General features: G+C 38.5%; 12 protein-coding genes and 1 long non-coding RNA gene across 20 annotated transcripts; 5 read left to right on the top strand and 8 right to left on the bottom strand.

Annotated features, from left to right (window-relative positions):
• Positions 1-6,660: 6,660 nt before the first annotated feature.
• LOC103712579 (alanine aminotransferase 2-like) lies at positions 6,661-14,617 on the bottom strand. Its single transcript, XM_008799138.4, has 15 exons — positions 14,335-14,617; positions 12,711-12,761; positions 11,769-11,819; positions 11,565-11,630; positions 11,422-11,483; positions 9,986-10,064; positions 9,779-9,883; positions 9,571-9,681; positions 9,147-9,284; positions 8,543-8,617; positions 8,209-8,329; positions 7,960-8,114; positions 7,717-7,791; positions 7,241-7,444; positions 6,661-7,037 (listed from the first exon to the last, which is right to left on the bottom strand). The coding sequence occupies exons 1-15, from the start codon at positions 14,515-14,517 to the stop codon at positions 6,921-6,923; spliced, it is 1,593 nt and encodes a 530-aa protein (XP_008797360.2). The 5' UTR covers positions 14,518-14,617; the 3' UTR covers positions 6,661-6,920.
• Positions 14,618-15,280: 663 nt separating this feature from the next.
• LOC103712578 (pentatricopeptide repeat-containing protein At1g19720) lies at positions 15,281-18,610 on the bottom strand. The gene has a single exon (XM_008799137.4). It carries the CDS (start codon positions 18,523-18,525, stop codon positions 15,823-15,825), a length of 2,703 nt encoding a protein of 900 aa, XP_008797359.2. The 5' UTR covers positions 18,526-18,610; the 3' UTR covers positions 15,281-15,822.
• Positions 18,611-20,967: 2,357 nt separating this feature from the next.
• Positions 20,968-25,293, top strand: LOC103712577. Its single transcript, XM_008799135.4, has 5 exons — positions 20,968-21,408; positions 21,496-21,982; positions 22,683-23,169; positions 23,264-23,345; positions 24,813-25,293. Exons 1-5 carry the CDS (start codon positions 21,337-21,339, stop codon positions 25,029-25,031), a joined length of 1,347 nt encoding a protein of 448 aa, XP_008797357.1. The 5' UTR covers positions 20,968-21,336; the 3' UTR covers positions 25,032-25,293.
• A 15,354-nt stretch (positions 25,294-40,647) lies between these two features.
• LOC120111679 lies at positions 40,648-42,067 on the bottom strand. The gene is made up of 3 exons (XR_005513128.1): positions 41,824-42,067; positions 41,683-41,745; positions 40,648-41,593 (listed from the first exon to the last, which is right to left on the bottom strand). It is a non-coding gene; the product is annotated as an uncharacterized LOC120111679 (long non-coding RNA).
• Positions 42,068-46,827: 4,760 nt separating this feature from the next.
• On the top strand, positions 46,828-47,838 carry LOC103712576. The gene is made up of 3 exons (XM_008799134.4): positions 46,828-47,190; positions 47,290-47,414; positions 47,510-47,838. Exons 1-3 carry the CDS (start codon positions 47,044-47,046, stop codon positions 47,580-47,582), a joined length of 345 nt encoding a protein of 114 aa, XP_008797356.1. The 5' UTR covers positions 46,828-47,043; the 3' UTR covers positions 47,583-47,838.
• Positions 47,839-50,307: 2,469 nt separating this feature from the next.
• On the bottom strand, positions 50,308-64,085 carry LOC103712574 (1-phosphatidylinositol-3-phosphate 5-kinase FAB1A-like). 5 transcript variants are annotated; one of them, XM_008799133.4, is made up of 14 exons: positions 63,911-64,085; positions 63,422-63,492; positions 63,242-63,333; positions 62,586-63,162; positions 60,452-61,186; positions 59,993-60,146; positions 59,509-59,853; positions 57,197-58,144; positions 56,712-57,043; positions 56,498-56,621; positions 56,207-56,380; positions 54,572-56,110; positions 52,266-52,532; positions 50,308-50,932 (listed from the first exon to the last, which is right to left on the bottom strand). In XM_008799133.4, exons 3-14 carry the CDS (start codon positions 63,243-63,245, stop codon positions 50,597-50,599), a joined length of 5,535 nt encoding a protein of 1,844 aa, XP_008797355.2. In that variant the 5' UTR covers positions 63,246-63,333; positions 63,422-63,492; positions 63,911-64,085; the 3' UTR covers positions 50,308-50,596. The 5 variants fall into 5 exon arrangements, with proteins under 5 accessions (XP_008797355.2, XP_008797354.2, XP_008797352.2 ...); XM_008799132.4 differs by having other exon boundaries at positions 63,422-64,085; XM_008799130.4 differs by having other exon boundaries at positions 62,586-63,333.
• Positions 64,086-72,946: 8,861 nt separating this feature from the next.
• LOC103712606 (pectinesterase-like) lies at positions 72,947-75,663 on the bottom strand. The gene is made up of 2 exons (XM_039129450.1): positions 74,521-75,663; positions 72,947-73,833 (listed from the first exon to the last, which is right to left on the bottom strand). Exons 1-2 carry the CDS (start codon positions 75,542-75,544, stop codon positions 73,154-73,156), a joined length of 1,704 nt encoding a protein of 567 aa, XP_038985378.1. The 5' UTR covers positions 75,545-75,663; the 3' UTR covers positions 72,947-73,153.
• An 11,432-nt stretch (positions 75,664-87,095) lies between these two features.
• Positions 87,096-90,843, bottom strand: LOC103712573 (pectinesterase 3). The gene is made up of 2 exons (XM_008799128.4): positions 89,471-90,843; positions 87,096-88,026 (listed from the first exon to the last, which is right to left on the bottom strand). The coding sequence occupies exons 1-2, from the start codon at positions 90,555-90,557 to the stop codon at positions 87,341-87,343; spliced, it is 1,773 nt and encodes a 590-aa protein (XP_008797350.2). The 5' UTR covers positions 90,558-90,843; the 3' UTR covers positions 87,096-87,340.
• A 12,370-nt stretch (positions 90,844-103,213) lies between these two features.
• Positions 103,214-106,196, bottom strand: LOC103712605 (probable pectinesterase/pectinesterase inhibitor 12). Its single transcript, XM_008799171.4, has 2 exons — positions 105,088-106,196; positions 103,214-104,325 (listed from the first exon to the last, which is right to left on the bottom strand). The coding sequence occupies exons 1-2, from the start codon at positions 106,043-106,045 to the stop codon at positions 103,637-103,639; spliced, it is 1,647 nt and encodes a 548-aa protein (XP_008797393.2). The 5' UTR covers positions 106,046-106,196; the 3' UTR covers positions 103,214-103,636.
• Positions 106,197-109,526: 3,330 nt separating this feature from the next.
• Positions 109,527-120,716, top strand: LOC103712572. The gene is made up of 10 exons (XM_008799127.4): positions 109,527-109,672; positions 110,414-110,473; positions 110,563-110,602; positions 111,039-111,217; positions 112,577-112,615; positions 114,821-114,907; positions 115,014-115,074; positions 119,393-119,517; positions 120,061-120,152; positions 120,252-120,716. The coding sequence occupies exons 1-10, from the start codon at positions 109,625-109,627 to the stop codon at positions 120,364-120,366; spliced, it is 846 nt and encodes a 281-aa protein (XP_008797349.2). The 5' UTR covers positions 109,527-109,624; the 3' UTR covers positions 120,367-120,716.
• Positions 120,717-123,023: 2,307 nt separating this feature from the next.
• LOC103712571 (E3 ubiquitin ligase PQT3-like) lies at positions 123,024-132,099 on the top strand. Of its 4 annotated transcripts, none has more exons than XM_039129447.1 (15): positions 123,025-124,006; positions 124,317-124,416; positions 124,639-124,720; positions 124,902-125,068; positions 125,229-125,308; positions 125,761-125,826; positions 125,932-126,088; positions 126,174-126,322; positions 126,486-126,650; positions 126,737-127,033; positions 127,411-127,515; positions 127,611-127,869; positions 128,193-128,315; positions 129,996-130,080; positions 131,419-132,099. In XM_039129447.1, exons 1-15 carry the CDS (start codon positions 123,841-123,843, stop codon positions 131,956-131,958), a joined length of 2,541 nt encoding a protein of 846 aa, XP_038985375.1. In that variant the 5' UTR covers positions 123,025-123,840; the 3' UTR covers positions 131,959-132,099. The 4 variants fall into 4 exon arrangements, with proteins under 4 accessions (XP_038985377.1, XP_038985375.1, XP_008797347.1 ...); XM_008799125.4 differs by having other exon boundaries at positions 123,026-124,006; positions 127,411-127,452; XM_039129449.1 differs by lacking the exons at positions 129,996-130,080; positions 131,419-132,099 and adding an exon at positions 129,487-129,825 and having other exon boundaries at positions 123,024-124,006.
• A 142-nt stretch (positions 132,100-132,241) lies between these two features.
• LOC103712570 (pentatricopeptide repeat-containing protein At4g14850-like) lies at positions 132,242-136,963 on the top strand. Its single transcript, XM_008799124.4, is given in 3 exon segments — positions 132,242-134,311; positions 136,337-136,573; positions 136,575-136,963. Coding segments are annotated over 3 exon segments (2,052 nt in total). The 5' UTR covers positions 132,242-132,722; the 3' UTR covers positions 136,801-136,963.
• A 3,189-nt stretch (positions 136,964-140,152) lies between these two features.
• LOC103712569 (cation/calcium exchanger 1-like) lies at positions 140,153-142,250 on the bottom strand. Its single transcript, XM_039129446.1, has one exon. The coding sequence runs from the start codon at positions 142,054-142,056 to the stop codon at positions 140,194-140,196; it is 1,863 nt and encodes a 620-aa protein (XP_038985374.1). The 5' UTR covers positions 142,057-142,250; the 3' UTR covers positions 140,153-140,193.
• Positions 142,251-142,796: the final 546 nt, after the last annotated feature.

The following is a 142,796-nucleotide window of genomic DNA, read 5'->3' as shown; positions in this document are numbered from 1 at the left end:
ATCCAATTGATTAGCAGGTCTAATTAGGAATGCGAAATGGAAAGACTCCCAACATTTAATGGAATATTTTCTGTGCTTGTGAGAGCAACAACTCCCCACATGTAAAAGGGAAAAAGAGCATCTCGTCCGTGTAATGATGCCCATTAAAAAGAGAAAGATCATAAAAGCTGAGAGCATTCTTTTTTCTTCTAACTTGCTTGTTATTATGCAGATGCCAGGACGTAGCAGAAGGACGCATGCTTGCGAACTTAATAAATTTAAGTGCACCCATACCATAGGCCTAGGGGAATCAAACGACAGCTTTCCTACAAAGAAAGGAATGCGTTGGCCCAATGAGGGATTCACCTTTAAAAAGCTAAATCTTTGCGAGTTAGGTAGAGAAAAGTAGCATAGTGATATATAATAGTGGCGAGTCCTTATTCATTTATCCGAAAGTCTTTGGAGATGCTTTCTCTCTCAATCTTTGCAATGAAGCAGCACTATGTGTTTTTGGCTTCTTTTTTTTCTTTTTCTTTTCTTTTCTTTTGGTGAAGAAGTTAGTAGTACAACAGTTGAGACTGGAAAGAGTGTTCTCTGGCCTTTTGCACAAAGAAAACCATGTCATTGTCAATAGCCATGCACACTGTTTCCTCCTTTTGTTTTGTAGTTACCATTGCAAAGGGTTAATAGCGGTTATGGCGTAAAAAATCCATTATCTAACGATCTGAGAGGTTACAAGGTAAAAAGAAACTGATATGCATAATATCATGACCAAAGGATGTGAAAGTTAGGAGAAGGAGAGAAATTATAAGGATACAAGTGGGTTAACTTAGGACTAATATTGATCAACCCAAACCAAACCGTACATTTCCACTATGTTGTACTCAAATGTTCTAACTTTGGCATGTCCATGCCCACTAAAGTTTGCCCCCATCAGAGTTAGAGGCTAACCATGGGGAGACAAGCACCTTGGAGTTCCCGCACCTTTGCAAATCTTGAGAATTGGAGCTAACCCTAGCCATCCAACTTATACGAAAATAATATAATTCTATACATTGTACACGTATATACGGCGCATGCTTAAATTTATAAATAAATTACCGACAAGACTTAGGTTTACGTTCGACTGTGTTATCCTCTCCCTAGGGTATGTGATCATCTATTTAGATCCTTCAAATGATAAGTTGGGGAATCCTCATATGTGTCAAATGCCTTTCTTAGAAAGCATGCAAATCGAAATCATGCCGATTGACGAAACTATCTTCTTTTCTTTCCTTACGAACTATTTTATTTTCTTTCGTGATTATCTGCATATGGTTTTCTTCTTAAGGTTCTCTAGTAAAATGCTCGAAGCATTTGCTCATGAAATTTTTTGTTTCTAAAATCACGCCTGGAGAGAAGTCAGCTGAAAATGCGATAGGAGTAGGATGTAAATTGAGATTAGTGATACCAACCCCCAATGACTTCACCATCCACACAATTAGCTGAAAATGAATTTTTCAGCATCTTACTAGGTTATTGCCCAAGAAAAAAAAAAGGTAGGGTAACTTTTGAGAAACAAATCAAGATACTGCAAAATCTCGATCCATAAATATATAGGAAGTGCGACTTTGATAGCTTATCCGATATAGCAAAAACTTGATGTATGTATTTTGAAGTACTAGTTTTAATATTTGTTTATTAGAACAAAAATATCAAAATAGGAAAAGTAAGATGTTAAAATATCTCGATCCATGTATTGGTGTCACATTGGTGCCTTGTAAAGTCCAAGAAGATGAGGATAGGATTTTGGGAATGCTGGATATATAGCCTAGTGCTTTATATTTATTTTATACAAAAAAGAAATGTAAACAAATTTAGGGAAGTGATATTTTGAAGAGGCGACAGGTAACTGATCCACTAACATTAAACAACATCAGAATGGGGGGAAGTCGGAGGCTCAGCCGAGTGAAGCCAAGCACTCAGCCAACTCGTCCATGTGATGAGAGTCCCCTCCTTTCGCTTTTTGCCCTTCTCTTCGCATCTTTTAAGGCATCCCCCTAACCCTTTTTTTGAGTTCAGAAGGAAACAAAAGAAGAGACCAAGGTCCGCATCGCTACTAATTTCTTACTCTCCTCGTAAAGCACAGAACACGCGGTGTCCGGGACGAGGAGGGCAAAATTAGCTTGGAGCCTTCCTGACCGCTGCTTTGCTCATTTTTGGATTATTTTACCATCTTCTAGAATTATTGTAGGACCATTGGCTGTAGTACCAAACTTCATTTTGATTGATTTGTAATTGATTGTGCCAAACATGAGCCCTATTTGGGAAGCTTTTGGAGGGCCAAAAAGCACTTTCTGACCCTCCAAAAGTATTTTTAGATAAAAAATGATATTTGGTAAAATTTTCGGAAAGCTGTTTCAGCTTTTGCGGAAAGCTGAAAACAACTTTTAGGAAGAAGCTCCAATTTGGAGCTTTCCGAAAATGCTGTTTTCAGCTTTGTCGAGAAGCTGTTTTTAATCAGCCTTACCAAACTTCGTTAGTCTCCTAATACTATATAAAGGTTGCTCCTATATACTATAAAGACCGGTAAAAATATAATTCTCTCTCTTTTCTCTTATTTTTCTCTTTTTCTTTAAATATTTCAACATAGTATCTAAGCAATGGAGGCTGAGATAGGGACGAAAGGAAACAAGAGATCGGTGGAAAAAAAAAATAGGGCAATTTTTTTTTTTTTGCTGGCTTTGATATTATGAAATGAAGGCCAACTATGTTTAGCACAATCAATAGTCCCCAGTAATTCTAACACCATCCTTTAGAATAATTGTCGTTATAATCATTATCTCATATATATTTTGGCCATCCAATAAAGATTGGAAGTATATAAAAAATTTTGTTCTTAGCAGCATATTAAACCTCCTCCTTTATTTCTTATTACCTTTCCTGAAAAAGAAGATTACTTTATTACTAAATTATATTTTTATTTGGCCCAACCAAGTCATTTCTCTTTTCCAGCATCCTTTTCTTTATGTTCTTTCAAAAGAAAAAAATAATTCAATATATTTTCTTTCTCATGAAACCTTGTTCTTTTGTACCTCGATCTCCAATCCGCCTACATCTCATCATCATCTTCTTCTCTCTAATCAACCTCCTCTTGTTGGGAGAGGTGAAATCGGGAGTTTGGATAAACCTCCATCCCTCCACAAGTGAGAGAGGTTTGTATCATCCGAACCAGATTCAGTGGTTAAGGAGGAACAGAGTTGAAGCATATGATAATTAGAAATATTTACCATAGCAGCCAATGACCAATTACAAACATTCTGTTCATACCATTTATATAAACAATTTTTATTTTTCTTAGTTTAAATCATTGTGATAATAGAATCTACTTTTTTTGTGAACAATTTAAGGTTTTTCCAACTTTCTCCATGCCACATTGTTTACAAGGTTTTATCAGGACTACCATTTTCTCTGATAAAACATAAACTTTAATTCAAAATAATTTTTTATTTCAAGAAATTAACCATAAGTTGTCTTGGCCTCCATGCATATACTTGGTGGCTAATCTGCATCATTGCATATTAAGGGAATTGCTTCAAGAAAAATGTCGTCATGTCGAACACCAGAATCAAATTAGAAAGGGCCAGCCAAGAGCTGCAATATATTTTTTTGGACTTAAGTAAAACATTATTTTATATTCTTAAACCATTTTTTTCTTCAGAAGATACTTGAAACTTCAAGTGGAAATTCCATATGTTAGAGTGAAAATACTTCATTTTATCTGATTAGGAGTGCGTAGAAGGTGATTTTTTTTTCAGATCTGGCGAATACATAGTGCCTATGAATTAGAGTGTCAGAAATCTAAATTGACGTAGTCTGACGAGTACGATGCACTCAATAAAATTAAAAAATAAAATACCTCAGAGTGCTAGGAGCAACTCTACGATGTACTCAATAAAATTAAAAAATAAAATACCTCAGAGTGCTAGGAGCAACTCTCCATAGAGCACTATCGGAGTGAATGTAGCCTTCCTTGTTTATTTAAAAAAAAAAATCTACATGGATGTAGCTTTCCATGCGGCTTTCGGGTTGCCATCAGGCATTATTTCACCCCACCATGCGTAACCTTGATGGTGATATTGATTGGATATGTGGTGCTCCCATGGCCATTAGCTGGTGCTCATGAGTCTTCTCTTCTTTGTTTGATTCAGACCTGGCTCGTTCAGGCTGGAAAAATAGGTAGGGTCCGGTTCTGAAACTGCCGACGAACCAAAAGGGTGAGGCCGCTTGTTTGTTTATAGAGAGATCTTACGACCTTGCCTTCGCAAGACTTAGAAAATTAGACGACATTTTTGGGACAAGTCACGTCTTTTGATGTAGTCATTTTGTACGATTTTTTTTTTAAAAAAAAATGAAGGAAGAGGAATGATAAAAGTTCTTTTAGCTTTAGATTAGAAGCCAACATTGATGAGCTACGGGTTCTATTCTCAAATAAAGTTTTAAAAATTTAATTTGATATCTTAAAAAAAGAAAATTGCTAATGAAGGGAAGAGAGGGAGAGATAGGTGACTCATACTTCTCTTTTTTGCCTTTCACTAATTAGAAATTTTTCATTCTTTCACTATTTTAGGTGGGGCAATTGTCCCCCCTTCCTTTGATTCCATTGGTGCCAATCTCCATCTTCTACTATATATATATATATATATGCATACCACTCCTTGAGAGCTGACTCTAATTTGAATCGAACTTTTATCCTCTTGCTCAAGTGGCAAGGGATGATGCCATACTTTAATTAGTTAGCACCACATAGGTGTTCGTGTAAATCTTAAATGACAAACAAGCAACTTGACCATGATTAAAGGTGTAAACTAGTTGAATTAAGGCTAAGGCTAGCTCAAGTGAAATTCAGAATTTTATATGGCCAACTTAAGCTCAATTCAAGCTCTTCATAGCTAGGAAGGAAAATTTTGAGCACTCCATTGAGCTAGCTTAAGCTTAGTCTTGTTCCATTGAGGATTAAGAATGAGGAAAAAAGATTATTCAAAGCACATCATCCCCTCTCATCCATGCACCTCCACAAATCTCAAAGTGCTCCACAAATCTTGTGTTATAGCCGTTTGTTGGTTTAGCATTTTAAATCTTGGATAGGAGAGGACTTGTTAGCAATCATAATGAGCTATTTGCATTTTAGAACACCATTCCAAGTCAATTGTTAATGTGTCGAAGTTCATGGCGACAACCCGGAGCAGATCGTGCTCCTCTTGTTACATGAAGAGATGCAATTATAAGATTTGTGATGGTGAAATTGTGTTCGTCTTAGCGGTCACACCTGTTTGCATCACAACTAGATATTCTAGTTTAATTCTTGGATGATGCATCTACTATGCCCAATTATAGTGAAGGTGGATCCCTTGATCTTGTGAATCAGTTTTCATTGTTGATGCATTTTGCAAATCTTAGCACATAATAAGCAGCTGAAATACTCTCAGCTAGAAGCTCGTCACCTAAATTGGAATGCTCCATTAAGTGTGTGTAGGTTCTGATCGCTCACCTTTCTGCATTAGATTAATGCACAAATAGGTGATCTCTCTCTCTCTCTCTCTCAGTTAAAACTTCATTAGAAAAACTAGGAAGCCATGCCCAGAGCTCTCCAGGCCTTTTAATCGGCCACTGCAAGCTTGCAATCATGGTTTCAAGAAAGAACCATCTCTCTGGTTTGCCATATTAGAAAAAAGTTTACTGCTTTAGATTCACCTAGCTGGCGTCTTGTCTTGCAATCCCATTGTTCTTTTTGACTTGGTTCATGGCAAGGGGAAAGCTGTAAACTAGTGAGCTTTTCTGAATCATCATAGCACTGCTCTAAAGAACATAGCATTGCTCAAAAGGAAAAAAAAAGGATCTGTTCAATACTATGCAAATTCATCTATGGCCCTACAGACTGATCTTTTCCTCCCTTCCAACTCTATATGCTTGGTATTTTTCTCCGTTGCAGGTGACGCAGATAAGCTCAATGGGTGAATCTGGAAGGTGATCCGAAGAACAGATAGCCATAATCCTTCCATTTGATTCTATGAAGGCAACTCACTAATACCTATATCAACCATTCTCTTGGACTGATTTCTCTCCCGTAACTTCTATACAAAATCTAAATATAGTTGGCAAACCATTAGAGAAACCATAGGAAGCCACTGAGAAGTTGATTTAAATTGATTGTCAATGGTATACCAAGCTGGACTGAAGCAGCTATAGATTAAATTCATGAATATTTAAAAAGAAACTCCTCTTTTGCCAATATTCACTTTCTTTCTAATAAAACAAATAAAAGGGTGTGATAATACATTACACCCTTTTATCTATACCTAGAAAACTTTAATTCTGTTTTTTCTCCATCCTCCATCCATTTCTCTGTTTCAAGCTATCTAGGGTTTTAGACCCTGAAGAGATGGGTTGGAGCAGACAATGGAAAAAACTCCATCCATTTCTCCATCCTCCATCCATTTCTCTCCTTTCTTTTTGTGTCATCCCAGAAACTCTAGAGCCACCATGGCTTGCTAGACACTATTATCTCCACTATCATCCATTTGTTGAAAGGAGAAGAAACTTTTTCTTGCTTTTTGGTTAAATGAAGAACATGAAGATGCATCAGCAAACAAGTTATCTCTAAGATCTCTAGGAACAGTACCAAACAAAATCACTGGAATGTGATGCAGGAGAAGCAACCTTTCAAGACATCGAAAACTGTTCGAGAAAATTATTAACAACAAACTGTCCCAGAAAGTATTTTATTTTACGAGTTTTTGACAAAAATTCAATAAACCTTAGGGACTTCACAAGGATGCACCCAAGAAGATGACAACAGTCTGCTACTTGTATAAAATTTACGATAAGCCTTGCTCCCAACCATAGCCAGTAAATAAAGGATGACATCTTTAATATGCTATGATGATAGTTTAGGCAACACCTTAGTCACGAAACTCATCCATGAATGCTTCATGGAAAGCTTTGAGCCGGGAAAGGATAGCTGGAATCTTATCTTCCTGTGGGAGGATTGTGGATCTGATATGCCATGTTCCAGGGACCTTGCACACAGCAAGCAGAAGAAAACAGTGTCAGTAACACCATCCAACTTGGATATGCTGCATATATTGGCCAATAACAGATAACTGCAACTATAGGATCTTAGAAACATCATGTCATGCCTCAGATAAACACCACTATGCAGAATAAGGATACTCATCTCCCTCGGATCTCTGTATCTAATATTTAGTTGCAAGTACGTAACCTGTCCAAACCCTGATCCAGGAACAACGACAATTCCAGTGGCATCAAGAAGGCGGTGTGCATAGTATGCATCAGGGGCAGTCTTAACAGCTTCAGCAGCTTTGATTGCCTTTTGAGGCAGGTGAAGACGTGGGAAGAGATACATGGCTCCCTCTGCCTTGTTGCATGTCACGCCTTCTAAACTGTTGAAAGCATCTTCTAGTGCCTGGGTCAAATAATGGTAGAAGACAATATAAATGACATGCTTTGAAAATGAGTCTTGGTCTTGTTTTATTTCGTTCGCTTTGCCAACAAAATAGTCAATTGTTAAGTGGAGTATATCTTCTGAATGGAATTGTTCTGTTGCAACTGCTGAAATATAACATAATCAAAACAAAACAAAAGACTAATTTTCCATTGAGATTATTCAAGCATAACATCTCTTTCAAAGTGAAGTAGGGTCATGGAGGACAAACAATATTCAACTATCAGAATTACCTTTGCACGCCTTGCTAAAGATGAAAGAATCTCATCTCTTTCTGCAATGTAAGATTCATAAGATTCGTCTCCGACCTGCAAAACAGAACCAGGCTATTTCTTATCATCATTCGCTAAAGCCAACATATATGGAACTTCAATTACTTAGTTCTGCATGATTTTTTTCAGTTTTTCTACTGAGAACTTTTCTACACTTCACTAGTTCTTGTCGGAAAGCTAATTGAGAAGGAACATAAATTTCACCTTTGGTGGATTCATGACAAGGCTTGCAAGAATCTGACCGGAGATGTTTGAGCAAAGATTTACAGAGGCCACCTTGTAAATCTGTTCTTTTACATCAGGACTCAAACCAGTCACCTCCATGTATCCTCCTCTTTTTCCACATTCTCCATAATATCCTGACATAAACATTAGTCATCAGCTTTGATCCAAAAGGGCGAGGGCATCTCAAATAATGGTTAAACACAAGTTTTATCAAGAAGAAATGAATACCTTTAGAAACTGATTGAAATGATACTAAAGAAAGGTCATCTCCACTGTACCCCATTGACCTTGAAATCTTTTTGAAAGAGTTAAATTTCTTGTTGTCAGCATATATATTTTCTTGGTATACCTGTTAAAGGTACAAAACATCACCTTATTTAAGAAAGAGAGATAGCTCAATGAACTTGAAATCAATACACATTTCCCATGCTATATTTTAGCCTTCTTACATCACTAGGTATAATATCACTTCACCTGTTTGCACATAACATGATCTATCATGGAAGGAAATGATGCACTTATATATTTACAAGTAGGAGGCATAGTGCATCTAGCAACCAACCTCATCAGCCAGAAGAACCAAACCCTCATTTCTGCAAAATTCGACTATCTCCTTTTGGTTTTCTTCTGAGAGAACCTGAAGAAAATCACACCATTCTATAACTGTTACTGCCACTGCCACTGCTGCTGCTATTAAAATAAAGAAATCTTTTTATATCCTCCACTTGATGTAGCGAACATTTAAGAAAAACTATGCGCGCGCTTGCCCAGTATAAAGGGCATAAACTTTGGACAAGCATTTTGCCAGGAGATGGAATCATATTATCAGAAACTAAAAATTTAGAACCCACATACTGGGGAGGCAAGCTAACACATGTTGGCCCGGCTAACTACAGTCACAAGCATATATTGCCAAAGTGGCATTCCAAGCATAGTGGATCCTAGTTACAAACACTGACACATTCTTTATACTATGGAGGGTTATAGATTCACACATGCAAGATGTCAAAACACTTGATTTCCAAGAAAAGGCATAAGCAGATTACTGTCTACCAATTACAATATATATATATATATATATGATTCTCTAAAATGCCTAAAAGGAAGATTTCTTCTTCTTGTTACCTCCTAAGGTCTACATAAACCAAAATAAGGTCAGCACAAACCTGTCCAGTTGGATTTCCAGGATTTATGACCACTAATGCTCTAACACATATATTTTGGGTCCTAGCAGCTTGCAGTTGCTTCTTAAGCTCAAAAATCTCCAGCCCCCATCCTTTTGCCTCATCAAGGTAATATGGAACCTGGAGAACGTGCAATTCTTTCAGTTTATACAGCGATCATTTAAATCGAATGAGACACCTTAAAAAAGAAACTCAAATTTCCTGAAACTCCAGATTGTATAACTGGAAATCTGATTTATTTATATCTGGAAGTGGAACTTGTCTGCATACCATGTTGAGGATATACATATATAGAAAAGGAATTGAATATGCACACGCAATGACCTATCGATAAAGTGCTAAGTATAACCATAAAATAGTATTCAGTTTCATGAAATGCATTTTAATAACTGCGTAAGAAACATACAAGACAGCCACCATGAAGGGCAATCGAGGCAGAGTACAAGGGGTACTGCGGGATGGGGCAGAGAATGCCATCTTCCTCTGATCTTATCAATAACTGCATCATCATATGCACCTGGGGGGGGCAAAAGAGTAACCGGCAGCTCCATCATGTTCATGTATACCATGAAAGTTATTAAACAAAAAAAGGTTGGGTAAGCTTGAAAGGTTACTGCAGGGCTTGCTCCATCTGTTAAGAAAATGTCATCGGCCTTAGCAGGAAAACCATCGCGTTCAGCAATTCCCACTGCAATTGCTTCACGCAAGCCTTTGATACCCTGAATAAGAACCACCAATGTCACTCACACTCATGAGTTAAAAATTTAGAAAAAATAAATAAATAAAAGACAGTCGTGAAGACAAATCGAGTACGCTCTTACCTGGCTATGACTATATGCACCAGTAGCTCTATCTGGAATCAGGTCTAGAATTTCCCAGGCTTTCGCTATGGCATCCGAGCTGCAGTAAAATATAGAATTTTCAGTTCATTGTTCATGAATACATACACATTAGTGGAATTTCTTCTTGACATGGTTAAGGCATGAGTTGACAGAGCCACATGGCATACAGCTTTAACTGAATAATTGAGTACTGCAAATTTGGATGAACTTGATGCAGGGCTAATTTCCTAAATTACCATAATGATATAAGTTCCAACTAAATTAGTCGGTGAGCACTATACTAAATTAAAGAATATAGGTGAGATTAGAGATTTTGACAGAGCCAAGATGACTTGGAAGTTCTAATGAATAAGCACCAGAATAGCTCAAAAAATAAAAAAGTTGCTTGAGGTACCCGCTATTAACATACACGTAACAGTTATGGATTATATGGACTAGATAAGGCACAAAAACCAGAGGTGGTGGTCAAAATTATAATATTTTGGTTCCCAAACGGGAGATGCATCAACTTCAATTCAAAGACCAATATGCGAACTTTGGTCTGGTAACATGACCAGCTGTCAGAGTGCTTCTTTTTCAGATTTTCAGCATTCCATTAAATAAACAAAATAGAGAAGGTAAATGTCTAGGTCTAATGGACACCTACATAAGGAACAAATTCTTAAAATTCTTATCCCTGACCAAGGATAATGGTCAATAGATTCTATTTTTGTTTGTCTTGCATCTTTACATTAAGAACTGAGATACTAAAAGACGGATGAAGTCAAGAGGTGACTTTGGGTTATGCAATCAACGCTTGCCTTTCAGATTCAAGGAGAAATTTTATAGGATAGCAAGAAGGCCTACAGTGTTGTATGATATAGAACGATGAAGAAAACGAAGGTTCAAGCACACAATATCAGTACAGATGAGGACATAAAGGCAGATGTGTAATGAAACTAGGAAGAACAAGACAAGGAACCAGTACAGTAAAGGAACCATTGGAGTACCAACCAATGCCAAGGTGGTGAATCGATTGTTAAGGTACAAGCATGTGCAACAGAGTTTATGAGAATCTGGTAATGGAATGAGCTCAGATTTGATAAGGGAATGAGGAAGATATGTTTAAAACACCATGGCTGAAAGTTGAGAGAAAGAAGGATCTAAAAACGATTGCCAGGTCAGCAAATGCAGCCCTTGATAAGATTGTTTGGTAAAGATGGCTTCACAAGTCCAGCCTCAAAGTCTCAGCAGCATATCATAGAGAATTTTTAAATGGAAATTATTATTATATATGGTATCCACGGATCATATTAAAAATGCCCATTTCAAGATCAACTTCACCTTATCTCACAGTTTACCATTTGAACACCAAAGTTGTGATGACTCATCTTTGTTTATGATGCCCATAAATACGAGTTTAGTTGCTCAAGTACCTGAATAAAGCATGAGTTTCATCTCTGTCCAAGAGAGCTGGATAATTGCATAAAGCAAGAACCTGACAGAGCCCATATAAGCATCTGGAAGAAATTGGTGTCCACACACAAGTCTGACTTCAACTGAGTCACAATAAACCAACCTCTCGAAAAAATGTAATTGGCTGCTGACCAAGAGCTTGAGGATTTCCAATATTGCAATAGAGTATCTACCAGAAGAAAACAAGAACATAACATTGAACTGTAAAAATATATCCGGGACTACATAGACACACACTTTCGAAGTGGAAAATCATCACAAAACTATCCTACAAGTGTAACATAAGAAAAACATAGGGAAAATATACCTCTTCAAAAGGATGCGAACCTGGTTTTGTTTGTAGCTCTTGTTGCAAGCGCTGCATATAAGGGAAGTAGGCAATTTTTCTTAATGAAACATGATATTTTGGAGATATTCATGTGGACTTTTCAGTAATGAGCTAAAGATTTAACACATTCTATGAGTATGTATGGTCAAGTAAAGAAGAAAGAAATAACTACGAGGGAAAAGTCCTATATTTTATTGGCAAAATCTAATTTACTACAAAAAACCAGCATCAGTACTCTTTAGGCAAGCATACAATATGCTGGACTTATATATTCTATGAGAATATCAGTCAAAACACTTCAGAAAGGGAGCCACGTGCTGCTGTATGTATTTCAACTTTTATAAATCTTATTCGAAAAGATTATTTTTTTTGGCTCTCGTTCATCAAGAAACTAACTTTCAGTGATCAAATTAGAGGCCATAAGAATAGAGCTATTCAATTTGGATATTGCGAGAAATGATTATGAATAGCTTGCAGTAACACTTGCTGTAACAATTAACAGTCATTAAGGGTATGTAATGTTGAACCAAATAGTTGGAACAAGGCTCAGTGTTTAAGAACAATGTGAGGGTATGCAATGTTGAACCAAATAGTTGGAACAAGGCTCAGTGTTTAAGAACAATGTGAATCATCTTGATATCCTCCAGTAGATTCTTTACAAGGGATGCACAAAAAGGTGGAAGAAATAGTAAACGGAAACTTGTTAAACTATGCCTAGTTGTCAGGGTGACTGAGTGGAGATGTTCTGTTATCAGTTGTTCTTTCATTCTTTGGATTGTAAGCTGATTTAGTGCACAACCCTAGCCATAAGATGTTTCCATGTGTAATTTTTTTGACTAACTTTAAATATCATCCGGTAGGAACTAGATCACTAGAGAGAAGAATTTGCACAAAATAGTAGACAGCAGGGTTCTGGAGTACCTGGGCATGGCTAACAATCTCTCCACGGACGGCATATTCACATTTTTTAACCTGCAGTGGAAAAGGTTAGTGTAGCGTGTAAAAGTTAAACAGACTGGCAACGTGGTGAAAAACTGCCACAGAAACTGAGGTTCTACCCAACATATGAGGTTGTAGAAGAACTATATATCCAACTCAAAATGGTTATGTGCAAGAGATGCATGTCAAGTTTAGGAAGCACTGTCTATGACCATTTCCCGAGCACAACAATAAAAGGCCAAGAGGCACACAGCATGAACCAAATATGCCAACCAGGATTATTTTGATATATTGTTGTAAAAATTTCAAACTTTATACCTAGTAGTTACTGCTTAGAAAATTTTCTTCAAGACAAAGTTCATATACAGCAAAAAAAAAAAAAAAAAGCAGATAACATCTAACTCGAATATTGCTACAGGAAAACCAAATATGCAAGTATTAGATATTTTAGACTACAAAAAATCAGCTGTGATGTATTGAAGGCAAGAAAAAGAAGCCGATTGGTGAAATGAAAATCCAGATAATCACATGAATGATCTACCAAACATAAGGAACTATGAATGCACAGAAGGCAACAAAAGCAAATCCAAGTCAGCAGAATCTAGAAGAAAATTTTGTTTAAAAAAAATGTTACATGCTAACAGAAAAAAATCAAAAAGCAAACTAAATCAGATGTAGAAATATGTCAATTGTACAAGGTAAAGCATCAAGTATATTTATGTCTAACAAATCGTGACAATCATATTAGAGAAGGGAAAAATAGGTAGAAATCAAGAAAATGTAAATCATATCAACAAACAAAATAACACTTGCACAGAACAAAAATGAGCTAAGAATTTATCCAAAAAGAATGAAGAACGAATATGGGAAACATAAAGCTGAACAAAAATGAACTAAGAATTCACCCACAAAGAATGAGAACAAACAAGGGAAACATGCATGGTCCCTTTAGAAGATAAGTATGGAAAGACAAAAAAACTCGTGCACTCAGAGGTTATTCCGAAAAAAAAAAAAACAATGCAGAAACACAAGGCATGCAGGTTATTAAAAAAAAAAAAAACAATGCTGAAACATAAGTTATGCATAACAGATAACAATAATCCAATTTGATACCGGAAGACAAAGATGGAATTTGTCAGTCTAACTAAATAATGCAAAGACGGAGATCAGATGATAAGCATAAACAAGTAAACCAAAACAATTCAATGAAAGACCAATTTTACAATGTGAGATGAGGATATCATTTTGGGTCAATCAACACTACAATGGTAAAACAGCTTACAAGCAGTCCACTAATCCAAACGCCACAAAAATAAGCACGGAACAGAATTTACAACATGGGCACATGAATTAAAATCGAGACATGCAATGAAAATATGAAAGATTTAGTCGTCAAACTAATATCAGCACACGATGAAATTCATGAAAAGGGGACACAACTTAGAGCCCATGCATGCAGTAAAAAAAGCCACCTTGATGCATTAAATAAAAAAGGATAAAGAAAAGTCAAATTCTCCCAACAAGTAAAAGAACTAGGAAGGCCAGGGAGGGAGCGGAAAGAAGAAACCCAAAGGGGATTGATGGTCCAAAAGAGAAAAGATCGCACCTTTGGATTGATGGTTTCGACGGTAATGGGAGGAAACTTAGAGAGAGACATGGCGGCCTCGGAAGAGAACGGAGAGAAGGGAAAGCAAGAGGAAGAGGGACCAGGAGCGAGAGAGGATTGAGACGAGGAGAGGAAGGAGCCAAAGAGAAGTCTCTTGGCTCTATCTATGGCGAGCCTGCGCATGGTGGCCGTGGAAAGGCTTTCAAACGCGGCTCGTCGACACGTCCGAGAAAGGCCTCTCCCCTGGCGATTAAAATCACAAGGACACAAAAGTATCAAAAACCCTCTCCCTGCCTTCCCCCAAGCGAGGGCGGTTACCAGAGACGCAGCAGCTGACACGTGTTTCCAGGTTCAGCGCCGCGCAAACAAGGGGCTTCTAAAGGAACCGGCTAGAGCGGGATTTGATGAGCTGATGCAACTGGGTGGGTCAACTTGAGCCCAGTCATGCTAAAAGATGGGTGGATTTGGATTCAATTAGTTGACATGAAAAATAGAGACCAATTCGCAATGCAAACAGCTCAGGTTAGGAAGCCAGGCTAGGTTTCCTTGGTTCTTGCTCTTTTATTCTAGTAGAACAGGCTTTTTTTTTCCTGATATTAAAACTAAATTTCCATATTAACTTATTATTTGCCACTTAATTGTAGTTTTAAGTTAAAAATATATTATTGTATTTAGTTTTTTTAAAAGTTTTTAATCTGCTTTGGTTGGCTCAAACCAATAGGATTGGATTTGTGTTCGCAATTTCTACTTTTGGTCAACTTTGGACTAGAATTTTTGACCGAACCAAAATTTACCCTAAATTCGACCAACCTAAACCCTTGAAGGTGCTATCCTTGGGGAAAGGCTTGCTATTCATATTAAAAGAGAGAAAATAGGAATTTCAATAAGAAGATTTACAAAAACATCTGATTGAATGATTTCAAAAGCCTCGATCACATTGTAATAATTTTGATTGAAGCAATCACTAACCCATTATTTCATTCTAAGGGCCATATATAATGAGAATATCAGTGGCAATTTCCATTTTCTCTATTCAGATTTAAACAAATAATATAATTAGAATAGCAATTATACTTGCCAACTTTATATTTTCAAATATTCTAAGTAGATAGATTTTGATGATTTTCTCCTTCTTGACTCCAGGAAAAAAAAAGGTCCCTTGTATCTCAACTACTCATGCATTTCCCATGTTGGTTAATCATCAGAGACTTGTCTTGTAACTGTAGCATGCTGGACTGCTTAGGCCACAAGTTTTTTTATTTTTTGGTTACCAACATCCCTTTCGGCATCAGTTGCACTCTCCTTAGTAGAAAAATGCAGGGAGCCAAAGCTTGAGTCTGTCAACCAAGATTTTAGCAAGACTTTCTAGCAGACATTACAAAAACAAATGCACAAGCTTCTGAGCTAGACTTGAAGAAAAAACCCAGCCTATAAAATTTGTACTTCAAATAATTAGCAGAGTAGGATATCTTGTTTTCTTCTTCTGATTCACCAGAAATCTCTACAAGAACACTTCCCATCTTTGAAATGGTGCAAACACTTGGGATCTTTAATCAATATTTCACGCCGATATACCTTTGAAATGAACTTACAAGCATTGTGGCAATTTGTACACATTCTTACACTCTTGATTATTCGTATGCTTCTAACTGTTGGCGAGTTGGAAATGGCGAAAGCAATAGCTAGCTTCTCACTGTGTATGCCATCAGTCTCTTCCTCTTCTTCCTCAATTTCAAGCCTATTATCATAAAAGGCAGGTGGTGCTACCGCGACATCAACTGAATTGCCATTTAATCCAGCGAACTTATTTTCCAAATCTACATGAGCTTGCTCACCTGTTACAAAGCTGTACACCTTATTTCGAACTTCAATCCAGCAACAACTAAGAGAACTATCAAGTTTGCTATCCTTCCTAGGCTTTCTCCGTTTTAACATGCCACTCTGCTTCCCACATAATGCTTGTATTTTTGATAGTAGCCTGTGAATACTGGGATTCCTCGGTTCCAATTTTACCAAACGTTCTGCTGCAAGATTTGCTAGCCTGACATTGCCATAGATTCTGGCTGCAACAAGCAATGCATTCCAGACAGTAGAGTCAGGCTCAATTGGCATCTTCTCAATAAGATTGGAAGCTTCTTCAAGTCTACCAGAATGACCAAAGAGATCTACCATTGCAGCATAATGTTCTAAGCCTGGAGCAAGCTGGTGTTCTTCTACCAAGCTAGAGAAGAGTTCCTTTCCTTCAGTTACCATTCCCTCAAGACTATAGGCATTGATCATACTCAAAAATGTTGCTCGGTTTGGCTTCACGCCTTCCTCTTTCATCTGATCAAATAGATCCTTTGCAACAAGAGAATATCCATGCAGAACAGAGCCTGCAATCATCGAGTTCCAGGAGATCAGATCCCTCAATGAAAGGCCATTAAATACCACTTGAGCACTGCCTAAATCACCAGATTTTGTATACGCATCTATGAGAGAATTTGCAATCGAGATCTCAGTTTGCAAATTATTGTGCAATATGCAAGCATGGATCTCCCTTACCTTCCAAGCTGATACTAAATTTGCACAAGCTGGAAGGATGCTAAGGATGGTAGCTATATTGGGCCTTACAGAATTCAACTGCATTTGTCTAAATATCCTTAGGGCTTTATTTGCATGGCCATTATGCAAGGAACCTGCAATGAGAGTATTCCATGAAGCCGTGTTCTTCCTGACTCCATCGATCTCCATCCTCTGGAAAAGTTCCATGGCTCGGTCCTCATCACCATTTTGAATGTACCCAGAAATCATTGCATTCCAAGTTACCACATTTCGCCGGATGCCTAAACTCTCCATCTTCGAGAAGAGATCATAGGCTTTACCACAATATCTGGCTTGTGCATAGCCTCCAATCATTGAATTCAAAGTGAAGACATCTTTTTCTGCTGTTTGGTCAAAGACATTCTCAGCATCTACAAGTCTCCCACATTTTGCATACATATCAATCAATGAATTGGCCACCAAAACACTGCCTGCACTTCCTATCTTAACAGCATATGAATGGAGCTCCTTTCCCTTGCTCAGAGCCTTCAAAGAGGTGCAAGCCGAGATAGCAGTTGCAATGGTCATGCCATTTGGTTCCACCCCAGAGAGTTGCATCTTCTGAAAAATATCCAATGCTTCACTAAACCTATTGTTCCGAGCAAAACCTGAAATCAAGCTAGTCCAACTAAAGACATCCGGGACGACTCCATAACTCTCCATCTGCTCCATAAGTTCCATTGCAAGCTCAGGACTACCAGACTGCATATAGTTTGCTATCAATATATTCCATGTAACCATGCTCGGTTTAACTCCTTCAGCTCTCATCCGTTCAAAAAACTGAAGGGCCACTTCATTTTCACCCCAATGGCAATGCCCAGATATAATCGAATTCCATGTCACCCGATCCTTTGCACCCAAATTCTCAAAAATCTTCCTTGCCATGCTCAATTCGCCACACTTAGCATACATCGCCAACACCGAATTGCTCAGATGGGTCCCCTCCACTGAGTCCAAATGCCCCCCTCGGACCGCAAGGGAGTGCAACAACCTCCCGGTTTCCAAATCCCCAGTATTTGCACACGCCTGTAGAACTTTCAGAAGCAAGAAGCAGTCAGGACTCACACCTTCATGCATCATCTGAAAGAAGAGGTCGACAACCTCTTGCCACCTTTGCTCCCGAGAATAGCCACTGATCATCGCCGACCAGGTGAAGAGGTTCCTCTCAGGCATTCCGTCGAACACGCGGCGGGCTTCTTCCAAGCTGCCACATTTCGCATACATGCTGACAAGTTTGGTCTCTACGAAGGGATTTGGGTCGCGCACCAACGCAATCGATGCGTGAAGCCTCCGTCCCTCCTCAATGGAGTCCGAGTCGATGCAGGACTGGAGCAAGGAAGTGTAGGTTCTCTGCCGGATGGGGGGCCCCTGTTCCAGGGCAGAGATGGCTTCTTGGAGCTTCCCATGGCGGCGGAGGCGGTTCAGTTGGCGGTCGGCGGTGTTGGGGTTTGGAGGCGGGGGTGATTGTAATGGTTTTAGTGTGGAGTTTTGGGGGAGTGAGGAGGTGGTTCTGATGGAATTTGCAGGGATTTGAGGCGGGTTTTGGTGTTTGAAGAGGAGAGTTGGGACTGGGTATTTGGTGTTGCAGGATAAGAAGGGATTTTCCATTGGTAAGAAGGGAAGGAGATGCTGAAATCTCTTCCTTCACCCCCTTTTTTTTGGGGGGGGTTTTGTTTCCTAATTTTTTTTGCAGTTATCTGGTGGTGAGCCATCCATTTCGATTTTCGAAGAGGTGGGGGGTGATGAAAGGGACGCTTTCCACAAAAATACCTTATTTTTTGCCCTTTTTTCCAAAGGAAAAATTGGTTCCCCGCATTTGGTTTGACTCCAAATAAGCCCTGAATTATCAACCCTTAAAGAACTAGATAGTTATTCTCACCTCCAGCTTCTTTTTTTTTCTTTTCTTTTTTTGGTGGAAAAAAAAAAAAGGGGAATAAGAAGGCGAGAAGTACCTCATCCGCATAGCAACCCCCACTGAGCCTCCTTCCCGCTGAAGCATGTTCGATTCAGATTGCAAATTTCCGTTGCCCTTCCCACCTGTGATTACCCACGTGTGAGTACGTCACCCCAGCACTACTCCGGTTGCCAGCGGACCAGTAGCACTCCCGCCAGCAGCATTCAGGCGTGGGGCATCTGGTCCCCGAATTTAATCGACGGCCGCACATTTTGAGCCTGAACCACCCTGGTGGAAGACAAGCCTCATTCCCACTAGGCTACCATCTCGGTGGTCGTGCAACTTCTTTAGCGACCAGATTTGCTTTTATTTTCTGGGAGCCCCCATTCCTTAGGGGTAAATTTCGTCTGCAATGTTGTTAAGAAAGGAGAAAGTGGAGGGTGGGCTTTGCTATTAGGGACCACTGCTCTAGACTTGTAGCAGTTGGGAGACGGCGAATCTTTGATACCTCTATCATTGAAGTTGAGTTGAGAGCGGCATGGAAGGGCATCTCTTACGTGAGGCACATTCTGGGTGCGGCTTGTATCTTCCTCGAGGGGGACTCGACTATGGTGGCAGACGGACAGTTACTGCTCCACGACATCCAGAAACTTGTGAGAGAATGTGGCTCCTTCAGGACCACCCATGTTTACCGAAAGACGAACAATATGACTGACTGAATGGTCTTCTTTGCGGCGCATCATTCTGGTAAGTTTCTCTAGAAGAACCAAGTGGATGTTTCTTACTCTCTTCGCTAATTTTTTTTTTCTAATTTTATTGGTTGCACTCATGTGCGTGTTGTGTGAGGTGCCGGTGTACCAAAAAAAAAAAGCTATTTTATTTTCAACATCTGGTTTGGAAGGACATGTTATTTTTAATTTCTTATATGGTAATGAATGTGTGTTTTAACTTCTAACTTGGATTATATCCAACCTGACTAGGCCTCCATCAAGATAACATAAACTTTTGTATAGGGTATCGATCCAAGAATTCGTCCATATATCCAAACCTGTCACCAAGTTCACCCATAAAAAACAGTAAAATACCAACTTTCAACTCCATAACAAGTTAAATTACAGCAAACCAAGCCTTGTCCCTTGTCCCTGCTGATAAATAGAGCAAAAACTTTTTAAGGATGCTACGGTCCCAAAATCTCAGCTGACCAGGGATTTTAGCCATTCTAAGGTTCTAATTGTTTAAGCACAGTCTGCTAATGACTTACCTGAACTTTTCAGTATGTAAAACAGCTTGAACTCCTTGATCCCGGCAATCCAATTATTATAGATAGGTGGTCGCCAATTAGAAAAATACATGGAACCTTTACTTACCATGTTAAACCCAAGAACCATCCGACATTATCATCGGGCTTAAGCCCATGAAGATTGAGGTAGTTTAAACGAGCTCCCTTATTTCACATCTTAGAGAAATCCTTCCATAAAAGAGCAGTCATAGTGCTTTTTTTTTTTCTTCTTGCTAAAAATGGGCGCTTCATATAGTTCGAAAGAACAACATTTTTCAAAATGCTTTAGGCAACCCCCCTCTCCAGCCCATAGGGTACCCCGAAGTGACACGGCATATAAGAAGTCATCCCGTCCGCGATCCCATTAGCCTCTCCAAGTGCATGCCTAGTCTGAAAAGGCCCTGTTAGCCTCTCTAAATAAAAGAGCATTCACAGTCACAGTGCTTCTCTGAAAAGGTTCAGGCTGTATATTTCATAGAAGGATTCATCTTTTTTTTTTTTCGATGAATCCACCATTAAATTATCCAACACTCGCTTCAAGATCTATGTGGATCGATAAATAAGAGAGTTTGGAGTGCTTAAGATGAGGCACCATCTGAGGCTTGATACCGTGAAAGAAGATCAACCATACCATCCGAACTTTTTGTTGAATGAGTTACAAAACTGTAACTTCTCTCAGAAATAAGGCACCATGTTGACATTGCGAAAGAAGATTAACCATCCAATTTCAACTTTTTGTTGGATAAGTTACCAAACTGTAACTTCCCTCAACCCCACGCTCCCCAACCAAGATGGTACATTAATTAAACCTCCGCCCATTAAAGTTAAAGGTATGCCCACATGGATGGAGTAATGATACAACTAGCCCGCATGGGTCAAAGGGTCAAACAAATAGCTCCCCAAAAATTCAAATGATTCACTCTTCCCGCAGCGACACAGCTCTCTTTTCTCTCGCCGCCGAAAGCAAGCTTCCTTTCATGTGACTTCATTTTCTTCGCCACCCCCCGCTCTTTCCATGCTGCCATCCACCTCAAAGTAAACTGAAAAGGCCACCACATTTCCATCCAAGAACTTGTGCAAAAGAAATGGTGCTGTTGTGAAAAAGCCATTTGGCCAGAAATGGAAGAAAGACTGTTTCAATCTTGGGGAGGGAAAGGAAGAAAGACTGGGCTTTTCCACATGGAAGAGATAGAAAGCTTAGGAAACCAGGTGGAGTGATAGTGCATCATCCTCCAGCCCGAAATCAATGAAGCCTTCTAGTCTCAATCCCATGGAGCCCAAAACTCCAGAGCAGGCCTCTGTTTTCCCATCAACCACGGTAAAAATCTTCCCTTTACTTCTCCACTCGCCACTCCTCTAGCTTTAAAGGTTTTTTTTCAACCTTTTGTTTGAATATTTTTGACAGGACTCACCATTAGAAGATGACTCAAGCTACTGCAGCACAAACAGAGCAGACCCATTTGGAGGAGATAGCTTTCCTGATCCACTCTGCAAGCTCAACCTCAAGGAGACCTCAGACTTTGTCAGAGCATTTCCAATGGCAGCAAAGAGCAGTAACGAGAACTTTATAGGCCATCTTGAAGCCTCAGCTCAAAGGAGCGAGGGGAATGGCTCGTATGTGCAAAAGAGGGATTTTGAAGCTCCTTCGACTCCTGGGAGACCGGTCTTCGGCTTCAGTGGTGGAAGAAAGGGCATTCCTTCCAAGTGGGATGAGGCGGAGAAGTGGTTGATCAGTAGCTCCTCCTGCCATCAGATCCATCAGAAAGGTGATGCCTTTGGAGGGAAACCGTGGTTTCCTGGGGAGGTCCCAAACCTACCAGTCGCAAGCTTTGATGGGCTTCTGGAGCAAAGCTTACGTTTCCATGGAGTCTCACCAGAAGCACTCATGAAAGGTTATCGCTTTTCCAACTCATAGATTTCCATTTTCTCCACTCTCACCTTTAAACCCTTGGAACCAAAAAAAATCTATTGTCCTTGGGAATTCTTCATCTGTTTTTATTTCATAACTGGTTGGCTGGAAGTGTCTTTAATCTTGCTATAGCTCCTTAGATAATGTGAAAAAGATAATTGTTCAGTTGTCACTTTAGTGCTTTTTTTTTATCCGTTAGTTGTCTCCCTCTCTTTTCAGGTCTATCAGTTCTATATTTCTTAACTCCTTTGCGCATGTCTATATTGTGATGGGATTGAAAGTACTGAGTTTCTTTTCTTTTTTTTGTTCCCCTATCAACTCCTTTGGTACTAAATTACTACTTCGCATATTATTCTTCAAATAAACATATATGGAGATGCTTTGCAAACTTTTAATGTTCACTATCCTTCCTACACATTTGAATTTCTTTCTTCCCTCCCGCCATCTCTATGACATGCACTTACGTTTTCCTGTGGTATATTTCTTGCTGCATATCTCTTCAGTATGAGTCTGCATAAACTGTGGATTTTCTCTTTTGATAAAAGTATTATGGAAAGGTTACTGAATGACTTTTTCACATCATTAAAAATTGTGACATAAGCCAGTCTTTTAATCCATCTGTCATAATCTCATTATGTATCATTTTGTGATTTGAGCAAACACTTTACTAAATATCATTGCAGATAAATTTACTGATAATTTAGAGCCAATATTCCCAATTTTTCGACAACCTGAGCCTGCTAAAGAAGGCTTTCTGTTTAAAAGTTCGTTCTCTGTGCCCATGAAAGATGCAAAGACTGATGTGGCTTCAGAGGTTCGCCACAGAGATGTTGGAACCGAGATGACCCCAACCGGGAGCTTGGCTACATCAAGATGCCATACTCCTTTCAAAAGATCTTCTCCAGCGAGACACAACACTCCAGCTGACAGATCTGGCCCTTTGGGGGCTCCTAGCACCGGAATTGATATTTCTAAGCTTAAGGACTGTCACTTTGCTAAGCTAGAGTTCGGTGCTCATTTTAATTCAGCAGTTTGGAGCTCAAGAGAAGAGGAGGAAGATCAGATATCAAAAAGTTTGAGATATGGCGAGGTTGATGGTGGAAGAAAGAGCTTTGCTGAATCGGGAGCCTCTGCATGGGAAGATGAGGAGAAGGCCAAAATCTGTATTAGGTGGGCAGCTGACGTGAAATTAGAGAGATTAACATCTATTTGTCTGCCTGATAAGCTCCAATTTTAAACTTATATGTTGTGCTATTTAATGTAGATATCAAAGAGAAGAAGCAAAGATCCAAGCATGGATAAACCTTGAGAGTGCTAAAGCAGAAGCCCAGTCCAGAAAGCTGGAGGTAACACATCAAAATATGTCTATCGGTTACCCTTCTAAGATATCCAGCTTAATTAGCCTTCACTATTTCTCCTGAAGACTTGAATAAGAACAAACTCTCAACTTTAACAAATATGAGCAATGCATGATGACTATGTTTCATCAAATATCAGAGCCCTTATCATCCTCCTAAATTATTCTCAGTTGTTGCTTATGAAGCACTTTCTACTGTATCTTAAATTGTGAGTGTGATAAAGGGAGATTTGGTCTTCCCCTATCCACTTTAAATTTCTTGTTCTACACTGTACTTTCAGTATATTTTATTTTTGAGGGATAAAAAAAATTTAAATTAATTGATATAACCAATGCATCATGGTAGGTTCCATTAGCTCTCAGAATCCTTATCATGTTCTAAATTTTACTTCATTGTTGCTCGTGGTAAAAAGAAACACTGGATATTTTGTTCAGTGAGGTTACATCCTCATGTAATTTTGTTGTTCTACTTAATCTATAGTACTACTTAGATTTTTCGTCGTCTGTCCAGTTGTGGTTTTTTTGTCATGCCCCTTTGCAAATTTAGGATTCCCATATCTCTTAAGGTTGATCTGATGTTTTAATCCAACTTCTTTTTCAAACGAAACTAATCCAGAGTTGCTTTTTGCTATATAAACATCTATCTTTAATTGATCTATATTTGGGCACTGTGTATACTCTGGGGCCATGGAATCAGCAATGTACCAGTTAGAATGGTCAGCAAAACACTCAGAAAGAGTAGTCTTTAATCCATTTTTCAGCCTTGATCTTAACATCAGTGCAAGTTCATCTGCACTTTGGCTTGTTAATGTGAAATCAGAATACGCGGTTTTTCTTGGCCAAAATATTAGATTTATTACCTGTTTGCAGACTTCTCGCATCGCCACGAACTCATACCCTTTTTAAATTGTAGAAGTGCAAAACTAACCTAGACCACAGCTGTTCAATACTATTGAAGCTGCAAAACTTCAAAATATGCTGGAGAGCTGAATGATGGTTTCTTCAATTCCTTGGCCCATAACCCTGACTGTAACTTAGAGTCTTGAAGCCAAATGTTGGAACTCTCATTCTCTTTCTAATCATCCTATCTCCTTCTGAAGAAACAATACCATTTGGATTTTAATTCTTTATATAATCATCAAATTGATGACACTCATTACGAACTCTGCAATTGGACTTCACTTCTTGTAGGTTTTTGTTAAGTGCCTACGATTTCTCTTTTTTGATTCCAGATTCTCACCTCATCTGCCTAGAGTGCTAAGTAATAAGTCGAATATGAGCAGCAGATGTGCAACACTTCATTGTGGAACACCTGTACTGTGTTCAAGCATGAATCCACATAGTATTTGATGAATCTAAATCTATTAATGCATACGTGTGACAGAAATTGTTTGGCAAAAAGTACATACTTCATTGTTTGGCATGGAGTATTGTGACTGTTAAATTGTGTTAGCAGGTCAAAATACAGAAGATGAGATCTGATTTAGAAGAGAAGCTGATGAAAAGAATGGCAATGGTCCAAAGAAGGGCCCAGAAATGGAGAGCAGCAGCACAGCAACAGCATTCGCAGAAGCTACTGATAGCATCTGAACAAGCACAGGGAATGAATAGCCAGTTCAACTATTATTTGTCTCACCATGCACCCTGTGGATGTTTTCCCTGTAACAACTTGTAAAACAAAAGAATTCTTCAATTTTCTTCATCAAGTCCTGTTTCTAGTTCAGCAGAAGGGGTTGCGACTATGGATTTGCTTCATTATTTTTTTTCCTAAATGGCGTTTTTCTTTTAAAATTCTGAAGAACTGGATATAAATATAAGTCAAATCTATCATGCGCCTTCTGATGCAAAGATAGCTTCATTTTCTGTTAAAAGCCAAGTTTGCAACCCAAGTTGGCAAAAAAAAAACTTGGCATTCTAAGGGTCTGCATTTTGTTCAACCTGGAGAATCGTTTATATTCTTATTCGAGCAACAGTAGTATTTATATTCCTGGACTGATCTTCTACTGCATTGGAAAAGCTAATTGAATCCAAAAACCTTTATTAGTGAGTTTTCTTTTTGGTGAAACTTTTTAAACTCGTTAGTTGTAGTTTGTACCGCGTCGGCCATCGAGACAATTAATCCAGGCTGTGATACGGGAAGAACAGTAGGTTTGTTTCTGTTACCTAAAAACAGAGCCCTAGACTCATTACTAAGTAAGTTCAGAGAACGGTAGGGTCGTGTAGGTGACACTTCTATGAATTCTTGAGGGTAAATAGAAAAGACTCCGCCAATCTATTCTAGTAATTTGGACAAGAAACTGGGAACACAAACACCCACACTGTTCGGGGAAAAAACATCAAGAAACAACTCATGCTACCTAATTTTGTTTATTTACTTCATCTTTGGGTGTCGTGAGGGTGGCAATCAGGTTGGATTCGGTCAGACATGGGTTGGATCAAAAATTCGTCAATCCGACTTATTTATTAAACAAGTTAAAATTTGTGATCTGAATCTGCCCTCTTTATTAATAGATAATCCAACCCGATTCATATAATTCATTTATTGAACAAGTCAAGCCAGGTTAAATAGGTTAAACAGATTTTTTTTAATGAGTTAAATAAATTTTAATAGATTAAATAAGTTAAGCAGATTTTAAATAGATTAAACAGATTTTAAACAAATTAAATGAATTGGGCTACGATCTAATTATTAAATAGATCAAAATAGGTTAAACAAATCTAACTTAATTAATAAACGGATTTAGATAGATTAACGAGTTTATGACCAAAATGTATTCATCTTAAATCCAAATCTGTTTTGCTTACGAATCAAATTGATGGATCGGATTATAAATTGCCATCCTTATTCACATTCATAGTGCTACGTTCGCGAGCTAGAGAAGAGAAGGGGTTTTCAAAGTTCAAACGAGACTTGGAATGCGGGGAACCTTGATGCTTATGACAGAGGAAAGGGCCCCGGTAGGACGTAGAGGGGACACTACTGCGAAGGCTTGGGCCACGGCCATAGAAGCTCAACTGCTGTTCACAGGACCCACAGATAGACGGGAGAATCTTCAGGAAGCAACAGTAGCTTTCCAGATGTGAGAGTTTGACCTTTACTGTCTTGCCTTCTGCTACATGGCATCATTCGCCTACATTGCTGGCTGCTGCACCTAGCACAGTAGACTGCAAAAGACACCCCTTTTTCAATTCTACCCTCCTCTTGGTTGGGATAAATAAGCCATGAGAGCGCGTTGGAACTAGGAACAAATATCCACTACAGGGTGACCATCCTGCTGCTCCAAACTCCAAACTCCAAACTCCAAACCATGCAGAGGGGAAGGGATAGCCTACTCATTGTCTGCTGTAGGTATTAGCCACCAAAAGCAGGGGAAAATAATTTGGCTACTCCCAACATTAGTACCATTCTCTCTCTTCACATCTGCCTAGAGAACGCAAGACGGACTCAGAAAAAGTAGAGCCTCCGCAGCTCTGATCTGATATTAATAAGCACAGAGAGCGTGTGCTACTTTTATCCGCAGGCCCACTATGTTCAATTCTCGGCTGCACTAGAAGCTAATCTCTTTTCTAATTTTTAAAAATAAAATCACAGGCCATTGTGCAATTAACGGATGACCATGATTGTCAGATAGGACCTCCCCGTGATATGAAGCTATTCTATATCAATTATCAGCACTGTAAATCACAAAGGGGAAAAATATTTACCAATTTATATTCTATAGCTTTCACCCTTTTTTTTTCAATAAAGAAACATAGCATTCAAAGTTTACAGGTTATTTATCGCTATAGGAATCATGAAGTTCCATTGTATGTCCAGGTGGGTACTTGGTGCAATTCTAGCTTTCCTACATTTAACATCTCAAAATGAATACTAAAATGAATGACCAAACAGCAGGGTTTGGTTTACTTGTTTTACTCAGTTTATTCTCTTAACATTATGTGCACTATTTAGATTAGATGACATTTGAATGGATTACAATAACAACAACCAGGTTAAATCCAGCTAACCTTAAAGCATAGTAAAAAAGATTTTGCCCATTCACTTGGAGTTGGCTTAATATTTCCTTCACTATTCCTTTCCTATCTCACGTATATATTTCTATCCGAATAAACCATTAATCCTATCTACTCTTACATAAAACCATTATTGTGCGGTCACTATCTTCCTATAAATTTATAGTCCCTTGCTTCCATTAAAAAAATTAGTCCCTTTAACAGTGTCTTCACAGTTCACACCATTCTTCATGCTATGAAATATGAACTATGAACTACGATTTACATTGTTGTGCAACCATCATGGGTGCCATACAATTTCTCCAACTCCTTTTGCACTTTTTAGGATTAGCAAATTGAAAGTATGGCTGAAAACGATCTGAGCTGCTCATCAGCAGCTTGGACTTGGCTTGACAACAACTCGTTGAGGCTCAGCTAGGTTATTATAAAATAAGCAAGCTCAAACAGCTTTTAAGAGCTCAGCTTGTTTATAAGAGCTCAGCTTGCAGCTTATAAACAAGCTGAGCTTGAACATGAGCTGGTTGCAAAGATAAAAGCTCAGCTTGATAAAAGCTCGGTGATCAACTTAAGTTGAGCTCAGCTTGAGCTCAAGCCAAGCTCAAACATTACCAAGCTAAGCCTGTGGAGTCTGATACTCAGCTTGGCTCATTTGCAAACTAATTGAAAGGCCGGACAAGCAAAAGTTTCAGCATGGCACGTCAACATGTTTAAGATATTCATAATTTCAACCTGAGAAAATGACAATTGCATTAGACCAACCATCTAAACTTTGAAACTCTGAATAAAACATTGTCTTCCAGATAAAACCATTTAAAAGCTGAACATTTTTTGGGCAATTCACAATAAGTGCATATTGATTTTCCTCTGTCCTGATCATTTTTTCAGTATTAGCTCTCTTATAATCCTTATTGTATAAAAACAAAGCGCATCTTCCTGATCAAATTCCAAAGTAAACAAAAATGATGGGATTCATTTAAGTATAGGCTTCCGTTTATCTCATAATAGCAAATTGTCGCTTATGAAATGTCCATGATAGAACCAAGAATTTTTTTTCCATGTATAAGCAAAGTTTCATTCTCAAGAAACCAAGGACTCCTGAAAAGTGAACTATGTTCACAGGTAGCTTATAAAAAGACACTAACAGTCATCAAGAGATCAGAAATGGAGAAGAAGACCATGAACGGCCAAATGCTTTAGAGCTCAAAGGAAGGGGATTTTGGTGAATGATCCTTTAAACTGTCTTGAATTCCAAACTTAATTCCCTATTCTGTAAATCAGACATTCAACCCCCGGGGTTCATTTTGGTGGACAGATAGACCCCTAAGACCCAAGTCCTTGACCTTAGTATGCTAAATCTCCCAGTAGATACCCTAGACGAGTTTTGATCCATCTACAAGACTGTGACCCAACTACTTCCCCTCATACATGCGCCCCCCCCCTCTCTCTTTCTCTCTCTTTCCCACCAGGCCCCCACCTCCCCTCCCACCCAGCCTCTGCCTCCCCTCGTCCATGCAAGCCTTACTATTAGCATAAATACATGTGTCTTAATTTTTCCCTCCCTCCTTTTCCTCTATCAAACCCTGTTTTGTCAATGCCACCACCATTGCCTAATCTCTACCACCTCCTCTCGCCTCTTCCTTTTCTTCTTTAAAACCTTTAAATATAAATTTTGGATGAATTATTTCAGTATCAAGAGAGTGTTTTCATGAAGTCGACTTAACATCATGTTCTAGCAAACCAGATTACCAATTTATTCATCATTCTTCTATCCATGCTTATCCTTGTATTGTTGGAGTGTTCACATAGGTAAATGCCCTTGTTTATCTTTGTATCTGTAATCTTACAGATATTTCTTCAAGTCAGCTCTCGATTGAAATAAATTTACACCTCATCTAAGGGAAGAAGAAAAGAGAGATATACTTGCTTATGCAAAACTACTTTATATTGCATACTGATTATGTCAGACTGAACTACTATATAACAGTAAAAATAATAGAGAAGGAAGAAACTTCAAGGTACGCCTGTAAGTTTCAGTTGGCTGATTGAAAGCTCTCAAATTGCTATCCAATATTCTGGTTTCAGCAAACCGGTCTGAAAGCCAATGATCCATATAAGCTCTAGGTTTTATGGGTCTGCTCGATCTCTACCTATCAGAAACTAAAGTAGAAAACTATTTCAATCTTTATACTAGCTGCAACTACAACATCAGTGGCTTGGAATCTGATGGTGTCTTGCTTTGTGTAGCAGTAAACTTCTAGGGGATGGAACTCACTGCTTTGCATCAACCGTCCTGATTATATTGGACTTCGAGATCAAATGGATTGGATATCACCGTTATGTTTGGGCTAGTAAAAGTGAGGAACTTATTGTGTATTTGGGCATCTATGAGGGAGCAACTTTTTGTGTATTTTGGCTTCTATGAGTGATTGCCTTGTTAGAGTTTTTACATCCACATGAATTACATAATATGTTGATGACTTTAAACTATGTGAAGCACTTAGGATTTTGAAATGCCTTCCCATCTTAAATAAGGAAGCGAAGTGGCAGGGGAGAGGCTGATTGAAAGGTGTTTAGTTTATAAAACCCCTTTAAAGGAGTAGAAGGAAAAGTGATAAAGAGAGAGTGACAAAGGGATTGAGACAAACATGAAGCTCTTCTTGTGATGGGTTTCACTGGTGACCTTCATGTTGCACTACTGGTGCCATGGAGGACAGGGGGCGATGGAGAGCACTCCAAGCTGAAGAAGGGAGGTGATGTGGTGGGTGGGAAAGAGAAAGGCGTGGAAAGATTGAGTCACATATGTCTGTCTCGACTGAGACGTGAGGGAAAAAACAAAATGGGATGGAAAAAACATAGGCAATTTGGTTCATCAAAATCCCCTTAAGGGTAATATAGGTGTTAAGCATCTCAACAATAACAGACTTGCAATATCAGTGGGGTTTGGGACTTATCTGTCCACTAAACCAAACCTCTAAGAGGTGGATATTTTTTGTATTAAAAAGGGACTAAACTAGTATTCGAAGCAAATTAAGGGATCATCATGTCAAAATCCCATAAACAAAAGACTTAGTGGATACTCGAACATCATAGCTTTGATAATAAATATCTACTGATAACATTTCTCCATGTCCTTGGCCCAACAACATGATAAGCCTTCCCCGAAAAAAACTGAGTAGCATATATTTAATAAAACAAGGAGCATTTAGATAACAAACCACTTACAACAATTCCGAAGATCACATACGTTATTATCAATCTGCCTGACAGAAAAACCGCTCATTCAACAAGCATAGCAAGCCAACTTATATGAACTAAAGGAAACAATAAATCATTACATGCAATAATATCAAACAAAAGGTTAAACCACCATAATTACACAACACCTAATGGAAGGAAAATAAAATACAAATACCATGTATGAAGTATATAGATTACAAGAATATAGAAGTAAGAAGATGGCATTCAAATGTGCAAATAACTTATGAGCACAAAAAGTACAAACAGAGCAGTCCCAAAAGGGTAAGCTGTGTACAACATATACATACTACATGCTAAGTATGGATAAATTACAATTACATTAAGTGTGAAAAGATTGCAAAGTATATAGAAGAAACGAGATGGCATCCAAATATCCTAGGCAGCAGAAAAGAAAAGCTACATACGGCATAATTTCTTAAACAAAAGATGAAGGTAGTTAGCAAGCATCCCTGCAACACTGACATACTCTCGAGCAAATATCTAAACCTGATACCGCATATCACTATTATCATTGTCCCAGCATTTTCTCATTATACATTGGGGTGGCTATAGAGCATAAATCTAACAAGAAGAAAGAAAATTAACTTAAGAACTGAATATTGGTATATAGATAATAAAATAAAAGAAAATAAACCAAAAACACAACTTACAAAAATAAACTTGTGACAAGTGAAAATCCATATAGGAGAAAATAAAATAAATATAAAACTGAATTTTCAAAAAGAAAAATGCTATGGGAAGCCATCCTGCCACACAAAATTTCCCATGCCGATATGCTGTCAAGACTGCATCATTATTTGACCAACCCCTTGTTAATAGCACCAACACTGTAAATCACAACAATCCCCTCTATCGCATGGCACAAGAATTTTGTGCATGACTGGCAGTACAAAGCATCTTTTTCAAAAACTGAAATGTCAAACAAATATACAAAACTGAATACCTAAATCCAGATAGCAAATAAAATAACAAAGCTAAGAAAATAAACCGAAATAACTAAGTTTATAGAGTACACAATACACATAGATAAGTAAAATAATATAAACTAAACGAGAATACATACTAAATTTATGAAATTGAAAATTAAAAAATAGATAAAAAATATAAATAAAATTAAAGAGAAAAGAAAATACAATACTAAATTTCAAAATGAAAAATGCTATGTGCCACTCAGTCACACAAAGAAGTTTCCACGACTAACATGACATGAGCATGGCACAACATCATTAAGTGAACCCTCATTGGTACACCAGCCCCCTGCAAAACACACCAATTCACTCAGCAAGGTGGCATGAGGACTTTCATGTGACTATCGGAGCCCAAGGCATTCTTACTTTAAAAAAATAAAAATAAAATAAAATTCCAAACATACATAAACCATATAACACAAACAAAATAAAAAATAAACTGAATAAATAAAATTAAGAACAAAATAAAAAGAAATACATAGACTATAAAACAGAAAATGCAAACCTGAATTAACGAAAGTTAAAATAAGACTGGACAATAAATGGAAGATGGTGACAAAATTGACAGAACATATGAAACCCAAATTCCAAAATGAAAAGTGTTATAGGGCACCATTATCGCACAAAAAGTTCCTTCGGCTGACATGTCGCTCATGCAGCATGCTGTTAATGAATGATCCCTCATTAACTGCACCAACCACCTTGAAGTACCACTATCTGCCATAAGGAACATAACATCAAAACAAAGTCTCAAGCGAAATGCTACGAGGCACACAACTCTACCAGATACAAAGATCCTTTCCGTCAACATGGCAATGACATGGCATATCCCTCAGAAACTGCACTAGCCTCCCAGAATCGCACCACTTTCCCTCAACCATGTGGCATAGGGAACACAAATCATTCAGAGCATTATTGTTTCACAAAATATACAAAACTAAATAATAAACTTACAATAAAACAAGCAGAAAATAGAATATATAGAAACACACAATAGAAATAGGAGAAAAGATGAACTAAACCATTGAATGTAAAAAGAAAGATAAAATATAAACATGAGATAAAAGTGAAATAAAATTAAAAAAATATAAAACCAAAGATTTTAAAAAGAAATGCTATATGGCACACCACACTATCATACAAAAAGTTCACTTATGTCAGCATGACATTGCATGGTGATATTGCTGGTCAGAAATTGCACCAGTCTCTCACCAATTCACCTCAACCATATGGCATGAACTTTTTTTTATGATTAAGTGGGGGGCGTCCAAAGCATTCTCTTTCAAAAAGTTAAGATAAAAATGAAATTCCAGACTAATGTGAGAAACACAAAATAGAAATAAAAGAAAAGATGGCATTTTAAGAAAAAACATAAAGAAGAAAAACAAACAAAAAAAATACAAGTGAAACAGAATAAAAACAAAATATAAACCAAAATCTAAGAAAGAGAAATTCTATAAGGCAAACCACTCCATCATATAAAAAGTTGCCTTGCGTCGCCATGGCAATGGTGTTTTATATTGTTACTGACCAACCTCTCAGAAATTGCACTAACCTCCCTGAATTGCATCAACTCCTCTCAATCATGTGGCATAAGGAACTCCTATGATTGGGCAGGACCCAAATAATTCTCACCGTTAACCTTACACACCAAAAACATTCTTTTCCATAAAGTTACAGTAAGAAAATGAAATTCTAGACAAATATGAGAAACACATATTGGAAATAAGAAAGAAGATAGAATCTGAAACTAAAAAGTAAAAAAGAAATATTAGCAGAAGATATAAATGAAACAAAATAGAAGCATAATATAATACAAACATAGAAAAAGAAATGATACAATGCAGACCCCTCTATCATATAAAAAGTTTCCTTATGTCAACATGAAAATGGTGCAGCTGCACAATATTATTTGACCAACCCCTCACAAATTGCACCGACCTCCCTGAATTGCACCAATACCCCTCAACCATGTGGCATAAGAAACTTCCCCTATGATTGAGTGACACCCACATCATTCCCTTTTGAAAATTAAGAAAATAAGATGATATTCCAGAAATTATGTGAAAGTTGGTAATAATATATATATATATATATATATATATATATATATATATATAATACCCGTTAGCCGAGAGGGCGTGAGGGGAATAGTACCCATATGCGGGGGTTCAGAGGATTAGTCCCAAATCGCCCAGGCATGGGTCAGTCCATGGGCTTAAAGTGCCTTGGGAATGCTATTTGTTCTTAGTCTAATAATCAATTAATTAAAAATGCTCAATTAATTGAGTATCCAAAATATTTGGATAAATTAAACAAATAGACAATCCCTAATGTTCCACCAACACAAATTTATAAAATAGGTTGGTTAGATTTTAGCTCAAGGATAGCTATAAAAACCATAGAGCAAACAATCTAAACATCAGGATCATGTCAAATGTTTAAATTGTTAAGTGAAGAAGACAGTAAACCATACCTAGGAAAGTATAATTATATACATATAGGTATGATACAGGTGGCATTCAAATCGCTAACATTATTAGGGATAGATGCTAGCCTTATGGCAATAATTAGAGATGGAAGAAGTAATGACTTCAAATCCTCTATAGCAGCAGTGGTAGAAACCAGTCTATGTCATGGACCGGTCTATTTTAATGTAACCCCTAATTTAAGCCTATCACTCACTGATGAGAACTTATTAGAGGCCTTACAGCTTAACATAAGTACGCATGGATATGATTTCATGCCAGGTCCGAAATTATAGCGGTAAGCTACAGGATCCATTATAAGGTATTAAATACCCTAGCACCTAAAGCTAGGATAATAACCACACCTGGTCAAACAACACTAGTTGAAACAAATCTAAGAACTTCTAGTGTTGCAACCAATAGGTCAATTAAGTGGGATGAAATCCACCTTCCAGAAGTATGGACACTGCAAGAAGCAGTTCCTCCTCAGCCTGTTATAAACACGAACATAGATCAAATAGTATAATTGACCGATGGGACTGTTGAAATTATGTTCAACACTTCAGGAAGAAAAATAAAAATACCTGATATAACAAGATCTAAATCAAGTAGCTCATATGAAACATTTGAAGTTCCTCCTACAAGATCTTCAATTTCCCATATAGGAAATGAAGAAATAGAAATAGTAGAGGAATTGAAATAAGCAAAAATCAAATTCCTTATGGAATTTATTCAAAAGAAAGGGAGAAGGAAAGTCCTACCCAATCAGATATGAGCTACCATATTCAATGAATTTAAACCCAGGAAGTGAAATTAGAAAACTTCTAAATAGGGAGTTTTAGTTAGAAGAACATAGAGAATTTAGAAACTGGTATTCTTAAAAATTCTCTTCAACTGTTAGAATACTATAAAACTCATTATTATCAAGAATTAGAAGAAAAACAAGATATACAATTCTGTGTACCTTGGTTTGTTGGATTTTACCTGAGACAACAGGAAAACCAACTAACAGTCATTCAGAACACCTGGAACCGGTTTCGTACCGGTTCTTCAACAGTAAACTACTGGTACCGGATTCCACGCTGATCTGGTACCGGTCCCAGGCCGGACCGGTACGGCAGACCATGCCTGGAAGACTGTACAGGATGAGGTTATAATCTCACCTTTCCCTCCACAAAAATTGATTAAATTACAATCAACTGAGGCTATAGCTTATTTAAATTTAAATAAGGTGGCAAGTACAATGGTAACAATTAAAGAACTTAATTCTTTAATTAAATCACAGAAATATACAAATACATACTTAGTGTGTATAGGAAACCAGTTAATACAGCTGGAAGAAAGGATGAATCAAATCCATAATTCTATTAAAAAAGATATCCAAAGTTTATTAAAACTTAAAATAAATAAGAGGACAAACAGGAAAAAATATATCTTCCAATGATCCAACCTCCTATAGAAGTTCAGGGATTTAAACTAAATAAATCAAATTCTGAATTCATAGAGCTTCTAGAGGAGAAATTAAAAAATTTACACCTTAGAGTAGTAAATAGACACTCTAGAATAAATTCTGATGAACCATCAGAAATGGAAGATCTTGATGAAATGGAAAAAATTTTTCATCAAGAGTTCTGCTTAAACCCTGTCAGGCATGAACCCAATTCTGAAGAATCATCAGACTAAGAAAAATCTGAGTCTAACTTGAATCCTATTGGGAATAAACCCAATCCAGATGAAAAGTCAGATTTGGAGAAACTTGAGTCCAGTCTGAATCCAATCAGACATGAACCAAGACCTCTGAAAAAATATAATTACTAGAGACCATCTCCACAGAACCTTTTATTTGAGGAAAAAGAACCATTCCAGAACTCTTATTTTGGAAAACATATCTATGAATGAAACATAGATGGATTAAATGATAAACAGATTGTAGATGTAATACATCGAATGATGATGCATGCTACTATTTGTAAACAAAATGAAAATTTAGATCATGAAATAGCTAAATTTATTACAACTGGCTTCACCGGACAATTAAGAGGCTGGTGGATATTCTACCTTAGTCAAAGCCAGAAGAATGAAATTTTAGATCATGTTAAAACAGTAAAAATTGAACCCAATCAACATAGCAGTAGTATGCAAACTCACACCACTCAACAAGACGCAGTGTATACACTATGTCTTACAATTGTACAAAACTTTATAGGGTATCAAGTACTATTAGGAGAAAGGATAAAAACTCTTTTACAAAATCTAAAGTGTCCAACATTAACACAATTTAGATGGTATAAAGATGCATTTCTTTCAAGAGTAATGCAACTCTCGGAACCAAATACTGAATATTGGAAATCCAAAGTTACCACGTTTATTTGTTAAGAAAATCAAGAAAATTGTCAGAGAAAGAAATGATGGTATCACAATTAATTACCAACAATATACTTATGGACAACTAATAAACATTTGTGTCCAAGAAGGTTTAGCTTTATGCAATGACTTAAAGCTAGGAAACCAATTAAACAAGCAAAGATTTACAGCAAAATACCAACTTGGTAAGTTCTGTGATCAGTTTGCATTTGATATGCAAAATAAACTTTCAAGTGGTCTAGTTAAAAAGAAACAAGAGTAAAAAATATATTCATAAAATACCACGAAGAAAGAAACACAATGATAAATGGTACAAAAAAAAGAGGCAACAACAACAGGAGAAATTTGCTCTTAAAAATATAAAAGAAAGCATCGGGCATACGATGTTAAATGCTACAGATGTGGCAGATTTGGACATTATGCTACCAAATGTCTAATGAAAAAAAAATTAATGAGTTGCAAGTAGATGATCAACTCAAGAATCAACTTGTAAAATTAATGTTAAATTCATCCTTCGAGGAGGAAGAAAGTACCGAGTCTGATAACACATCAGATGAAGAAGAGATCAAGGAAATCAATAGTAAAGATGAAAGGATTAAATGTCTTAACCAATAGTCAAGAAGAAATTTTTACAGTATTAGATCAAATTAATGATACTAATACAAAGAAACAAGTATTAGAATTCTTATTAGAGAAGAACCCTAATAAGTGAGAAACATCCAGGCTGGTATTGCCTATTCCTGGTTATCAATTAAGTGAAGTCTTAAACAGAGTTCATGCTTCTCAAATAAGAGAAAAACCAGTTTCAATAAGTGATTTGAAACAAGAAGTCAATCAATTAAAGACAGAAATAACTCTGTTAAAAATTGAAAATAAACAAATCAAATCTACAATAACAATTCTAGAAAATCAACAAATTGAATCCAAGTCATTTAGATGATCTAAAGAAGAATAAAACTATTATTCTTCAGTAAATAGATAGTTTACCTGAATATTTAAATATATTAGATAAAGTAACTTACCAAAAATGGTATATTAAAATTATTATTGTTATAAATAATAACTATGTTCTCTAACATAATTGCACGTGTAGATAGTGGTGCAGACTTGAACTGTATTCAAGAGGGAATAATCCCTACAAGCTATTTTGAAAAAACAGCGCAAACATTTATTGCAGCAGGAGGCAGTAAGTTACCAATAAAAGATAAATTATCAGATACTTATATATGCAATGAGGTAAGAAATCTAACTCAAAAGTATTATTTTAGAAACCCCATTCCCAAATGACATCATGCTGATAATTAAGATAGACAGTAATGAAATATATTCCATGAAATAAGGAAAACAAATAGTATTTTCTTTTATAACAGACCCACAAACAAAAATCATAAATGAGATAAGGAATATTCTTATGAAAAAGGAAAAACATTTAAATTTCTTTCAACAAGAAATTAATATTTTTGATATTCAAAAAAAACTTAAGGACCCCTATATCAAACAAAAAATTAAGGATATAGAAGATCAATTTACTAAAAATATTTGTAATGATCTTCCAAATCCCTTTTGGAATAGAAAGAAACTAGGTACCATTCTCCTGATGCCCTCTCGGCCAATGGGTACCACATTTCTCCCACGGTCCCCAGAGATTGCCCCCTATCCTCCTTAGCACAGCTGCCGCCACCCCGGGCAATGACACCATGAGTTTTCCTCTCAGTAAACCGACCAACAAAGGATGGGCACCCAAGGCACTTTAAGCCTATGGACTGACCCATGCTTAGGCGATGTGGGACTAACTAATCGTCCGAACCCCCGCATATGGGTACTATTCTCCTCACGCCCTCTAATGGGTAGTCTATATATATATATATATATATATATATATATATATATATATCTCAAGAGTATGAAACTGGAAAAGCTAAATTAATAAAACATATAACTATCCATACTACAAACATAAAAAATTAAAAAAATGAATATATAAAAGAGAAAATGAAACAAAACAAGAAATAGAAAGTTGAAGAGAAGTTTGCTAACTATCCTTGAGAGAGTTGAGATTTAGCAATGGCTGCATAAGCAGATGGAAGAGAGAGAGAGAGAGATCAGGTTACCGATATGCTAAGAGTGAAATCAAAGTAGAGTTATCGTAAGCATACATGTGTGTGTATATATATATCTTCATATATATTTAATATACCTTGTGCTTTTTTATTTTGAAAAAACCCTCCTCTACAAAGCATAGTCCATTATTTGTGCTTATGAAGTAGTTCCTGGCATCGAAGATAATCTAAAGCAAGCATACCAATAGATAGCTAAGATATCAAAACACAACTTTTCATCAATTGACGTAAAAGAAAAAAAAAGGCAATTACATATAATGATCAGATAAATCAAATTACTATGCAAAGTATAAGTTCTTGTAAGTTCCAAAAACCACGTGCTTCGATGAAAAGACAACTATGCCAATCGTAATAAGTAATGGAGCAAATGCAGGCATGACACAACCTTCAGTTCTAACAAATAAAACATGTCTAATAATAAATAAACAGCATGAAAGATAGATTAAAAAGCCAGCTTTTTTCTGAAAAAAAAAAAACAAAAGAAAGAAAGATCAAAATGACAAGGAAAATGACAGATAAAAGCATGTGAACATATGATTTAATGCTAAACTCAAACCAGCATTCTAGGGTACAAAGCACTGAACTTCGCATCTAAAGATCCCAGCAATAAGATTATGCATATATCGAGAGTATGAAACTGGAAAAGCTAAATTAATAAAACATATAACTATCCATACTACAAATGTAAAAAATTAAAAAATTGAATATATAAAAGAGAAAATGAAACAAAACAAGAAATAGAAAGTTGAAGAGAAGTTTGCTAATTATCCTTGAGAGAGTTGAGATTTAGCAATGGCTGCATAAGCAGATGGAAGAGAGAGAGAGAGAGAGAGAGAGATCAGGTTATTGATATGCTAAGAGTGAAATCAAAGTAGAGTTATCGTAAGCATACATATATACATGTGTGTGTGTGTGTGTGTGTGTGTATATATATATCTTCATATATATTTAATATACTTCGTGTTTTTTTATTTTGAAAAACCCTCCTCTACAAAGCATAGTCCGTTATTTGTGCTTATGAAGTAGTTCCTGGCATCGAAGATAATCTAAAGCAAGCATACCAATAGATAGCTAAGATATCAAAACACAACTTTTCATCAATTGATGTAAAAGAAAAAAAGGCAATTACATATAATGATCAGAAAAATCAAATTACTATGCAAAGTATAAGTTCTTGTAAGTTCCAAAAACCACGTGCTTCGATGAAAAGACAACTATGCCAATCTTAATAAGTAATGGAGCAAATACAGGCATGACACAACCTTCAGTTCTAACAAATAAAACATGTCTAATAATAAATAAACAGTACGAAAGATAGATTAAAAAACCAGCATTTTTCTGCAAAAAAAAAAAAACGAAAGAAAGAAAGATCAAAATGACAAGGAAAATGACTGATAAAAGCATGTGAACATATGATTTAATGCTAAACTCAAACCAGCATTCTAGGGAACAAAGCACTGAACTTCGCATCTAAAGATCCCAGCAATAAGATTATGCATAACACATTGTACCGACACACAAAAGGAGATTAAAAACAATATCAACCAATATAAATAAGCTCAGAAGTTAGATTTAGGGCCTAGTATTAGGTGTCAAAACCAGAAGCTTCCCTTGCCACACTGTTAAATTCATCCTGGATTCACATCATGCCAAATCGAGCTTTTCCATAAAATAAATTATGGTCTATCTGAAGAATTTCATAAGATACCTACTGAAAAAAGAGAGAAGAAAGTTAATGTATCAAGAATCTAATATGCCATGCACCTGCCACAAATACAACCTTAGGATGAGCAGAAGCCTTGCCGTTCTTCCTGGATGACTGGGTAAGACGAGTAAAATCATAAAATCTTAAAATTCAAGAATCCAAAATCACAAAGAAAGGATCATGACAAGATTATTATGCTCACCAAAAGGTGGTGCTCTAACCTAATCTTTCTCCAAATCGTGCTGATCTTGAAGAACTATGCCCAAGAATCCTCGGATCCATCGAAGATACAAGAATCAAGAATCGCAGAAAAACAAAGCAAAAAAGAGAGAGGGAGACGGAAAGAGAACTTTGGTTGTTGTAGAGGGAGTAATATACAAATCTAAATAATTTAATAAGACACCTATTGAAAAAAGAGAGAAGAAAGTTAATGTATCAAGAATCTAATATGCCATGCACCTGCCACAAATACAACCTTGGGATGAGCCGAAGCCTAGCCGTTCTTCCTGGATGACTGGGTAAGACGAGTAAAATCATAAAATCTTAGAATTCAAGAATCCAAAATCACAAAGCAAGGATCATGACAAGATTATTATGCTCACCAAAAGGTGGTGCCCTAATCCTTCTCCAAATCGTGCTGATCTTGAAGAACTATGCCCAAGAATCCTCGGATCAATCGAAGATGCAAGAATCAAGAATCGCAGAAAAACAAAGCAAAAAAAGAGAGAGGGAGACGGAAAGAGAACTTTGGTTGTTGTAGAGGGCATGCCCAAAGATAGAGTAATATACAAATCTAAACAATTTAATAAGACACCTACTGAAAAAAGAGAGAAGAAAGTTAATGTATCAAGAATCTAATATGCCATGCACCTGCCACAAATACAACCTTAGGATGAGCAGAAGCCTAGCCGTTCTTCCTGGATGACTGGGTAAGACGAGTAAAATCATAAAATCTTAGAATTCAAGAATCCAAAATCACAAAGAAAGGATCATGACAAGATTATTATGCTCACCAAAAGGTGGTGCCCTAATCCTTCTCCAAATCGTGCTGATCTTGAAGAACTATGCCCAAGAATCCTCGGATCAATCGAAGATGCAAGAATCAAGAATCGCAGAAAAATAAAGCAAAAAAGAGAGAGGGAGACGGAAAGAGAACTTTGGTTGTTGTAGAGGGCGTGCCCAAAGACAGAAGAGTAATATATAAATCTAAACAATTTAATAAGACACGTACCGAAAAACAGAAAAGAAAGTTAATCTATCAAGAATCTAATCATATCCCAAAGACTTGCCACAAATACAACCTTAGCATGAGAAGAAGCCTAGCCGTTCGCACTGGATGACTGGACAAGACGAGTAAAATCATAAAATCTTATAATTCAAGAAACCAAAATTACAAACGAAAGGATCATGAGAAGATTATTGTACTCACCAAGCAGCAGTGCCCCAATCCTTCTCGAAAACGTGCCGATCTTGAAGAACTTGCCCAAGAATCCTTGGATCGATCGAAGAGGCAAGAATCAAGAATCGCAGAAAAATAAGGCAGAAACGAGAGTGGGAGAGAGAAATGTACCTTGTTCTATGGTGCTTGTAGAGAGCATCCCAATGCTTTGTAGGGGGTTTTTTCGTGCGTAAGGCACTCCGGATCCCAGGTTGTGAGAGGAGATGAACGGCTTGAAACGGAGCGGATGAGAAGGCGACGTTGGGAGGTGGCGCCTCCGAGACGGAAAGGAAGATCGTCGGCGCCGGCAGCAATGGCGGTGGCGGAGAAAGGGCGCGATCGCCATCTACGGTTTTGGCCTCGCGGTCTCGCTCCAACGGCCGTTTCAATTGCCTCACCGATGGATGGGGCTATATATATAGGGCTCGTTTGGTTCGCTGGAAGCATTTTCCTTCCTAGGAATATGATTCCTGGAAACAAATTTCTAGGAAGAAGATGCCTAGAAAAGTACTTTTGGCATGTTTGGTTGACCATGAAAAAGTGACAAATTTCCAAGATGCTTATGTTTGGTTGGCCATTCACTTTCCTAGGAAAGTTATATATAATTTCTATTATGCCTTTAATAAAAATTAGGTTTTTAATGCCTCTTTAATGCTTCTTTAATGCTGAAGGGACTTTTTGGAAAAAAGTAAAAATTGAGTGATTCCCGCCTTATGGGAAAGTAACTTTCCCATGTTTCTCATGGGAAAGACTTTCCCATGAAATGTGGGAATCACATTCCCATGGGAATACAACTTTCCCTTCTCTCTCCTTTGAAAACTCCAACCAAACAAGAGGCATCTCATTACTTTCCCGTTGACCACACTTTCCCCCCTTCTTTTCCCGCGAACCAAACGAGCCCATATAGATAAGGGCAAATTGCGGACTCCGGGTTACTTTAGACTTTTTCTTTATTTTTTTTAAAATAACGTTAAGCAAATTTTTATATAAGTCCCTAGTTGAACTACAAATTAATTACAAAACCTACCGTTAGTGCTTTTTAAAAGTATTTTTCAAAAAAGTACTTTTGGCAAAGCTAAAACAACTTTCCAATTTTTTTTACCAAATACTCTTATTTCATTCAAAAATACTTTTAGAGGGTCAAGGAGCCTAAGTCGGTGATTTACCTATATATATATATATATATATATATATATATATATATATGGCACATATGCATGTATATTGACGAGTGTTCTATGAGGAGAAGTTTTGCCATTCTTATTAGACTAATTCTCATACCTTCATTCATAGTAGAGTTGGTGCAATACTTGAGGGTATACTACCAATTGAGCCAATTCGGCAGCTGTGTTGAATTAAGAATGGCAATGTCATAACAGCAGATCTTGATTTAAGAGCAGCAACCCCATTTGATTATGGCTAGGATTTCCAGAGCCCTCAGGATTCCTTGATCCTGGTCCTATCTATGATGCACAAGCTGCAGATTACAAGGCTTTCTTATGTTCAATTGGTTATGATGACAAGACGTTCCTGTAGAAAATAACAGGAGATGACAGTGCCTGCTTTAGGCCTTTTATTTTTTGGTGAACTATCCGTCAATTACAGTACCAGAGTTTAAGGTAGGGCGACCCTGAACTGTCTTTCAAGCTCTACTGTCTTTATCAATGTAACTGTGATTCCATAGGTTCTTATTTTAAAAAGCTAATCCTAGAGGATAAACTTTACAGGGAATTTTAGGGCTGTTGTTCCATCAAAGGACTGTGTTTGGGTCATTACCATGAAAAGCCCAAAGGAAAACCCCATTGATAGTCAGAGTGTCATCTTCCAACAAAGGCTTGCTATGATGAATTGCCCCTTGCCCCATTTTCCTTGGCAATGGGATCCTTGCAGTAAGAAGAGAAGAAAATATGTAAAGCAGTGAGCTAGTGTTTCACTGAAGAAGTAGTTACTTGCTAGTGTTGATACAACAAAGAAGTTCTGTTATTGCAACTCCCACACATTGGAATCAAAAGAATATTTGTACACAGTTGAGTTTAGCTCGGAAGGTTATCCATATACTTTTTATGCATCTACTCAAAAGGATATGCATGTATTTTTCTGACTCACACATTATGGCTTTTATCTGCATTTTTTTACATCAGAAAATATTTATGTTCCTCGAATTCAAATACTCTGTGAATGCAAATGAATATCTCATTTTGCATAGTTCTTGTAGGCACTAGTAAACCAAGTATAAGGAAATATTTGTTTTGTTTCTTTTTGGTTGTTATTTTGTGTTGGATATGTTACATGGAATCATATAGCCTATGACTTGCTTTAGTATAAAAGGGCTAGTTATATATGTTAGGGTTTTTAATTGAAAAAATAAAAAGAGATTCTGTGAGCCACCATTGTCTTCCTCAAAGGCCTACAGGCATGTTTGTGAGTTTTGCTTATTATATGTGGGTGGCTAAACCATTTAGTCAATTCTGAGTTCCAGTAGTTCTGATTGAGATAGTCCTCCATTGGTTTATTGTTTCTGCTGTGGAACTTTATTAGTGACTGACTTTTGAATACAAGAACCCTCTCTCTGAGATAGACTTAAGGGTCGATGGTATGGTACTATGTCGACCTCTTCCAGACCAAAAAAGAGGTTCAAAAACATTACGAATTTTTCAGGCGAAAAGAGAAAATTTCTGGTAGCTACAGAATATTCTGGTGATGGTAAACGATAGTCAAAGAAGCATCAATATGTTTGTGAAACCCCAAAGGAGTAGAAGGAAAAGTGATAATAGAGAGAGAGGAAGGGATTGAGACAAACAGGAAGCTCTTCTTGTGATGGGGTTCGCTGGCCTTCATGTTGAAAGCCTTATGTTTTAGTTCAGACACTGGTACTCAGGTTGGACTTCTGTGTGATTTTTTTTGTAGGTAGGATTGGGCCTAACTGCCTAAGCCAACCCAACCTAGGATCATATTTTGCTTGTAGGACGAGTGAAAATAGTGGTATGACGAGTGAAAATGATGGATTATACCGAGGTAAATGGTATGATGGGTGAAACTAGCCTTCTTTTGGCCACTGGCGCGGTAATTTCCATGCAGGCTCCAGGTCAGCTACCGGTGTCGCTTCTGGTAAGACGTCAATTCTGCGTAGCGTCGAGCTTACGAAAAACAGTGACTGCCGACCCCTGGAGAATCCAATGAATTTGATGGACAACATGTTACCCATGGTTAGTAAATTAAAACCATAAAACTTCCCTCTTCTTCTTCTTCTTTATAGACCATATTCATAAAACCTCTTCTAAATGATGAGCAGCAAAGGAGACGACCCAGTCTGACACTTTGTTTACCTTGTAGTACACATGGGTAGCTTGAAAGGAATAGCAGTCTCTCACCAGCCTCTAGCTAGATATTTTTGAGCAATGGATGGTTGTCGCTCTGTCGCTCTACATTACTGATCCACTCGATTACCATAGCAGTCTCTTCAACAAAGATGTTATTAGCCCCTAGGATACTTCTTGCGTATGTGGTACCCTTTCATGTTGCCTTGAGCTCCGCTCCTATAATAGTCATGTCATAAGTACGTTGTCTACCTGCAGCAATCAATCTGAAGTTGTGATCCCGGATCACAAAATTTGCCTCTTATCTGTCTTTCTTTGTCGAGATACTACCATCGAAATTCATCTTGAAATAATCAGGAAGTGGGAGCTCCCAAGTGGCAAGAGTAGCTTACAAAAAATCTTTTCACAAAAATTACGAAAACACTGCTAGTACGGCAATACACATCACCTCAGGATGGCACTACCTCCAACCTTATCAGGTCCCAAATAATTATTCACTTTCAGAGCCCACCTAAAATAGCCTGCAATTATTCATGATATTTATTTGCTGTTTATTGGGTAGGGTTATATAATTAGAGGGTTAGAACTAATTCTTGGAAGCAAATTAAAAGGTTTTCTTAACTAAAAAAAAAAGCAAATTAGAAGGTTTGAAATGTACATTTCAAGAGGAAGCCTGTTTTGGCAGAGCCGCACTTGAACCATTTGGGATTTCATTAGCTTTGTATGAGAGGCTTCATCATTGCTCCTAGATTTCAAGTCTAATAAAACCAATCCAATGAGATTAAAAAAAATGCATCATATCACCATTTACCATAAGCTCCAAAGCACAATCACTAGCACAGAGACTAGCGATAGCGACAACATGATGGCAGCCATGAAGAATAAAAAAAGCCTTATCATATCAACATGATGCCAACCATGAAGCACCCAAAAATCTACGATGAAGGGTTGAGCACAAGTTTGGCAAACAGACATTAGGTGGTGGATATTCTTGGCAACCCATGAAAGGAAACAAAGTCGAGGATTAAGTGAGATTGTGGTGGGTGTTCCAATTAAACAAATGTTGTCTAATGGGGCCACAAGATCCAGGATAAATAAAGGCATTTCAGGGGGGAAAGAAAGGAAAAAAAATCACTAAGATTAAAAGATAAAGCAAGTTGCAACTTAGTAGTTGACCGCACCAAACCCGATAGCACTAGTAAAATGGTGCACAAGAGAATTGAGCTGGATCTACAAGCTTTTCTTACAATTCTAGGAATCTGCATAGAAAATCATTAAGCTTCTTCTTTGAGCAATTAAAAAACCATCAAGCTAATGAACAACATTTTATTCAAGGTTGCAATTTTTATTTGGAAACTTGAGTTAAGCCTCTCAACTTAAGTTAGGTGCAAGGATGTATTGAAGTGGCTGAAATATGCAATGGGACTCTATTTTCAAAATATGCAATGTAAGAACTCAAATTAACAAGTCAAATATCTAGGATTCCAAAAACTGCCATCTTAGTGGCTGAAAGTATATCATAAAAAAGTAACCTGTTGCAAATCTGCATCACCATGGCTTTAATTGAAGAATTTGGAGAGCGTAAACCAATCGAAGATATGGTTTTATTGAATCAACAATTCTCATTTCTTCCCCCCACCCAACCAATTATAAATATCAAGAAAAGCAGATAAGGTTAAAGACAAATGAAGTTTTTCTATTACACAAAGATAATGTTAGCTACGAGACAAGTTTTCTCAATAAAAAACTACGAGATTTTCAGATTAATTAAACAAAGAAAAGAACTCAACAAGACAACTCACCAATCCGAACAGCTCAATAATTGAGATTGTCTCCAAGTCCAAGCAATGCTTCACCTGCCGTAATGGGCGAAGACAAAATCCCAAAGACAACCTCCCCCTCCTCCACCACCATCTCTCCTTCTCGCCCACAAGACCAGTTTGAGCTGCTCTGTGATAAAGCAATCCATTAGTGTCTTCTTCCTGCCTCTTTTACCCACATACACACATACAGAGAGCAGCAGCAGGAACAATCAATGGCAATAAGATGTTCTTGTCCTGCTGTCATCCTTCCAAGGGGTCAGACCAAGAAGGCGATGCCAAGAGCTTCCATGCTGTGCCACAGCCACATACAACCCAGCGGAGCATCAGCTTCTTCATACAAATTTTTCACAGCCAACAAGGTCTGGTTTCTGATCACAACCCAAGAAATAATGCTGTTCTTTAGAATCAGTAGAACTGTAGAAGACTTCCATGACTTTGTTCTAAGATTCCTCTATCAGGTTTTCGAAGACCAAGCAATGGGGATAGTCTGCTACACGGATGGAAAGGGAGAAGTAGTCTGCGAGGGGTACGACGAAGGTCCAAGATTTAGTCCATGGTCATCGAAGGACACATATCACCAAAGGTATATCCCAAACAAGATAGAATTAATTGAATCAGTTTCAGTATTTTCGAACAAATGGTTTTGCACTCACTTTGCCCCCTCTCGGACTTGCACAGGCCCGGCGATCATCAGATTCCCAACTTTCGACTAATGAAGCTTCAAATCGGCAGGGATGATGACTTCTACTGAATCATTCACAAGCAAAACTAACACTTGAATATGAAGTTAAATTTGAGTCCTGTACAATAGGTAAATGGGTCTTCTCGCATGGAAAAGTTCCGAATCCATATCAAGGTATCTCTATGGTTGTATCTTTGAATCGTAAAGATGGATGATTTACTAGACATGCAAGTTTCAAAATGACATGCTGGTTTCTGATTATAAAGTTCTTATGTACATAATATTAGCCTATCTACAAAGGATGAATTGTGTATGTTTACATTCATTGAATTCCTTCACTTACACTCAAAGATCTTTTTTTTTTCACCTATTCTTAGTAATAGAGTGGCAAACTTTTGCTAAAGAAAGATGAAGCTCAGGTGTTTGTTGATAAAATCTATACATAATATTGGACACTATCCCTCTTTCAATCCAAACTTCATAGCACCCAAGAATTCAGAGTTTACTCCATCAGCAATTTGGGATGGGATTACAATAATTTTTTGGGCATCATTTTCTTTCACCTATTTGGAATTATCATTTCAAAAACAGAAAAGAATATGCTAGTATCTACTGGCTTACTTGTCCCACTCCAAAGTCTCTTCCTTCATGGAGTAAGACGCGGTACAGCAGAAGGCAAGTTTTGAGAGGTTTCCGAGCTACACCCCTTTCTTGCCTCCCCTTCAATTTGAGAAGGTCTTCGTCGTGGTAGGAGAAGAGGTATTGTTGATCGTCCCACTAGATTGCGTTAGTAGAGGTGCTTGCTTTCGATCATTTGATGCCATGAGGGAGGGGCACTGCTAATCCCATCGTGGGAGTGAACTAATTGAATCAGGACTTAGCGAGTTCCATCCGAGTTTTATTTTTTTTTTAATAAATTTTTTGAATATATATTCTTTTAAATATAAGAAATTATATAAATACTTTCGTAAAATTACTATTTACATGCATACTCTTTTAACTCTTATAACTTTTTTCTGCATATCTATCCATAAGGATATTTCAGTTATTTTAGTTGTAAGCCATTTATTTTTTAATAATGTTAGATGGTACGATACATATATATATATATATATATATATATATATATATATATATATAAGAATATACATGCAAATAATAATTTTATAAAAATATTTATATAATTTTAATTATTTAAGAGAATATACATGCAAAAAATCCTACTCAATTTAAGTCGTGAAGGTGAAAGTGCAGTTTAATAATTTCAATTATTTATGGGTTTTGGTATGAAGCACTGCCAAAAGTCAATTATCACTTATTCAATTCAACCTTGGTAATGCATGGAACAGAAATTTTTCAATTCTGTACCTTATTTTGTATCAAATATTAAAAAAAAAATCTTACATGTTATACACTATATGGTCGCACATGCTACCAATCACACCATAGCAGTATATTGGGATGACTGTTCGACTGGAGTCCCAAAAAAATGAGCGGTTGTGATTGACGGCATACAAATCCATAATATTAATATTTAGTTTGGTTGACATGATTTTTTTTTTCCCTAGTGGCTCTCAAAATGGTCCATCTATCACACCTCAAAGAAGACCTCGACAAGTCCTTTCATGCAAATACTGTTGTTAAAGAATATTTCAATTTGATCGGGTTGACTGAATCTATGATTGTTTAAATATTACTAGAAGGACAAAGAGGTGAGTCACCTGAATATTCGAATGATAGTTTGGCTTCTCACTGAACAGCAGCAAGCACAGGAAGATAATAATATTTTAGCCTTCCAAACACAAGCACATATAGTTTAAAAGGTTCAGGAGATGAATGCAGCAGCCAGTGTATTCAACTTATAAGCTCGTAACAGGGACACTCATCATTAGTTTTTTGATAAGTTACACTAGTGATACTCTAATTTATCACAATAACTTTACCTTAAATAGTGTTCTTCTATAGACGGCCTCACAGATCAAGTTTAATTATACCATGCTTCTTGTGATCTTTGCTGCAGAAAACAAGGTCTCATCTCTGTTCCTTCCAGTGCTCCAAATTTCTTTTCTGTTAATGGTGTTTTACAATGCTGGAAGCCTAGCTGGGCAAGGACCATTCCTGCTTTTCTCATCAATTAGTCGTAAGAAACTATCGAGAATTCAAGACCAGAAAACATGATCACAGAAATGTCATAAATTTCACATAATGTTTTCACATGGTATCCATGCAGAACAGCCGAAATCAAGATCCCTGCTTAAAATGCAAGTTGAAAGCATGCAATCATTGTTAACCAACAACTAGATCATTAAGCTGCCCCCAACTCGCACGGTCGATCTGGATCACACGCATGCGAAGACATGAACATGTCAAAAATGACTCAAGAATGAGCCAAAAACAACTCCTAACAGGGAAGGTGTCAAAGAAAGAAAAAGACTCAAGAAAATAAGTATATTAACTAATCATTCCATCCAGAAGTTTAAGCTCAGGGGGATCGGCCAACAGTGTATATTAGGCTTTAACACCCATAACCAAGTAAAAGAAATGCAAACACATCCAAAGATGAATGCAAGATCAACCTGTTATATGTTATTGCATTCATTTTAATGTACATGTATTTATATCCCAGCAGCAACACCAAAAACATATCCATTAAAAACAACGGAAAAGAAAATCACTTTCTGCTGCCAGAAATCCAAGGAGCAATGCATGCAACTGAAATTAGGAGAAAGACTAGGCAAAAGAAGCATGTAGTAATGAACTAATATTACTGAGATAGCATTGGAACAGCATGCCAGATTTAAATATGTATTATTTCCATATATTGCTGCAAAAAACACATGAACATAATGTACATATCTCCGGCAGTTCTTTAACACTATGCCTTGATTGAAATTCTCATGATATCTAACCGCCTTCTGCATCTTTAAAAAATAATTCACAAATGTAAGCAAGATTACAAATGAGAATGCCATCTACAAATCTACACATACAAAATGAAAAAAGGAGATAAAAACATGGAAAAGGAACCCAAAAAATGTGGGCCATCTATCATCAAACATCTCAAAATATACAAGACAAATATCTCATGACTCTTGAGAGGCACCTTGCACATTATCCTGGCCAAGGTCAGACTGTTCAGATAGCGACTTGCCTGGGATGGCAGCAGGAGGTGACCACTGATCTGGAACCACAAGAAAATATGCAGACATTGCTTTTCTAAAACGTTTTTTGTATTGCTTGGGTGAAATCACAGTTGGAGATGCATTTTTTGGCCCGCCCAAGAAGCCTGAAGCTTTCACCCATGTCTCTAGGTGCTTGTCCCATGTGTACTGCCTCATAAAATCAATAATTCCAAGAACCAGTTCATGCTTCTCCTCATCTACCCCCACCAGTAAAGAGTAATCCATGACATCAATAGACTGCAACAATATCGGTAAGAGAGATCAAAAAACAACATATGACTACAAGAACCTTTGCTTTAAGAAGGTATCTACCAAAATAGGATATGACCTTCAGTAACTTACAGTCACTCCTGATTAGTTGGCTGAGGCAAAAGAATGTTTTCAGGCAAGTACTTGAGAATATTTTTTTTAAAGGACTATTTGAGGCTTGTTTGCCTCACCCAACCATGATGCTCTAAACAAAGCATTGAGGCTAAAGGAGAAGATATAACAAGTGTAATGATATAAAGAAGCTCTTGCAAGATGCATGATTCATACCTTATATTACACCTTGTACACTTGAACATTTCAAAACCAATGGATGAGAAGAGATTTCCAGTGTCTCTCTCTCTCTCTCTCACACACACACACACACACACCAAAACATGCATACATATGCATGTATGCATTTATACATGTACATGTCTATGTATATGAATACTTATGTATATATGTATGTGCGTGCACGTGGGTGCATGTATCTTCCAATGCATTTTTGTGTACTGCTGCATGTGGATGGTAAAATATATAACACTCACCTTTTATCATATTTGTTTTCAAATGAACATTCTATGACTTCTATATGTACTCATAACAAGAAAAATCCATAAGTCTCCTGCCTGTTAGTCACAAGAGCCTTGATGATGTACCTCACATCACTACCTCTTCAAACAATGCTTAAGATAGATTCATGTGAAAATGGAGGAAAAATTCAGCACATATCAAATTTCAGATATATGGAAAAAGTCACTAGGAACTTGGGAAAAGAGCATAATTTCTCACTAAACCATCTAAAACGACCAGTTGCATAGACAAAATAGTTTTTATTGATAATTTAAAGAATTGCAACCATAAAGTTAACCAGTCTTGCCAAAATCCGAGTATAAATCCACACTCTTCCCCAAAATAATAAATGAATAAATAAACTGTAACTAGTTGCAAATTAATAATGTAAAATCTAATATAATAAAACAATCATATAGTATGGCAATCAGGAGTCCTACAGGTCTATCAACACCAGAATAATACAGCACAAGTACAAATAGACAAGCTTTTGAAAGTTAAAATTGACCTTAGTTGCCAACAAAGTATCAATTGTCATCAAAGAGTATAAAACATGTCCCTCCCCAGAGTATAATTTTCTATAACTTTCTGATTTCTTAAAATCCTCGAGTGTGAGTTTTGTTCCAGCTGTCACAACAGCATTCTTTAATACACTAAGGAGGCCCATTATATAAACAAGGTAAGTGAATAAAGAGCCTATTCTGCCTTATATAATATAACTGATAAACGTAATAATTAATCTACTTACTGCTAGAAAGGAAGTATCATTCCAAACAGCTCTTTCAAGTAGCCGCTTTGCCTTGTTTCCCATAAATATTGGAGAAGTTGGCATTGCCTCAATCAAGTTCTGATCAAGGAGTACTTTGTTGTTACCACTTGAATCTGGATTATACCGCGACCTTGAAGATCCCTTAAGGTCATACAGCCTGGTCACATTCCGTCGAAACAAAAGATTCTCCATAACCAGCAAATCCATCCTCGACTCCTTTCCACCCTTCAGGTGCTTAATTGTCACCTACAATCAAAACACCAATGAAGCAAACAATTACCACTCAGCAAGTAGTTAAAAAATTTCAGAGAGCGGTGAAGATACAAGAGCCAATATACAAAAACGGCAAGGCATTGATTCAGATAGAGGTGGGTAAATAGTGTAGCTTACGAGGACATGCTGTTGACAAAAAGTCAAGTTAATCAAAGACCATCTTTTAATTTTCCATAAATTTCTATAATGTTGTTAACATGACAGGACTTGATTCATCTATTACCAAAAAAATGGCCAAAGCTAATATTCATATGCTAAAAGTTGTGAGAGATGTTGGTGTAGATCTCAGAAAACATGCACCCTTGATTTGGCCATGAGAAGAATTTCACATTTCTGAGCATCAGAACCAACTGGCCAACTCATGCATGACACGAGCACCAAGTAAGGTTTTCTTTTTTTGCAAAAAACAAAAAAAGGGGCGCGAGTAGGGGGAGGGATGAATAACAATGCTTGTAGAAAGATTGAAAGAGAGAACCCCTTTTTTCCTTTACAACTTCTATGTACATCTCCATCAAGATGTATATTCATAACAGTTATCGGTCCTGGCCAGTCCGTTTGTTCATACCAATCCTTTTCTTGGGAAAAAAAACATTTTCATTGTCATTGCTGTCTCATAATTACATGTCCAGTACTGAGAGGAAACCCAGGAGGATACTAGTATCAAATGATTCAAATCTTTCTAACAATGGCCCATAATAAATCAATAACTGACATTGCTTGATTAAAATAACTGAGGAACAAAAAAAAATCCTTTATCCTGTAGAGGCAGCACAGTGAAGAAAAAATGGACAATAAAGGCAAAAAAAATGAGGCCAACAAAAAGCACTTCCAAGGGAGCAACAAGAAAGCCACCAAGGCAACAAAAATTTAAACAGCCAAAATGCTCTGTAAGCTGTGAACCACAAGCATTCAATCGACAAAAATTAGCCCCAACCTCCACCAGGATTAAAACTAGAGAACTAACTAATAGATATGCATATGTCTGCAGCTGGATTTTCCACGTTGGACACACCTTTCCTCATCCTGGATTCAAATCTTACCACAAATACGTGGGAATGTCATCACTTACCAATAGAAAGAACAGGTCAAAAACAAGCCACAAAGTGGAACATTATTCCTAAGATTATACCTCCTATTTTGAATGGTGTTTCTCCAATAAAAAGCAACCAATGCTCTACTCACAATCAACATCAGCAGAACTTTATGAACACTGGCCCCACCATCTAGATAAGCTGAATTATAAAGCTTCTTTGCATGCATATCATTAAATTATTATGCATATATCATTATTAAAAAGATTACTCTGTTGGAAAAATACAGATAGTTGCACGAGTTAAAGATCGCATGATGATATCTGTATGGCAGGTGATGGATATACAATGTAATGGAACATTGCCGATGGAAAGACAACAGCAAAATACAACATATATTCCCAATCTGATCAAAGCAGCCAGAAGCAGAAAAATCAAATATCTTAAGTTCACTATTTTTTGGTGCCATTGGCACGCAACAATCTTAAAAGAACTCTCCTAAGTGGCCACTCTAGACATTGAATATCACCCATCAATATCTAAATCATATGCATCTTTACCAAGAAAATAAGTTGACTATGCTTGACTTTCATCACTGCACGCAATTATTTATCTGAGAGTCCTAATATATCCTGAACACTAACAAATAAGATTTCTGAATATGCAACTATGATCTGAGAAATTCATGCATGCAAATATGCATGGATGAATATATGCATTTTTTTTATTTCCCATGTCAGATCATTCTCCATTCTTCCAAATTCAAATTCTTTTTCCAATGTGGGGGGAACAGAGAAGAATAACAGAAACATAGTTACCACACATGAAATATCTTAATAGAAACTTTTCTCTCATCAGCAGAAGCACGAAAATAGGCTTATGCGTATACTAAAGATAATAGATAGCAAAGTAAACTCAATAAATAAAAGGCTCTCCAAGTAAAGAAATGAAAACAATGAAAAAGCTCAAGAAAATTGATACCTGGTAGATGCCTAGAATCTTTGCCAAGCATGTGGGACTTCCAGTTTTTATTGACTCAGAGAGATATTTAAAATACTCTGGAGCAAACTTGATAAATGATTCTAGCTCTGTTTTTGTTACTTGCTTTATAACAAACCTATCGTCCAATGATTTTGCAAAAAAAACATTGCTCTTTCCACCCTGTGCTCCCCATTTCTTACATCGACTGAGAGACCTTACAAAACCAAGCTCAGATGGACAACAAATTCTCCTCAAAGCCTCAAAAGATTTTGCATAATAACAAGTCACTGTATATTTTGCTTTTCCAAGTGGCCCATCATCCCCAAAAGAGACTCTGATGTGCATTGCTTTTGTAGATGCAACTGGATCCAAAACTAGGGGGGCCCTGCTTCCAGACAAGGATAAAATGCTTTCATCAACTGACCCGAAACTTTTAAAATTTTCTGAGGAAGCATCATCAAATGATTGAAATGGTTGAAAATTTTCTGAGTCATAGTTTGGCAATGGAAATGAAGTATCCCCGCCATCTCTTGCTTTTTCCCACTCTTCAGACATCTGAAAATGATAATCAGGAGATACAAGCGCATATGAAATGATACTCGTCGGTTCATCATCATAAATCGGGATGACAGTATCATTCACCCCAATGGGAAGAAGCAGCCTCGCTCCGCCCTGACACACCAAATCCCGGAATGAAGAAACATAGAGAGGATTGTACTCACTCAGAACACCGAACCTTGGAGCACTGCCTGAATTCTTGTTGATATCACGATAAAAATTTACAAATGGCATTTTAATAGAGCTTGATAGGTCCTCTGAACTGTCTCTCCACCTGGCAGGCAAAGCAGAGGCAAATAATTTAGTTGTATCAGCTCGACTTTGTTCTTCAGAATCTTCTAATACTGACACTGTAGTTTCAGCTTCTACAGAGGCTGATCCATTGGACATGCTTGCATCAGCAAGTGCAGGGCCATTTTCACCTCTCCACTTTGCATCCAAGGTGTCTGACAGATCAGCCATAACTGGGAACTGCCCATCAGAGACGACTCTGCGGACACCAAGCCCAGGTTCCAGAGGGTCCAGTTGGTCACCTGCATTTATGCTGGTAGCCAGATTACCATTGCTTCGTTTTCCATTAATATTAGCCTTCTCATGATTTCTTTTCTGCTGACTTACATTAGGCTGGTTAAAATGGTCAAGCCCCTCTTCATGGTCAGTTGGACATGTGCTGCCCACAATAGATTCATCACCTCTGGAACTGGGGGAAGCAGTCTCCAGACGTATGAAGCTTCTTTGCAACCTGGGGGCTGTATTGAAATCCACTAGCTTTTCAGTACAGTTGAGCTTCTCCTTATTTCTTATCATGAAACCACTAAGCACTTCATGACGACCATTATGCGAACCAGCAGCATATATTAATCTTTGATCCCAAAAATATGACTGAAAAAGTAATTGCCTTCGTAGTTTATTGACCTCAAGAATATCAATTGAGGGTTTTCCCTTCCTTGTCTCTTTTTTCATTATTTTCTGTATAGATTCCTGAAAAGAGTCAAAGTTTCTATCAGAATCTGGCTGCCGACAGTGGTCAATCATTGACAAGATGACAACATCATGAATAAAAGCATGCCACTTCACCTCGAATTCTGCTTTTTCTTTTTGTAGAATTCCTTCAAGTTCTACGATGGCTCTTCTTAACTCTGAAACTTTCATGTTTCCATCAAGAGACCCTGTCTTTGGCTTTCTCTCTGAAATTTGGCACAGAGCATTGAGTACCTCAGTGAAGAGAAGTTCTGCTGCTTCAGCAACCTGCTTCATTCAACTAATATTGTCAGATACAAAACAACAACAACAAAAAGAACGGTTGACAAATTTTTTTTTTGGCAACCACTAAAGGGGAGAAAATAACTGTTATCACTAGCAAGAGACCTCGTTTACTTCTTTTTCTACCCACTCCTGATGCTGGTAATTAAAATCAAGTTTTGGAGGCGGCAGGTAAACGGAGTGAAGATTGATTGGCGCATACCGAAAGCAAGCAACCATTCTCCCAAATCTGCTCATGTAAGGAAAATACCATATGCAATGAGTGACAGGGGATAATGATGATTGGAGATATGGAAGACAGGATAGAAGAAGGAAATACCCATAAAAGCGGAGGCAATCCCTGTGGAGAGAATGACCACAGCTAGCTACTCTACTCGCAGCAGCATGATTTGAAAAGCTGAGCTCCAAAAATTTACCAAAAGATAAACCCCAGGCAGCATCAGACATCACGACTCTTCGAGTTGCAGGAGGAAGCCCATCAATCCGAGGACAGCGTAAGCACCTGTGCCACATCCATATTTTGCCATCTCGTTCTCCAGGCAAACTAAACTCTGTCAGCTTCCTAACAGATATTGTCAGACTGCCTTGGCGATGAGTATAACAATGAACATGAGCTTCCGATGGCATCTCACAGGAACAACACCGGTAACTCTGAGACAAATAGCAGCTACAATCAGTCCCATAAGAGGCAAGTAATTAGTAAAAAGAAAATGTATAGAGATAAACTTTAACCCTTTTTCCCCTTTATTTGTGAATGTTCAGATTACTAAACTTTTTCATCAAAGGGAAGAAAGAAATGCTAACCTGGTCAAATAGATGGTCACGTAAAAATCTTCCCAGAGGCTTGTCAAAGTTGCCATAATATTTGATACGAAATAGATGCGCACGCTCACACACAGTCCCTTTCCATACACAGCGGGAAGAAAGGGAAACCAAAAAGCTCTGATGATCAGAAGGAGAAGGGAGGAATTCCTCCATTGGACATATATGCTCATCCCTAAGGCTATTATCTTGGTATGAAGTTCCTAGATCAGACAAACCTGGTTGCATTTTTATCATCTTTTCGGCATCCATTTGGGTATTCTCAGCCACTACGCCACCTCTTTCTAAGGTCTCCAAACTGTTGTGACAGCTAGAAGGATTGGTAGAATCTCGAGTAAGTGGCTGGTCATCAGTTCTGACGGTTTCTCTATCAACACATTCCATGAAACCCACTTTGTTCCTCACTGATTTAGCACAGGAGGAAGAGTAGCCAGGACAAGCATTCAGCTGCATTGCAGTGGGGAAAGCATCCATACTATGTGGTTTGAAAGCGTGTTCAATAAAGTTAGTACTTTCAACATGAAAGTCATTCACATCAATGGATGGAGGATAGGTAGAGGCAGACTTCACAGTTTGGGAATTAAGATTTTCATATGAGTATGGTGACACCACTGCTTCCACTTTTCCAAAGTTGCCGCATGTTAAGTTAGAATCGGACGTATTGGTTCTTTGCACATCACTACCAGATTGGAGCTTTCCAGCAGAAGGGATAGTGAAACCAGGTATTGTAGATATGGACCTGTCAGCACTAGATGGTTTATCTGGCAGTGCAACAGTTATGGGAGACTTCAAGGGAAGCTCTGGAAGAGAGGCACCTTCATCTGCAAGAAAAGATGTTTCCAAGGCCAAGTGATAGGCTGCAAATACTCCATACTGGACAACATGTTTAACTTTCTTCAACTCATCACCATTAGCACCCTTAAGCAAAATCTACAAGAAAGAATATGGGAAACAATCAGATGGATGAAATTTTACTGTATCTGCATCCAAGCAAATTTATACAGTACGTTTATCTGGTCTATCCTTAAAAGCATCATAAAAAATAAGTTATGAATGACATATGCTCCTACTCACCATAAGTTACAGAAAGCTCGACGTATTAGTGCACTCAAAAAGTCAGATAATTTGAGTACCAATTATAATTTGGGGTGCACGTATATATTGTAAAAAAAAAAAAGCATCACAATGCAACTTCTATATAATTTTCACCCTTTTTCAGTTTAGTTTTTATTTGAAACTAGCCGTAAAACTGAAATCAGAACTCAACTTCTTCATCCCAGTTTAGGACCACCGCAGCTGAATTAACATTCATGAATGATATAAACATGAAGACAAGAAATAGCAAGAATAGCATCACAAAGTTTCAGGCTTTTAAACTAAAGATAAGACCAACATGTCTAATACAAGTCTGTTAGGATAAATGTGAGAGTTTCTTTCAAGCAGTGGAGCACAACCTTAATGTAACATCTATCAGATTCACAATTGAATGTATTTTCTCAAGAAAAGAGTATGGATAGTCCATATATTCCTAAAAAATTGTCACTCAGCAATTACTCTAAATCTATTAGCCACCCAAGTAGGACAGACATAACTGAGAAAGGCATAAAGCAAGATTTATGGTGTCATAGAAGAAATGCTAAATACAATAATTATGAGGACCCATGCAGATGGGTATTTAATCCCACATATGTTGTTCGTTTGGTGACCTTAGAGGGCCAAGAAACCTAAACAGCACCTTCTAACTATTCGTTTTGGGTAAGGTCCTAAGTCGTTACAAATGGTATCAAAGCAAGCCCAACACATGGCTCATGAGGACTAGGAAAGACCGTAGCACGAGCCCTCTTGGAATTGATCACAGACCATTTGTAGTATTTGTGATTGAGTTTGACTAGATTTGGACCTTTAGCCTCACGAGAATACTAGGGCTTAAACAAGAAAAGTATGTGGGGGCCCATGCAGGTATTTGTTTAATCCCATATCAGGCCAAGGAATCCAAAAAAATACCTTATAGCTAGCCCTTTTGGATGAGGTCCTGAGATATTACAATAACAAATAGTAACTACACATTAAGCAAATCCCAACAAAATAAAATAACTGATTTATTTACTTGTTTCATTACAAGTGATTAAGGGAAAAAATTAAAAACATTAGTTGTTGTAGACATGCAAGTGCTTACGAAATTTATTGGAATTTAAAACTACTTATGACATCACAAACAAATCCCATTATTTTTGAATGATCAAATAAATGAGGATATAATTATTAAGTATGAGGATCTAAAGTTTGGAACTCACGGTACAACCCAAGGGCTTTGGGCATCCTTCGAAAAACATTAAAGTCTTGAGTGCTTTCCTCCCACCCTGACCAGCACTTCCATGCTCTTCAAAATATTTCTCCACATGGAACAAGTCACAATGTCCTAGCTTCGGAGATAATAGATGATCAATTGAAGGGACAATCTGAGCACCAGTACAGCGAGCTATACGCTCTAAAAGTGGCCTTTTAATATTCAAAACAAGTGAAATATTTTTGGCAAGCAGATAATCTTGGGCAAAACGAGACACTGATTTCTCTACCAAAAGGACATTGGGATGGTGAGCATCTATCTTTGCAACCGCCATCTTCAAGTGATCCATTTCCTGAACAAAAAACCGAGAATATCTAAGAAAATGCAAAGATGCATGTCCTTTCTTCTCTCCCTCAAGACCAATAAAAATACAAATACAGAAAAGAAAGAAATAAAAGGAAAGTAAAGGAAAGGGGTAAGCTGAAATAAACCTGCTGCAACAATGTATCAAAACTTGACAGCAGATTTGTTACTCGCTGATATTCAAGAGCTCCTCCCAGGATTAAGAAACGGGGCTTTTCTATTTTTGATGCCATACGACGATGAGCCACATTCTTCTTACAAACAATTCCTTTCACTGCCATGCTAGAAAATTAAGTAATAGAAGTGTCATGAGCAATTTATCACTTCACAAATAAGCAACAATAACATGAATTTAATCATGGAATGTGCACGAATAAGACATCAACCTATATTATTACAAGTCTATGTGGTCATGTCACAAAATAGGAACTAGAGATGAACCTTACATTTGCTTCCAGAATCAATAAGTAACATTAAACAGCAGCTTATCCAGCCAGATAAACACAATAAGGTCCCACTCAATGACATAGATCAGAGTTCACCTAGTAAAATTCTATAACTGCAATCATCATCAATGAGTAAGTTACCTGTCACTGCGGCGGCCACTAGCTAGGCATTTAACTTTCACATATCCACCAGGATCCATTCCTCCTCCCTTGCTAGTGTCTGGCTTAAGAAGAGTTGCTGCTTCCCATGACAAAGATGTAATTATCTCCAACCAGCTCTCCTTGCCATATTCTTCACCCATGGGTAGATTTTCGACCTGAAGAAGTTGAGCTACCAAAGCCCTAAAATGTCCATCAAGAATACTTTTCATGGCCTTCCTATGCTCCTCACTTGATCGGACTCTACTTCTGTAGTCACCACTTCCAAAACTGGTTGATGAGCGTAGATATCCCCACTCTCCTGTAGCATCCTCCTCATCATCATCATCAAATAGCGTGGCTTCTCTATCATCTTCTGCATCTTCAGGGTCAGGAGGGAACCAAAGTAGTCCATTATTCTCAAAGTCCACAGGCTCTGCATCTACACCTTTCATGCCATATATGGAGGATGAAGCATTACATTCATCACTATTATCAAGGCTTAGTTCTTCCATCTTATCAACACCTAAAGCAGATTGAAGTTCTGTATTATCACAAACTGAAGAGCAATTGTCTTTAGCATCAACAGTTTCTTCTGCAGGATGGACATTATTAGACCCATAACCCTGGTCAACTTCATCAAACTCAACTGGACCATAATAGTCATCAGAGTTCTGCAAACGTCGTGGTTCTGAATCAGAGCGGCATGCACCATACTCATCATCATCATCATCACTCCTGTAACCGAAGACCAATGAAGCATAAAAAATGCGAAAATCTAGACAGCATAAACAGACGGACAGCCTAAAATCATATTTGGCCCAGAAATTTGTTCATGATGGTTTCACACAAAAGAGAGATTACATTACAAGGTTTCTTCCATCAACTCCTAAGAGGAAAATCTGGAAAGGAATACCATAGTAACATAATTTTACATAAGATGAGGTCTATATCAGCAACTTTTTCAGAAGAAGAATCTGAATGCAAGAATAACGAAGACTATACAGAAACTGGGAATATACCTGCAGAAATAAAAAGCAAAGGTCCTGACAGGAAGGACTGATAGCATAGTGTTTTTTAGAAAACTGAACTGCTAAATTTTCAAATGAGTAAACAACATCATTGCATTAAGTGTTCTAGGATATTATATTCAAGCACTTGTAGGAAGAGGTGATGAATTACCAGGTAGAAGGTACCATATTAATGTTAAAAGTCAAAGTAAACAATTTCTTGTAAGCATAGGCCATTAAACATTTATCGACTGAAAAACTTGGAAGCAGACCTATGTCATATTTAATTTCAGAGTTCTGTAATGTTGAAGGTTCAACAGGCAAATGATGGTGTCCATCACTAGTTCATTGGAAAGGAAAAAAAGGGACAAGATCTAGAAAACCATTGTCAGTGCCCATCACCTATAATTATAAGATGACAAAAAAATTAGCAAGATTACATGGAATACAATACAAAAGTCCAAAGAACATGTTAATACTTGCAAAAGGTAAATGACTCCTAGTTGTCATAATCTCATGTAAACCTTCATCTCTGAGAAAAATAATGTGAAGCTTTTTAATCAGTGGAGTGGGCAACGTAAGGATGGAGCAACTCTAGTTGTTGGTTTACAATTCCAATTTTCTCAGAATGAGAATACCATATTGCACTTTGAATTAAATTCATCACATCCAGATATCTTGGATGTGGATTTATAAAAAAAAAAAAAACTCTCAAACCCGCACTACTTCTTTCTTCTTCCACCTCCCCGGCCAAATAAAAATACCTTCCATTATACTTCCTAACAATGCACAGATAACCTATTGATATGATAACTAGCATCCTTATGCCCTTGACATGAATGTGCGTGTGCATGTGTGCGTGCATGTGTGTTTGAGACAAGAGGGCAAAGATGATACATCCATCAATCCATACATACATACAAACAAATGAAAACACATACATAATATGAACACAAATCTAGATGTATCTTAAAACACTATAAGAAATGGAACCACAAGCATGCAGATGGATCATCAAAACAACATGGTTGCCTTAAATGCATAATTAGCACACTGTAAAATTGTTAACTAAATCAATTGAAGGGAACAGAAAATTCATTCAGTCTCGTGACTATTAGAAAACATACCTGTTCAAGCAAAAGCCAAAATGATTACAAGAAGTATCTTGTCCATCCACCATTGAGTCCATGTTCCTTTTTGGCGTCAACATATCTTGCTTATCCAGATAAGGTTCCATTTGAGCAGACTGACTGAGACTAGGACCAGAACCATATGGTCCTTGCTGATAAAGTCCAGTAGAATATGACACAGAACCCACAGTCATAGAACTGCTGTTATTAGTGCCACTGGACTTGGTACTGGCCAAACTTGTGGTTGAAAGGGAAGGACTGAGGACTGGACTGGATGGATGAACTCCATTCCCGGCTGCCACTACCTGTGTTTCCCATTGCTTGAAGCAATAGTTGCAAACTCGAATCCGCTCCCCATCCTCCCGGGCATTCTTTGGTTCATCAGATGTCACTGGAACGGCATTTGAAGTACACTTTGCACAGAAGACCCGCCCACATAGACGACAATGGTGCCTACGGTTGAAGATAGTGAACTGTGAATCACACTCATAACATACTCTACAGCTATGATCGGGCATCCAAAAGTCCCTCGACACATTAGCTGGTTCAGTCCTTCGAGGAATCAAGGATTTCACTGCATGGAAGAGATCGGAGAACCTTTTATCAGGGGTTCCCATCTACGGGCTCTTTCAAGCCAATTCATTCTGACTTACTCATCTGCAGTTCGACAACTCGCCAATTCGCAGACTTCCTTCCAGTATTTAAATAATCTAAGTAAACCAAGAATTCCAGTGTGATTTTTCATCTGCAAGATCAAAATAACATATTAAAAATCCGAAGTTTTAGAAAGCTCATGCATTCTTGGGAGTCGAGAGTAAAAACACTAAATTCACCTGCTAAATCACTCCACGGTGATGCAAATGGTTTTCCTTGAATTCCAGATCCATCACTGACCTACCACTTCCTACTCCAAAGCCAATTAAAACTTCGGTAAGAATCCACCAGAGTCTTATAGTCGGACAACACGACAGTGAAAAATAATCGAAGGACGATTCTCCTTCAAATCCATAAAGATATTCGTAACAAGCAGCAAAACCTCAGGAATCCGATCCCGGAATTCAATAAGAAGCTAAACTGAAATCCTCGTCCAAAATAGGCCCAAAATCCAACACAGAATGCAAGAGAGAAGCCCCAGATTCAAATTAGGGCAATCAACACATCGAAAGCACAACATCGACGAACCCAATAAAGTTCGGTACGAAAGGGCGAAAAAACATCAACTACTTCGGGTCCAACCCCAGAAATCAATCCAAGCGGCGATTTAGGAGCTCGCACAACAGCGTCAAAATGATATAAATAGAAAGAAGGAGATCAACCGGCACCTGTGAACCCCTAATCTCCGGAAACATCCTGGCGAATCTGGTGAACCCCCCAACCGAAAGTCACGGGCACCGAAACAATAACGCGGGGAAAAATCAGCACGAAAGAAAAGAAAAAAAAAAAATCCCAACTTTGCTTCTCTCTCTTCCACGCCTCTGCTTCCTGCGGCCGAGAGAACGCGAGCCTGATTGGTTTTTTTTTTTTGTCAGTGTCTTGCCAAAAAAAGAAAGAAAATTACATTTTTGACATTGCTTGTATATAGATATGAAAATATAAGGTCTGGTTTCGGAGCGTATCTTTCGCGCAAAAGAATGTTTTTCCTTATTTCATGACGTCAACCGTCGGATCGTTTAATATCTACTTTCAGATCTGTGCAGATAGATGAAAGATAAGATTGACGTTCCCTAAAAAAAAAAAAAAAAACAATCGTTCTTCCACGCGAAAGATACAGCCCAAAACCTCTGAAGGGTCGTCTAAGTATGCGATCACTTTAGTGGGCCCAGAGACCACACATTGTACGTGAATGGGCGTTATCGTGGGCCCGCGCATTTGGACCAACGCGACAAATGTAAGCCATCCACCGTCAGGAAAATTAAATACTATTATATGATATATTTTTAAGAACCAAGAGAACAGCTGGATTCCAAGAAGCAACAAGCCACTCCTCAAATATTATCCCAGTAGCGTATATAAAAAACCAGGTACAGATAAATATATAAGTGCAAAATTAAATTTTTTCCATGAATAAAAACATCAGTCTGCATCATTTTTTTTTTCTAAACCAAAATATCATATATTATAAAAAAAATAAAAAAAAAATATCTCTGAATGATTGGCCTGTAGGATGCCACTAATCCGTATCATGTCTCGGATTCACAACTTTTATTTATATATATCTGGCTTGCCGACTAAAGGTGGCGGCATTCATACTTTCTTCCTATACTTTAAGAAAAGATTAGAAAAGGAATACAATAATAAAGCCATTAGGCTCGGTGAGCATCTTTCATGTTCAAGTGATATGACATTGGTTATAACATTTTACACGACAAAATTTCTAATTTGTCTTCCCTCATCAACGCATGTTGGACTGGATAATCTGATAAGTGCTGGTAGCTTTCACATGTCAGCTTTATTTTTTAGTGCCTTCGAAACTTTTGCTGGTTGATTTTTCCCTTAAAAAAGTGATAATCTAGTTACCTTTTACTTTTTTAAAAGGAAGAATGATGACTTACCTTTGTGCTCTCACGTCTTCAGCAAACAAGTTTGGATTTTGATAGTATATCCTAAGTTTGGATCAGGTTAATCCATAATCAGAGCCAGTCCGAATCTTTTCTAGTTGATTTTAATCTAGTTATCTTTTATTTTTTAAAAAGAAGAAGAATAAGAAGTTATCTTTATGCTCTCACATCTTCACCAAACAAGGAATTTCAAGTTTGGTTTTTGAGGAGTATATTCTAATATTTGAGTAGGGTTGTAAATAAGTCAGGTTAATCCATAATCAGATCCAGTTCCTGAAAAAATCTAGGCCAACTTATTCTTTAAGACTTGTGGGGCGGGTTAGGAACAGAAGTTAGATTTGTTTTAAATAATCTATTCAATCTAAATATTTTATCTTTCGATATGACCTAATCTGATAGAGATCATCAATTATACAAGCTCGATCCAATTTGACAAAGAAATATATCCGTCCGACTAGAATTGTATGAAATAAAACCCTTCTTTATTTGGCATTTCTTTTTTGACTTTTAATAAGCCTCATCTATCTCCCACCTCCTTTTTTTTCTTAGGTATCTTTAAGCATTCACTACTTGTGTAATGATTTCTTATTGAGAATGGTCTCGAGTTCATCAAAATTGTAGTTTGTAAGTTTGTATGTTCAATATGTTATTTGTTTTGGATTTTTTTTAAAAAAAAATATTTGAAAAAAATTCATGTTTTAGGGTGGCATTAATTAGATTTTATTTAAAATTTTTAATATTTTGTATTTATATAGTTATGATAATTATATTTTTAACTATAAAAATTTGCTAAATGCCTGACTTGGACAGTTGATCTAAGCTAATCCAATCCCAACCCGAACTCAAATATTTTGAATTGGGTTTGGATCATGTGCGACCTTGACCTAACTTTAAGTAGTCTTTAGGTCTAACATTTCTTTCTTAGGCCTAACCTAACCAAAACTTCATCAGTTAATAAATTGGATCTAGGTTCAAAATCAACAACCAAAATGTAACCCAAGTCTAAAATACTTCTAATTTTTTTTATTTTCTTATTAAAATGGATGATTCATACAGTTTTAGTACGGATATATCCAAAAAAATCGAAAAAACAGCAAATTTTGGAGAGCCCTAGACAGTCCTCTTTTTTCAATCTATAGGGCATCTTCCGAATGATTGGCCACATATAAACACATTTGGTTCACCAACATGTTAGCAGCCCTACATTTGAATAAGGTTAACTAAAATTCAGACGAACTCCCTTTCTCTGGAAAAAAAAAAAAAAGCAAGAAGAAATGAGAAGAAAGGGGAAGATAGCCTTCTAAATATTACGGGCACAATCGTTTTAATCAAAATTCCAACGTAGCTTCTAGCGTGCCTTTGTTTGTTTTTGTCCTCCGAATCTAGAGCTGGAGCTTGAGGATTGGTGGGGGTCCCAGGTCGCTTAGATCTGTCCCTTCGTTTGTCCGTCAGCTGAGACTAGTGTCGACCAATCATTGAATAATTTATAATATTGTCTAAGGACTGATTAGCTGAGATTGTACTTTGTTAGATTTTCTTTTTTTCAACATAGCTAGCCTTGGATTGTCATGACCCCAACAATGAAAGGGTCTCTATTTATTTAGAACGACAACCTTGTATAAGGTCAGGAAGCTTCGCTCTTAGGCTTCAAGAGATGAACTAAAGACAGATTGAAAAGATTTTAAAAATAGCCATATTAGGCCAATAATTCATTTCCATGCAATCATTAGAAATTGAAAGTTGACATGTCTTGCATTAATTAACAGTAGGAAAGGTCCTTTTAGGCATATAAATGTTGTAATCACTTATATATGCAGAGATAGGCTCATTGGATGTGAGAAATTAGTTTTGATTGCACCAGCAAGTTTAAGCCTTGAGATTTGGCAGGAATTTATGTTTGCCATTGTTCGAAGATCTATGTTGCACCCTCAAGTAATCTTAGGTGGTAATTAAGAAAAAATAGATGTTTTTGTCACCCTCTAGCACATCTATGGTCAGGTGAAGCAATAATTGCCCAAGGCAAATGATATTCTGTGGAAATATTAGGATATGGTATGTAATCAGGAAAATGACCGATAATACTTTCTCTCCCCCATATATGTGGATCACGACAATCTAAGGATTGAGTTACCTAGCAACAATACTTCGACATGAAGACCTAATAATTGAGGCAAGTCTAGTGATTTAGTCTTATTCTTGATTTAAAGTGAGGCAGGATCCCACCTCTAGGTTTTTTCTCCTATCCCGCTCGACCCAAAAGCTTAAGCTAGTAGGTGAATGGGCCTGTGAGCATATAAGATCAACAAAAGTTTCTAATTTACATGATGTAGGACTATTTCTCAACACCCTCTCTCATGTAGAGAACTCGAGGGGTGGAACTCGAAGAAAGATGATATATGGATTGGCAAGTGGGAGTGTGGAGGCATCAGTAGGTAAGAAAGATAGCAAGCCTCGATATCAAGTTAAGGTCCAATCCAAAAGTTTAAGCTATTGAGCAGATAAATCCATGAGTATATGTAGCTAGCTAGAGCCTCTAACCTATCAGTTGTAGGACTGTTCCTCAACAATACTTTCTTAATTTCTCATCTTCCAAGCAACTGAACTCCTCAATGAATCTCTTCCCTAGCCATAAACCTGCACAACCTGATGCAACCTAGACATTGGATCAAAAATTTACACGACCAACTTCCAAAGGCGGATTCCACTGCCACATTTATTGGCCTCCATGTCTCTAAGGTTTGAACATTGTTGACCTCAAGTTCAGTTGTGCTACTTGTATGCCATTAACCTGAAATAACATTAAGATATGAGAAATAGTCAAATTTTTTTAGCACAAAAAGTTAGAATAGAACATTGGAGTTTTTAATTAGAAAGATGCACATACAACTAGCTACATAGCAAGTAATCTCTCTTTACTCTATGAAACCAACAAGTATTAATAATCAATTAGATATGTATTGTAGCAAGAAAATCTGATGCTTCAACAAGTAGGAACTATTGATAGAAACATGGCGTTGACAGTCATGTATGAAAAGTTAAGATATTCAAACATAGAGGCAACCAAGAAAATTATAGAAGCAAATGAATTCAATAATAATGGATTAAAGTTTTCGCAAACAACAATGGAGATCCAAAGGATTGAAGTCTAAGATTGAAGTCGAGCTCTTATTCAGATTTCCTGTCCTTAAAAAATATATATATATACTTTAAAATACTTTAAAACTAAACATGAATAATTAAATATTTTCAATAATCCATCACATATCTATTATCACATTGAGCTCAAAAATCAACGGCCATTGTCAATTAAGTCTATAAATACATTAAACATAAACCAAACAATGCCAAAAAAATAATAAAAAAAAAGAATCACCCCGGACCGGCCCGGGTCAGGCTTCAATCACCAAGCCTCCGGGTCTAAGACAATTTATTTAATATGTCTAATTCCATGCCCAGCCCAACCTATCGGGCCAAGAACTCGACCCAAGCCTGGCCATTGAGCAGGTTGGGCGGCCCGTTTGGCCCGTGAACTTGTCCAGTTTGAACAACTTCAAAAGTTTGAACAATTTTATGTTTCTTGTTATAAATTTTGTTCAGCTTCACAATATGTAGCTATAAACCATTTTACATCCAGCCAAGTTGACAAGAACCATTTGATCAGGAATCTAAGGAGCACATTTTTACACGTCATGCCAATCCATCTGACATAAGCGTCAAACAAAGTGTTTCCAAATTCCAATCGAACGTACGTAGACTCAAATGGGGGAAGTTTGGAACTAGTAGTTCATTTCACCATATGAAAACCATACCATGCTTCATCTACTATGAGGATAGAGACATTTAATTCTTAGAAAAAAAATGAAACCTACAGGTAATCGATAGGTAGATAAATAATGGCTATTATAATGATAATAATAATATAATAGAAAATAATGGGTAAAATAGAAAAATTATCTTTTTATTTTATTAAATAAAATAATATATATTTGAATCACAATTAAAGTCATTTTTGGAAGAAATTTTGTGAGGAAAAAATGTAATTTGAAATAAATAATTTCATCAGAAAGAAAGCATAAGTGAAAATAATGATCGTTTTCTTGTGTTATAAGGGCCGGCTAAAATAGAAAATCGATGGATATAATGAAAAATTACAGTTATTTTATTTTTGCATGTTATTCACCTCAATAACGCAACAGAGGGTGGACAAAACTATTATAATAGTGGTTCCAATGACATTACATTATTATTTAAAATTATCTTTCAAATTGAATTGAATGTTTTATCCCAAACTTTTAGTTTGTTTGTATTATTGAGCAGGAGAAAAGCAATTGAAAGGATTAAAATCTTTTGCCAATAAACTCCAATAGCATTGGAATTGCCAAGGACTAGCACTTGTTCATTTTTTTTTTTTGCATTTTTTTTCAAGAAGAGCATCGTCTAAGTCAGTTGTTGCATTATCTTTAAGCCTCTTACCCTGTAGTTTGTAGAGGATAGGAACTTTTTATTAAAAATATAAATCAGAAAAAAAGATAGAAAAGTAGGAGATTTTTTAGAGAGGAGTGGATCATATTTGGCCAAAACAATAAGGGTGAGTCCATTAACTATCTCTTAGCATCCAACAAAAAACAAAACTTGCAATGTTACCCTTCAGAAATCCAAGGCTTCTGAAATAGGTTTGAAATCATTATCACAGATGTGAACTCCTTGTCTTCCTTCAACCAACCACATTGTATCCAAGCTATCTTTCCACTCACTTGGGACAAAGGGAAAAAGACATAATATACATATACATAGTACCATGGAGATCAGCATCACCCTGTCAACGTAGAGCAGAAGCTTCCCTTTCTAGTTGCTTCTATTGAAATTCCTGTTTGACAATGGCAAACCAAGTTATTTGATGCAGGTATTCGACAGTACAGTTAAGTAGAAAAGCCAACTGTTTTGCCATAACCTGTCTCTCACCTCATGTAACTAACATATTGTTATAATAGTTGATGGATAGGCACACAAATCCTCAAAGAAATACAGAAGAAAATCCAACACTAAATCCATTTTTTTTTAAGAATAGCAAAGTAATATCGTATTGTCAGTGCACAATACATATAAAATACTCTGTTGAATTAAACCGACAATGAGAACTTGATGTATTTTTGACTAATTGCACTTGTGAGGCATCTGATGAAGAACATGTGCAGCTGACTCAAGTAGTGAAAGTTTTCATATTTGAGTACCCTTTTCTTCTTACCTTTTTTTCTAGAGAATTTCTGAAGAGTATGATTATTGCTGCATGTTTGCAGGTCCACCATTTGATTTAAAAAGTATTGATTTCTAACTTTCTCGCTAATTTTACTTTCTAGGACCTTGCCTCGATTTAACCTAATCGGATCGGTACAGTTGCAAGTGTCCTTGTCCGATCCAACCCTAAAGCTTGAGCAACAGATGCCGAAATTCAGACTATTGGCATTGGCTAAAATCTGAATTGAATAACGTTTCAACCTTCCAAATTTGATCCTGGTTGATTCTACCAAATTTAGCAAAGGGACCACACCAAACCCTATCCGATTTGGGCAGTACTGAAGGGATCCTACCAAACCCTATCCAATTCGGCGATGTATAGTAAGAGTACCAGATCAGTAAAAATTTAAGCACTTTAAGTGGTAATTAATTTTCTACATTCTTCTCTCCCAAAGAAATTTCTAGAACTTCTTACTTTATGTACGGTTAGTGGGCTTTTAGCTAGATACTCTCCTAACTAAGCATTCAAATATTTTTCAGGGTAAAACCTTAGAAGCATTTAAGATTAATAACTGTTCTATACAATATTTGCATGCAACATTTATCTAGGAATCAGAATGTAACTTGGCAGCTGATGTGCCTGGGTATGTTTTGATCAGCTTCCATTCTGCTAATATTTGTGTGCGTAATTCTATATCAGTTTTTTCATAATGTTACTTGTTATCTCTTGAAGGTTCCGTTTTGTTGCAGATTATGGGCAACTTGGTTGTTTCAAAAGCAATGTGGAGGCAATTTATATCAGAGAGAAAAACTAGACAAGCATATTCTTTACTGCTGTGCAAAGAGACTAGATGGAGAGATAGTAAAGCAAATAAAAGCAAAGAATACATTGTTTTACATTGTTCAGCCCATTGTTTACATCTATGAGAGGAGATGACTAATTAGAAAGCTTCACCAATAATGGAGAAAATACAAAGAGGAGAAGAGAAAAATCCTAATGCAAAAGCCTTCAAATCTCAGGAGCACTCAAAAACCCTAAAATATAAACGGTGTAATCCCCAGAACCCTAGGATAGGTGAATTCTATCCTTGCATGGACACCTTAAAAACCTGAAAACTCGAGTAGAGAGGCCCTTTTAGCAATCTTTCCTCTAAATACAAAGCACCATAACATCTACGGACCATCAGATCGTTTGGTTCCTTCTCTTTTGCTTCTTTTTTTTGTTGATATGTAAGGTTATCACAAGCATGGCTACCTAGAAGCTATACCGGCATATACTCTTATCTTTTCTTGCATATATTTGCTGGCCATACCTGGTTATGCCAGTTGCGTATGTATTTTCTACGTATGCATGGATAAATCATGGCAGCTTTAGAGATCAAGAATCAGAATATATATGAGGACTCTAATCAGGGTATGATATTATTGCTATGTAGAATTGATTAATAGCCTTCCAGGAAAAGGACGTGGTACCATCACTGATCTGATTGGAGAATTTGTTATTTCTTTTGAGTGAAAGTTGACATATTGTCTCAATGGTTTCTTTTACTCTTTCTTCCTGTTATGATGCAAGACAGCAGCTAGTCAGCTTTCTTGGCTATATATGCTGAAATATCCTTATCCATCCGACTTGTGAGTTGATATATCAAGTAACAAATGGGAAAAGAACAAAAGCATATATATCCCGATCTATTTTGCCCTCAGAAACGATTTCTGCGATGCTTTCTTCATTGACCGAATATGGCCTTCTCTATCAAAATTCATTTTCACTGAAAGCTATACTTAGAATTGCATGGAAAACTCGAGTTTACATTTCATTTTTCTGGATCGAACCTCGCTAGTAATAGATGTCTTGATTTAAAACCATGCAAGACTTTCCTATAGGTCTATCATAAGTTCAAACCTCTCCTAGGCTGGCATGCATGCAAATTAGTTTTAGCAGATCAAGCTTCATTAGCCATCAAGGAATTTTTGAAATCACTCCTTTGTCTCATTTTCCAGTTGATTTAGTGATTATTTATGATACTACTTATCGTTTTATTGACAGGTGCGTACGTATAATGGTACAACCTCTGAGAAGAAGATAAATAAGTACTGACCTCCTAAAGAAATCGATCAAGCTTTGTCATACAAAATAGAGAGGCGAAAACCTCCTTAATTTAAAAATGTTCAAATATTATCTTTTCTCCTGATGAACAAATTATCTCATTTCTGCAAGAAAAGATGCCAGCCAGCTGCTGGAAATTGACTTGGTCGTGGTCCCCAAATCTCCAAAGATTCCATATGATAGCTTTCTTTTATGCATTTATCCTTCTTGTGGATAGCTAAAGCAACAAGCAACGTGGTCCTCTCATGTCTGTATCATATGGTCAATTAAAAATTGCATAAAGCATGCCTTTAGTTTGAGGGACTTATCAATTCACTTGAATTACTCGTGCCCCACCTCATTCAAAGGATTTTTTTTTTTTTTTTTTTGGTAAAAAAAGCATTCATATAGCTCTTACATGAGTACAGCCTATCAAAGCAAAATACGTCAAACTACATACGCATCATGAACATCCTTCATTCAAAAGGAAATGTTTGTCAGCTTAAAAATAGAACCAACATTTATTGCTATAGCGACATGATTCAATCTACACTTACAGATAAAACCAAACAAGCCTTAATTTGTCTGAATTACCATAATATATCTTAGGGCCCATCCCCAAACCTGATGCAAAACAGTGATAACTGATGCACATATCATGCCTGCAGAAAGTATACGTATATGTTTTACAGTCCGGCAGTGTAGCTGACGCCGGTCCCGGGCAACCATGAGTCACCAAAGATGAATCCAGCAACAGTAAATTTGGATGCTTCAGCGGCGGAGAGCGACGAGTGAACGCCGGGCCAACGGACCCGGCCGGACGTCGAGGCCCCTGGGCCCGTGTTGGCATACTCACCATAGTACAGAGTGGACAGTGCAAAGCTACCTGACCATGGCTCCCACCCAGCAGAGTTGATGGAGCCATCCATGTAAGTCTCCATCACCACCGTCCTCGAGTACTTGTGCCATGGCCTGCCGAGGTACGTCGGAGTGCCGCCCAAGTCGGAAGCACCGACGATCCTGCATCTGTGGATCGATATGCCGGTGTTTTGATTCGGGTCGAGCCGGCCTTGCGCCGTGATCGAGTTCCTTTGTCCCCCGCCGGGCTTTCGGGGTTGGATGAAGCAATTCTGGAAGACGACGGCCGAGTTGCCGAAGATGAAGTCGACGGTGCCGTAGATGTCATCTTCCGAATAGAATTGCCGGTTAGAGTGGGTGTAGAGGGTGTCCTGGTATCCCTGGATGGAGCATTGGTAGATCACAGACTTGTCGGCGCCAACTCTCAGTGCCACGCCCTGGCTCTTGGATGGGCCGGAGTTGTTGATGATGGTTAGGCCCTTGGCAATGAAGCCCGCACCCATGGCAGCTGCAAATATCCCCAAGTTAATTAGAAGCAGGAAAGAATTCTTCTCGTACGTTAGTGCTTGGCTGCGAGTCAAGATCGCATCCAAGTTTGAGTTGGGTTGGGGCCATTGCCTAAAGTTTTCAAGCTATATCTCTCAGTTCAAATATTAAAGTAACAGTGGTGGAGCTATTCGTTGAGACGTCAAATGCAGCTGGAAAGTGTGTGTTTCTATCTTTAAACTCTTTCGTTTTCGCCACCACCTTTGACTTTCTTTGTGGCATTTTGAAACTGGGTCATGATGTCGGCTGGAAGTGATTCCTTCTCTCTTTTTTTTTTTTTTTTTTGGTAAATATGCCTTTTTTTTCACCATTTATTATTTGTCATGAGTTTATTCGTTTGGAGCCTACTCACGAATCACGATACGGCCCCAAAGTTAGGTGTTTTAAAATTGGCATATTTGGGGTAATTAACATTAATTGAGATGATTGCTGAAAAACATAAATTGTGACAGGCCCGCCAAGTGAGACAGGTGAATGGTGGCCGCAGAGTTCTACCTAAACTAGTCGACAAACAAACATTGTCCAAAGCACAATAGGCCCATAGTACCACTTATTTGAGCTGATCTTGCTAATAGCTATTTTGGACCTGTCACGTAAGAATTATTATTTCGAGGGTAAACCAGGAATAAAAGAGCGAGCTTATACTCACCGACAGTCGCTGTGCCGTAGGTCGTATACCCGTTGGCCGCATTCCTGCTGCCCACAATGACCGATTTGCCCTTCCCGTCTCCCATCAACATAACGTTCTTCTGCTTGGTTGGGATCTTAATGTACTCGTTATAGGTCCCGGCTTTCACATAAATCACGCTCCTTCCACCGCCGCCGCCGCCGCCGCTGGCGGCAGCCGGCGACACGAAGGCGATGGCCTCGTTGATCGTCTTGTGGGTCCCGCTGCCATCCTTGGCCACCACCGCGTCGGCTCGAATGTCCTCCGGGGAAGCCTGCAGAAGCTTCCGGTCCCCGGCCGACAACCACGCCGGAAATCCATCGGACAACAACTTCCGGCCACCGGAACCCTTTCCCCCATCGAGCTTCTTGTGAAGTGCGAGCGAGTTACCAATGAATTGCGTCAAGCTCTCCACTTGGGCGCTCATGGCATCCCTCCCGTCGGAGGCATCGACGGTGTCGAGACTATCCCTGCACGTCGCTTGGTTCGTGAGGGCTGCGCTGAGCCACGTCTTGACGTCATGAGGGCTCGAGCTTGTCTTCGGGTTGAGGACGTCGTTGAGTTGATCTACGCTGATGTCGAGGAGCTCGAGGCAGTCGTCCATGCCGGTAGGTCGGCCGGACCCAGTCTTCTGGTGCTTGAGAGTTAGGTTGTAGGCCATGGCGCGGACCGAGTGGGCCCGGGTCATGGCGGATTGGACGGAGATGTCGAAGAGCTCTTTTGCGGACTTTGTCGGTGCTCCGGCAACGGAGGCGAGGGCGGACTCGCATGCATTTGGGTAGAGGGTGGCTGCGCAGGCGGAGGCCACGGCGCTCGAGGTCTTGGTGGTGGTGGCGGCGGCGGCGGCGGCAGGCCTAGAGACTGTAGAGAAGGAATGGTGAGAGGAAGCTAGAACCTTGGGCTCAGCTCCTGCTTGCTTTATGATTGTTAGAATAAGCACCGTGGAGATAGTACAAGCCCACATGATGAACTTTTTCTTGGAGCTCACTCTCTCGTACATGCTCATGCTTCTGAAGGGGAGAGGGAGAGAGAGAGAGAGAGGGTGCTTGATGAGAGTTGCGTAATGTTCCACAAACTTATTATATAGGGAAAAGTTTCATGGATGAGTGTTACTGGAGGAGCCAAGCTCACGGGGGTCCTGTGGAACGGATTAAAGTGTAGTACATATATCATATGAACCTAGGTGGAAAACGTCAAAGTAGAAGCCTCCTCTCCCTGTTTCTATAAGTCCGTCAATGGGTGCTCTTTAACAGATTGGCAATTAATTAAAGAGATCACAAAAGAAATGGAATTCCCTAGGTTGATGCTAGTCACTCTTTAACATTAAAGAGGTCACACATCATTCTCAAACCCTAATTTAAGTAGTTAAGTGTTTTAGAATATCTTCATCAATTGCTCATCTAATACAAAAACCATTGTTATCAACTCTAAAGTCGTACTCTAGTTACGAAGACAATACATGCAAAGTTTTGAGAAAAAAAGGGTATTCCCACGCCCCAAAAAAAGAAACTAAAGAGAGAGAAAAAAAAGTAAAGCAAAAGAGCCGGTTTATTCTTGTTCTTGTCCTTTATCCCTTAAATTTGGTTTCCTAATAAATTAAGTAATGGAATGAACTAGAAATATAAGCTGAGATTTAACAATGTAATTGGAGGGGTCATGATTATATGTTTTAATGGGTCCTATCCATATAAACTTTCTATACCCATGCTTTTTGTGTTGTTATTTAATTGAGGTTATGATGATTTTAATAGCTCGTTATTATAAATAGCTAGAGTAAACATTTGAAAATCTAAGATATTCAACTTAAGAATGCAGACAGTGCAGGTATAATGTCAAATCATTATGGTCTATTTTAACGATGTGTATGTATGCATGCTTTGTTTTCATGAACCATGCTAAACTAGTCGAAACTTCTTTAGTATAAAGCACAGACAAATAAGGAAGAATCACACCATGTGGGATCGATCCATGCATGCTTGCACGAAACCACTAGAAATATTAATTAATTGCACATGGTTCCATCGCTCTCATGTTCACGTACCGACATGCATGAAAGAGAGAGACCATTCAGGCCAATCCCCAAAACAACCAAGATTGTTTGGGGTGCAGTGCTGCATTATAAAGTGTTGTACATCTTAAAGCTTAAGCTAATAAAATAAAATAGATTTATTTATATATTTTATATTTTTTTACACACTGTTTCACATGTAGGCTGGATTTTCTTTTAATGGGTGGGCTCAACATGTAAAATTTTTTAATAATGGGATTAAAGAGTGCAGAGGCGCTGATACCATGCTAAAATCACCATTTATTCGAAAGACTTAAGTTAATAAGATGAGGTCGATATATTTATATATTTTATATTTTCTTACATGATAGGTAGCAATCAAATAATGTGCATTGTGTATAATATAGTGTGTGCTCGTAGAGTGTATTATTTGATGGTCGTTCATTTTCTGATGACAGCTATCTGTGGTTCTATAGAACTCTGTGGTGCCGCTTGTGTACCACAAAGGATCCATAGTCCTCCCAAAATACAGTTTGGGGTTATGATATATAAATTATTGTATATATATACACAGACTTATACGTAAACCAACAGTATATTCTTTGTATCATTTTAGAAACCTATTTATACTCTTCTATCAAAAAAGAAACCTTTATAAACTTCAAGAGTTCTCTTGCTTAATTGAAATAAGGGATTTGTTTTTTGGGTGTGTTGGGGGTGAGGATTAAGAGATGATTGGAGCATATTCCTCTACAAGATCATGTGCTTATTATTTAATTAGGGATTTGATGTCATAAATTAATTTTGTAGCTTCTAAAGTCACATAATTTTCTGGTGCCATCTTAGGACACCCTTCAAGAAATAATTCCACACTTAGCCATCTATATCATATTTAATTTTCTTGTCATCATTTACAAGCAAGATTTGGCATAGCTCTTGAATGGGTTTTTTTAAACTAAAAATACGTAGACAATCTATTCCTCTCATTTGCAGGATGCTTAACCTCGTTGCTCCCGGATTGGCTTGGTGCAGAAGATGGCATATTAGTCCATGCTTCACCATGAAAAAAGTTGTTTTGAGATGGTATATTGGTAGCATTGGTTGAGATGTAACCTTTCTAAGTTGCTATGCAATCTTACCCCGCAAATCTTGACCAAAAGGAGGTGAGGCGAGGTTTATGTCTGCTACACCTCAATGTTGTTTGCGTCTAGCTTCAGAACTTGTGCTAGAAGGCTGATGGATCATGAAGGCTGATGGATCATGCATGATAGATCAAGCATGAATCCCAAAATGTAATCAGGAGAATCTCCAGATCGATGTGAGCCACTTTGGCCATTACGAACTAGGCTGGACAGGATCCAGGAGCAAGATCCATTCATCAAAAAGCCGACTTGCAGTCCAAACTTTCAGACACCATAATTTAGTCATATGACGTCCAATTGAGACGGTCTTTTTTTAAAAAAAAAAATCGAACAACTTTTCGAGATCTATGATATGACACCGTACCTTTTAGGGGCAGCCCCCTAGAGATCGAGCCCAAAATTCCATCTTTTGGGGTCTGAAATGGACCGGTCAAATCAAAGATTTTCTTTTCGGGTAAGACTTTGATCGAGTATAATTTTTTATTTAAAAAGAATCAAGTGGAATGATAGAAGTCAGAGTTGGTGCAGAAGATAAGATTTACCTCCTCAAGAATTTTAGTTTTTTCTAGAAAATTTTTTACTAGTGATATGTATTTTAGAAAAGAAAGTTCTACTAGAATTAGAAAGGGGCTGGTTAAGACGTCGACTTCTTATTGCACCCGTTAGGAGGCAAATAAGCCCGTCCTCTTATCTACCTAGCCTCATCTACATGTCATTCAGAAAGGGTGATTTATTGGAGGTAGTGAAGTGATCATTATAGCACTCAAGGTTAATCCGTCTAGATCAGAAAGAGATATAAAAAGAGGCTATATACCTTAATTTTTAATCATTAATGAAAGAAAAGGAGACTTAAGTCTTATTTTCGTAATTTTTCTATTTTCTTCTAGTTTTTTTTTGAGAGATTCGAGTTGAACGGGTTGAAGAAAATTTTTCTTCTCGGATCAAAAAGACCAAAATTGCTATTAGAATGTAAAGCCTAAGCAACGTTCGAGGGGGATTTAAATTCCTGGCTTCTAGTTTTATTATGACTTAATGATCGAAGGTTCGATATCTCCACAGAGACATCTGATAAAAAAAAGAACAGAACAGATTGGAACTTTGTTACAATGACATGCAAACTACCAGCTCCATCTCATGTCCCACCTCAACCCTGACACCTCATGTACTTATCTCCAAGGGCTATCTCTGTGGTGATCCGAAAGTGCAAGCAAAAGAGTGTGTAGAGTCTCACATACTCAAACTGGTTCCACCCAAAAAGAAAACTCCAGTAGGTGGGAGGTATCCATGTGGAATCCAGCCAAGTTGGGAGAAGGACACGAAGTAGTGCATGAATGATACGGATGGATGTACCATCAATTCGTTGATGATTACATAAAAAAAAAACAATTCATTGATGATTTCTCGAGTATAAGAATGGCAGAAAGTAAATTATCATGCGCCGAGAAGGGTGGTCCCAAACTGTAGATTTCATGCTCAGAGTAGTCTTCTGATGGTTCCATTATGAGGTCCAAAACAGAAGGTCTAATCTTTAATATTTCAATTCTAATTACCATAGAGTTTATTCGGTTTAGCTTCTCTTATTGGTTTTTAATACTAAGCTTATCCTTAACTAATACAGTTGGAATTTGGATAGCCTATATACTAAAACCAAAGAGCATTGATGAGCTGGTCCCGGGTCTCCTGAACAATGTAATTTGGACACTTTTCCTTCTCCAAAGTCAAGTTCGGTGGTCACCCATAAAACTTCCAGCGAAGGGACACTTTGTAAATGGGTGGGATACGGTTTCGGAAATTACTCAAAATAAAGGATATCTGGAGTCTACCGCATAGTCTTTTCTTGAAAGAACCTCGCTAATTAACGTGCAAACTGCGCGCTCTCCAAAGTTATAAACCAGAGAAAAATCATCATTTTCGCTGGAATTATAGCTCTCTAAATTACTTCGAAGAAAGAAAAGAGATCATCGCCATTGTTAACGAATTTATAAAGAGATTGCACTAAGAAATTATCATTTTTGGTGAGCTTCCAAAAAGGTTTCATTCACTTTGTGCGAGTGGGCTATGAAGTTTGATGTTCTATTTCCCAGTAAGCTGCAGCAATGGAGTCTGTTTTGAGAGCTCTAAGGTGTAGTCCTAGAGGTGTGCACGGGTTGGATCAGATTAATTTGGAGCTAAACTCGAAATCAAAGCGATCGAGATTTTCAAGCCAACTTAGCTAACAAAGAGTCATTCAGATCCCTTAGATTTTTTTTAAAAAAAACTTCTAATCCACCTTCGCGTTTTGCTTTGCAGACATTACCCCAACTCACTAGGAAGTTGAAACGGCCGCTTGTTTTATTTCTGATCCTCTCCGTAGAAAAACACGTCTCCCATTGTGGAAGCTCGAACACTGATAGACATTCATTAGCTGGCTAAGAATATTTAAACAGCATTCAGTTCTCTCTAAAAGCAGTAACCAGTCTTTCTTGCACCGGTTCTTATTACTCAAGCCTCGAGGTAGGTCAAGGGAAAACTACCCACTTGACAATTTAAAAGTTTAAACTAAGAATCTTATGCCACTTGATCTCGAGTCCTGAAGCCCTTCTGAATCCAATCAACATAGCTTTGATGGCCAGCAACTTAATTGGATGTGATGGCAGGAGGTGAATAGCAGTGTATCATCTGCAAACTACAAGCTCCTTACTTCTCCATCCACATTACCTACCTCAAACCCACTGATCAAACCACCACGCAGATCTTTAAAATGCTTTTTTTTTCAAAAAGGTTCAAATTTTAAAAACTCATTCTTATTAATCCTACTTTAGATATTTAAATGCAAATACACTTGCATTTATTGATGTCCAGTAGTTCCAGATTTAGTGGGGCCAAGAATATTCCTTTCCTTTCGCAAAGGCCATTTGACAGTCTTCAACCAAGTGTTTGCTGGAATTTAGCTAATCTTGAAGCAAACTCTTTAGTTATAATCTTGCACAACTTGCCCAACAAACAAATGTGGGTCTAAAATATTTGGCCCAAATAGACCATCATCCTTTGCAATAAGTGCAAGTTAAGCATGGTTTAGCCTTTCCAATTCAATGAGTGCCACTGTAGAATTAATTGCTCAAGAAGTGCCGGCAGGTCCATGGTTAAATGATCCCAGTTTATCTGATAGGATCCTAGCAAGAAGCCATCAGGCTGAGGGTACTTGGAGCTACTGAATGCAAACACTGCCTCTTTTATCTCATCTGGAGTAAAAGGCTCTGATTATATATAGAGATAAATCAATGTCCAAACCATTACATAGTGCATGCCAACCAAAAACTAGAATGGTTACCCTACACCTAATGCTTATCTAGCCAACATGTCATGTCCTAGAATTGGACACCAAATTACATCAACGAACCAAATTACAAGAGAACATTCTTCGTTGCCATGAAAGATCAGGCGTGCAATTGGTGGGACTTTCCCACGCCACTTGCACATGGAATGCTGGGGGTTTAAATAGCTTGGAAGATCTGAGGCCATGAAATGCTCAAGGTTAGGTTGGTGGTCTATTTTAGATAGGCAAAAACTATAAGTATGCATGCAAATAAGAATCATTATATAATAACTTATTTTTTCTGGAGCTTTTTAAAGTCTATACCGGCGCTTCTAAGCATCGAAAATTTTGGCTCCGACCCTTTCTAAAGTGTTGCAAAAGCATCGGTTAGGTGAGAATGGAATTTTTTTTACCGACGCTTTTCGGCAATAATGGAAGCTTTTCCGATGCTTTAAAGCGTCGACAATACTTATTCTAAAGCATCATTAAAGTTATTTTTAAAAAAATTATTTAAAAAGTCTAATTAATTTTTTTGGGGGCAAAAAAAAATCTGGATCAATAGTTCTTTTACCAATGTCCGATGTTTCTTTATAAATTACAATTTATATGATGTTTTTTTTTACAAATTACAGTTTATATGATGTTTTTTTATAAATTACAATTGGAGAGATCTCTCGAATCCTGTTTTCATCTCCATCGCATCCTCGTTTTCATTTCTTTTCTTCTTCTATTCCGTCCATCGCGGTCACAACTATAATAAAAAAACAAAAGAAATTTAATTACAAAAGGCAGCAGCTGACTCCGCCTGATGTCTCCGCCCTGGTGCCCTCCGCCTCGAACTGCAACGGCATCCTTTAGCGCGGGCAACGGCTCCGCCGACCTCGATGCCTGGGAGCTGCTCATCGGCTTCCGCCACCAAGAGATCCTCGTCTCCACCTTGCCCGACATCCTCACCGACGGCTCCCCTTTTCTCTACTCCACCGTCAATGACTCCACCACCTCCTTCTCTAGCTTCTCCAACCCCAACCTCAAGTACCCCATTGAGGTCGCTGGCGACCTCTCACAGAACAGCATCCATATCTCCATTGCACTTTCTTTGGCTCCCCTCATCCACCTCTCTTTCTCTCTCTCTCTCTCAAACTGCGGCTAAGGTTTCCATCGCTTGGCTAGGAGATTGGCATTTTATAGGGCATGTTTAGACCATGGGATTTCAATGATGCTTTTAAGCGTCGTCTAGCCTAAGTGGGGGGAGTGGGTTGGCGTCCGACGACGCTTTTAATTAAGCATCGTCTGGCCTAAGTGGCATCCGATGACGCTTATAAGCGTCGTCTTAGTTTAGTGTTTAAGGAGTTTAAGGAAAAAGTTGGTGTTAAGTGAGGGGTCTAGTGAGTAGGATTCTGGGGACGCTTTTAAGCGTCATCTGTTCTTTTTCCTCTTTGGCCTCTGACGACGCTTAGAAGCGTCGTCTTGCAATTTGTTTTCAACGATGCTAACTAGCATCGTCTTACTTTCATCCCTAACGATGCTACTAAAAAGCATCGGCAAAGTTTGGCGCACTCAACAAATTGCTAATGCTTTTTTAATGCGTCGGCACATAAAAGTCGAGAAATCCTATTTTTGTTGTAGTGGATGATCCAATTGCCATAGTACAAGGCAATACTCATTGCCAGTTATCAAGGAATTCTTGAGTTCTTTTCATCAGCTTCTGTGTGAGAAGGCTGTAAGAAACCTATCAAAAATTCTCCCTTCAACATTAGTGGTGCCTCTGAATTCTTCAATAGTTCAAGAAAAGATTGAGCTATGGAGGCCTGCCTAACCCGGTTGATCCACCACAATTGCAAATATGATGATGGTGAAAAAGTGAAAAGTGAAAGCAAAACGAAGAGGAAAAGGAAATAGAAAATAGAATTCTGTTCATTAATTATATAGTCTTGATTCATCTAATAATTGGTGCTACTTTTTCCTACTGCTAGTTTTTATGTCTTTTTCATTTTTCTAGGGTTTCCTCTGCATTAGCTTAATAATTAAATTTACAAACTGTTTTAAACTTGCTTATTTATTTCTGATCACCCGAAAGGCTAGCAGTATTGATGGCTTTCACATTTTTGCCGACCATTATCTAGGCCCTCAAATCGAAGTTGTTCTTATGAGGAACTCAAATTAGGGTGGTTGTTGTCTACTTTTTTTGCGAGGCAATTGGAGTAGGATTCCCTTGTCTTAGGTCCGAATGTCAGATACACTTGCTCAAACTTACAATGAAGCTCTTTATGAAGAATTCGCAATTTTGCCAACCAGACTCGGTTATCAAGTCACTCACAATTTTACTAACCAAGCAAAAATCATCTGCATGGTAGACTAATTGATAAAAATGCATAAAAGGCATGCGTAATTGGTCTTGATCAAGATAATCCAAATTGCCTAAGTTGTGGTGCATTTCATACCTCACTTGTAAAAGTTCATGCCCAAGTATGCTACCTAGGACCACATTTATACATCTTAATGATCTAAATGTCTAGATCAGCATGACAAGTAACCTCTTCCAGATCGAGGTTGGAGGGTTGCATTCGATCACCATCATGATTAGGGATAAAATAGACACTTGAGGAGTAATTCATTTCTGAGAATTCTCATGTTGATCTTCATGAAATGATGTTCATAATGCTTTTTAAACCAACAGCTCTACTGATAATGCTGGTACTTAGGTACCCCAAAAAATGACATGCATATTACTAAGAGAATCTTTTTATAGTAACATGGTAGAGCTATCCAAGTACAAAGACCAAAAAATACATACGACTAAGTAGAACAAGCAATGGTTTGTCAGTATTCCTCACTGTGAAGTCCTTGTTGCTAAGTCCATTAATTGGACAATTCCTCACTGGCCTGTCTCTTGCTCGATCATGATTGCGACCGGAGTCGATTCAAAATCAACTTGCACTTCTATCTTGTGGGTTACCAATGCAGTGTAGGAATTATCCACACGATGCATATCTTTTTATTGCTTGATATCTGGAGCAATTTCAAAATGATCGTCTTTTTCATCTCGTTGATAGATAAATCGTCTCAAGAAATTAACCTTTACGTCTTGCAAAATTTTTACATATATCTCATCCACATGCTTTAGCTCTTCAACCTCATAGTTGAATAAATCACTACCAAAAACATTCCATGCTTTCTTAAGCTTTTCTATGCCATGAACATGCGTGCATGGAATTCAACCTTCGTGGTTTGAACCCATCTAATTATCTAGAGTTTAAAAAACCTATTAGTTTGAAAGCTAACGGCTCATAAATAGGCATTCCTTTACTAGTCCAGATAGTAACTCTACTTGCTCATAAAAGCTATTATCGCCCTACCGGGAAATGGCCGTTGTTAAGATTATAGCTTCCTCTTCCACGTTCCTAGTCGAGGCCGCAGAAAGCCTTATTCACTCCTCCGCCAGTAAGAACTCCAATAGGATAAAACTTGATCCTAAGGTCTAGATTAGTTAGTTCAAGGTGAATTCAGCTTCGGACAATTCAATGCTATATATCTAAAGCCTCTAAATCCCTCTGTTGTAGTAATGGACATTCATCTATTTGATCGTGAAAACTGTGTAAGGCCGAACCATTTGCTTAACTGGGCATAGTTCTTGGAGAGCCGAGATGGACCGGATCAGTTGTGAAAAGCCTCAATTATTGCCTATAAGAAATATCAGTGTCAACTTTTCTGACTGTTGGACCGTCCTTTTTTGCACCTGTAGGAGTGGAGCTACTTGCTACCTTCTTCTTTGGCACATCTCACCGAGGGGCCCAGTGGTTCACAATCAAAATTAAAATTAAAATCAACATGGATTGGAAGAGAGATCGGACTGGCTATACTTCCCAGCCAAATATGCCCTAAGTTGCATCTAGTTAATACTCCCTGGCTTCCTTGTTTCTTCGGTATGGAGCTTATAGGCCTGGAGCATTTAAGCATTTATGATCAATGGTTTGGAGCTATACTTGTCAAATGCCTTGGGGAAGTCTTCAATCATAACTTTACACCTGACAAAAATTAAAAATAAAAATAGTAATCTCAAGGGACCGTTTGATTCGGGCTGGTCTCCACTGTCTCTCCCCCTTTCCAATCTCAAAAATAGAATTCCCAACCACTTTAGTTTTTTATAAGATCCAAAAACCAAATGCAATAGTTATCTTTAGTAAGTATACCTTTCCTTTTTCCATTCCGGCCAAAATGAGAAGTGCACTTTCAAATTATATATATATATATATATATTGAAGAATTCCAATTTCCAAACTCATCCTAGGTTTTCATTATTATGAATGAGAGAGAGAGAGAGTTCAACCCGAGCACTCACTTTTTACCTTCTTGACCTTCATGGTACTTTTTGATTGCATGCAGTGGCAATTGAGAGTACCAATTTATGATCCAATTCATCAATCTGACCTTCAAACGATTCACTTTAAGCAGATTCGGATTTGATATAAGTAAGTTTGGATTATAAACGGATCAACCTATCTAAACCTATATAATATATAGATTGGGTTTGAATCTAAATTTTTGATCTATTTAATAAACAAGATAGATTTTGGTAGAAATTTTTATCCGATTTGCATTTGATCAATCCAATTGCCACCCCTACTGGCAACAACGATATAGCTTCTGATAAATTCTGTTTTGTCATTATCTAGATCTGCTCGGCCATGGTAACCTTGCTTTAAGGACTTTAAGATCCATTGTTATGCCCTTCATGTCCTCGTCATTGCCGACACCGTCGATGTTGCAATGTTGGAAGGGAAGTCAGATTATATGGGAATGGTGGAGGAGGGTTTGGTGGGATAGGATGACAAGGGAAGAGTTGATACGGTAGAAAGGAAGGTATGCGGAATCACAATAGTTGATACTTTTTTTCTTGTGCATTTTGTACATGCTGAGATTTAGTATAAATAATATCGATAGGAAGATGATAGCACCTAACTGTTTTTTTTTTTCCTGAAAATGGATAGTCTAATAGGAGTATTAATCAAGGGGTTGTTCAAACTATCAAACTTCCATAGAGATAGAAACAAGAAATGCCAATTTTTATTTGGGGAGGTTCGGTACACCTGTCATTTTATAATTCACAAAAGAAAATGTGATGAGCTAATGCGGCCCCTCCGGTTTAAAAACGAAGTGGAGAGAATCTAGATTATAAAACTGACAACTGAATTAATGAGTCCGCTACTTGCAACTCCAATGGTCAGATATATAAATTAAAGTAAATAGAATAAATTATGTGTTTGTTTGTCCTGCTCCAACCTTCTATGTCTACTTTTGAAATAAATAAATAGACTTTGTATAATTTTATTCTCCGACTCTTAAATCTTAAGATAGAGAAAGTCAAAAAAAAAAAGGTGTGCTTCCCAAAATTCGAGATATATCAAACTGTAAAAATAACAAAAATTTTAATCAAATTGGAAGACCACATCCATCCTCACTATCTCTCATGTGTTTCCTGTATAAATCTTTATATGTGGTAAGAATATACTAACAATGGGATTTCATCATCATGCAAACACCCACTTGATAACTATATACATTTGATGCTTTGCTCCATCTGAATTCTATCATATCTATCTATATAAAATCTTATGCTTTTAAGAGTTGTTACAAGGAACATCTGACTGATTTTTGAATTCAAGCTTACTTCAAGGGAAGTGCATCTCTGCCAAACAAAATTTACAAGGCATAAAGTAGTCTTAGCCATCAATCATATAAGAGATCAAGATCTCAATCAGATTTTTTTTTTCTTTTGTTTGGTACAAGCGCCTCATACGATGCACATGTGAGTGCAGCCAACAAAATCAGAAAAAAAGAAGCTGGCGAAAAGAGTAAGGAACATCCGCTTGGTTTTTCCAGAAAAATCCATTAAAATAATGTGCTGTAAAAGAGGCTACCTAGTCAGCACCACTATTCGCCTCCCGATAAACATGGGTGATTATGGTAGGAACGGACATTAATGCAGATTATGTAAGCCTTTTCAACAAGAACAATGAGGAGTATGGTAAGAACATTGAGAAAAAGAATTTTTCTTTGAGGGGAAAATGATATTTCCAAAGGTGTTCAAAACAAATCCCAGAGCACCTCGAACTCACATAAGCCACTCTATGACAAATCTCCAATACAATTCCAACAAGATGTATGTATTACAATAAAAGGATACAGCACTACATTTTTCACCCTCTCAATGAAACATGTAAAGGCATGCTAAGTTCTAATTGGAACATTTATATCTTGATCCGCTCTTTCTTTTCTTTTTTTTCTGAGAAGCTACATTTATATCTATATCACTCTTGGATAAGAAGTTGCCATTACACGAACAGTGCTGCCATTCAATCACTGACCCAAATTGGATTGGAATTCCACACCAGTCTCTGGTATCCAATCACTGCCCTTGAGAAAGGATTCCACCGTATACTTCTTTGCTTCATCTGCGCTGACTTCTGGCTTATAACCAGGCCATGAGACCCGGCCTGCAACACTAGATCCCGGCCCCGTGTTCAGGTACTCTGCATATGATATAGTATCCGGAGGCACCTGGCCAGGCACCCATGGAAGCCAGCCATCAGGATCAACCACTGCTCCGATCTCCGACTGCATGACGATCGCCGTGGAGTAGTCCTTCCATGGCCTGCCGAGGTACGTGGGCCTCGTCACTTTGTCATAGGGTGCAACTGTGCATCCTTGAATTGATATGCCGGTGTTCTCATTGGGATCCTTCTTGCCCTGGGCTGTTATGGTGTTCATCTGGTTGGGCAATGGCTCCCTGGGCATGATCTTGCAGCTCTGAAAGACGGCAGATGCGTCGCCAAAGATGAAATCGATGGTGCCTACGATGTCGCACTCGCGGTAGAACTGGCGGAGGGAATGAGCGTAGAGGGTGTCCTGGAATCCATCGAAGTAGCAGCGGTAGAAGACGGAGCGGTCGGAGCCGGCCCGGAGAGCAACAGCTTGGTGTTTCTCCGGACCGGCGGAGTTCCTGAAGCCCATATCCTTTGCCATGAACCTCCTTCCAGTCACAACTGAGACAAAAAGCCACGAACAGCTTGTTTTAGATGTCTTATGGGCGTATTTCCTTTGTATCTCTCTTTTTTGTGCACATGACTTCCACTTATATCATCCAAGAGTAATAATGTTAGAGATATCAAAGGAGAAGACAGAGTACCCAGAGTACAGAATATTTCAGAGTTGCTGCAGCAGAGTTCTCTAACAAAAATTGGGAGGAGTTCTTTCAAAAACAGAATTTTTTCTGTGACTGATGGACTACTCATATCTCCCATAGAGAACTGAACAGACTCAACACTTAAATGACACTTGTCTAAGAAACAGCTAAAGATGAGATACATACAGAGATATTTTTTGATACATCGGAACATTCATTAGAGCAAAGGAGTGCATTACATTTCAACAAATAATTCATTCATTCATTAATTGTAGAAGCACTGGTTTTTTAGGACAACCGAAGTGTAATTGATCCAGTTGAATCTGACCAAATCTGACCAAATTTAGACGTATTAGTTAGGCATGAATCCAGGCTTGGACCAGGATCGGACCTCACACTCGTTGACCTAGATAGACCTGATTAAACCTAACAAAAATGTACCTGTGAAGCTAGATCTAGTCCTTTCACCTTAGACCCAACTTAGAATCGAGTTTGCATGTTATCTAAATTGGAGACTTCTAGCCAATCGAAATCCAATTAAGCTCGATGAGGGGGCCTTTTTTTTCTTAATCTGGTAAACTCCGATGGAAGCTGGTGTATTAGTACTAGTACGATCGCACCCCTTAATCAACTAAGCTAAAAACTGATTAGTCAGTTCTCGAGCCTATTTGATTTGCTTCAGAGCAACAGAGGCTGCTGAGAATTGCAAGCACCTTCACCTCTTAATTCGAATCTCAAACCTAGATAAGCTTCAAAGAAAGGTATGGTTAAATCTCTCTCCCAAGTCCGGCAGGAGTCCACCGACACCACACCGCATAGGATTCCGTGATCTATGGCGAATGAACCGTATCTGGACCACCACGCCTTAATTAGCATGTTAGAAAATTTGGACAGCCACGTCATGTGGGACCAAAAACAGATGCTTTGGACCACGCGATTGTCTTCTGGCGTCACGAGCACATATATGTCGCTTTAGCTGTGGCCGGGCCACTCAAGCTTTGGCAACTTTTCCACAAGAAAAACGGAAACAGGGAGGAAACAAACAGACTCTCCATCACCTACAATCATCTCCACAACTTTGATATTATGTTTAAGCTAACTCATGAATCAACTGTGCACTAAGATTTATAAAATCTAAACATACATAACTCTGTACCAGACCTTTGACAGCTGAATTAAAAGAAACAGCCATTGCCTAATCTTTGTCAAAACAATGGAAGAAGGGTTGAGAACGATGAAAGCAGGAATCTCAAGTAGAACTGAAAACAGAAATTTTTTCATAGATTAGGGCATCAAGAACTCACCAAAGGTTGCTGTAGAAAAAGTGGGTGTCCCATCAATAAAATTCAAGCTCCCATCAACGATCGTCTTGTTCATGCCATCTCCAAACATCATAACATTCCATTTGCTCTTGTCCACCACCACATTCTCTTCGTACACACCTTCCTTGACATGAATGACAAATGGGTTTGCGTTCTTCTTAGGGACTAAATCTATGGCCTCGCTGATCGTCTTCACTTGCCCGGTTCCATCATGAGCCACCGTCACATTTGGTGTCCATTGTATTGAATCTTGCAAAAGAGCTCTCCTCTGTGCGGTGGTCACCCAAACAGGATAGCGATCAATGGCAGTGGTTGCTAGTAGCTTTCTATGAATTGGAAAATTTAACTTCTCGAGAATACCTAGGATTCCAGCCACAATCGCCAAACTGTTACTCGTGAACTGCATGGAGCTCACCATGGCTTTCTCCATCTTCACCTTGATGTCACCTGTCGTGCCCTCGAACCCATCCAAGCAAGTCTCTTGGTCGGTGACCGCCGCGCTGAGCCATGTCTTGAGGTCATCAATCTTCGCCGGAGTCAGTAGCTTCTCTTCTTCCCCCGCCTGCATTGATGAGAGCGAGTCATTGAACCGGTCCATGGCATCATCAAACAACTCCTTGCAGTCTTTCAGCGCCAACTCGAGCCTCTTATCATTTGATGGGATGGTGAAAGTGTCGGCCAAGGCAGAGATCTTCGAGAGCGCATCGGTCGCGACGGCGAGGGAGAACTTGAAGAGCTCCTCAGGATCATTGGTTAAGTTGGCACCCTTCGCTGAAGAGATACTGGAGTAGCAAGAGTCTGGGTATCTTGTCACACTGCATACAGCCTTTAATGAATCGGAGAAGGTTATCGATGAAGAAGGGTTGCCGTCGCCATGCTTGCCCACCATGACACCAACCGTGATGCCTACGATTGCAAGGAGGAGGACCACAGAAGCTGCGATGATGATGAGACGCCTTCTCGTTTTCCGGAAGAACTGGCGGTCCTCGGCCTCGTTCACCTTGCCATAGCCTTTGAAGGATTTGATGGAGTCCATCGGCAAACCTTTGAAGGATTTGATGGTTTCCATTGTTTCTTCCCTGCCGGCGTTCAGGCTCTTACTTGATAGGGGGGTTTATGGTGGTAGGTGGGGTGGTCATTGATTGGTGCCTTACACTGTCATTCCTAGCTTCCACTATTAAATGAAGACCGGTAGGACCAAGCTTGTATCATCCTCTTGATACCCTGAATGAACTTTAGACTGGCGAAAATGCTCTGGTTAATTACCTAAGCTCTTACGATGGCCAAAAGGATAGTTTTATAAGATGGCTCTGTGAAATTTGGGGAATGGCAAATTAGCCTTGGAATTTATGGGCAATGGAGTAGAAGCCAGGAAAGAGGGCAGAGTGCCCAAGGTTTGGAAAACAGAGAGCGAGGACCGAGGAGGCAACCAACAGGACTATCATTGCTCTTGACAATCAAGTTAATTTCTAAACTGCCATAGCATCATTTTAAAAGAACTCGCAGAGGATGGCATTCTCGTAAATGATGACCAATCAGAGGTCCTAAGATATGACTCGTCCTCACCGCCAGCCTAGCACGAGCTGGGATCCAAATGTCACGAAACACGGTCTGAGTTTGTGGAAACCGAGCATGCATTGTGACTCACACCCCACCATCGTACATCACCACCGACCAAAACGATATAAATAGGTCCAGTTTCTAAAAATTTAAATTTATTCAAATCTAATTATAAGCATCAGATCGGCATACGAATATGTACCGCAGTATTCTCTAATCCACGTAAGTTATAGGCCGAGTCTGCTCTGATGTCATTTGTAATAACTCGAGACTTTATCTAAAATAGCTAGCCGAAAAATATTATTGGATTTTTTAGTTCTACATAAGTATCTATGATCTATTTAGCAAAATAACCGATATGAGACTAAACATATACTCTCATGTGGTTCTCACATGCGTCTTGCACTACTAGCTTTTATACGATCATTCCACACCAATCCAAATATCCAATCCCTTTTTATTCTTCTCTATCCGGTGATTCTACCAAGAGGGGCATATGCTATATTTTTACAGGGCAAACAAACTTTAGACAGAAGTTCCACCCCCTTCCGGTTAAATTCTTACCAAACAATGCAACCTTAAGCCAGCTAGGAGTTATACGCATCAAATAGCACCCAATTAGATAACTAGAGCTTGGTGGATACGTGGCTGGTTCTCAGAAACAAATTTTCGCATCAAATATAAGATTTCATATAAAAATCTTATATTTTTATAGTAGAATGGAGTTGGGGGTTTAATTTGTTTACTGGAGTCCAAGTTATCTAATTCGGCGGAGAGAAGAATCTTCTTTAAGGCCAGCATCGGCACATGCAATTGTGTCCCATGTGAAAAGCCATCACCGCGTGGCCGGAGATTCCGCCATGAATTCAATCATGCTGGAGACCTGTCGAGCTTTCTCGAGATTCAAAGCATAAAAGCATGAATGGTTTGAGGACCGCAAACCAAATGGATTTTGACGAGGAGTTGGATTCATAAGAAACAGCAGCGTACTCTAACTACGTGCTGTGGGTAGCATCCACAGATTTCAAGAAAGAGATCAGATCCATTAGTCTATCCAGCTCGCAATTTTAAGAGTCTCTCTAAGTTTCAATCTAAATTCAAGCTTCTAGATCTTTTGATCTATAAGATGAATAAAAAGATATGGGTTGAGAGGAGATATAGACATAATTTTTTTTTTAACGGTTTTTAAAATATAATATAAGAATGTATCAAATTATAATAAATAGAAAGTTTCAACAGTCAAATTTCTATTATATATTAAGCAATTAACTTTGATCATGATCGAGCAAAAACTCCTATCATTAATACTGATATCCACATGACCATTGGAGAGCTTTGCACAAGCTAAAATTATATGCAAAATTTTTTGTCATCTATATTATGCATAGGTACAGTTTTTTCTTCTTTATCTAACTACTTTTGAAATATAATTGACAATGTAATGGATTATAGTAAATAAAAAACTTCAATAGATAGATACACCAAATAATAGATTATAATAAACAAAAGTCTCAATTTTTAAATATATGTAATAGATAATGGATATATTGCTATGAAATGAACTTTAATAAAAGTCAGAACCTTAGCGAAGGTAAACTTGGCAAGCACGATCCCGCTCTCGATCATGCAGGAGCACCGCGTGCGACACTATACCGCCAGAAGCTTGGCGAAGATAAACTTGGCAGGCACAGTCCTGCGTTCGATCATGCACGAGCAGCATGCCACACTGTACTATCAGAAGCTTGACGAAGGTAAAGTTGGCAGGCGCACAAAGCCCTAGAGTGCGGGTCTCGTACAACTGGCAGCCATCCTGGAGTGCGGGTCCGTATCACAAAGCCCGCACCACCCGGACTTAGCCACTTCTTGGGAAAGGCTTCTTTAGGTCAATATGCTTGGTGTGGGCGCATTGGTTTGCTCAAAATAAAACTAATGGTGATATACAGCAATTTAAGCACAGATCATGATGCTTTGGCATGGGAATATTACTTGCCGCATAGGTGGATCGTTGACAGAGGCAGCAACTACCATGGGGATCAGCTGTTTTGGAGCAGGGATGGTCAATTGAGGGCATGGATGGAATCATGGAATACTGCTAGGGTACATGCCTCAGGTCACTCATAACCCCTAAAAACAAGAGTTTTTTAATCTTAAAAATAGTTTTAGTTTATTATGTGATTGTCATGTGATGTATTTCTTTAATATCAGTTGACAAAGGGAGTGCAGAGTAGATATCCCATGAATGTGAGGCTAATGTTCAATCATGTTATCATAATTAATATAAACTTAGGCCGAGGTGCCTAAATAGTTGTGACAAAATAATTGGGTGCCTGATTCGTAACATTCAACCATGGACGGTGCACCAAGGGGACCAATTTCAAGTTGGAGTGATAGAATGACTCTATCGACCTCAAGATCCAAGGTGGCCTGAAACTTCAGACCCCAAACCAAGTTTATTTAACCCTATTTTAATTGACTCATCATATTGTCACTCATTAATAGATTCCCAATAAATTGGTTGTGTGATGCTCAACTTCTCTCTAGCATTTACACCGATCCAAGCTTCATGTAACACCCACGAACCATGAAGAGCAGAAATTTCATAGCTGCCATTCATTAATCCATTCATCACATGGAACTTGGTTAGGTCTTTTACACATGACTAAGCTAGGTCTTTCACCAGAAAACCATTTCAACCATCTCGTGTATTATGAAATATTCTCAAATTCACTTTACTCTCATCATTTTATTCTCCCAAACTTTTGCCTTGCATCCAAAGACCTAGTATTCATGGAACATTTATGTCATGATGTGGAATCAAGTGAGGATAACCACTCCTAAATGGCATATGGCATGGTGGTTTTCTTTCACCGAGCCGAGAAGCTAGTAAGATCATGCAATCCACGTAATGACGCAATTAAGGGATCACATTTATTAAGACTTGATGCATGCACGTGCACTAAGAATAGCATTAGTGAATTCCTTCAGGAATCCTTGAAATGTGATAAATGATGCACAAACAGCTATCAATAGGGTCAGTTTGGAAAGTTTTATGGGGCGCAGCAATTTTGTTAACCAAGACATGAGTGACGTAATGAATCGCAAGGCTAGTATCTCTCATGATGAAAAATTAGGAAATTCCTAAAAAATTTATTAATATAGTTGCTAAAATTATATTATAGATTCTTTAAAATAATATCTTACAGATGATTCAATTACTTTCGTTTGATATAAGTTATTATATGGTTATTTGTATTAAATTCTCTGGTTCTTGAGAATGAGATCCTTGCATGGATTCATTATTGAGAAAATATACTTACCAAATTACAAATATTTATTGTCCTGGATGAGTAAATTAAGAAAAAAAGTTATGTGAGTTTGAGTAGGGAGGTAGGGGGATGTTGTCATCGGAGAGAAGAGAGAGCGGAGGATGGCGGAAAATAGAAAGAGAGGGTGGCGTCGGTGCAGGGAGAGAAAAGTAAGGAAAGAGCGGATGGATGGATTTACGCATAATCACCATGGGAGAGATGCGTAGGAAATGGAAAGATATGGCGATGGTTTTCTTATCGCATGTGCGAAGAAAATAATTAAGGAAATGAAAAGAAACAAAGAAGGAACCAACAATGAGAAGAAACTAGAAAACAAGGAGAAGAAAAGGAAAGGAACGGCTGACTCGGCTGGTCTGAAGGAAGAGAGAAAAGGAAAGAAGAAGAAAATGAAGGAGAGGGCCGCGGGCTGAACCGAGGGCATGGCTGGTAGAGAGGAAAAGAAGGAAGGAAGAAGAAGAATAGAATAAATAAGGTGAGGAAGAGTCAGTCATCAGATTTGGCAATATAAATTCTTTCTACATTGACTTGTGAGAAAGACGAACAATCTCTTAACCAAAGTCTATAAATAGCCTGATGGGAGATAGAATAAAGCAGAAAATTGAAAAGAAATAGAAAAGATGAATTTCTCTCTGCTCTTTCTCTTTACCCTTTTCCTGGTTCTCCCGTGCTCTTTGCTTGCATCCAAGGACCGAGTATTCTTGGAACAAATATGCCATGAAGTTGCATCAAGCATGGAGTACAACTCCTGCATGGCATTCGCCCAAAGTGTTGTTTCCTCGAACGAGCCAACAAATATCGGCGATGCCGCGATGGGAGCAATGAACGATTTGATGGACTTCATTGGTCAAAGCATCGCCAACGTACAGGACCATTTGAAGCTCGGTAACTTGACGGACCAAATAAGAGCAGGATTGGAGAGTTGCAGTGGAAATTTCGAAAATGCGAAAAATGATGTGCAAGCTGCAATCAATGACTTTAGCTCTGGGAGTTTCAAGGATGCCATTCATGATCTCGGGCAAGTCGTAGATGAGGCAAAGAGTTGCGATGATAATCTTGCTAAAGTTGGGCTGAACGTGGACAGGCTTAAGACTGCCTGGAGAATTGGCAAGATTGTTGCTAAAATAGTAGTAAGGATTATTTGGTTCGCTAAGTAATGTCTCATCAACTATTCAAATGTTTTCACCTTGGTATTGTAAGCGACATCTACGTATGAAATAGTCGTTCGTATATAATGAATAGAATAAAGAATTTCATAGCTACCATTGCCACTTTGGAGAACATGGTCGGGCTGGAGAAATGCCACATTGTTCAAATAATCCATTTGTTGTATCGAACTTGGTTAGGTCTATTGCACAAGACTAAGCTAGGTCTTTCACATGAAAACCATTTCAGCCCTCTCGCATATGCACAACTGCATGATTATGAAATATTCTCAAATTTACTTTACCCTCATCGTTTCAATCTCTGAAGCTTTTGCCTTGCATCCAAACACCAAGTATTCTTGGAACATTTATGTCATGACGTAGAATCAACTGTGGATAACAACTCCTAAATGGCATTTTGCATGATGGTTTTCTTTCATCGAGCCGGCAAGTTGCAAAGATCACGCAATTCAGGCAATGACGCAATTGAGAGATCACATTTATCAAGACTCGGCTAACCTAGAGGAGCAATTGACGTTCGGTAACTTGATGCATGCACTAAGAATAGCATTAGTGAATTCCTCTGGGAATCCTTGAAATGTGATAAATGATGCACAAACAACTATCAATTGGGCCAGCTTAGCGAGCTCTATGGGGGGCAGCAATTTTGTTAACCAAGACGTTGGTGACGTAATGAATTGCAAGGCTAGTATCTCTCATGATCAAAAATTAGGAGCTTCATGAAAATTTTAGCAATATGGTTACTAAAATTATATTAAATTTTTTTTAAAACAATATCTTACAGATGATTCAATTATTTTCGTTTGATATTTTAGGAGATATCTGTATGCTAAATATTTGCTAATATGTGAATATAATAATTTATTATATGGTTGTCGTATTTGTATTAAATTCTCTGGTCCTTAAGAATGAGATCCTTGCATTGATTTATTATGTGGGCCGACTTTGGGCTCTATTGGGTTGTGTCCATGCGGGCTTATTAAGTCATATCCATTGTGGGCCAAGTTTGGGGCCCTATTGGGGCTAGGTCCATTGTGGACGAAGTTCGAGCCCTAATGGGTCGTGTCCAATGTGAGCCAAGTTCGGGACCTATTGGGCCGTGCTCATTGTGGGCCGAGTTTGGATCGTATTCACCTTGGGCCTTTTCATATATTATGAGGCCGTGTCCACTAATATTTGACTTTGTTTGGCTCTAAAATTACTAAAGAAATTAATAATAGTGGGTTTGGACACTGTTGCCACTGGTGGTTAATAATAGTGGATTTGGCACTTTGTGCAACCCATGCCACTGGGTAACATGGCACTTTGAAATTATTGTAAGAACTATTTGATTAAATTAATGATTAAAATAATTTGTCATTGCTTTAATATGTTTCATTGCCTTGCATGCTTGTACGGTCTACCGTGCAGGCGTGCGGTGTCTGTCGCGCTCCAGGCTCGAGGCATGACAAAATATCAATCCTTAAATAGATACATTACCTTCCAAAACACCTTTTCTTCTATCAAGCTTTTGTTGAGGAACGTTCTAGAGTTTCTTTCCTCCCAGCAACACCACACAGTTACTACCACCGGCATAAGAAAAGTCTGTTCTTCTGAAGAGCTTCTATTAAGGAATATTCTTCCATTTCTCTCAACTTAGCAGCACTATATAGATCATTGATAATGGTTGAAGTTCGAGACTTGGCACATGACATTAAACAGAGATTGAACGAGACATATAGCAGAAGAAAACAAAGTTGCAATTCCTCAGTCATTGAAGAGGCTGATTGTAGCTAAGGCACATGTCGAAGGTGGGGCTGATCTATTCTACACTTAGAGAAGATGTTACTAGCTGAAACCTCATCATATGCAACCAAGGCGGAACCATGCTGACAAGAAAAAAATAGGATTCTCTGCTTGAGCAATCTGAAATGGGAGCTTTTCATAAATAAAATATAGAAATCCAACTGATCTAAAATTCATCCACTATTTAGTTCAACTGTATTAGTTATATACAAGCTTAGAGACCACATTCTTCACTTTGGACCAAATTTTTTCCAGCTCCATCTACGTATTAGGATCGCATAGCCCCGACCAGTTATTGAAACTGCTAAATCCCTCTGCGAAACGATGAATATTTAATGGACTTCATTAGTCAAAGCATCGCCAACAATGAGGACTATTTGAAGCTCGGTAACTTGACCAACCAAATAAGAACAAGATTGGAGAGTTGCACTGGAAATTTCCAAAATGCAAAAAATGATGTGCAAGTTGTAATCAATGACGTTAGCTCTGGGAGTTACAAGGAGGCCATTCATCAGCTTGAGCAAATCGTAGGTGAGGCAAAGAGTTGCGATGATGATGTTTCTGAGGTTGGGCTGGACGTGCACGCTTAAGACTACTTGGAAAATCGGCAGGCTTGTTGCTAAAACAATAGTAAGGATTATTTGGTTTGCTAAGTAATGTCTCATTGGATATTCAAATATTTTCACTTGATATTGTAATTAAGCAACATCTATGCATGAACTATTCGTTGATATATGAATAGAATAAAGTATTGTGTCGTTGCGAGATTTTTATCCAATCTTTGAGATATGTGATTCTTAAAACTTTTCATTATCTAGTAAATATACCTGAAAAATTACAAATGTTCGATCAAAAAACCAAAAAATAATGTCTTCAAGCTTTTGTCAAACATTGGATGATTGGATCTTAATAGAATTGATTTCATGCCACTGAAAATGTGACAAGGTTTCCAATGCTCAATTCCTCTGCCAAAATTGAAAAAGAGGAAAAAGGTCAAACGGCTTATTAACTAGGGGCCCATAATCTAGATACCACATTTTTGATCCAATTCTGCAGTTCATGATTGGTTGTCTTTCCTAACAAGGTTGGTTCATCAAAAATGAAACCTAATTTTTAAAGTTGTGTTTGGACGTCTTAAAGCTAACTAATCTTTGTGTAGTTTTATCCATCCTATCTGTTGGCTTACCCGCATAATTTTCAAATAAAATTATTCATCATGTAGTTGATGCTTCCATGATTAGTTTGATGGGTTTGCTAAAAAAATAAAAAATTAAAGTTGAGTCCTTAGGGGGTGGGGTGCATGAAGTGATCAAACCAAAATTTCATTGTTTAGGCTTTGAGAAGAAAAGTCAAATCGAAAACTTTCTTTGCAACAAAGAATTTGACTGCATATATCTCTTAATTAATCTAGGAAGAATTAAATTAACCAAATAAAAGCAAAGTCGAAATAGAAGTCAAGATCTATCTCTTGCAATATTTTAGTTATTTCTTGTTTATATCCACTGGCTATATTGATTCTGAAAAAGCTAAGTCCTATTTGAATTATAACAAAAATTCGATACATAATATTTCTGGCTAGATCTTGCTAGCCTATGTGGAGGCTCTATATTCCCATCTGTTAGGGATCAACGACAGAACAGATGACCTAAATCCCACTTTTGCCTTTTTTCCATTCTTACAAGTCATTTTATGGGTTTTGAGTTGAGATGATTGAGGATATTCTTCCTTATTCTCGATCGGATTGATTTCTCTCTATTTCATGTATTAGAAGAATGGCCTATTAGTGAAGTGATATATCATTCTTGTGACATTTTTATAGAAACCTCTTTTTGCTACATAATCACTTTGCATCAACCCACTGCTTATCATCTCCTTTTATTTAGGCTAGTGCTCGGCATGTGCTTCGCAAGTGACTGAATTAAAGATGGAGAGAGGCATGTGCTATGAATGCGACTTCATTGCGATTACAGAAATGTTATAATTTCTTCTTCTTTCTCCTTTTCTTTTGTGATCTACTAGGCTTTAATGATTTTATCAACTACACTAATTGGCACCTTAGAACTATTAGATGCATATGTGCCGGCAAAATGCATAGAGCCAACTGATAAAATGTGGCAATGGATTTGGTTGGAAGATGCAAAACCATCTCCTCGAACATAGCTAATTTTTTTGGTTCAATTTGATCTAATATATTTAAGTCCAAAACATTTGCTTTAATGTTGACCTATATCAGATAAGCCAACCCTTTTCTATTGATAAGAAGCCTAGCCTTGGCCAGTAGAATTACTTGCCCTTGGCTCTAGCTTTGGGAGCTGAACTATTTCCAATCTTACTCCTGCTGGTAATTCATCAATAGGCATGAGACGAAGGAAATTTTATTTTGATCACTTTGGATCAGCTACGATAATACCTTTTTTGCTTCTTTTAGTACAACGATAGGGACGCTATGCCTAAAGAAATTATTTAAAAGATAGAGAGAGAGAGAGAGGAGAAAAGTTCAAAGAAGGAAAAAGAAAAGTGCTGCCAAAACGAAAAAAGAACATCTTCTCTACCTCAAATCTATTGACTACGACAAAGATGGATTTTACTGGCTATTTTTCAATGGCGACAGAAAAAATTTAGCCACTACATAGCATTTCTAGAGGCAACCAAAGATGGCGGCGCCACAAAAAAGTCTTTTTAGTGGCAGCCTAAAAATTTTGATCACTAAATGAAGACCTTTAATAGCAGCCACAAATGACTTCCACATATGGTCCCATATTTAGGGGCGATGAATCCCAAGTGGCCGCTAAAAACATGCTTGGTGGCGGCCACATATGGCATGCACCAAAAGTTAGAGATTGAGTGGCGACCCTGGTATGTAGGGACTAAATAGATCACTTTTGGGGCAAGCACAAATAGAGTTATTACTAAATTCTAATATTTAGTGTCGCACATTTAGTGGTCGCTATAAAGGCGTGCTAATGATTCTCTTTAGTAGCCTCCATTGCCGACCCCCACAGAAGATAATATATTTAGTGGTGATTAAATAGTTATGGATACTAAAGTCAGACATTTAGTGGCGGCCATAAAAAGGTAGCACTAAATGAGAACTTAATTGGCGGCCTTAGGTAGCCATTAAATGGGAGCTTTTTGTGGCACGCATAAACAACTGTCCCATAAATGTTGGCTTTTTAGATGTAGCCATAATTAACTAATAAAAAATGGTGGCACTCTCAGAAATTATTTAGCAGTAAAAAATGGTTTCATCTAAGGATTATTTGGTTTGCTAAGTAATATCTCATCGGCTATTCAAATATTTTCACGTGGTATTGTAAGCAGCATTTATGCATAAAATAGTCGTTCATATATAATGAATAGAATAAAGAATTTCATAGCTATCATTGCCACTTTGGAGAACATGGTCGGGCTGGAGAAATGCCACATTGTTCAAATAATCCATTTGTTGGATGGAACTTGGTTAGATACTTTATTGCACAAGACTGAGCTAGGTCTTTCAGTTTCACATGAAATCCATTTCGGCCTTTTCGCATATGCACAACTGCATGATTATGAAATATACTCAAATTCACTTTACCCTCATCGTTTTATTCTCCGAAGCTTTTACCTTGCATCCAAACACCAAGTATTCTTGGAACATTTATGTCATGATGTAGAATCAAGTGAGGATTACAACTCCTAAATGGCATTTGGCATGGTGGTTTTCGTTTATCGAGCTGACAAGTAACAAAGATGATGCAATCCAGGCAATGATGCAATTGAGAGATGACATTTATCATGACTTTGCCCACCTAGAGGAGCAATTGACGTTCAGTAACTTGATGCATGCACCAAGAATAGCATTAGTGAATTCCTTCAGGAATCCTTGAAATGTGATAAATGATGCACAAACTGCTATCAATAGGGTCAGTTTGGAAAGTTTTATGGGGCGCAGCAATTTTGTTAAACAAGACATGAGTGACGTAATGAACCGCAAGGTTAGCATCTCTCACGATGAAAAATTAGAGAGTTCCTAAAAACTTTATTAATATAGTTGCTAAAATTATATTATAGATTCTTTAAAATAATATCTTACAGATGATTCAATTACTTTCGTTTGATATAAGTTATTATATGGTTATTTGTATTAAATTCTCTGGTCCTTGAGAATGAGATCCTTGCATGGATTCATTATTGAGTAAATATACTTATACCAAATTACAAACATTTATTGTCCTGGATGAGTAAATTAAGAAAAAAAGTTATGTGAGTTTGAGTAGGGAGATAGGGGGACGTTGTCACCGGAGAGAAGAGAGAGCGGAGGATGGCAGAAAATAGAAAGAGAGGGTGGCGTCGGTGCAGGGAGAGAAAGTAAGGAAAGAGCGGATGGATGGATTTACGCATAATCACCACGGGAGAGATGCGTAGGAAATGGAAAGATATGGCGATGGTTTTCTTATCGCATGTGCGAAGAAAATAATTAAGGAAATGAAAAGAAACAAAGAAGGAACCAACAATGAGAAGAAACTAGAAAACAAGGAGAAGAAAAGGAAAGGAGCGGCTGACTCGGCTGGTCTGAAGGAAGAGAGAAAAGGAAAGAAGAAGAAAATGAAGGAGAGGGCCGCGGGCTGAACCGAGGGCATGGCTGGTAGAGAGGAAAAGAAGGAAGGAAGAAGAAGAATAGAATAAATAAGGTGAGGAAGAGTCAGTCATCAGATTTGGCAATATAAATTCTTTCTACATTGACTTGTGAGAAAGACGAACAATCTCTTAACCAAAGTCTATAAATAGCCTGATGGGAGATAGAATAAAGCAGAAAATTGAAAAGAAATAGAAAAGATGAATTTCTCTCTGCTCTTTCTCTTTACCCTTTTCCTGGTTCTCCCGTGCTCTTTGCTTGCATCCAAGGACCGAGTATTCTTGGAACAAATATGCCATGAAGTTGCATCAAGCATGGAGTACAACTCCTGCATGGCATTCGCCCAAAGTGTTGTTTCCTCGAACGAGCCAACAAATATCGGCGATGCCGCGATGGGAGCAATGAACGATTTGATGGACTTCATTGATCAAAGCATCGCCAACGTACAGGACCATTTGAAGCTCGGTAACTTGACGGACCAAATAAGAGCAGGATTGGAGAGTTGCAGTGGAAATTTCGAAAATGCGAAAATGATGTGCAAGCTGCAATCAATGACCTTAGCTCTGGGAGTTTCAAGGATGCCATTCATGATCTCGGGCAAGTAGTAGATGAGGCAAAGAGTTGCGATGATAATCTTGCTAAAGTTGGGCTGAACGTGGACAGGCTTAAGACTGGCTGGAGAATTGGCAAGATTGTTGCTAAAATAGTAGTAAGGATTATTTGGTTCGCTAAGTAATGTCTCATCAGCTATTCAAATGTTTTCACCTTGTTATTGTAAGCGACATCTACGTATGAAATAGTCGTTCATATATAATGAATAGAATAAAGAATGGCTAGCATGAAGATATATTTTTAGATTCCTTAGTCTTATATAAGTACGCAAGATCTTCTTGGTGAATAATCCATGTGAAATTAAATACACGTCCGCATGGATCCTTACATATTCTTCTCGTTAAAGCCCTGATATTCTCATCAGGCTAAGGGCCGCAAGATCGGCCCATTGTCACCCTTCATGAACTTGTGCTGCAGTATCCCCTAGTCCATATAGGCTATGAGCCAACTTCGCTCTGATACTATTTGTAATAACCAAAGATCTCACCTAAAATGACTAGTCGAAATATATATTTTTGGATTCCTTAGTCATGTATAAGCATCCAAGATCTTCTCGACAAATAACCGATAAAGAACTAAACACACGCTCGCACGGATCCTTACACAATACCTCAGAAAACTCTTAAAGTTGGACAAAATCTGGAGTATGCCTAGCTCAATATACAGTTACAAGATTACATGTTCCAGTTTAAATAAGGAGGAGGCACACGGTATGTGATGCTCATTGCCATTGAGTCGATGTTAAACCCAAAAATAACTTCAGCCAAACTAAACATGCTGCTGTTGTCGTTGGGGCCTGGTGAAGTTGGCCTGCAGAATAGACCCAAACCATACTAGCTTTTAGGTAGTAGGGCCACCCTCCACAGGCCCCCTTGTTCAGTCCAAGGATGGATTATGCTATCCTGCACTCTCCATTCAACGTAGCAGTTTAGAAACCGCTAGTTCCAAACACGCACATTCAATACATGCATGCACCCTCGCTCACAAGCACACATAGGAGCACATCCATGTATGCATGTGCACATACATTTGACGCACAAAAAAGAACAATAATATGGAACAACTTAAAGAATTAGGCAAATAATCAGATCCCATCATCATATGGAAATGAGGTTGAATCCAACCACTGGTCACCATAGATGAACTCCGACACACTGAAGTTAGAGGCATCGTCGTAATTCATGACATGGTATCCTGGCCACGTGACCCGACCTTCGGTCCCAGATCCTGGCCCGCTATTCATATACTCGCCGTAGTATAAGGTATCCAGCCCCTGATCTCCCGACCACCCTGTCCACCCTGCTGGAGCCACAAGCCCATCAAGGTACGACTCGATGTACACTGCCCTGGAGTAGAGCCTCCAAGGCCTCCCCAGGTAGGTCTTGGTGCTAACGTTGCTCGATGTGAGTTCATCAGATGCCAGGATTGAGCAATTCTGGATAGAGATCCCGGTATCCTCGTTAGGATCTTCTCTGGATTGGGCCGTGACAACATTTGATTGCCAAGGCAAAGGCTTCTTAGCCACGATGTTGCATCCCTGGAAGATTACTGCGGCATTACCAAATATGAAATCGATGGTGCCATGGATATCACATTCCCGATAGAACTGCCGGAAGGAGTGGACGTATAGCGTATCCTGGTAGCCATCGATGATGCAACGATAGATGGCAGCCAGGTCTGCGTTTATTCGGAGGGCCACGGCTTGGCCCTTTACTGGCCCAGCTATGTTTTGGAAGGTGATGTCACGAGCCAAGAAGCCTTCCCCAGAAACAGCTGTAATATTTAATAAACATTGGTTAGAAGAGAAAAGAAGTGGATGCCACGGCTTAACTAGATCTTATTAGGGACTGTTTGGAAGCCTACTTGAGAGATGATTCACATATCTGGACTACTATACAAAGCAAATACTCTTATTTACTACGAAATCATTGTTGTGTCATTAATTAGGTAAAAAAGAAAAAAATCATAAAAAATTGTACAAGAGTTGGCAAAACCATAAGCAGCAAGAGGTCCTCACCTAGCCAAACCCAACATAGATATTTAACAAAAAACAAAATCGCAAAAAATGGGCAAGAGTTGGTGAAAACCTAAATAACAAAATGTCTCTACCTTAGCTAAATAACAAAATAGCAGCTCATGCAATTATCTTCATTGACCCCCATATGAAATGCATGCGCATATTTAAGATAGATTGAAATCTAGCAAAATATCGGAGCAAAAAGGAAGGGATCTAATCCATATGTCAATATAGGAAACTTTACCATCTGAACCACTTAGAACCATTCTGTACCTTTTGTTGCTATCCTAAAATAGCGAATACTAAATCTAAGGTCTTGTTCTCCGTCATCTCCATTTGTTCATGGAATGGCAAACGTTTGTCAAATTCCTCAGCGTCGACTGCCGAGTGTCACGTGATCCTCCTTTGTCCAAAAGTGGACCGACTCGTGACGTTTCGTCTGTCACGAGTGCGTCGTTACCGGTTTTTTTTCCAGCATTATTCGATCCGAGACACGAAACGGGAAAAAAATCGCTTACCGACGGTGGCTGAACGAAAGGTGGTCCACCGGTCGCCGACGCTCCGGCTCCCTCTGATCACCGTCACGGCGCTGCCCTCCCCTATCAAAACGATGTTGGACTTGTAACTAGGGATCTCCACGTTCTCCTCGTACACCCCCGCCCGCACCATCACGATCGTGCGGTCTGCGCTATTGTTCGGCGCGAATGCGATGGCCTCCCCGATCGTAGTGAAGTTCCCCGTCCCGTCCGCCGCCACCGTCACCACCGCCGGATGGTCATCCTCGTAGTCGTCCCCATCGCCGCCATCGTCGTCGTTGTCGCCGCTCTGGAGTAGCTTCCGGTCCCTCCTAGAGACCCACGCCGGGAACCCCCCGCTGCCGGAGGAGAGCAGCCGGCGGCGGTTTTCCCCGGGCCTCCCGGGGCCCGAACGGGAGACCAGGGAGAGGGAGTTGCTCACGTGCTCGTAGGCGGCAGCCCAGGACGCGACTAGGGAGGGCTTGAGCGAGCCCCGCGCGCCAGCGAGGCCCTCAAGGCAGGTGGCTTTGTTGGTGAGGGCGGCGCTGAGGTACGCCCGTACGTCGGCGAGGTTGCCGCTTCCGGCGGTGAGGGCATCGGAAGACTTCTTGAGGGAGGAGAGGGTGATCTGGTGGAGGTCGCGGCAGTCCTGGAGGGAGCCTTTCTGGGACTCGACGAGGTTGGGGCTTGGGGTGGTGGAGGAGAGGAGGGAGGAGAGCTTGGTGGCGGCGGAGATGGCGGACTGGAGGGAGCGGAGGGCGAAGGTGAGGATGGAAGGGTTGATGGAGATAGAAATGGAGAGCTTCTGGGATTCCAAACAGGAGATGGGGTAGGGAGTGGACTGGCAAATGGAGTGGACCTTGTTGGGGTTTAGAGAGGAGGAGGAGGTGGTGGCAGTGAGAAGGGATGAGAAGATGAGAAGAGAAGTTAGAAGATGCGAACAAAGGGGAGGAGAAGCCATGGATGGGGAGGAGAAGAGAGGGTCGATTTACACATGGAGGAGGGATCTGTTATATTCTATATATAATATTGGTTTTGTAATGGGGAGGGAGGTAGGTGACGAGATGAGGGATAGAGACTAGGAGGAGGGGGTGACAGGGCTGCATGGGTGATTGCAGCGCCCACGCGCTTGTACAGGGCCCATGGACTGATAGGAGCAGTTCTAGATGGACAGGGGCTGGATTTCGGTATATATTTTAAATACAATACAGGGGGCAATGGTGTATATGGGTCTGTGGGTAGCCGACTTTGAGATTTGTGTGTGATAGCTTTGTGTCCAGCTGAGATGCACTATCTCGGGTTTTCTCATACTTCATGTCCTGCTTGAGTTTAAACTCTGTTTTTCTTGCTTTCGGCTTCTATTGTACACCTCAACTCTGCCTCTTGATTGAACTATTTTGTCCGACTATTCCGGATTATAAGTTGGAGTTTTGCTGGAGACCAACCAACAAATACCCTTCATCTATAATAATTACAAAGGTCCAAGCTTGTAGGAATTATCTAGTTACCTTTTGTAGAGGATTTCAACAACTTGCAGCTCTTTGAAATTTGGTTTGGTATTGGCTCCCTCAGTATGGTGCGAGAACCCATCTCAAAGTACATGATCCACATAGATTATAGAGTACTTGTTCTTAAAGTAACAATACTTTATTCCAACCCATCGAGCTGTGGGCCCTAAACCACAAAATTCGATGTCAGATTAGATGGATTCCCCGCCATCTCAATTCCAGCAGGGGTCAGACCTCCTCCGACGTGCCATTTTCTTTTTCTGGTTTCTTTTTAGCCACCATAGAAACCTGTGGACTGGTTGGAGTCGCCCATAGATTTTTTTTCTGTGAGTGGAATTGATCATTTGGGGCAAAGATAGTGGTTTCGTTATTTGTATTGTTGTGTTGTTTCAAATTGTTCGGCTTTTAATTTTTCTTGTTTTTTTCCCCATCCTTTCTCCCCATAACGACACATGGCTTTATGGACTACAAGACTACCGGGTCACTCGCATGGCATTGGAATTTTTGTCCCCGACTTTCAAAGGAAAAGCGTAGAAGAAAAACGGCTCAAATGACAAGTTTAGAGGAGGAATGACGGTTAACAAGACAAAGGAACTAAGACTTGTTTAGTACTTCAAGTGATGAACAGAAGTTCCCTGGTTCGCCCTTCTTTTTTTTTTTTTTACTTTTACTTGGTATCTCGTGACCTGAAAGGCCAAATCTTGCTTGTGAGTCCTCTCTTTCACGTCTACATCTCACTGTTTATTTGATTGAATTATTCTTTTTCATTATACCAAAAAAAAAAAAATCATTAGGTTAGAGTAGCAGAGATCAGATGGTTGGCCCTCCTTAGCTTACCAAAAGTCCCTGAAAGTGATAACAAGGAACCAACGGCTAGCATGGGCATATTGCCATTAACCAAGGTACATGAGTGCGTCTTTTATCGAGCTACTCATATTTATAAAAAGGCAAACGGTACTGCATATTAGGTGGCATCCTATGCGGCTTATCACTCCGAAGATTTTATCAGGATGAATCATGCCCCTGTTTCGTCTCCTTTACAGTTTTTTTTTTCTTTCTGACTTTACGGATTGCACCCACACTCGTTATTTGTGAGTCGCTGATGTACCAAAAAAAAAAATCAGACATCAATGACATATGTCATGCTTAGATCACAGCATATCCAATATACAGTTGAAACTGTTTCCGTTAACGATAATATATATTTAGTTGAAACACATAGCGAGTTTTTATGATTCATGCATGTTTCCATGAGCACTTTATCATAATAAGTATAAAAAATTTAGAAATTTGGGATATATATAAAAAAAGCAGTCAATGATAAACTAACTAAAATATAATAATAAAAATAAAGTAGGCTATAAGAACTTACAACTTAACATTTGAACCAATTACTCTACAATTGCTAGCATGGGTATTCTTATGTACCATACATCAAAAATCTAATATTTACAATATCTTCGATTTAGGTGACCAATCAGGTTCGAAACCTAAATTCAAACCTAACCATTTATAAAAACCGGTAAATTTCAAGTTAATTTGTTCTCCAAATATGAATTTGAAAATAGTCAAGTCGAGCACATTTGGCTGATGCGGGTCAGGCTTTACTACCGCTTCCAGGAGAAGAGAAAAAATTGTGGAATTATGGAATATGAGGGGAGAGAAGAAAAATGCCAATTATCCCACATTGGGGCTAGGGAGAAAAAATAAGTAAATAGAATAGGGTCTCGCGAGCTGAGATCATTCTTTTAACCTCTCTCATATATAGGAAGTTTTTTTAAAATCTACAGAGATTATTTTCAATACCCCCAATTCTGGCTCCTATAATAAAATACTAAAAGTTTGAACAATATCATGTTGGATCACAGGGAACCTTTGATATCATCTATCTAGTGGTGAAGATTTGAGCGTCATGAAGGATCACAGTCATTCAGTGTCCTTTTGGTCTACACGTGTGAGAATTGCATTTGCGCTTCCGATCTCTTCAAGGTGTGGTGATATGGTGGATATTTTTACTTCTAGAAGAAAAAGTAGAAACTAGAGATACAATTGCGCTAAGCTGAGTCAAATAGCTAGAGGTTCAAGAGTAATTTAATTCAAAATATTTGAGTTTGAAATTTGATTCAAAATTAATCGAGCATTAATATCTAAGTTCGAACTCGATTCGATAAAAAAGTCAATATTTGAGAACTGCTTAACTCGACTTGAATATCAATTGATTCATACTCGAATATAAGTTCGAATTAATGCCTTTATCATAATTAAAAATATAATTAAAACAAAATATAACATAGCATTATATTTTAAATATTAAATTAATTATATATATTATAAATACAAAATATAAATACTTGATTAAATTTGTGAGTTTTTGAACCAAGTATGTTGCTATTTAAGCTTTTTTTTTTTTTTTGAAAAACTGTCGAGAGCTACTCAAGCTCAATTTATACTAATTGAGTCGTGTAGAGCCCAAATTGAACTCGAGTCGAGCCGGCTTGTGCTGGAGCAGCCAGTGAGCTGCTGGGCTCCTTAGTACAAACTAAGCGAGAATGGCGGTCTGGTTGTCCCTGTGGAAGCCAACTAATCAAACGGTTAAGACTCCACCATCAATCTAAGGATAGAATGAACGGTAGATTGCTTCAAAGAAGTAAAACCGCCGGCTCTGCTGTCTAAGTTCAGCTGCAATTCTGACATGTCGGGAGTAGCATGGGAACCAATGATAACACGCCACCTAACCTAAAACGATGACGTGGGCGGTAGCCATTAAGCTTATGGCGTGGAAGGCGTTCCAAAGGCGAAGCGGGGAGTTGGAGAATGCACTTAGATATTACTGCCCTTGTTTCCAAAGATAATTACAATATAACCACCGTTCAGCAGCCCACAATCACGCGAATTTACGAGAAGAATTGAGGGCTGTTTAGTAATTTCATAGAACCACCGTTCTCGGGGGGTCTCTATCGGCGCTTCGAAACCCTCGATCCAGTCTCTGGTGATTGCTCAAAGCTGTATTCGGAGGCTTCATCGCGATCGCCATGGCCGCGCCCTTCTTCTCGGCGCCGTTCCAGCCCTATGTTTACCAGGTGTCCTTCGCTTCCCCCATCTCTTCTTGATTCCCTTTGGAAGCTAGGGTTTCTGCTGGAGTTTCTGTTTAGGATCTGAAATCTATCCAGGGAGATCTTTAGGGAATCTTGGTAGATTTCTATCGATTTGTTACGACTGGGGAAAATTTTCATGATCTGAACTTGTGCTTCGATTCTGGTTGCATAACCTTGTCAGCTTCTTTAATTTCTTTTACTGCATTTTGTTGTGTTTTGTTCAATTTCTTTATTTTTCTGCGCTTTTCTTTAATTCTTTTGACTGTTTTTTGTTGTATTTCATGTCCGGTTTATCGGTCTTATACGTTTATTGAATCCGCTCTATTCATCTATTCTGCTAAATTTTTATAAATTATCCGGATTTTTTTCAATTGAGTTAATTTTTTGTGTAAATTAAACTGTGCGCTTGTTATTTTAGGTTTACAGGACTGGTCGTTGTAACTCCTAATAAGTCCGGTTCTTAGAATTAGACAACAGAAGTCCCCCTTTTCTTTAATTCTTTTTCTCACTCGCTACCATGCTCACTGCGCCTAAGTCTCCCTGAATAAGTTTTCTTTTTATGTAACTTGAGGGTATACGAGGTGGTTACTTACCATTAAAATCTAAAGTTCTTATTCATTGGAAATGTGGCTGTTGCCATGGAATGTTGGTAAACTAAAATATCATATGTGATGAGAATCATTATCACTAAACTTGTTGGACTTATCGAATGATTATGTAATGTAGAGTCCCGAAACAACAGTGACCCCTTTTCAAATATTGGGTGGAGAATCACAAATTTTACAGGTACTTTGAAGTAACGACATTTTTGAGTACCTTTTTTTTTTCAAAAGTACTTCTAATTTTTGCACATCTAATCGGAATCCAATTTCCAGATAATGCTGAAATCACAGGAAAAGGTAACAGCAAAGCCAGGCAAGTCAGTCTTCATTGTATTTTTGTGAGCTTTATTTGTGATCAATTAGATACTATTTTTCTGAATTCATATATTAGTTATATATTTAATTTTGTTCCTGCATGCTGCTTATAATCATTTCTGGTTTGCTTATACCTTGCGTGCCTAACCTTATATCATGTAGTGGTTGGTACCACAAGTTCCTGATGTACCATCTACTAATAGCTAATCACTTTTGTTTCTGAGTATATGATACATACTGCATAAGAAAAAAATAGAGGTGTTACAACTATAAGGTCATCTTTTCTGTCATTTTTCTGCTCGAGATCTAATTCATAAAATTAAGCAGGCGCTTTGTTCAGTTATATCATTCTATGCTTGTAAACTGGTTGCTTGTCATTTGTATATTGAATCCAGTAAAGGAACTCAATGTTTTATCTTGGAAATTTTCCTTAGGTACAATGTGTTACATGTCTGGGTCCATTCAAATGGACAATAATTACTACCCTGAGAATGAAGGGGGTTTCTGGCAGTGGCTTTTTGGAAAAAGTGTAACAAGCACAGTTCTTTTTAATTCGGGTCTAGAGGATGGATTTGTGGGAATTGCAGCACCCTCTCCTGCAAGGATACTCCCGGTTAGTATATAAATGATATTTTAGCTAAATTTCCATATATAATCATGGTATGTCAACCAAAATTTATTTTTATGATGCAAGAGTTTCAATGCTACAAATCATTATTAGAATTTGAGATCCAAAAAATCCAGCAAGAGCTCTGCTTCTGATTTTGCAATTTCTGTTTTAGTGACCAAATCCTTTATTCTCCTTTTCTTTGGATATCTAAAAGCTCTTCATCTTTTTCATTCTTATAAATATTGATTGTTGCTACTTCCTCTTTTTCTCTAAACCATTTTCCAGCATTGCCCTTGTTAAATGTCGACCATTCATCAATTCTTACATACAGGAAGATCAGGTGAACGTTTGGAATTTAGCATTATGCCGCACAAAGATTTCTATTGGCATTGCTTTTTTAAGAGTGCCTAAATTCTTCTTCTTTATTTATAAAAAGCCTTGTTCAGAATATAATATTTGAAAGCATTCCGAGGAAGAACTAATCATTTTTTTAACTTTGTGCTTTGTGAGATGAAGTCCTTCTAGTTGCAAGATAAGACTGCATCATTAATTACCATCATGTAATTGGAGCAATATTAGTTACCATCATATAATGATCATAGTAATAATAGTTTCTTGATATTAAATGCAACAAGATGAATGATTATCATTCACACGAGTGGGCTAATATGTCACCCCAGGCTTGGTTTTCTTCTTTGCTGCCTTCATCTTAGTGGTCTTCTACAATTCTACTTACGGTGCCCCCTCTTTGCCTTTCCAAGGTCCATCCTGCCATCTCATGGCCCTCAATAGTATCAACAATAAGAATGTCTGAACGGTGCCCCCTCTTTGCCTTTCCAAGGTCCATCCTGCCATCTCATGGCCCTCACTAGTATCAACAATAAGAATATCTGAACCACGGAAACCTCTGAGAACACACCCATCTGTTGATAAGAACATCACTGCCAAGGTCACTGCTTCAGTCGAAGTAGATGGTCGCTAGAAGTCAACAGATTTTCCTAATTTCATAAAATGGTGACTGCTTAAGGATGCGAAGGAGTATGCTATGAATTTTTCCCCCTTACTCTTGCCTCTTTAGGGACAGTCTTCTGCTGATATTATCTTAATGAGGCTAAAGCCCAATGCTTCACTTTTGGCACCACATATGAATTTCACTGACATTTCAATTTCTTTGGAAGGCAGCTGAAAATATGTCATTTTCCATTCAGTTATTATCGCAACATCTTAAATACAGAGCTTTCAGGAAAAAAAAGATACTCAATAAATCCTTGTTTATGGAAGACCATTTATTGAATTTTAAATTATTGTTAGAAATGCTGATATTTTTGCTAAAGATTGCTATGTGACTTTTTTTTTTCATAGATTGACTTGGCAAATTTTGGTGGAGAAATTCTTTGCCAGGTATAGTAGATTCCTTCATTTTTCTTGCTTTATCTAACTATTCTTGTTCTAAGAACATATTCATGTAGTTTTTATAATTAGTGATGCTAATGGACTGGCTTGACTCTTATTTCATTGTTTCCTACCACTAACTCATGTCAGTTGTCGGATGTACATGCCAACACGAGTTGTAGGACTAGCTCATCGTGATTTGCTTTCATGGGCCTGCTATTATGAGCCAACTATGTATAAATCATTAATATTTGATATTACACTGTATTCTTTATTTCTTTTAATGTCATGTATTCCATTTTTTTCTTTTTTTTAATTTCAATTTTATTTGTGTTGGTGGCTACAACCCTGCTTAGCCTTAATAATACTCTTGCTTGATAAGGGCGGAGCACCTCACTCTCCTCCAGCCCCCCAAAAGAAAGTTGAAATTACAAAAGTTAACTAATTAAATATCTTTTTTGATAAAAAATATATTTACATGTATCTATACATATTGAAGTCATGCCTACCATTTTTAGAATAGTTATAAATAGTAATATGTTTGCATTGCAAATTATAATTCTTATAAACTATATAGTTTTTTTTTCTCTATTTTAATTTGGATAGGAAGGAGAAAGCTTGAGATTCTACATTTTGGTTTCGTTAGTATACTACAAATATTTTTTTAATTTCAAAGACAAAAGTGAAAGTTTTGATCTTATTTTATTTAAAATAATTTAAAATAAAAGAATATTAACAATCTCCCTTTGGAGAAACATAGATCAAATTACTACAGCATAGTATATAAAAAGATTTTAATGATATAAGAAGTTACAAGTATCATTAAAGTAAATTAATAAAATGTCTCACTATAGATTGTTGTAACGTTTTATGAATGTTTCTGTGCAATGAAAATTTTAATAATTTTCAAATCAAAAGTATGAATGTTTCTCCTATGTAAGCAAAGTTTACAATCTTAGAATAGTTGATCAAACAAAATTTCTAAACAGATTGAAAATCTACAAAGTGCTTTTTCCTTCTCTTGTGGGCCTAGAAACCATAATCTCTCTTTATTTTTCTCTCCATGTAGGGCTGCAAGCTGTCTCACCCAGGGAGATAAATCTTTCCTTTTTAATTTATCTTTTTTTTTTATTTACAAGATTTCATTTCTTTTGACCTGGGAAAGCAGTGGGCGAGAGGTACATTAGTTATATGGTTTTAAATGGGCAACTAACAGATTCATGAAATCCAATATCCACTGTAGTTTAAATAGTTATTTCCAAGTAAAACTCCATATTTGAATCTAAGATTTGCATAATCTCATATAGTGAGATATCTTGAGACTTAATAAAGAAACTGGAAGGGGAATAGGTGCCACCTAATAAAATAGTGAGAAGGAGAGGAGGAGGAGGAGAGAGGGGGGGGGGTGTGCGGGTTACATGCAATAATCCAAAGGAATTTTCAGACCCAAGGTGTTGGGATTTTCTTTTTTGTTTGTTTGGGTGGGGGGTGGGGGGGTGATTTATTATATAAGTTTGAATCTTTGTCAGGTTAGACTTGAATCTTATTAAACTCTTAATTTGTGGCATGCTTAAAAATGCATCCAATATTTTTCGTCTCCTTAATCTAATTTATAATTTATTCTGTTATTGTTTTTAAATTAAAAATGACTTATATGTCCACACTTTTTTCTTCTTTTTTTTTTTTCCTTCTTTTTTGGACAACAGAACTCTCACTGGCATGCTAAAGCAGGTTGATTTTGAGTCTTTGGGCACTGGCAACACCTCGTGCTTTGATTGCAGTACTTTAACAATCCTTAGTAGCTTGCTGCAGCATATGCCAGAGATAGTTTTTATCAGAGGGAGAGTCCATAATACAGTGAAATTGAGAGGGTTAAAAGTTCAAGTGAAATTATAATTGGTTGCAGAGTTAGATCCTAGCTAGAATCTTCTACCTAGGGTAATAAATCTGCTTCAGATTCTTCCTAAACATGCAGTCACTTCCCAAGTGCTTCCTTGCTAAAAATGTTTCTAATATGTGTGCTTCTTATACCTGCACCTGCTCCTAATTTTATTCAATCCAAATTTTGATCATGTCGATCAAATTTACTTAGCCGACTAACTGAAATATGTGCTTATCTAATAGTATATATTTTTTCATCATTACATTTTTGCCATATTTTTCTTCTCTAAGCAATGTAGAGTATTTTACAATATTCAAATTTGGTTGTTGTAGCCAGATGCATTCCTTTGCTCTGTCAATGAGGTAACAGTCTCAAGTACAGTTGATCAGAGAGCCCGCAATATTGAAGTTGGTGCAGAGGTAAGGTCTAGTGCTGCATTTTCTCCCCTACAGGGCCTTCTTTCTCTAGCATCTGGATTACATTGACATAAAGTCTGTACTCATCAAATGTTTATTGCTATTTTAGGTGATCCTTAAACAGAAGCTGGCAGGTCAAGGGCTTGCTTTCCTTATTGGTGGTGGATCAGGTATACTTATCTCTGTGCACTTCAAGTTCATCCTCTTTATTGTTGCCATTATAAAGATGTGCGCTTTGGATCCTCTGCAGATCTTTGATTGAGTACTGATTGTTGTTATTATCAGAATGTTCCAAAATAGTACAGAATGCTGGACAGAATTAGATAGCAATGCTTGCATATTTTGGGAGGAAGGCATTGCATCGATTAACATAATAATGAATATTATTAACACTAGAATAACTCATGTACATCTTTGTTTGGTTAATGGTAGATAAAGAACTAATATAATTTTAATGTGAAAAGCTGTCTTATTAACTTCCAGGGTCTTCAGTAAAATTTTGTAATCACAATAAGTGAGATGTAATCAGCTAGGTGACTTCAGCATCTTTTGCTTTCACCTTAAAAAGGTTTTATTAACACCATCATAAGTATATGTTAGCAAGGGCCCGTAATAGTTAGTGGCCATTATATTGTTAGGAGCCATATAACTTTATGACGTTAATATTAAGATGACCGTCAGTAGCCATTATAACAGCAAGTATCAGGTAATAACAGTGAAACATCTTTATTTGACAAAATCACTGTCAACAGGATATCATATTATTTTTTTCCATATAGTAAGCCTGTATATTTAATCATAGGTGCCCTGTATCCTGTCATATTGTAGATAATAAAGTCTTGATGGTTATAATGTAGAATCATGCTCTTCAGACCTTATGATGAAGCAGCAGCACTAGAATGCTTTTGCTCCACAATATAAAATACCCCATAAGTTTATTTTTTCCAACATCTCACATGTTTATAAGAAGCTGATAGGGAAACCTTCCAAGCCTGTGACAATATGCTCCTGACTTATCTGTTCCCTTTTTATCAGCCACTTCTTTTGTACCTTTCTTTATTGCTGTCCTCAATGTAGGTGCAACTTAAACCTTGCTAACCTGAATTGTGTCTTTCTTAACTCATAATTTAGGCTGGGTTGGATCTATGTGCAACTTAGGGAAAACTTCTGGGCTTAAACAGCTGATCTAATCCAAATTTCTGCTGTAGGGCTCCCAAGATAACCTGAACTAATCCAGGTTCAATTACAGGGGAATTATGGTAAAGAACCTACATGGTACAATTAAAAACAAGCTTGACCCAAGATAACCAATTTGTGCTTGTATTGAAATTTTCAAGGCATGGTCAGGTTTGGTTTTCAGTGGTAGGAATAATGTTCAAGAAGGGCACCTGTAATCTTCGAGTACCTGATGCAAGGAGAATTAACTAAAATTCAACTCTAGAAAAATTATGAAGGATGCAATCTAGATAGAGATTATTTGAATCTCCTTGTTGTAGCTTCAGACTTGCAAAGACTAAGTTTAAATATCTAAGTTTTTGATACAATGTGGTACGTTATCTTTAAGGTTTCCCTTACATCAGAGACTTATGGTGTGCACTGGCGCTGATTTATGGTTTCATGCTCTTCCACAGCCATTCTTCTACTTGACCTTATCTCCTCAAGGGGGAGATATTTTTCTTTTGCCTTTTATTCATAAATAATTGACCAGTTGGGGACCATTATCGGCAACTTTGTTCAACACTATTGAGTGTCTGATATTCCAATGTTTCAGAGAATGACTTTGAACTCCATATTTTTACCATCTTTTCTGTTTGCATAATTGTTGGGCAAAGAGGAGAGTAGGGAAAACATATGTACAAACATTCTTCAAGTTTTTAGGGTAGGCTAGGTCATTTTGGAACCCCATTTGATTGCATCTAGATATTCTCTTGCTTACACTGTCCTTGTGCCTTGAACCGAACAGGGCTTCATGCAAAAATAACCAATATACAGATCTCACATTATCAATTGAAAAGTGAAAAGAAAGAGATGCAATGGTCTAATTCAAATTTCACTAGCCTGAATTTTTAGTGTACAGTTTATCAAAAGAAAGGCTAAGTCTTAAGGGTTGGTGTCATACCATGTGAAAAGCTTCAGGATCATGAAGATAGTAGTGGTGGAACTAATATCCTATGTCTTTTTTTATTCCCAAAATCCGCTGAGCAAACATCCATAGAGGAACTTAGACAGATTTGTGGAAAGAAAATATAAGCCTAAAGAGCTTGATGAAGAGGCAGAGAAAGATAGGAAGGAGAGATAATGGATAAGAGAAAGACAATAGGAATATTGGGCAATGTTGCAGAATATGGGTATGAGACTTTGGAAGGGTCCACAAAAGGGAATGCTTTGAGAATAAAATGAAGGAATGCTTAGACATGCACCCACACATAGCACATGTACCTGAGTTTACGCCACATAGATTCAGTTTTTCCAGGCTTTCAATGATTTGGATAAATCAACACCCTGTGTGGCATGTTTGTTACTTTTCAACTGAACAAAACTATTGTACATCATGCTCTTTCTTAACATAGTAGGACCACAATGTTATTCTCAATGTGCTTATGTTTTAACTCTGTGGTACATTCACCCTCACTGGCCACCATGGTTTAAAGATCTTTTCATGCATGCTCTACCATGCTGCTTGATAGTATATTTTTTGGATACTTAGTGATTCTCTTCCACATAACAATGTGAAACAAGGTTTTCAAACTTGGTTTCACTTTTAGTTTCAGTTTTGCTTCCCAGGATAAGAGTTTTTGTTTCATTAGTTTTGCTTCGAGTTACAGAATTTCAGTCGCAAACATAAAAATAAAATAAAATAAACCAAGTAAAAACAAAGAAACCAAGTCTAATTACTTGACGTCATTTTATTATGTGTTGGGTTATCTTATAATTTATTTAGTTTGGATAGTTTTATGCTGAAACAGAACTTATTGAAGCTTAACCTATTAAACATGTCACAAATGTACTAGTTTATTGAGTATTAATATCAAATATTACTCAATCAAGTGTGGACTATCATGACCAAGTAGAAAAGAGTATAAAGTTAATTATGTATACCTATTTCGTATTTCTTTCAATTATCAAAATAAAAAAGTGAAGGACATGATAAGTAGACCTTCATGTCCCAAAATTTTTGAAAACTAGTGAAAGATTCCTATGTCCCTAAACAGCTCACTTTCAAATCAGGCATGTGTATGCATTTTTCATGTTGTAATGTTGCGTATAGGTTCAAGATTCACATCACATGAATTTTTTCTGTGTTGTCTATTTACTTGTTAAACAATTCGTTTTAAAAGGAATATTGGTTGCGCAACTGGGTTCAATCAAAACTTTTGAAACCGGCTGATACTGACCAAAAAGTTTGGTCATTTTCAGATCAGTATCAACTGAAAACAATCTGCTTTGGCCGAAACTTAAAAAATCGATGTGAAAGAGCATGTCATAAATTCTCACTCACAGAACCTGAAATTTACATGCTTTTCATCAACTCTCCTCATGCACACTCGCATTCATATTATTGCACTCATATCACTGTTGATTAATTTTGCAACTACATGCAGTTTTGGGTTCACAAAATTGATTAACTGGGCCTGTTGAAACAAATTAGATGATGCATTGGTTTCTCATCTCTGCCTTATTCTTGTTTCTTGGATGGACATGGCTTCATCTCAGTTTGTGATAGAATCGTCGTTCACATGTATGTGTGAAGATGCAAAGCACATGTAGTTATGGATCTATTATTATGTGTCTAAACCGTGGGATATTTGAAAATAAAATACGTGGAAAATAGTTTGAATTCTGTTGCCCTCTGCTAAGACATTCAGGGAGGACATTCATCAACTAGCTGAAAATATTTATTGGCAGTTTTGATTCACAGTTTCATGCAAACATTTTGCATTTTCAGGTTCTTGATTTAAGTGCTTACTATTTCTTCAAACTCATATACTAAAGATGAAAATGCGTAAATCTCATTTAGCAATTATGGACAAGCATAAGTAATACTTACCAGAAAATAAGAAGCTTAATAATTGCTAAAGTTGTGATAATAATATAGTATAAGTTATCCAGCTCCCATCCATTCATCATGTTCATCTCATCTGAGATATCAGTTAAGATAAATGTTGTATCATCATTGGGCACTCAGTAATATGTAAAACAATGGCCCTCATTCTCTCGGCCAATGTAAACTGATAAATCCCATGATATTGGCAGATAAGGACTGATATTCTTTTACTGCTTTTCTATGGATTGTTTAGTCACTAGATATTAAAATAAAGTGCATTGCTTCAGTATGCCTATGATATATATTATTTGGTATAGAGATATTATCTTTGCCCTCTTCTTGAAAGGACAAAATTGGTAACAGGCTAGCAGCTTTAGCATATAAGTCTACATTTTGTAATTGCTAACTAACTCTTTGACCTCTTTTGTGATCTATTTTGCTAGTTGCACAGAAAATTCTTGCTTCGGGGGAAGTGTTAGTTGTTGATGCTGTCTGCATTGTAGCTATGACAAATACCATAAATTTCCAGCTGAAGCCCTCCCACCCAATGAGAAGGGTAGTATTTGGGGTGAGTCTATCTGCTTTACTGCTTTCTGGTCTTGATCATATCTCAGTGCCCTTTTTTGATTAAGGATACCTGTTTGTTTCTAGAAATGAAATCACCAGTTAAGTCTATGAAGGTTATTTGCCATAGATATCAAATATGTATGAGGATTTCCGAAAAGGTAGCTTCAGGATTTTCGTGGAGAGTGGTTGGCAGCATTTTCAGATGAAGGAATGTCTAATAAGTTATCTGCACCTGTAATATGATCGACTAGAAATTAACTTAATATTGTATGATCTGCGAGTGTTACCATCTATTTGGCTGTTGGTTGCACTTATGCCTGTCTTATGATTGTTGCAACATAATGACTGGTACTGGGGACAAAATGGTTAGCCTGGACACTATCATCCAGGTTCCATAGTCCTTACTCTGTAGTGCTGCCATTTTCTTTTGCTGCATTTGGTTTATATTTCTATTAGATACGACAGCATGGAATCTCAAGTAATGACACCCCACCATTATTTATTTAATTTGGCTTAGCATTGAGAGCTCTCTGTTACATTGCAGGGTGACAACCAATTAACGGCTATTCTGACAGGACCTGGTGTTGTCTTTATTCAGAGTCTGCCTTTCCATCGACTTTCTCAGCGTATCGCAAGGTAATTTCATTGTTTTGTGCATTTGCATGTTTTATGCTGCCATGATCACCCATGAACTCTATTTCCCTTCGTTCTGATATAACTTTTCCCCCCTTCCAGGGCGGTCACAGCCTCAAGCATGAGGGAAAACCCTAAGTTCTTCATTCAGATGGCAGTCTTCTTCTTACTCGCATATGTTGTGATTGTATCATCATTGATCTTGACTGATGTCTAGTTCCTCCCCTCCACTCCAATATTCATTTCCTTCATAAGTAATTCCCACAGCAATAAGTTGTGTTTTTTTTTTTTTTTTTGTATTGTAGATGTTAAAGATACTGAGATTGAACTGAAAAGGAAAAAAGAGAGTGGAGTAGGATTTGATTATTTTTTTTTTCAACTTGATAGGCAAATTATTGCAATTAAGCATGATGAAATTACCAGTTCTATTACTTTTCAAGGAAGCTTCTATATTGTTTTTGTGGGTTGGGATAAGGCAGCTGATTATTTCAGGATTGTGAACTGGGGACATAGCTGCTGATAACTCCTGGATTTTTGGTACCGGAAAATATATCGCCATTTAGAACATCCGCTGCAATCCATGGATTGAATCCTTTAATTAATGCACCTCTTTTTCACTTCATTTAATAGGTCAGTTTGTCTTGACATGCACATATAATTAATTCAAGTATGCACGCACAAAAATGTCTAGCTGAACAAGTTGCTGCCAAGTGGGAACATAATTACTATCTTTTGGAACACACTTAAATGTCTATTTTCACATGGTTAATTCAATTATGCATATGCAAAATATCTGGCTAGGCTTAGTGGCTGTCACCTTAAACACAATTAATATCTCCTCAGAATACACTTTGTACCTATCTGCACAAAGTTAATTCAAAAATATGCACAGCTTATAAATATGCGAGATAGCGTATAAATACATGCATCATGCTTGAAAATATGCCATGGATTCATCGTGTATTTGACTGGAGTGAATTGGTAATGGACCGTTCTATCGGCCACACGTTAGATATAACTAGCTCCAAAGGAATCCAATCCACCAAATGTCCTAGAATAGGAGGCGGCGATCTACATCTCTAGCATGCTTCTGGATCCAATCAAGCACAGTAACTTAGTCACCTTTTAGATGGATGAAGTCCTCTTGCAGATGAAACCTCGCATAAATGGTTTCTGCCTAGGTGGCCCTCATATCAATGGAGTCCACAGTAGTTTGTAAAGATGAATAATATGCAATGTATAACTTGAAGATTGAATCTTTTTGATCTCTTCACTATTCATCATCCTGAGCAACTACATTGTAATCTACTGCATCTCTTTGTATAACACTTTATGAGGAAAAAGAATAAAGTTTTAAATGACTTATGGGAGAACATTAGTTCGAGAAATGACTTGGAAACAATGTATGAGCATGATTTACATAACTGCTTGGATCAAAATAATGGTTATGGGATCATATTGAAGTCAAGCAACTACTTAGATCTAATAATATAATATATGCTAACTCTAAAGACACAACTAGTTGCTAGCACATGCAGTGCATGCGGCACTCTTGGTGAATGAATGTGCATTGTAGTCACCTATTTAGAGTAAAATTGTAGTTCATCTTAAAATCCAAATCGATCAATTTATAGATCAATCTCGGAGGTTGAACTTATAAAATATTGAGACTAAGAAGGTGGAGGCGGCATATTATCATTGTAGTTTTTATTATACTGGAGCAAAGCATGTTGAGAATGTTGCACACAGGAGGAGGGGGTGGAGAGCGTGTTAAATTTTATGTTACATGCAATTTTCACCTAACTAAATATGTGTAGGATCTTAAAAAGCACCAAAAGAGCAATTATATTGCGTACGGAGAATATCTAATGCATGCAGCAAGTCATTATGGTAAGTCTATCTTCGTGCTTTACTCATGTAATACATTCAAGTTGTATGAAACTAGTATTCTTCCAATTCATAATCATGCAATATTGTCATGCCCATGTACATGACCTTGATGTTTACAATTTTCAGCTAAACTTGGTGTTGCAGATAACAATCATTGACTTTATAATGTAATGCAATTTCCTTACCTACATGAGAGTTAATTGATTAGGTCGAGTCAAGTAAGGACAACGACATACAAACTCTGACCTATACTCGACCTTGTATCAGGTCAAGATTTCTCTTGATCCATATCCATTCACAGGTTATTTTGGGTCATTTGTTTGACCTCAATCTAATCAATTTTGTAAGAGTGATTTTTTGGTAAACCTATACTAACTTATCAAATTCAATATTTACAATTTTTACTGACTAATTTTCAAAAAGATTTAAATAACTAATATCAATAGAGAAACACTATTCACTTAAAAAAAAATTATCCAACATCACGACTTAACCCAATCTAAATTTTTTCAATCTAGATAAAATCTAACATCATAACCCAAGTCAAATCAAAACTTTGATCCATACTCGATCTATTTAAACTTCGGTTAGAGAATTTGACCCACGTCAAACCCTAACTAAAAAATCTTTGATCCAAACCCAACCCAAATAAGATCAGGATGGATCAAATTTATTGGAGCAGGTCAATTTTTTCCACCCTACGCATGAGTACAAATACTCACAATGCAATAGAAAATAATAGATTGCAAAACAAAGTGACGATCCAATTCCTCTTCCCTTTCTCTTAATTTAGACGGTATCCTCCTAATAGTGGGATCTGTGATCTAGAAAGCCAGACCAGATGGAAGGGACACGGAAGCCCACCCATCATCCGTTTTCCATGGGCCCCACATCTCCGCCGTTGCCGTCCGGCCCGCTTTAACCAACGAGGTGAAGGCGGTGAGGTTTTAACTGGAGCGGTCTGTCTATAAATACCGCACCCCGCACCACCCTCGACTCCTCGTTGGAAGTTGCCTTTTTTGTCCTCCGCGTTAAGGAAACCGGGCGTCTCCTTCTCCCTCTTTCTGTGAGCGCTGGAGATATCTCTCGAAAGGAAAGGGGAAACCCTAACCCTAACTTCCTTCGATCCCCCTCGAATCCATCCATCGCCTCGAGTTCTCTCCGGATCCTTCCCCGATTGATCGATCCAAGGCTTCCTCGCTGGTCGAGTTGGGGATTTTTCATCGGAGAAGCCACCGTTTCTTCGTTCTCTCCTCGAATTTCCGATCGAAGTGCTTGTTCGGGAGATTCTTGGATTCGCCGCAGCCTCGGGCGATTCCGTAACGGCGTTGGCGATCTGTTGAGCGCGGTGTCCGATATCGCCTCCTCCGGCTGAAACCCTTAAACCGAAGGGGGGTTTTTGTTGCGGAAGATCTTCTCTTCTTGTAGCGGTGGCGGTGATCGTCGATCTCGGTGATTCCGCTGCGGATCGGGGCCTTTTGCTGGTTGGATCGCTGTTCTATTCTATTGGGACGTGAAGCGATTGGCGGCGAACTCATCTCGGGTTTCTTCCTCTTTTCTCTTCCAGACAGATCGTTTCTTGATCGGGGAATAGAGCGTGATCTTCGTCAAGGATTGGAAAGGAGATATACTGCTTGTACACGTGTCTATGATTTCTGTTGTTCTAGCTTAATATCAGGCCTGTTTTTAATTTCGGCCTTAAAATTCAGTTTGCTGCTCGTTGTTTAATTTCCAGCAAGTTCTGTGTTTTTGGTTGATCTGGTTTGCAATTAGATCCGAAGAAAACCGGAAAGGAAAAATAATGGCTGTGTATTATAAGTTTAAAAGTGCCAAAGATTATGACTCTGTTCCAATTGAGGGTCAATTCATATCCGTTGCCAATTTGAAAGAACGAATTTTTGAATCGAAGCATTTGGGAAGGGGTACCGATTTCGACCTTATGGTCTCCAACGCGCAGACTAATGAAGGTTGGTTCTTCTTCTAGACTAGGTTCTCTTGATTGATTTGTTCATGCAGTTTACTTATAGGATTATAGTTCAACACGTTCAGCATTATCAGTTATTAGACTAAAAATATTAAAAAAAGGATGGATTTGGAATATTTTTAGATAATTGTGCTTGAATATTTAAGAGATAAGGGGTAACTGAGTTTGTGAGATTGTGCCTGGTATTTGATTGATAATGTGTCTGTTGAGTTAGTTTGCTGGGAGTTATGCGGGCTGCGCTAATCTCACTCTGGATTTTTATAGACTTTGTGTTCTTCCATTTTCGCTTTCAGAATATGTAGATGAAGGTGCCATGATACCCAAAAATACATCAGTATTGATTCGTCGCGTCCCAGGACGGCCCCGGAAGCCTATTGTTACAGAACGAGACGAGTACTATTTTGCACTCTGAATCCTGATCATTTGATTAGCTCTTCTATGTACATTTGCTTTATGCCTTAGCCAATGAATTTAGATTTGTTTGTGTGAGAAGGATGTAGTTTTACTGAAATATATTTTTAAACTTTGTTGGGATTAAATTTCATAAGGCAACTTTAAGACAATGTTGAATTCCTGACCGGATCCTTTGATTGAAAGTTTGCATTCTATCTGCAGGATGAAAGTTGTAGAGGACAAGGTAGAAGATCTTCCACCAGCAAGTAGCACTTTGCTTGGTGATTCATCTACCATGAAATATGTAAGACTTAAATTTCTGGATACGATTCCCTATGCTTAATTTTTTTTTTTTTTTAAATTCTGAACTGGTGTCGACCACCATTATCTTAGTTCTTGAATGGGTAATGAGTGGATTTTCCTGACTGTTCTCATCTTTGATTGATGGTAAGGATATTAATTTTACATTCAATCTAATTTCACAGCCTGAAGAATCTGAATGGGATGAATTTGGTAATGATCTGTATGCTATTCCTGAAGCACTTCCTGCTCTGTCAACCCATCCAGTAGTAGATGTTTCTCCTGCAAATAAGGTTGACGAGGATAGCAAGATTAAGGCTCTAATCGACACACCTGCCCTTGACTGGAATCGGTGAGACATTTAGTTGAAAATTTGACATTTCTTACATATATTTTGGAGTTAAAAAGCTTAGAAAAGTACAAGAGAATGAAGTAGCAATGGCAGCCACATTTGGTTTACCAATGAGGAACCATTCATAACAGTGTTTTTCACTGGGTCAAACCCTTTGCAGTCAAACGCAAGAAGGTTATGGTGCTGGAAGAGGCTTTGGTAGGGGAGTGGGTGGGAGAATGATTGCTGGTCGTGGTTTTGGTAATCCTTTAAACACCTGTAGTGCTCATCATGCTTGTCTCTTTTCGTGTATTGATACTGTTCTTCATTCTTGTGTCATTTTCCTTCTTTGATTCTTTGACTTACGTGCAGATCCTCACAATAAAATTAACTTTTTAGGTTGAACTAGAGTTTGGTTAATTTTGTGTTTGTTATATTTATGTGCCTCTAAAAGTAGCATATGTTCTTTCTGTTTTCCTACATATATTTGTGATACTAGGGACTCGCAAATGCATTCGTCCCTTGTCTGTTTATTGGGATGTTTCTTTTCTGATGTATCACATTTTAGAGTTAAAACATTTGTTATCCATTTTTCTATGGACTTTTGTTGCAAGAGTAAATGAGTTAGTAGATGATGCATGCTGCATGTATACTTTATTTTATCTTCCCATTGTTCTGGATTCTGACATTTTCATTTTTGTCACTAAATGAAGGCCGAGGTGGACTGGAGCGCAAGACGCCTCCAGCAGGCTATGTTTGTCATAGATGCAAAGTACCAGGTATTTATAATATGGTGACATATGAGGTCCCTGTCATTGTAATTAATTGTTTTTTCATCATTGGGGATCACCAATTTATGTACCTTAAGAGAAATTTCTTTCCAGGCCATTTTATCCAGCATTGCCCCACAAATGGTGATCCAAACTATGACATTAAAAGGATGAAACCCCCAACCGGAATTCCAAGATCAATGTTAGTGACAACTCCTGATGGCTCCTATGCACTACCTGGTGGTTCTGTTGCTGTTCTTAAGCCAAATGAGTAAGTTGATGACTTCATGCATTATTTTGTGTTATTACGGTGTTGTCATAGATATGACAGATGACGAACAACTTTTGCTACATAGAGCTGCATTTGAGAAGGAAATTGAAGGGTTACCTACCACCCGTCCTGTCAGTGATCTGCCACCAGAATTGCACTGCCCACTTTGTAAAGAAGTAATGAAAGATGCTGTTTTAACTGGCAAATGCTGTTTTAGGAGTTTTTGTGACAAATGTAAGTGTGTCTCGATGCTCTGGACTTGATTTCCATCTGTTATATTATTTGGCTTACATAAAAGTCATATCCTGAAGTTTTAATATTTTCCCGTTGAGCAATTACCAATTGCTACTTTCGTACTTGTTTGACCAGCAATCATTCTCTCATTTGCTTCCACCAGGCATAAGAGATTATATTATTAGCAAGTCAATGTGTGTCTGTGGTGCTACGGATATACTAGCAGATGACCTTCTTCCCAATAAAACGCTTAGAGAAACTATTAGTCGCATATTGGAGTCAGCAACTAGTAGTACTGACAATGCTGGAAGCCTTGTTCATATACAAGGTTTGAATGAGTACTTCTCATGGTTCTTGATATATAATTATTTATATCTTCTTGATGGAAATAACCTTTATCTTCTGGCCTTTCAGATATGGAGTCAGCTCGCGAAGTACAACCCAAAATTCCATCTCCTACTCTTTCTGCTGCATCCAAAGGTGAACCTAAGCAAGTTCCTCCAACAGAACCTTCTCCAAATGTGAAGGAAGGGGAGGCAGCAAGCAATGTAAAGGGTGCCCATGGTGAGACTAATTCTTCGGACAAGAAGGTCACTGTGAACGTCAATAAATCTGAAGCAATCCCAGAATCAGAAAATGCAAAAGTAACATTGCCAGAAAGTTCTCCAGTTCCTGAAGAAACACAGGAAAAGTTGCTTGCTGGAGACCAAGGTGGGTGATCTGCACTTGCGATGTAATATGTTTTTTCCTTTGTTTTTAGAAAAAAAAATATTGTCTGCAATATTCTGTCTAAAGACATGCATTGCACAAGGTGAGAAGGTGCAACTATTGTAAAGGTTCCTTCTGAGTTGCATAGCATGTTTTAGATTGATATTAAGGTGGAATCTTTCTATCCAAGGATAGTCGTATTCTAAAGTGAGAGGTTTTTTTATTTGGTGTTGGAAAAAGGAACTTGAATTGTATGCAGTAGTCTGGGGCAATAAATATGTAAGGGAAATGGCTATGGTGGATCTCTGGTTTTATGATAACCTTTCATATTGGTCTATTCTGTTCTCTTAAGATTGCTAATTTCTTCCTCCTTGTACCAGGAAAGAAGAAGAAGAAGAAAAAGACACGCCTGGCTGGCAATGGTTTGTGCATTACCTTATGTTTTGTTCTATGTGGATCAGTGTTACCAATCTGTGCCTTGCACAGTGCAGTGTAAAATCATTAGTTGCTTTATGTGGTATACAAATGAAAAATCAATCTAACTTATTTCCTGTTTGCTGCTTCCGTTTCCCATCTGCAGCTTCTGACATGCAATGGAGGCCTTATCAAGATTTTGGAGCTGAAAACTTTGTTGGGGTGCCTTTGGCTCCGTCAGGCTACAACCCATACTGGGCTGGTGGTGGAATGCCATTGGGAGTTGATGGATACATGGCATCATTCACGGGTCCCATGCAATACATGGGTTATACACCTGGCCCCTTTGATGTTCCTTTTGGTGGGGGAATTCTTCCACAGGATCCATTTGCTGCGCAAGGTTATATGATGCCAGCAGTTCCAAGGTATGCTTGGTTGTTATAAGTCCTCCTAGAGTTAGAAGACACCCAAGTTTTTAAATCTGAAACTGTTATCCTCTCATAAAATCTGAAACTTTAACCAGCTTTTTTTTATCCATTAGTTGTTTCTTTCGTTCATTTATGTAGGATATATATTATAATGTTTTGAAACAACTGGAATAAATAGGTTATGTACATGGTTACAAGCTTATTCTTGTTATTCTGGCAATTTTTCTCTTTCTTTTAGTTTGTTTTCTTGATAATTTTATATGCATAATTCAGTTACAGCATATGGCTGCATAAATTAACAAAAATTGTACATCTTACAGGGATATGTCTGAGTTCGGTATCGGAGGTATGAACCAGGGGCCTGGATATTTGACGAGGGAAGAATTCGAGGCTAAGAAGGCTGAACTAAGACGGAAGCGTGGACTGGACCGACTCCATGAAAGGTAATTGAAATGGTTACTATTTAGTTCTACTTTTTTTTGGGCATTTTCTGGATTTGTTGGAGTAATGCTTTTGTGAAGTCAAACTAAAGCATTGGTTACTGTTTGTTCACATACATGAGTACATGCATAAGAGAACTGGTTTACAAAGCCAGAGAGGTATTAGCTTCCAGGTCCCAGAATGGTGATTAGTATTTTCCTGGTTTGCTCAAAAATATGCTGTGAAGTTGACATGTTTAAGGCTTGTTGTTTGTGGTGGAAGTTGTATTCAAGATAAGAATTTTAATGAAGGTGGTATGTGAAGGCTAATATACATTCTTTTTCCAGCCATAACGTTGTATAAAAATGATATATTCCCTCCTTGATCCTTTTTTCTCGATTTTAAGTTTCTCAGAGTAGTTGTGATGGCATGTTACATGCAAAAATATATTAGAAACTAGTAGGATAATTGACTAATCAGATAAGATAAAATTGTTGACCAAGGCACATGTGCATAGGTGGAGATAATTAGTGGGTGAATTGCTTATAATATGGACAGCAGAAACACAACTAAAAATAAAATGACAATACGCAATGAAGTAAAAGTTTATTCCAGCTCTTTTAGTATATCAGCAGCTAATTACTAGCTTATCTAAATCCTGCTTTCTGTTTTTCGGTGCATGTGCCAGCGTTTCGCATGTTTCTTCTGTCTTCTCTTAATATCCCTTTGTTCCTTTAATTTAGTTGAAGTGGAGTAGCAAAATTCTGTTCATTATATTTGAGATCTCTCATATACTTGTAGCAAGACCTGTTCCATATTGTGTCCTTTTTCATATTTTTCCTCTGATCTCCTTTATTTATTTAAGTCTTAAACTAGAATCTGTCAGTGTAACCTATTTTCGAATGCCCTGAATTTTATACATGAATAACTAGCTGTATTTCATATGTTTGGTTTTGCTGTTTCAACCCTTGCTATTGATTTCTTCACATTTCGGGCGCCCTGTTTTTTAATATCCCGTGCGGTGCTGCACGTTACAGCATTTCAGTTTTGTTCCTCTTTTCTTTACATTCCAGTTGTGTTATGTTCAAGCCTTTTTGCATTGTGCGCTGTTTCCTTACTAGGTTTCCGTGTTTTACCATAAATTTTCTTGTGTCCTTGCTATCCCTTGCCACACTCATCTATGCTTTCTTTCAGTGAAAGCTCGTTGTTTGATGAACAAATTTTCCGCCTTGTGACTCTATTTGCATTGTCAGCAGCTTCAAAATGTTCCACTGGAGTGGCAACGTATGAGATATTTTTTACTTTTGGCTAGTACCTGTATCTGTATATGCTGAGGAACCCCTTTGTTCTTCCAGTCATTTATTCAGCAATCCATTGGGTTTATTAATAAAAGCGATGCCTTACAGATCGTTATTTTGGACCTTTTTTTTTTTGTTTTTGTCAACGACTATCTTCTTAGCTTGATGGTGTGGATAACAAGTTTGTTGCTGCTGTTTTCAATGTGATTCTGGATGTCGCTATTGCTTTTGATGACATAATAGTCTTTCCAAGTGGACAGTCATGAAGAGGATGAGCTTGCTTAGCTTTCTTTGTATCCGGTCATCCATGTCATTTAACTATTCCTGGATTTCGAGTCTCTTGAGTTTTGCTGGGTTTGGCTGTTCCCTTTTATGGTTGCTCAAGTTGCTGCTGCTTGGTTTCAGGGAGAGGGAGCTCAGAAGGGAGGAGAGGGAGCCGAGAAGGGAACCAAGTCGCACGAACGATGTCTCTTCACTGAAGTCGAAGCCCGTACGTTCTCTTTTGTTGATTCATTTGCTTATTCATTTTTGTACTCTGGGCGTCATCGTAGCAGCATTAGTTATAAGCATCGGCAGAAACATGCACTTCTGCGGCATTACTAATTTCAGGGGCCTTTTCTTGCATAACCAAAGTTGTTACTGGGCCTTGGTAATGGTGTAAGATGTGTGATTCGTCCCTTTGATCGTCCTAGATCTAAATGAGAGAGTCCTCCTCGGCGCGATCACGCAGGACACCCGGTCACCAATCGGGTCTTGACACGTGCCTGCCCACCTTTCGGCCGTGAACCCATTGGTGGTCCCCCCTGGCGTAGCGTGGAAGTAGATCACTGGTTTCTCCTGATTTCCGGGCTACCCTCTCATTTATTGGTAAAGCTAGCTGCAGGCAATTCGAAGGATGATGGTGACTTCGAGATTCGCCTTCAGGCAGCTTTAATAAGCTATAACACGGTAATGGTTAGGCAGGTTTTCGAGGGTGCAGCGTGAATTTTGGCCCTGAAATTGGACACAGGCTACTGACGTAACGATAATCCTGGCACTGCCACCTCGCCTCGTGGAAAGAGGTTTTGAAGTAAATCCTTGTTCTCTCGAGTTTGGGGGATGTATGTGTCTAAGAAAGGGGGGGAGTGTGTATTTCAAGCTGGCTCAATTATGTGTTTGACCTGAAGGAGACTTGTCTTTCAACTTAAGAGTTGTTGTGCTATGATGACCTGATGACCCATGAGAGATTATTTTATATCGAGAAATTATGGGCTCTTCCATTGAACCTAAATGGATGATCACCAGATAATGTGGCTTCTTAGAGCGCCTTGGAAACCCTATTGCCCTTGGAGTGGGACTAGTTAGAGAGTTCGCCTGTAGGGAACTCGGTGCCATCCCTTTCTATCATGATGGGGTATAGGCGTCTACTTATTGATCTTGAGGTGTAGTCGGATCTATTGCATGGTCCTTCTTTCTGACCTTTGTGGACCTATCCTTTCATGTGGTTGAATAGGGGCCAAAAAAAGACTCAATAATACACTACGGTGTCACGACCGCAGACTCGGTCCGCCTTCAAATTTCTTTAGTCAACGGTCACTTTAAAGAGGCTGGAAAGAAAATCTATAACTTAAATTAATCGGTTTTATGAGTGCATGCATGATACTTTGATGGAAAGGCGTGTAAATTTGTTTATCTTTAAATGATTAATTATTTGAAGCTTGTGCCTTTAGTCATGTTTGGACCGAGGGCATTCTTGGCATTTGATCGCCGCAATTTAAAGTTTCGGCATGATTGGGCAACATGATTAGAAACTTTATCCATTCTAACAAGCAATCGTGCTTTGTTTCAGCGGCTGACGTCGCGAGCGGCGAGCCTCGACCGGTCCGACCGAGAAGACCGGTCCGAGAAAGGAGACCGCCGCGGGATCTCCCGCGACTCGGGCCGCCACTCCCCGAGCCGGACCGGGAAGAGAAGGGCCTCGGACCTGGACGAGCCGCCCCAGGCCGAGAGTGCTAAGCCGGAGCGGAAGCAGAAGGGCAGCGTGTTCTCTCGCATCAGCTTCCCGGAGTCCTCCTCCGGCGGCGGCGAGGGGGCCAGCAAGAAGAGGAAGTCGTCGGAGGTGCCGCTGAAGAACGGGCTGAAGGACCAGCACGAGCCGGCGGCCCACCACCGGTCCAGCTCGGACGGGCATAGAGTCGAGTGGAAGGGGTCCAAGGGTGGCGGCTCGTCGTCGATGGGAAGCCGGAGGTACGAGCATGTGTCGAGTGACGAGGAGTATCATTTCAAGAGGAAGCCGTCGTCGTCGAGGAGGGAGGCGGAGGAAGAGGGTCGGCCGGCGAGGGGATCCAGGGAGAGGGAGACGCATGAACGCGGGAGCAAGCGCCGATGAGAGAGAGAGAGAGAGTGGTGGACGTTGCAAGGGCTGTGATAAAGTGGGGGCTATGCCCGAATTTTATGTAATTACACCAAAAGTTTTTTATGTTTTCTGGATGGCATAATATTTCCTTATAGAATTATTGCAACCTGATCTTTTTCTACTGTTTGTGTGTTGCCGTGATTGTCTATTAAACTCTGGTTTTAGAGAGAGGCGTTAGATTGTTTTTTCGACTGGCTATTTAAGCCACCAGTGAACTATTTTGAAGGATGGGATGAGGTCACAAGTTTGAAATTGACAAACAAGATTGGGTGTTCAGATGAAAAATCTGTTTTAAGTTCTTTAAAAGATGAGGAGTTTGGATAACCTAAAAAATAGAAAATAAATAAAAAATTGAGTTTGAAAAAAAAAAATCTGTTACATTTTCCCCTTCTTAATAGCTTCCAGCTTCAATATATACATTCTACGAAATGTTGCTACTAAAGTTATATATATATATAGTAGAAGATAAAAATAGTTACACCAAATCAAGTCTTAGCTTTGGCCCAAATTGAGCCACTAATCCACATTTTGATTGGGTTTGATTTGAGCCAAAAATTTGATCCGATTTGGGTTCACCCAACTCACCATCCCTCGTTCCAACTTCCAACCATGAGTTGCAGCCCTACTAACCATTTGCATCCAAAAGAACGCTAGATTCGCTTTTCCCTCCACTCCCCCCGCCCCCCAGTGTCTCCAAGCCATGTCCTTCCTGGTCCCGTCACCGCCGCCGCCCTCCCATGCTTTCGTCCCCCGACTCCCAGTCTCTCGCTGCCGCCGTCGAGCTCGCAGTCGCCGCCCGCTCCGCCCGCCTTGGCCGCGCCGCCCATGCCCAGATTGTCAAGTCCCTCTCCCCCCTCATCCCCTGCTTCCTCTCCAGCCACCTCGTCAACATGTACTCCAAGCTCGATCTCCCCTCCGCCGCGGCCGCCACCCTCGCCCTCGACCCCGCCCCCTCCGTCGTCACCTGGACCGCTCTCATCTCCGGCGCCACCCAGAACGGCCGCCCCCTCCCCGCCCTCCTCCACTTCACCTCCATGCTCCGCGCCTCCGTCCGCCCCAACGACTTCACCTTCCCCTCCGTCTTCAAGGCCGCCGCCGCTCTCCGCCACTCTCTCGCCGGCCGCCAGCTCCACTCCCTCTCCCTCAAGTCCGGCCTCATCAATGACGTCTTCGTGGCCTGCGGCGCCCTCGATATGTACTACAAAACCGGCCTAGCTTTCGAGGCTCGCCAGATGTTCGATGAAATGCCTCATAAAAACATTGTCGCTTGGAATGCCGTCATGACCAATGCGGTGCTTGACGGCAGGCCTGATGAGGCCATCGATGCCTTTATGAAGCTCCGGTTGTCGGGCGAGTGCCCCAACACGATCTCGCTCTGTGCCTTCTTGAATGCCTGTGCTGGAGCTTCCTACTTGTGGCTTGGGGCACAGCTCCATGCCTTTGTGATACAATCCGGGTTTGATTCGAATGTCTCAGTGGGAAATGGGCTCATTGATTTTTACGGGAAGTGCCATTGGGTGGATGAGGCGAGGGCGGTGTTGGACAGGATGCCAACAAAGAATGATGTCTCGTGGTGCTCGATGCTTGTGGTGTACGCGCAGAATGGAACCGAAGAAGAGGCATTTAAGGTGTATTTGGATGCACGGAGGGAAGGTATCGAGCCAACCGACTTCATGGTCTCCAGTATCCTCACCACTTGTGCTGGCCTCGCAGGACTTGACCTTGGGCGATCTGTCCATGCTGTTGCCATTCGATCCTGCGTTGATGGGAACATCTTTGTTGGTAGTGCGCTTGTGGACATGTATGGGAAGTGTGGGAGCATTAGTGATGCCGAGCAAGCATTTCGGGTGATGCCTGACCGGAACCTTGTCTCATGGAATGCAATGATTGGAGGGTATGCTCATTATGGAGATGCTCATATGGCACTTGCTGTGTTTGATAAGATGATTAATAGTGGTGAGGTTGCACCAAATTACGTGACCTTGGTCAATGTGATCACTGCATGTAGCAGAGGAGGGATGACAAGGGAAGGACTGGAGTTGTTTGAGACAATGAGGGAAAGATTTGGGATTGAGCGTCGTACAGAGCACTATGCATGTGTGGTGGACTTGCTTGGGCGCGCAGGGATGGAAGAGCGTGCATATGAGTTCATAAAGGAGATGCCAGTGAGGCCATCTGTTTCGGTTTGGGGGGCACTTCTTGGGGCTTGTAGAGTGCATGGGAAGACGGAGCTGGGGAGAATTGCAGCAGAGAAGTTGTTTGAGATTGACCCTCAGGACTCGGGCAATCATGTACTGCTCTCCAACATGTTTGCATCAGCCGGCAGGTGAGAAAGGATATTTTCATACCATTAATTCCCTGAATTTGTAAGTTTAATTGATTGCATTAGGGATAACAGAACATGCTTCTGAATGGTGGGAAAAATCGATAAGCAATACCTGTGAAATGTTATGTGATTACTTTATCTTGTTAGAGGCCTTCCTTCACATTATGCATTAGGGAACCTCTTTCTCATTTTTGTCAGCTGGATGCCCTTGCCCTGTTTTCCTACAACAAAATGATCTTGTTTTTCAGAGCTTGCTCAAACTAACTGGTTTTAATGTAGCATTGACTTATATAATGCTAGATTCTTAGAACAGCACATGATGATTCCTAGAATATCACACTGAATTCTTATTTTATGTATAGATATAATTTGGTGATAAATTATTTTTAAAAAATAGTATTTTTATAATAATATTATAAGGCAAAGACTTGTGCTGATACAACTTAATAGTTTTAGCCTCTTTTCATTATTATATAGATCTATTTTACTTTAAATACCAACTTAAACCAAAAAACTAAATCCTTGTAAAACGAACTTGATATAAATATCTTGTCATGTACTGGGACTTGTGAGGCAAAAGAAAAGGGGAGCTCGAAAATGGTATTCTAAAAAGAATTTTGCATCTTGGTAATAGCTCTGGAGTTAAGGTCGGGTGAATGAGGAGGCATAGCTAATATTGATGATCTCTTACTTAAAAGTGGCAAGTGGAATTGTTTTCTAAACATCATTTTTGACATGGGCTGTTTTTCAAGCCTGAGGATGGTAAGAAAGTTCACTTATGGAACTTTAAAGACCCATTACTCTTTATTGCCTTAAATTATTCTACTTCAGGTTGAGGCTCATGTATGTTTTCACAATCAGGAACTGACATAAGACTCTTTGAGATGCACCTTAATTTTCATGAGCCAAACAGGAGGGGACTTGCTTCTTCAGCAATGGTGCCATCACCTCTAAACAAGCCTGTGTATTACAATGTTCTTTGCCAAGAGTTTTTTATTTGAGCAATGATGGGTAAAAATTATCCGTGTAATATGTTTTAAATGGACTGTGAAAGGAAGTCTGAGATTGAGCATCTGCTAAATCTGGAAGAATTGAAGAGAGGAGTGTGCAGAAAGTTCTAAACTTGACATCTGCCTTTTGATAGCCAGAAACATTGGTTGGCATGCAATGACCATTTGGATGTCACTGATTTAGAAATGACTTCCATATTATGATAGCAAAAGTGATCTTTTGAGCTTGTTTCCCAAAAGAAAAATCTATGGTCAATTTTTTTTTAAGAAAATTAGAAATAAAGAGCATCATCCCCCCCGCCCCAACCAAAAAAAAAAAAATCTATGGGCATTTTTTTTAAAATGAAGAGCATTGTTTCTGAATTCCTTTTCCTAGTTTTTTGTTTCTACTTTATTGCTTGGGTTTACCCTCCTCATATGGAGCAAAGTTGAAGGGGCATCTGCTAGGGTTACCTATGTAGTTGATTGTCTACTATTCCCAAGTGTTTCCTGCAATGTTCAGGAAACTACTTGCTTGGCAGATGAATAGGCTATAGGAGGAAACCCTTTTGAGTCTGTTCCTTTCTATCCTATCAGTCTTACTATTCATAAACAGCATTTTGTCTCAAAAGAAACTACAATTTTTTTATCATAACAGGAAAATCAGAAGGTTAAGGTTGTATGGAGTCACTAATGTAGCTTGAAAGATATTTTCGCCCAGAACCTATTGATTTCATACATATATAAGATATTCAATTTTCATTTAGATCTTCAGATCCTGGAATGATAAGAAAAAATTCCACTTGCAAAGCTGATTAGCTATCTCAAGTCTCAGTCTAACACTATCCTTTTTATTACTACATGAACATTTCAACACTCTGATTTGGTCATTCTATATCCTGTTTATGCATAAATATTTGGCATCTCTTTTTACTTCAAGTATTTTCATTAATTTAGTTATTATTTGATTGAAGCACATGATTAGTATCTGGCACACTTATTTCGTTTTCTGAATTGCCTTTAACCTCATCCCCAGGTGGGAAGAAGCCACAGTAGTGAGGAAGGAGATGAAGGATGTGGGGATCAAGAAAGGTCCAGGATGCAGTTGGATCACATGGAAGAATGTGCTCCATGTTTTCCAAGCGAAAGACTCAACCCATGAGAGGAATGATGAGATCCAGGCAATGCTGGCTAAGCTACAAAGAGAGATGCAGGCAGCTGGCTATGTGCCTGACACACAGTATGCTCTCTATGATCTAGAAGAGGAAGAGAGAGACCGAGGTGCTTCAACACAGTGAGAAGCTTGCTCTTGCCTTTGGTCTCATTTGCATCCCACCAGGGATTCCTATAAGAATCACCAAGAATCTACGGGTCTGCGGAGACTGTCACCGAGCCATCAAGTTCATCTCAGGCATTGTTGGAAGAGAGATTATCGTGAGGGATAACAATAGGTTCCATCATTTTAAGGATCATCAATGCTCATGTAGAGATTATTGGTGAAGATACAATTTCTTATATTTGGTAGATTAGTCATCTTCATTGTTGTACCATTGCAATTTTATTGAGGAATAAGTTATGCCTAGAGTGCTTCTAATGGAACAAGGAGCAGCTGTCATTTTTTGATTTATATTTCAGAATTTGAAGGCTTTTTACAAAGAGTCAATGCATCCCCTACCTTTCCTCAGGCAGATAAAGGGAAACAAATCTATCTTCATCAAATGGAGTTTCTCAACTATGTATTTTCCAAACTTTATCTCTGTCTTCAAATCTTTATTCAACTCCGCATCCTGAGTTTATTGCGATCTGTAGTGTAGGACACTGTCATTGATACTAGAACCATAAGTACAACCTTAAGCAACTTAAGGCTTGCTTGCAATAAGGAGATACACATGCAAGGTGAAGCTTTAGTGAGACAATCCAGCATAGGTACTCCTTAAACTGTACTGATCTTTTAGTCGACAGAATCAGGGAGAGCTTTGCACTCTGAAACACAACCAGGGTCGAGAAAGTCAGGGAGAATGTATTGAAAATACTCATGGAGAAGGAATGTCTGAACTCAATAGGTTTAAAAATGTACTGCACGGCAAACACAACACTTGTGATCTAAATTGCCTTTGAAACGCATCTCCAAGTGGTAAGAAGCCGTAGAAGTGAGGAAATAGATGAAGGATGTGGGGATTAAGAAAGGTATAGCATGCAATGCCATCCATGTTTGCGAAGGGGGACTTTTTTGTGAAATGCCATCTCTATTATATTAGATGAATCATCCCCAGCATTTTGGAGACATGAATTTTGAGGCCTTGCCGAAGGCGGGCTTCGACCAACCTTTTCTCGATATTGTGAGATTTTTGTACAAGTATTTAGGCCTTACATATTCTCTAGAATTAATACCATATAGAAAGTGTGGCTCTATCACTTGCCTAGCTTGAGTGGTGGATTTAAGGCGTGACATGAACCATCTTGGTTATTATCAATTCATTTTCATTACAATCATAGCAACACTTGAAACCACAGGGTAATGTTTTTCATACACAGACACAATGAAGATCATGGCAACAATACCAATGAATAGAAAAAAAAAATTGTTTATGACTTCCAAGAGTGCTCGTAAAAATAAAAAGTATTTTATTTTTACTTCAAAATTTGGATGGTTTTTCAACATCAGGTCACACATTCACACCTTTTCTTCTATTGTCATTCATGGGAACAAGCCAATCTTTCCAGACGGGTGGAATTCTCAACAAGGTACTTCACAAACTCTACCTCAGTCTTTCTGCCCTTAAATCCACGCAAATCAAAATGTGTAAGGTGTCGGCATTGATGTTTTTGGAGCCCACTTATTTCCTTTAAGTCCCACTCCAATTTTTTTAAACTCATATCCAGCTGCACAGAAGGCAATTACCATCAATAGTAGGAAAAACCGATTACACTATAATTATCCATGTTCAGATTTTTACTGATGTACTACCATTCAAGAATCAAATTCAAAATCTTTAGTTGCTAAGAAAAGTTTTGTTTCTTTTGTCAAATAAGAAAAGGGTATGACCACTAGAGTAAGCGCAAATACTAACGAACTAACAACTAAAACCCAACTTTATAGACAAAATATCCAACAATAATTCAATCTATAATTAGCCATATCACTTATTGCCAAAACAAACAGATGCCGAATGGATTTAAACCAAACTTCAGGTTGCATTGGGTTGGGTTGGCTTAATCATATTCAGTCAAGATAGCATGCTAGCTTGATTATGAAAAGAGTTCGGTCGGCAGTAGATCTATTCACGAGCTGGACGACCTACATGGCCTGCTCGAGCTCGAAGTATTTCGAACGAGCTTGGATCGAAGATTTAGACCCACCGAACCGGGTTGAGCCTGAAAAATAAGCCTGTTTAATAAACAGGCTAGGCTCAGGCTTGGAGATTAAGCCTCAGCCTAAGCTTAGCCTAGCATGATTATTATATTTTCTTATGTTATTTATTTATAAATGATGTGGTTGTTGGCTTGTTTGACAAGTATTGTTGATATATGAAATTAATCGAATAATAGACATGTTGTAGATTATTAGCAATTTTAATTATTTATAGTTAGTATTTTAAGATATTTTAAATTATTTTTAGTATTTTTTAGAAAGAAAACAAAAAAAAAAATTATCTAGAAGGTAAACCTGAAGGCTGGGCTACATCGTGCTCTAGCATATGAAAGCTGAAAGCTGTGTTATCCTTTGGGCAACTCAAGCTCGGCCTGCCTTATTCTATGAGTAAATCTAGTTGGCAAAAAGAGGAGAAAAAGAAAAGTTATTGATTGAAACTGATTCTTCTAGAATTACAATTGGATTACATGTACCAATGCTATTTGTTAGTGCTTAAGAACAGAATGGAAAATGTGAATTAGGGTTTGCTTCAGTGGCCATAATTTTTTATTTAACAATTAAAGTTTCTGGGTTTGGTTAGCTACTGCATCCCCAAAGCCTGAGTTATTCAGTGTAGGTGGATCCTCCACCTTCCTCGCTCTCCCTTATAATCAAGGACTCGAAGAACATTGGAAGATCACTCTTACTAAAATCAAGGTAATAGACCAACATAATTTTCTCTCGCTTTGAAGAAACTTTGGGGGAAATTGCCTTTTTGATTTCGAGATCTTCTTAGTTTTTCAAAATAATTGACAAGGAGAAGAGTGGTATTGCTTATACTAGAGACAAAAAGGAGAGCCTATGGTTCTAGTTTTATATTGTATATAATTTTGTTTTCCAAGTGCCGGTGAGATACAATTATTATATGGGTTTCTATTTTGACAGAGGTTAAATCCAAACCCCAATTTTGGTCACCAAAGAATAAAATATAGCATGTTGATTGTAATAGAGTCTGAATGCTGGTTTGACTTAGAAGCCCCTCTAAAAATGTGCTCTAATGTTGCCAAGCTATTAGTTGTGAAATTGAATTGGCATTTTGGAACCTAAGGACAATCCAAGTTAGGTACTGTCATGCAGAAATATATAAACTGAGTCCAAATTTGGCAAATTATATCCTACACTGCATGTATCAATGTGGCCATGCACCATGCTAATCAGCTCGTCTCCTTCCTCGAGAGCATGATGAATAGGGCCCATAGGAAGGAGACTAAATGATTGGCATGGTGCATACGTTGCAGAGTATAATTTCTCCCAAAGTTTCAACCTTAGCCTTGATTATGTAAGTTGCTATATAACTGTAAACTTCGAGTTTCTTAGTGGCATGAACCTTCTATTCCATGTCAAAAGCAAGTGGATCTGGACCTAATATTTAAATAAAAAATAAATAACACTAATTCCCCCCTAAAAATTTGGATATACTTGCAAAACAAAAATAAAATGCCCACAATCTATTGCACCAATTGGACTAAATTTCTCCATTGTTATTGAAGCTGAAGCAACCCAAGTGACTCTACAATTCTCAGAGACATAAAACAAAGATAAATGGTTAGGAGCCCACAGCCAAAGACCCTGTCAAGCTTCATGCCTCTCCAAGGCAACATCAGCAGGGCCCACAACAGGCCACCAATCAGAAACCCCATTGTCTGAAACATGGTGGGGTCCTTTGGGATGACCAAGGGAGAAGGGTAGGCAGCCCATGAGGAGAAGATAAGGGGGAGGCCCAGGCCCACTAGGATGTTGAAGATGGGCCCACCATAGGATCCAGATATCGCCACCTGGGCCCCACCTGGCTTTGCTTGCAGTGCCACAAACACGTTGGCGACAAAGTCCCCCAAAGAATTACCCCAGGCTAGGACAGTGAGTCCTAGAAGTGAAGGGCTTATCTCTAATACAGTCCCAATGGAGACTAGGAGAGAAACCAGCTCTTCAGCAATAATATAGATCCAAACAACACCCATAAGGAAGCCACCTGCAAGCCATGGACAGAGAAATTTTGTTGGAGGTCCATCCTTCTTAGTTTTCAAAGATGCAGCAATCCCACAAGCCATCCCTATCAATCCACCAAAGAGATAGATCACCATTCTTTCCTCTGCAGCCTTTCCTTCCCTCTTGGAATCCCAGACGACTGCCAAAAGAACTGGTGCAAATGTTGCTGAAGCAACTGCATATGGCTTAGACCATCTTTCATGGGAAACATCTGGAATTGTCAATCTCCTAGGAAGATAAAGAGGCAGCTCTAAAAGGTACAGAAATCTGCCAAACCAAGAAGAAGTTGATGAGTTGATCCTGAAGCAGATCTTGGCAGCCTTTGGTTCATTAGCCCGTCGGCCTTCTTCCGCTGTCAAGATCGATTCATCCATTTCTGCGATGCTACTTAACAGAGGAGCCCCCAAGTCACCATGCTCTGCTGCTTGGAATGAAAAGGTTTTGCCGCTGCGCAATGGAGCGCAGACATCAATTAGATCCTCCTCTTCATCCTCCTTCCAAAAGAGATGTCCAATAGAAACGAGGAGCACATAAACCACATAGAGTGAAGTGAAGGCCAAAGCGCAGAGCACGTTGATGTTGCCTATAATATTGATCATCAGCAAAACCAAAAGAACGAAGAGGAGGAAGCCCAGGTCTCTAATGAAGCTCAACTTGTCGACGACGATCTCGCGAGGGCCGACGCAGATGCTTATGGTTCCTACAACCACGCATGACACGAAGAGAGCAGCACCCAAGATGCTGTTCAGGCCAACAACATTGGTGTCAGGATCCTTGAAGGAGACGATGCTAGAGAAAATGTCAGGGGCACCATTCCCCAAGGAAAGAAGAGTAACTCCAGCAATGGTGGGGGGTAGCTTCAGCAGCCTTGTTAAGCCCTCTAAATTTGAGCAGAAATAACGGGCTGCTGTGTTGCCCAGAAGGTAGAATAGCAAGAGAAGCCACAGGAGCAGCAAGATGCAACCGAGAGCTGGATAGTTGCCACAAGCGCAGTAGAACAAGTGGAGGTAATTGATGTATCCTTGGGGATCGCATCGGGCCGTGGATGTCAAGTAGCTGCACTTTGCCTCGGAGCTTTCATATCTGTGGAGGCCATTGCATCCGTCGTCGAAATCTTCAGGAGATCGAATCGAGTTTCCTCTAACGATGGCTCGAGGATATGAAGGGTGGATCTGAGTTGAAAGATAAAAGAAAAACAGCAGCAGAAACGATGAGGCGAGGAAGACATGGAATACCTTAGCTTGTGATGCAGAAGAGGCTCTGTTTGCCATGGAAGAAGGATCAGGAGTGGAAGGTTGGAGTCTTATCGTTATGAGGAATTGAAGAGTTCTTATCATTGTGGAGACCGAGCATGGCATATACTACTCTTGGGCGCCGATCAGCTTAAGAATTCACTGCGATAAGTGTTGGTTGGTGAGAAACTGGTAAAAGATGGGTCACAGTAGACCACAGCAAAGTTGGGCTTTGAAGGACAAAAAGGTGTTAGGGGCGGATACCATCTTCGGACTCAGCCTTATCAAATAGATTTGGAACAAAGATGGGCGAGGGGCAGTATATTTCTAAAAGAAAAAAAATTGTATTTATGTTGTTTATTACAATGTACAGAAGCAGTCCATATAGTACTATGAGGCTGATGAAGTTTGATAAGACCGACTAAGTTTGGCACAATCAATCAATCAATGATCTTATAATGATTCTAACATGCAGGATGGTGAGAGGCTGCAGTTTTTTTCAGACCGTGCAGATGTTCTGAGAGGTGAACAGAGCTGTGGACTGCGTCGTCTTTGTGAGGACTGAGGCCCAATAGTTCCACATCGGAAAGACTCGTTTCAGAGCATGCACATATGAGGTGGGTGTCTCATAATCCTGCAGACGCGTTTTGGATGGAAAACAAAACCGAGGAGGGATGAAGGACGCTTGTGTGAAGCCCCAGAACCGGACAATATCTGACAGGGGAGCTCCGTGTTCCCCCCTCATGTGGCCCCCACGTGGGCACTAGGTGCCTCACGTGCCTCGCAGAGGCGGGGGTGTGACATTTGGTATCAGAGCCGAGGACGACTCTTGTCCGATGGTGGGAAGGGTGTGAGGCCCAATAGTT

This window comes from Phoenix dactylifera, chromosome 8 (assembly GCF_009389715.1).
Source record: "Phoenix dactylifera cultivar Barhee BC4 chromosome 8, palm_55x_up_171113_PBpolish2nd_filt_p, whole genome shotgun sequence".
Lineage (NCBI taxonomy): Eukaryota > Viridiplantae > Streptophyta > Magnoliopsida > Arecales > Arecaceae > Phoenix > Phoenix dactylifera.
This window is presented reverse-complemented; position numbering and strand designations above follow the sequence as displayed.

Coding starts and splice junctions, on each gene's coding strand:
- LOC103712579 (XM_008799138.4), bottom strand. CDS start 14,517: ATGCGCAGGCTCGCCATAGATAGAGCCAAGAGACTTCTCTTTGGCTCC. Junction 11,820..12,710: donor AGATTGTTAGCCATGCCCAG/GTACTCCAGAAC, acceptor CCTTATATGCAG/CGCTTGCAACAAGAGCTACA. Junction 7,445..7,716: donor CTTTAGCAAGGCGTGCAAAG/GTAATTCTGATA, acceptor TATTTGACCCAG/GCACTAGAAGATGCTTTCAA.
- LOC103712578 (XM_008799137.4), bottom strand. CDS start 18,525: ATGGAAAATCCCTTCTTATCCTGCAACACCAAATACCCAGTCCCAACT.
- LOC103712577 (XM_008799135.4), top strand. CDS start 21,337: ATGAAGCCTTCTAGTCTCAATCCCATGGAGCCCAAAACTCCAGAGCAG. Junction 21,983..22,682: donor ACCAGAAGCACTCATGAAAG/GTTATCGCTTTT, acceptor ATATCATTGCAG/ATAAATTTACTGATAATTTA. Junction 23,346..24,812: donor CCCAGTCCAGAAAGCTGGAG/GTAACACATCAA, acceptor TTGTGTTAGCAG/GTCAAAATACAGAAGATGAG.
- LOC103712576 (XM_008799134.4), top strand. CDS start 47,044: ATGGCAATAAGATGTTCTTGTCCTGCTGTCATCCTTCCAAGGGGTCAG. Junction 47,191..47,289: donor AATTTTTCACAGCCAACAAG/GTCTGGTTTCTG, acceptor TTCCTCTATCAG/GTTTTCGAAGACCAAGCAAT. Junction 47,415..47,509: donor AAGGACACATATCACCAAAG/GTATATCCCAAA, acceptor GGACTTGCACAG/GCCCGGCGATCATCAGATTC.
- LOC103712574 (XM_008799129.4), bottom strand. CDS start 63,205: ATGGGAACCCCTGATAAAAGGTTCTCCGATCTCTTCCATGCAGTGAAA. Junction 58,145..59,508: donor CAAAGCCCTTGGGTTGTACC/GTGAGTTCCAAA, acceptor TCTTTCTTGTAG/ATTTTGCTTAAGGGTGCTAA. Junction 56,622..56,711: donor GATTGCCTCCGCTTTTATGG/GTATTTCCTTCT, acceptor TTACATGAGCAG/ATTTGGGAGAATGGTTGCTT.
- LOC103712606 (XM_039129450.1), bottom strand. CDS start 75,544: ATGAGCATGTACGAGAGAGTGAGCTCCAAGAAAAAGTTCATCATGTGG. Junction 73,834..74,520: donor CTACGGCACAGCGACTGTCG/GTGAGTATAAGC, acceptor GGATATTTGCAG/CTGCCATGGGTGCGGGCTTC.
- LOC103712573 (XM_008799128.4), bottom strand. CDS start 90,557: ATGGAAACCATCAAATCCTTCAAAGGTTTGCCGATGGACTCCATCAAA. Junction 88,027..89,470: donor TTTTTCTACAGCAACCTTTG/GTGAGTTCTTGA, acceptor TTTTTGTCTCAG/TTGTGACTGGAAGGAGGTTC.
- LOC103712605 (XM_008799171.4), bottom strand. CDS start 106,045: ATGGCTTCTCCTCCCCTTTGTTCGCATCTTCTAACTTCTCTTCTCATC. Junction 104,326..105,087: donor CTTTCGTTCAGCCACCGTCG/GTAAGCGATTTT, acceptor TAAATATTACAG/CTGTTTCTGGGGAAGGCTTC.
- LOC103712572 (XM_008799127.4), top strand. CDS start 109,625: ATGGCCGCGCCCTTCTTCTCGGCGCCGTTCCAGCCCTATGTTTACCAG. Junction 112,616..114,820: donor GTGGAGAAATTCTTTGCCAG/GTATAGTAGATT, acceptor TGGTTGTTGTAG/CCAGATGCATTCCTTTGCTC. Junction 115,075..119,392: donor CCTTATTGGTGGTGGATCAG/GTATACTTATCT, acceptor CTATTTTGCTAG/TTGCACAGAAAATTCTTGCT.
- LOC103712571 (XM_039129447.1), top strand. CDS start 123,841: ATGGCTGTGTATTATAAGTTTAAAAGTGCCAAAGATTATGACTCTGTT. Junction 127,516..127,610: donor ACCAATCTGTGCCTTGCACA/GTGCAGTGTAAA, acceptor TCCCATCTGCAG/CTTCTGACATGCAATGGAGG. Junction 130,081..131,418: donor CTTCACTGAAGTCGAAGCCC/GTACGTTCTCTT, acceptor GCTTTGTTTCAG/CGGCTGACGTCGCGAGCGGC.
- LOC103712569 (XM_039129446.1), bottom strand. CDS start 142,056: ATGCCATGCTCGGTCTCCACAATGATAAGAACTCTTCAATTCCTCATA.